Raw genomic sequence first — 138969 nt, forward strand, 5'->3', positions numbered from 1 at the left:
AACAGTTTTTTGTCCTTAACCTTTCAGCTAGAGTCTATGGGTTCAGAAAGCGTGGGTCTTGCTACGTTTGCATTCTGCCACTAAAATGCCTGGAGGGTGGCTAGTAACACAGCTTTCCGCCAGCGGCTTCGCCCGCATAGTCAAAGAAACACACGCATAGTTCCCGTTTTCATGGAATTTCCGGGATAAAACGAACCCTATAACCTTCCTCATGTCTCAAGCTATCTCTGTTCCAAATTTGAAGTAATCCATACAGTACTTTTTGAGTTTAGCCCGGACAGACATAAAGACAAACAGACAAAAATTCTAAAAACTATAATTTTGGTTTCGGTATATATTGTAGATCACACCCCAAGTATTTTAAACAAATATTCAATGTACAGTTTTAACTTTCCTACGATTTTATTATATTTAAAGATAATTTCAAGATGATTCATACCAAAAAAGGGCTAATTTGGCGCTACCGACGCTCAATTAACAGGCTGTAGTTTCGTTGTTTACTGCTCGATTGTCATTATTGAAGGTTCATTAGAAACGTGATTAAAGTAGCTATATGTTTTATAATAAGCAAAATTCTCATAATTCTAACGGTTACCGAGATTTTTACATTAAAAAAAATATATATTTCATAAAATGTTGATTTTTGAAAATATTTCAGTTGGTACTAGTTTTACATTATTGAATCTTAGGAATCAAATAACGTTTATTTAATTATCTTTCAATTGACACCCTTTTTAAGTAAATCGGTCCAGTAGTTATCTAGATATACCGCACAATAGAACGGCCCGACGGCCACCTTTGCTACGTCATAGCTCCCCCCTCCATACCCCTAGGAAGTGACTACCGCACTTTTTGTGTTCAGAAAAACATGCCGATTAAGTGGATATCAGTAGTCCGTATGACGGAGGTGAGTCCCACGGAAATGAATTTTATTTCAATTGGGGACTGTACTAAAAATAAACCGAAGTGGGAAAGAAATATCTTAAATCACGGAAAGGCGACGTAAGTTGACACGTTTTTAAATGGGATGGAATGACATACAATTTCCGATGTTACTTTCTTACATCGATTTTTTATGATGTAGTTGCCATATTTATAACACATTTTATTCATAGAAATTGTTTATTTCTTACATGGTTTTATAGGTATTTATAAATTTCCTCGAAAATAAATACTATAATTCTATGTAGAGTTATTAAGCTCTCAACGTATAATTTCATAGTAATGGGACAAATGTAAGGTAACGTAATGATGTGTAATGCACATCTGTTTTTCAGCTGTAATATGAAAATGTAACTTACCTACATTCCACCAAACAATTATTATTTCATAAGCATAAATATAGCTAGGTATATAATTTGTATTTATTTTTTCCATGTGCCTTCCATTATTCATCGATTTAATTTAAATAGAGTAAGATAAAAAGACGTGTGGCACTCGGGGACTGCGGCCGTAAAGCTATTGCATAGCATGCCTTCAAGTCACACCTCCGTGCCCGTCGGAGTGGGGAGCGTGAGTTTTTTTCGTTATGGAATTTATAGAACCGGGCCCCGCGCTCAAGGCCCGCGATAGAAGCTATGCAATAGCTTAAAATCTGTCTATCTATCTGACTGTATCTTCTTCACTCCTAAGCCATTGAACCGTTTGGATGAAATTTGATACAAGATAGTTTGAGACATAGGAAAGGGCATTATATTATGATAGGTCTTATCGCAAAAATCCTGAGCACGGGACCTATGCTCATTTTTCTTTGACTACGCAAGCACAGCCTCGGTTGGAAAGCTAGTATTATATAATATTAATTGCTTGTACATTTGTTTCAATTAAACAATTTGTAAACATGCTTCAGGGGTGAGAAACTGATAATCTCTATACAAGTTTATTTATAATTCAGACCTTCTAACAATTTAATAATTAACTAATGTTTAAGCTCTCATCCTAAGTTTCTTAGTAACACTATAAATTGTGAGGAGAAATAAACAGTGTTATTAATCGGTTTTATTTTCACCTACTTAAAGTATAATAATATCTTTGTCATGAAAGTAAAATCACATGTCCCTTAGTGGGGTATGGGGCAGATTCATATGAATACCTATGTTTTGCTGATCAATTTTTTTAGGTCAAATATATGAAGCAGCCTTCTTTATCCTGCCAGACCATAAGACATTTTTTTTTCGTTTCCAACGGGAATTGAACCAAGGACCCTTCGGTTCTACGCTCACGCGTCAACCACAATTTTGGATCAAATTAGTTGTTATTAATATCGACTTCGGAGAACTACCCATTAAGATCTCAAAACACAAAAAATATTTTCTAATGTACTTAACACAAAGATATATTAAAAAAAATAACAATTTGAATATTAAGTATGCGCCATTCAGGCTGTCTTGAACAATACCCAATTTAAAACACTGTACATTGTGTAGTATTAATAAGTTTTTGTAACCTTTCTAATGTTGTGAGAAACAAATAAAGACCATTTTATTATTATTATTATTAAAAAGTTTAAACTTTTACATATTGTTAACAAATTTTGTATAAACTTTAGGCTTTGTATCGCTGAAAACAAAAAAGAAATGAAATAAATTTTTAAGTCGATTATAAGGCTGTTATTCAATTTGAACAAGAAAAGTAAATTAGAATAATAATTTACCATTGAGTTATTTTGAGATAGAATATCTTGACATTATTAATTAATATTAAAATACAATATTCGCTTCACTTCAAAACGTAATTAATTTACTTGATAGATTGATATTACTTGATGAAAATTCATTGGTTTTTAAAGAAGTTTCTAAGTCGAAATATGACTTTCGCCAAGCATAATAATAAATTGAGTTTTGTTCTTATTTAACTATATAATATTATATTATATTATGTACGACGTAAAAAGTCTAAAATCGGCTACCCACATACCTTTTTTTTTTAGTGGGGACCTACCCACATACCTGCATACCTGCAGGACATTTTTATTGTTTCATACAATTCATTTGTCATCAATAATTGAAATAATAAAAAAGTGGTATTATAAGAAAACACATTTAAATGCTTCATGCTTTATTTATTGTCTATAAGTCTAAATATACATTTTTAAATGGTCATTTTGAATAGTTAAAAGACAAATACATAAATAAGCTTCAGATTCGAAGTATATTTTAAACTTTATTAGATATAAATATTAAGGGCCGGCGCCCACTGCCGGCACGGCGTGGCATGGCAGGGCAGAGGATTTTATTACTAATGAAGTTATTTTGAATCTTATTTCAATCAGTTTAGAATTCAAGTTACTTTATTTCGATGCCACGATGCCGCGACGTATCGCAGGATGCTGCAGCATGACGCGGCACGCCGCAGGATGCGGCGGCATGACGTGTCTTGCTTTGGGGTCGAGGAATTATGATTGCTAGCTAGTTGAAATAAGGTTGAAACTTATGCAGCATTAGTGGGGCTTTTAGCAGGATGCCACGGCATGCCGCGGGATGCCATTGCACGCCGCGGGATGCTCTGCCGTGCCATGCCGTGCCGTGCCGGCACTGGGCGCCGGCCCTTAGCTATTATCTACACATTCAATGCGATATAACATAGATAATTATTAAAAGACGACTTTAAATATTAGCTAAGATTAATAACTATGTGAATATAATAATCTCAATAAAATATATTTTCTTTGGAATGAAAGTTATCTCCTTACAATTAGCATATAGACAGAAATATGATAAAATATAAAATATTATAACTTTTCAATACTTTCATGCAAAATATTTTTGGTATTTTCAAATGTTTATAATTATTATAATATTATCAAGACCAATATTGTCATTACATTTCAGAAAATATTAATGCCGTTTTAGGAAAAATAGTTTGTTTTTAATTTATATCAAATACATTTATATTATGAATTTATTTATAATTATCTGATCTAGGTGATTGACCCCTCTCAGAGTTAGGAGAGCTTCCTCCAGACGCGCTTTGAGGACTTCTATCACTGACCTATAAATAAATGCATAAAACTTCATTTACATTTATTTTAATTACTTGAGTAATACTTGCTAAATAGATATAATGTTTACAGTTGTTGAGACAATTACTAGAGTGTTTATCAGCAATAAAACATTGCGGTAAAGACAAAAAATAGTCGCTAAAAACTGGATCTAAGTACAAGCCAGTATGAAGCATATTCGCTATCGTCTCAACATCGAGTGTCGAATCTTGAGCCGATAATTCTTTATAGCAGATGACACGAGTCTCTAAGAATGAAGATATGTATCCGATATTAGAAAACCATACCTGTAAACAAGTATGAAGCATATTCGTTATAGTCTCAACATCGAGTGTCGAATCTTGAGCCGATACTTCTTTATAGCAGACGACACGACTCTCTAGGAATGTAGATATGTATCCAATACTTGAAAGCTATACCTGCAATCCAGTATGAAGCATGTTCGCTATAGTCTCGACATAGAGTCCTGGGCCGTAATCTTCTTTACAGCAGACGACACGACTCTTGGAACGTAGAAAATTAGTATCCAATATAGTAGAGTTAAAACTTTACCTGCAATCCGGTATGAAGCATATTCGCTATAGTCTCAACATCGAGCGTAGAGTCTTGAGCTGAGATCTTCTTTATAGCAGACGACACGATACAAATATCGCCTCTCAATTCGCTAACTAGAGCGGTTATCTTCTGTGCATTGCTGAGTACTTCGACACTTTGGGTGTAAGGGTTGTAGCGGACGCCGAATGGACGCTGAATGCTCTCCGCGAAGGCCCTGTATTTATAAAAGATGTAATATGTAAATTAGAAAATAGTCTATTATTAAACATGTTAGTTGGAAATACAACGTCAAGATGTTATATTGCATTTATCTGTAACTAAAATTATAACGCTGAACATCATGAACTGGTGGTTTGAATTGAATAATTGTTGTTGTGTTGGTAGTTTATTTATCGAGGAAGACAATGAAGAAAATAAAAATGTTGAAATAATGTTTCTTTTCAGAGCAAATAAATTTGCGTGGATCACTTATTATTAGCACTCATTGGAAATATTCTATTACATTTATAATAATATTATCATCGTCGACTAGATGCAAGGTGCTGAAATTTTGTTTACAGCTTTTGTCATCGATAATTAATCTTAGTGCAATCGCTTTTTTAATATTTATAATCTTATATTTTATATCTAAACGTTTACTTCTCTATTTATGTACCGAACCACTAAAAATAGGAAATCCATACTAATTGTACGTCTTACCTCATCTTCTCTTTAGCCTCTTCAAAAGAGTCAGTGTAATAATAGGCGTTTTGATACGCCGTGATTATACATTCTTCATTCACAGTGACATCAGGGTCAAATCTCTTGATTTTATCGGGAGTAGATATCGCGTGTTTAAGTTCTGCGACAGAAGAAAGTAGACCAGCTCCATACACCCTGTATGTACCATCTGCTTGACGGCAAAGACCAAACTCCACAGTGAAGAAATATAGCTATAAATAATAAAATTCATTTAATAAAGTGTATTAACTTTACGTAAGTTAAATGTAAGTTCGTACTTATATTTAGTTTAAGGAAAATTCTGGAATAATTGCGTATAATTTGCATAAAGATCATACTTTAATTGTTATCTTTTTCTATGAAACGGGTCGAGTGCTATAAATATTATTTTATTTCTTTCTAATTTATGTGGGCGGTATATAATTAATAATTATAATAGTAGATAAAGATGAAAAAGTCTGTCATAATATTAATATATTATCATTTATGTTTTAACAATATTACCGTAGCTAATTTGTCGATATCTTCGTCAGAAGCGCCAAGTGATGCCAATCCCAGTTCTTGCGAAAACTGGGCGAAGCTAGGATTGGCCAGAAGAGGCATGTGGCCCAAGAGCTCGTGGCAGCAATCACTGAAAATAATAAATATAGTTTAAAAACAAAACTCTCTATATTGAAATAAATTCGTAAAACAATTGTATTGTCACCTATCCTTGATACTGCAAAGTTTGAATTAAATCTGTCCATTTAATGTCGGTCTGAATCGAGTCTTAGGGTTTTGGTTACTTAAAAAATTACAAATATACAGATGAAACATGAAAAGGCGTCTCCCAATAGATAATTGTAGAATTTAATTGGCTACCGATGATTTCTGTATCTTCAAATTGAAACGAATAAACTGTAGATAAAAGTTTTAAAGATGTAAGGCTTCGTAGGTATGTATGACTTATACAATAAGGACGCTAAGAATATGGATTGTTGCAAAAAAATCAATGCATTATAAGGTTGAAGATGAATATAATACTTACGGTTCTGGCGTATAAAACGGATCCGAAGAGTGTCGTATATACTGCGTGCAATGGAACACGCGGAACGCCAGCCCAGATAGAAAATCTCTTGGAGACAAGTACCCGGCAACGGGACGCAGTTGAAATCCCGTTTTGCGCTTCAAAAACGCACTCACGTCTTCCAGCTAAAAGAATACAATAGCCTTTATTTAACACACACATATAGTAAAAGGAAAAAATAGAGAAACACACTAAAACAAATTAATATAGAAAATAACTGTTTGTCTTTACGCATAATATCTATAATATAAAAATGAATCCCAAAATGTGTTGGTAAGCGCATAACTTGAGAACGGCTGAACCGATTTCGATAATTCTTTTTTTATTATATTCCTTGAAGTACGAGGATGGTTCTTATGTAGAGAAAACGTAAATATGTACCACGGGCGAAGCCGGGGCGGACCGCTAGTATGGAATATAATTTAAGAAATTATAATTTAAGTCAGTACCTAGTTTTCTGAAAGGCATCGGTTAAGAGGTAGAGCTCTTGAATCTGAATGAAAGAAATAGTCCAAGTAAAATGAGATTGGCATTGACCTTAAGTTGAAATAAAAAACATTAGAAAAAAAACTTTGAGAGATGTGTTTTACTGAGTCTAATCTCCATTATAAGAATTATTATTTATTTAACGATAAAAAAACCAAAGGAAATTTCAACGATGCTACAAAGTTCACAGGGTTAGTAAGCAGATTTCTTAACAAAGATTATAAAGGTACAAAGAAACCGTCTTTAATAAAATGCGTAGAAAATAATTGAAGAAAATAAACAAAAACAAACCGCCTCAAGCTTCAACATGAACTTGGAACTCCTTACCGAGGCCTTGAATCTCTGTAATTATATCTGAGAGCAAGTGAAAGTGCTGTAGAAATATGCCTTTGAAAATTATACTGTATTCCTAGCTAATAGAATGCTTATTTTGTATCATAGTGTTTGCGCAGGCAATATTAAAAAGATTTTTTAGTTTTCTAGGCCATGTTGAGTACTATTTTCCTAACCAATATTATATTATGTTGAAGAGATGTGAGGTACAGAATCTTATGTAGATTTTATACGAGTATTTTTATGTTAAGAAATGTGATACATTCATTTTTCAATATCACATTGCATTTGTAGAACTTCAAGAAGGTTACGTACATTCCTTGCGAATAGCATGTCTCAAATTTCTTTTATATTTTACTTCAGAATAAAATGCAACTTTTTATAAAAATAAGGAAAGAACGGAAAGTTTTGACTTGATTTTTATCTTGGAATACACGTGCCAAGATGAAATTTATTTCCTCTTGACTTAGAGCATTACGATAAATCATTGAGTTATCAATTACAAATAGACACACCAGCCAATAAAATTGTATTTTAACCCATTGACCACCGAGCGGCCCGATCGGGCCGAGACACAATAGATTTTCTATTGTGTCTGTGATCCGAGGACTGACGGAATAATCTACGATTATAAATTTCTTGTAATTCTATATTTCGTTTAAGACAAACAACAAATCATTACCTACCAACAGCATATACTTTACAAAATTAATTATTATCAAATATAAGAACAAAAAACGAAATTGGTAAAAACAAAAAATATATAACTTTACTAATGAAGTACGAAAACATTTTAGAATTTCGTAGATCTTAATATAAATATTTTTGATAAAAATTTACTTAATTTAAATTACTCTCTATTTTTTCCCATATTAAAAAGACGGAGGAGATACAAATAATTAAACGGGGACCTTGATTGCAAATTCCAGACAAAGATATGAACCTTTTTTAATAATTAAAATCAAAAATAAAATGTAATTTAAATATCTAAGCTATCTAAAAATGGACCCTAATTCATACAAGTAAATCTAAACCAGCTTTTATTATAATCAATTAATTTAATTTTATCCACCCTTTCAAAATATAGTGTACCATTTAATAGATATAAATAGGTACAAATAAACATACCTGAGGGAGATTGTCCTCTCTGTATCCACAATATTTGACCAGTTGAGGCCAATTCTGCAAATATTCTTCACACGCATGCATTTGATACAGCTTGTGCAGCTCACGGAACACAATACCCCTGATGATTTAGAAACATTTTTAAATGTACGAAAAAAATAGAAGAAATAGTAGGACCGGATCGTTGGCTTTAATTGATTCTGTCTCTAGAGCAAATACTTTCAGATTGCGTCCTTAGAGTGAAATCATAGATCAGGGATAAATTTATTCTAGAATTATCATTAAGAAGACAATGGCTGAATATCACGGTCCATTTGTATATATTAGTTCGTGTAGGTGGCTCTGTAGTGAGGACCTCGGACTTCCAATCGATAAGTCGGGGATTCGAAACTACCGTGCAGGAAATAAATTGATTTTTCTCACACCACAATATCACCACTGCTCTAAATGGTGAAGGAAAACATCGTCTGGAAACCGACATACTGGTCGATAATAAGTTAGTACGTGCTATATACTAAGTACAAGTAATAAAAATGCAAAGATTTTTATTTTTTTTTCGTGGGCTATAAAAATTTGTGAATATGTTTGTATTTTACATGTAAACTTAAAAACTAAACAAGTTAAATTACGGGAACTATATGCATAATATTATGTTCCACAGTTCTTTAGACTACTAAAAACAATTATCTCTCAAAGAGAGATAATCCAATTCAAACTTATAATAATGAAGATCTTGTATTGCACGAAAACACTATAAGTTAGTCTTCAAAGCTGTTGTACATCAATTCGAAACTGAGCCAAAACACTAGTTCAAAATTAGTATGTAACACAGTTTGAAGTTACAAACTTGAGTAAGTCCTTGTTAACACCACATCGTCGAAGCTTAAATTCAACTCGGAATAATTTACAACACCAGATAATAATTTAAAGTTTTACTGTCAATTGTGTTGAGTTCTATTCAGAGTAAACTAAAATATTGGCTTATTATAATATAGCTGTTGTAGTAGCAATGCTTTACATATTATTTTATTTTCCATGTCTCATTAAGATCCTAAATTTATTTTCTCGGAAACAATTTTCCAAACAAACAAGCTCACGTTAAGAATATTATGATAAGAATTTTCACTTTATATGAAGTTTCTTTATTAGTAAGTTATGAAAAATATTCAAAAAATTCTTTATAGATAACACTGGTACGACAGAAGTTAAGTTAATTAAAAAATGTTAAATTCCCAAGATGTAATATTAAAAACTTCGAAGAAACTTTATGGAGATAGAAAGGGTTTCTTTGAATTTTAATTTTGTAAATAGCATTTGGAGTTTTTTTGCATTTTTTTGACATCAAATAGATTCAATATTCACAATTTAACCTACCAGGTTTTGATTTCCACTTCTGTGTATTGCACACGAGGTATCGGTTGTCCACTGGAAAAGGAAATAGCATCGTTTTGTATGGTTGAACGAAAAACGAACGAAGCAAAAATATAGGAAATAAGATATCTGTGAGAGAGATGGTACGTTTCATAAAGATTTTGTTTCCTGAATAAACAGATGGTTACCTTAATTTTGTTAAGTATCTTAAAATAATAATACATTTAATCTTGAAAACTTTGATCTGAACTTTGATGATTTTTTTTAACATTAAAACACTTATAAAAAAATGTGTAGCTACTTAAAATTTAAATGCTCATTTACTTAATGAATAATTTTCACAACTGATCTAAATCTATCCTATCTTATTAAAAGACATTCAACGCAATGCTCCATCCAGCCATAAATTGAAGTCATCAAAGCTTCTTGAAACACTACTTACTACTTATAATTATTTGCAATCGCTGCAAATTGTTCACGCCGTTTTCTATACACAGGATCCTTGAAGCCAGGGTGATCAGCGTCCAGCTCAGAACCGTACATTAGAACATTCTGCGCACGGTCCAAGTCAGAAATCTTGCGAGGAAACCACGGCATTTCACCGAAATCTAGGCGAAAATATTATTATTGATGAAACCAATTACAAATAGTGTATTTTGTAATATGTAAACATTACGTATTCTGTAGCTGATTAATATCATTTCTGACATACAAAGTTTCATCCCCACTTTACTTTCTTCAAGACGAATAATTTACGAGACACACATAACTTAGCTACTTTTTTAAAGTCCATAAATTTATTAATCAATACATAATCTAATATTCTGCTAGCGATTCATATTTGAACAATGATAGACTCATCTACTTTACTATAATATGTGCACATTAATATTAATATCGATATTGATCTTGTATAATATAATAATTATTCTCCATCATATTTGAATCTGCCAGTCAATTATAGCAATCAGTTGTAGCTGATTGATTCATTTAAATTTTAATCATACGATTAATTGTAAACAAGGTGTCCACATTAGTTCGGATTAATTAACTATTACTAAGTATCTGTAAGTAATTAGATTAAGGGCTGATTTTTCAATCCTTGGTTAAAACTTATTCGTCGAATAATGTATAAAACTATCATTTTAAAAACATATTCTAATTGCCCGTATTTGACAGTTTACGTGACATTTTAATATTATCGTGTAATACTTTATTGGATGGATAAGTTTTATCCAAGCATTGAAAAATCGGCCCTTAATAGCGATTAACTTAATTTAAAAAAAAAAGCTTTTTCCCGACTGCACCAGAGAAAGGCTTTATTTTGCGAATATTATTATGTATATTTCTGTAATATCGGCTTGGTAGATTTAAGCTCAAAACTTAATCTCTCGAATAACGTTATTACCTAAATCATAAAATAAAATGTCTCCTATTAATTATATGTATAATTGGAAAAAAGTTTACAAGGGTTGATTTTTAAAAAGGGAAACAAAGGACAAAAAACGATATTTTTGTTTTTGATTTTTATAACAATTACTTTTTGATGAAGCTTTTCTTAAAAGATAACTCACCAAAACTAGCAGCAGCGGACAACGGTGTTGGTGGGGGGAATTCGTCCCCAGTATTGGAGGCAACCAGCTCGAAATCTTGAACCTCCCGTTTAAGCATTCTTTTCAACTGTTCCATGAGTCTTGGATCACATTCTACGTCGACCAGAATATCCGACTAGGAGCAAATATATTTTAATTTTATAGGAATTGAGTGTATACTTAGGGCTGATTTTTCAATCCTTGGTTAAAACTTATTCGTCGAATAATGTACAAAACTACCATTTTAAAAACGTATTCTAATTGCCCATATTTGACAGTTTACGTGACATTTTAATATTATCGTGTAATACTTTATTGGACGGAAAAGTTTTATCCAAGCATTGAAAAATCGGCCCTTAATAGAATATTATTATAGATAGTTTTGGACTTTTCAAAAGCTGCTTCATTTTATTGAGAAATTTAATTAAAATTATTTAACAAATTTTTTTTTGTATGCTATAAAACTAAATAGGTTTCAAATTCTACTTAAATCACAAGTTAGAGCCAGCGCGCACGAGCAACTTTGTCTCCGCAACTATTTTGTCTCTCCCATCAATTTGTATGGGGAGTTGCGTCGCTACGTGCGCGCACTTTCATACTAGCCCATGGGTGGAGAGACAAAATAGTTGCGGAGACAAAATAGTTGCGGAGACAAAGTTGCTCGTGCGCGCACTGTCTTAAGCCGGCGCCAGACATGGGGATAAAAGTTTGAGCACACATTTTCAAAACTTCGATCAAACTTTATATTATGCACAAATGTATCCGGCTAGACTTGTATTTCAAATGATTTACGGGCACAGTTACCGCAAAGATGGCTCACAGATTAGACGACGATTTTGATGACTCCGTCAGACTGTTTTATTTGAGTCCCTTTAATTTTTTTTGTTTGAAGTAGCTCAATAAATAATTCTATTACTGCGTCATTACCCCACTCCATTATTGACGCTCAAAATACCACTCACAGATTAACTATTGTATACAACTGCTCCGTTCAGCGGCGCACACGCAACAAGTGTGGCAGGGCGCACAAACTTTGAAGCAACTTTGAAGTTTGATTACTTTGATGTTCGCAGAAAAACCGACTCGACTCGGCAAACTTCAAATATGTGTTCAAACTTTGAACAAATAGGCAAATGTCAGTGCCACACTTCGCGACTTTGTAGGTATTTGCGTATTTGATCACATGTCTGGCGCCTGCCTTTCATGAAGGTATCATTTCTGCTAGCAGTTGCATTTGTTTGAACTACGGAAAATACTGTTGAGACTATTTATTGTTCAAGTTAAGCAACAATTTAATTAATAACATCAATAGTATGCTTGAACTTTTTTCCGCATCTTATGGTGGGTGAGGTTTTTCATACATTTTATTTATCATTTGAAAAGGGATAATTTAGTAGTTATTTGTTTAAATCTCGATTACGCATTTAGCGAAGGGCGTGATGCATTACTGTTACGACGAAATCAATATAAGCACAACAATCCTGAATTAAATAATATAATAAATATGTTAAGTGTTAGCAAAATACTCGACATTTAGACAATTCGAAAAAATAATATTTTTCTTACATACGCGTTGCGCTTGTGACTTAAACAGGATGTATACTTGTTTCACTATTCTTTTGAAGTATGTATATGAAAAGGTTTACATAAATATTTCAGTTTTTAAAAGTACTTTCTTTCAGACTTTAAATAGGTATTTATATTACGAAAAAGTTAAGAGAAAAAATTCAATTTCCTTTTCCAGTTACATTAGATTTAATTCTAGTAATGCGAGAGCTTTTTTCGTATTTTATAATACGATTTTCGGAATAAAATATTTGCTTTCTAACTTTCTTAATGATGGGATTAAAAGGAGAATTCGTTAAATAATAAAATATTAGGTATATTATTCGCTTTGTAAATGGTACACATTTTTTTTGTAGTTATATTTAGAGTAAGTGGTGAAGGTTGCTTTCATTAAAATAATTGGCTTAGACAGTAGACATGTATCTAAGAATGAAAAAGCTCAATACATAAAAAATAAAAAAAAGTGTATTGATGGACAAAATCGCAGGCAGCGTAGCATAAATCATAAACTTACAGCGGAAATTTCAGTTGCTGATTTCCTCGATTCAATATGAAGTACGTTGATCCCAAGGTCTTGGAATACCGTCAGAACCCGCACCAATCCCCCCACTTGGTTCTTAATACTGAAGATGACGGAAATTCTTTCCCCCTCCGGCTGGGTTTGGGACCTCATCTCCCCAAGTTTCGGATGGTGAGGCGCTTCCTTTTTGACCTCCCAATCCGAGCCATTTCTATACAGCCACAAACCGAGGAGACCTTTTCCTGATCCGCTCATTTCAAGTGGTTGAAATTAATGGACACTATGGGTTAGGGGTCTAAGGAGGTATGATAGGTAAGAGTGACGGTGATGTACTGCGTCGTGTCCTGTCCCGAACGCTCCTTATAAAGAGAAGAGGCGCGGGAGCCGAACAGGAGGGTGGGTATATTTGATTGGCTGAATCAAGTGTTCACTGTAACTTGGAAAATCTTTTCACACCGTTAAGTCACGGACACACTTCGCTTGTTATTTTTGATAGGAGATATTACAATTTTCTGGTACGTGTACACTTATTTACAACAAGGTGATTTTTTGGAATTAAACCTGATAAACCTGTATCGTCGTTTATTTAAATGCTTTGTTCAAATGGTATTCGTTCATTAGAAAATGGTCATTTTCACCACTTTTATATATGTTCTGTCTGGCTTAACTGCCTGTTTAAACAAAAATTACTCCTAAAAGTGTGAAAAAGGATATAGGCATGTTATGAGAAAGTTGTGAAAGCATACTGAACCAATTTTAAAATTCAAATGCCATATCCCAATTAAAAGCGCCTGAATCATAATTGCAATGAAATTTATGCTCATATTAAATGCTAAGACTTTAGTTTCAGGCGTCGTAAATTTGCCAATATAAGTTATCTAGTATGTTCTAGGGCTGTTAACACACACAGATGCACCCACCCCCTTTCGGACTAGAGTCCGATAACGGTGGGCTTGCTGTATTTATTACCATTGTTTAGCGGAAAGAGGATTCGCTGTCATTCATTATCAAATAGCCTTGCGTAAACGTGCTGATGGGAAACTTGAACTACACTTATATAAAACCTTAAACGTTTTCTTTTATTGTTTGTTAGTGGTATCTTTATGGAATGAAACTGAAGAATTTGTCTTAAAACCATTTAAATGGTTTTAGATTATCCTTATAAATTCGTATCGTATCTGAGATATTTGGTATTTTCAAATTATTTGATTCGATAGATACTTCTTTACCGAATATAATAAATTAGAATAGAAGGCATATTATCTTAATACTAGCGACCCGCCCCGGCTTCGCACGGGTGCAATGCTGATACTAAATACGCTACAGAAAAATTGTGAACGTTGTATAGGTATAAAAATATAGCGGCCCGCTCCGGCCTCCGGCATCGCACGGGTATAAAATACATAGCCGGGCGGCCGCAAACGCTACGTCCTGCAATTTTTAAATCTGTAATATCTTCGAAAATATTCACTTAAATCATACGGTGTAAAGGGCCATATAGACTAGAGTAGATAATTTTTGAAACAAAAAAAAATCGCAGTCGGATGAAACCCATTAGAAAAGGAGGGGAATATGATAAAAATGTAAGGAAAAATAAATTACGGTCAATTCGAGTTCGGGAAGCGGGAGGGGGGAGCTTTAAAGAGAAAAAAATGGTTTCTCTCGATTTCCGACAAAACTACAAGTCCTATAGAAAAAAGTTCAATGGCAAAGTTGTAGGTAATTAAAAGTTCTACAACTTTTGTATTCACAATTTTTTCACATAACCTAAAAATTTAGGTGAAAAATTCAAAAAACCAAGTTTTTGGTCTTTTATTTCTATCTACTTCAAAATTTATTTTTTTTCTACGAAATTTGGTGGAAACTTACTTTATTATGTCCCAAATACACTGTAATTTATTTGATTGAAAATATTTATTTTTTCGCCTTATTTTGAATTAATACCAAAAAAACAACCTAATTTTCAATCGAAAAGTCACCCGTCAAAATATCAGCTTTTTTCAAAAACTTGGGGTGCCTTTTATTCATTGAAATCTCTACTTTCATATGGTGTAAAAAAAATAAACACCACCATAGTAAATGTTCTCAGGAAATGCATACAAACAGTCTGAAAATTAGCTTTTACTAAATCAGGCACACTTCTCGAACTACCTGAAATGTTTTTATCGACATCATTTTGCTTTTGAATATGCTGTAAAATATTAAACTTAGAACAGATAATTATTTTTCTTTTGAAATATTACCGAAAAGCCGATACAAAAGAAAATATAGAGTTCAAGAAGTGTGCCTGATTTAGTAAAAGCTAATTTTCAGACTGTTTGTATGCATTTCCTGAGAACATTTACTATGGTGGTGTTTATTTTTTTTACACCATATGAAAGTAGAGATTTCAATGAATAAAAGGCACCCCAAGTTTTTGAAAAAAGCTGATATTTTGACGGGTGACTTTTCGATTGAAAATTAGGTAGTTTTTTTGGTATTAATTCAAAATAAGGCGAAAAAATAAATATTTTCAATCAAATAAATTACAGTGTATTTGGGACATAATAAAGTAAGTTTCCACCAAATTTCGTAGAAAAAAAATAAATTTTGAAGTAGATAGAAATAAAAGACCAAAAACTTGGTTTTTTGAATTTTTCACCTAAATTTTTAGGTTATGTGAAAAAATTGTGAATACAAAAGTTGTAGAACTTTTAATTACCTACAACTTTGCCATTGAACTTTTTTCTATAGGACTTGTAGTTTTGTCGGAAATCGAGAGAAACCATTTTTTTCTCTTTAAAGCTCCCCCCTCCCGCTTCCCGAACTCGGATTGACCGTAATTTATTTTTCCTTACATTTTTATCATATTCCCCTCCTTTTCTAATGGGTTTCATCCGACTGCGATTTTTTTTATCTTTTCATTATTTTCAAAGGCTTCTACCCCAGTCTAATATAGATCTATATTAAATGAACAATGTATCCATGGTATTTAATTGGTTAAGGATTAATGCTGTATTGGTTAAAATCGCTTCGAAAATTAGCCATTATTTGTCGTAAAAAGTAAATGACAAAAAAAAGTTATTGTGGGTTATCCATAAGAGATAGACATATACCATCGCGGACTTTTCTGTAGACCTTTTCAATGTGTATAATACTTAGTACATTATTTTGATAAAACTCGTAGGGTTCAGCCTGCGTTTGCAATGTAAGCGGAATAAATGTAATTTTTTACGACATCACATTAGAAACCTCAAAAATAACAGTACTTCTCCACTACTTAATGGATCTTATTATACATATAAACCTTCCTCTTGAATCACTCTATCTATTAAAAAAAACCGCATCAAAATCCGTTGCGTAGTTTCAAAGATTTAAGCGTACAAAGGGACATAGGGACATAGGGACATAGGGACAGGGAAAGCGACTTTGTTTTATACTATGTAGTGATATATAAATCTCGTGTCACAATGTTTGTCCTCAATGGACTCCTAAAAACCACTTAACCGATTATAATAAAATTCGCACACCATGTGCAGTTCGATCCAACTTGAGAGATAGGATAGTTTAAACATGTAGGTACCACGGGCGAAGCCGGGGCGGACCACTAGTTAATGTATAATTCTTGTACTATGTTTGTGGTTCCAAATTCTGTAGTAATCATTGAAAATCCGCAAATAGTTTTCACCGACGTTCATACGACCTACATGTAGACTGGTATGACTATGATAATCCATTCATGTCATACACAGATTGTACTGGATTCAGTTACAGTTCGTTAACGTTGGATACTGAATTATCTTTCAACCCACATTTTACCCACATCCATATAATTCTAAATTCTATTTTAGAAATATATGGATGTGAATTATGGGCATTGTTTGGATTAATGCCCTATCGGTTTTTCTATGTATTTAGGCTATAGGGAATGTTATTTAGAGGGGCATTTTTCAAAATGCTTCAAAATTTAATCCATACTAATATTATAAATGCGAAAGTAACTCTGTCTGTCTGTCTGTTACTCAATCACGCCAGAACTACTGAACCAATTTGCATGAAATTTGGTATAGATATATTTTGATACCCGAGAAAGGACATAGGATAGGTTTTATCCCGGAAATCCTACGGGAACGGGTTTTTCTCTGAAAACGCGGGCGAAGCCGCGGGCGGAAAGCTAGTAGAAAATAAATGTTTGTTATGTGATTTGTGATTAGACAATTACGTATTTTTTTCATTCATATTATGTTTATAATTTTATTTACACTCAGGACAGTTGGCTAATTACTACTTACTATAATTAATTCATTATTTTATTAAACCCGTCCGATTAGGGCCCTTCTGGCCTCCTCCACTCAAGCGACAGCTCAAGCCGAGGTTCGTGGTCCCCGTCAAGGGGGGACGCCCTTGTGCATGTCGCTACCAGGGTGAACCTTCAGTTCACCCCCGCGTCCGCGTTAAAATGTAGAAGCCCTTCTGGCTAACATTGAGAGACACCACACAAAAAAAAAAAAAAATATTTTATTAAAAAAATATCAGGTAATTAAAAAAATATATTTCGCATTTATAAATATCGCATAAAATACTGCCAACTGCAACTGAAGCATGAATAATGTTGTTTATATAAACACATCATACCTTTTCAACACACAAGCGCCTTTGTTCGATTTAATTCTCAATTTTCATTTTCAATTACCACTGAATTTCTTGTTTAAACATAATTTTATTGGTGTCAGAATTATTAACACAGGTACCTTCTAGAAAATAATATTATCTTTCCTGCTACTACATTAGTAAATAAATAAAATAAATAAATAATAATTAATAATTTGTGGCATAAATAGTCACGCAATAAACAAAATTAACCGTAAATATTTTATTGTAAAATTTAATACAAATGTGATCATTTATTTGAAAAAAAAAAACACGCCTTCCTGAATACAATAGGTAATAGTATTTTAAGATGTTGCAAACAAACGAAAGATTAAAGACAATAATATTATGCCCTTGAAGCAATGATTATTCCTTATGTTGAAACATCGTTAATCACTCATTTTAGTGTCTGGTATAACCCGCCCTTTACCCAAATCCAGTCATAAGAAGCATTACAGATGATCGGATTTCCTCGCTTTGAAAAGAAGAACATAGTGGCTTTTGATACATCGTCAGTTTATTATAAGAAATTTCATACATAAACAGTAGCGCATTCATATAATTGAACCACATGAATACTATCTTCTGCTGGGAGAAAAAGCATACCTAACTTTTCTCAAAAATATAATCTTGCATCTTTTTTTTTTCGTAGAAGCTGGATCAAAACCCAAAGAAGAAACTTAAGAAAGTATTATAATACTTAAGCTACAAGGCTAAAGCTTACTTTTATTAGTATAATTTAAACACCATGAAACTTTTAGTAGTCTGTAAATAGGTAAAACTTATAAATAATTACAAGGTTATAAGATTGTGCCCTTGAAACTTCAGACATTTTGTATAAAATATATGCTTATCGTAATCTAAAGATTTTTAAACACTAACAAATCAACCTCCAGTGACCATAATTGCAACAAAGTCAACTATAGCAGGTTGTCATTTCGAAGTAAGTATAAAAATCAAATTCATACCCATCTCCAATATTTTTATTTAAAACTGATAACTTCAAGATCCATTCCAATACCACTATCTCGAGGCCACGTCTCTTTTTTCCACAAAGCAGAGATTATTTCCAAGTATTATTATAATATCCTTCGGGGAAAAAATGATAACTAAATGTATATAGAAATGGAAACACAATAAAACATTTCATTCGCAGAGCGAGCTTTTAATTCGATTTCCTAAGAGACGAAGCGTTTATTCGATTTGTACTGATTCAGAGCTTGTTACTGCTTCCTTTAATGATCGCTTATTGTGATTTCAATATTTAGAAACATGTTTATAACCTTTTGGTAATCAATATAATGTTTTATGTAAATTGCTTTTAACATTTCAAGGCTGTATTCTATTATTTCTTTCTTGGTCTTTGTATAAGCACAAACAATATGAAACCATATATTTTATATTCTTTACACATTTCTCAATATGAAACACATTTATTCTTGTAATTAATATGCTCTATCATGATGATTTTCTTTATGCCTTGTATGACCAATGGTCATTCATTCAACATAATATATAGAATCCTTTTGAAATAGGTATTTAAAATATATGGTTTTCTTGGTGATTTTTTCATAATATTATTATCATTATAGTCATTTTTCAAAATACACAAATTTAATTTGCCTTTAAAAAGTAGGTACCTATCTATGAAAATCTAATCGAAATTCTAAAGCGCAAAAATTTTTTCTATCTAATCTTATAATATTACAATGATTTTGTGAAATAATTGTACACAATTTTACGTCAAGTAGTAGTTTTCATTTAAATTAGCCCACAGAATCACATAAACGAAATCTATAGGTATTGCTACTTTTATACTGAACTAAATGTTCTATTAAGAGAAAAAGTAATTCCAATCACAGAAAAGAAACAGCAAAAGTATAATAAAGGATGGAAACTGAAATAATTGAATATTCTTCGTTTGCATACCTACTGGTTAATTAAGAAATCGTAATCGCGCATTCAGTGTGTTAATTTTAATTGAAATTGTATTTTTTCTTTCTAACTGCCTTCTATATGTGGCTCTATTATTTCTTCTTCTGTTAATTAAATTTTTTAGTATCAATTGATAGTTACTATCTGCTGGTCGCAACATTTAAATTTTGTGATATTCGTACGATAAATAGGTTGTTTATGAAATAACAGAAATTAATATACGACAATACACAAATAAATTCTGTTTTAAACATATTTAAAACATCTTTTATTTTTTGTAAAAATGTTTCCTAATTGTTGTTGTTTGTTAAAAGATGGTTTATTAACAGCCATACAAATCTGGGTTCTTTAAAAATATTTCTTACTTAATAATTATATATTTTGAAAAAAAGTACAACCGAATTTTCTCAACATCTTAATCAGTTAAAAATTATTACGTCCTGCACAACCAAAAAATTTAAGAGTCTTACATAGCCCAGTTAAACAGTACAAAGATATACATTCCTCCTCTTGCATTCAAGTTTCCCACAGAATTGTATAAAAATTTCATTACTCTTGAAGTGCTCTTTCATCCCACAGACGGAGTGAGGCGCACGTCTAAGAGTACTGTCAATACTTCGGTCAGTATCTCAAACACTAGACTGGCTTTGAATTAAAAAGGATTCATGCAATTACATCATTCTTTTGATGAGTGTGCTCATTTGGTTTAATTGTCTCATTTGATATAACCTAAAATACTAAAAATACCTGGAAAAGGTAAGTATTTTTTGTAAGGGTTTGTGTTCTGCTAGGCTTTGTACTGAGTTATTGAATATGTTTCTCTGCTCCGGAAATCGGGTCTATTTAACATCTCTGAATTATAAAAAATGATAGTAAGTAATCGGGAGTCTTTTTTTTATGGTAGAGCAAGCAAACGGACAGGTGGGCAATCTGATTTTAGGTGGTCACCAACCCCCATGATTATATTTTATAGGTGACTAGAGGTCCGCCCCGGCTTCGCCCGTGGTACATATTTCGCAATAAAAGGTAGCCTATGTCCTTTCTCGGGTATCAAAATATCTCCATACCAAATTTCATGCAAATTGGTTCAGTAGTTTAGGCGTGATTGAGTAACAGACAGACAGACAGAGTTACTTTCGCATTTATAATATTAGTATGGATGTTACATTTACTTATGTTATTTTTTCAAGGAATGGTGGTATTCTTTTTTTATTTATTTGATGTCAGTTTAACTATATAATATACATATTTTAGGGTAATAGAATTTAAATTTAACAGACTTTTCTAATGTGTGGTGATGGTGTTTTGTTCTCCTAAAATAACTATCACAACACAATAACATAAAATTTATGAATCATTGTACGTTTTTTATCAGAAACTTTATCTTTACAGAAATAAAAGAGAAATAAATACAATAAAAATAATTGCATTTGACTTTGAGTACAGCGACATCTCTATTGGGGTGAACGAATACAATTCCAAACGCACGGCTACGGTAGTAGGTAATGAAAGAAGTTAATTTATAGTAGCTTAGAAAAAAAAGTATTGAAAGTGACATCTGTGAAGATGAGTGAATTCTACTTTTAACGTCCACGAACATTGCGGAAAACTTCGCAATCAGAAGGCGCCCTCTCTTCTATTATAAAGGAATGCAAGTATTTATTATATTTTTAGTTTTAGGGACATCTATCGAATAGTGAATCTTACAATACAGTACTGAGATGTACATTCTTCGTGAGGTATAAAATATGCAGTCTTCTAAATTTCATAGAGTTTTGTTGGATTCCAACTAGATTGAGCCCTTATCAGTTGCCTTTGACACAATGCTTTGACATCCCATTTTTGATGACCGAAAACCATTGACATTATTAAGTCGATCTAGACGGCAATATTGCATGACATGTGTTACGTGCTGTCATGCTTGAATGATCGTGTCATAATAGCTGGTCGATGTGCCTTTATTATTTCTATCCTGCAAATGATGACTGACATGGACTTATATCAGGCCCGACGGGAACTCTAAAAAATTCAGGATTTTTTTTGGTCATTCATGCAGACAATTATTCAAGTGAATGCATATCATGCATGCATGACCGTCTAGGGTCTAGTTTAAATAACAGTACGTCATAGCTTAAGTGCGAATTTGCGTGATTTGTGAAACAAAAGACTGATATCAGTCAAGATCTGACCGCGATTAGCCGTGACTATGTAAAGTAAAATTATTTTAATCGAAAATACCCTATTGCAAATAAATATGCTGTTTTTTAATATGGTATGTAGCAAGCAATTTTAATATTCCAGGAGAAATATTTTGATATTTTTAGTGCTTTTTTGCAAATAACAAAATAACATTTACCTAGTTTCTTTTTTCAAATATGTAATAATTATCTAATAAATATTTTAAATATTATGTAGGTATATTGTTACTTATATTTAGTAGCCCTTTAACATAACCCCAAACTTCACTTGTCATTCTTTAAGGCCTAGTTCACACTACGGCTAAACCGCCGCGGTTTTTAGCCGCGTGATATTGTGAATTTAGAAAACAAATTCAAGCTGCCTTATTTACGATTTTTCCTGCGACTTATTTTGCACCGAACACGCGAGCCATAAAATCATACATGCATACATTCTGAAAAACTTTTACGTTTGTAATTTTTGTTAGTAGGTCTATCTTATGTGCTTCTTTAAAAACAATAAGAAAATGTGTTGGTTTCAATTTGTATGAAGGCTATAAAAATATCCTTTTTGTTTTCTTTTACAAAGTTATTTTTTATTTGTATAATATCTATATAAATATTTGTTTATTTACATCAAAAGATATTTGTATATAACCCTCGTATATTATACTAATAATTTATATTATTATACCTCAATATTAAATTACCTAATCATGTATTTTTTTCTTTATAGATAAATATCATGTTCAAAGATATGTATTATCTATTGTTCTAAAAGTTTCGTAAGACATAATCTTAAAAAATATATTTCAATTAAAAACTTATGAAACAAGAATAACTCTTTCCTTTATAAGCGACAAACAATAGTCATTTGCGTAATAAAAAGAACTTTTTTCCTCTACAGATAAACATGCCCAAAATACACCGCAGTCCATTCATCAAGTTTGTCATCTAATTTGGGTTAGCCCTCTGATTCATAACACAGGTTCAAATAGACCCTTATATTATAAAGAGCAAAGTGTGGAGGGTTAACATGCGCGCGCAGCGCTCGGATACATGCGCAGTGCTGATTCTTTCTACCAACCCCAGTCATTAGGGTCGATACAGGGACTAGGACTCCCTCTATGTTGAACAATCCGGTGTAGCGATATGGCCGACAGCGAGTTTGAAGAATTTCGCCGTGTATTTGATAAATTACCACAACACATTAAGGCCCCGACGCCTTTTTACTCGTAAGTTTACGTTTTCATATAAATTTCCGGCCGCCTCGCTACCTTCCCTCGAACACGCCGCGACATTGTCTCGAGTGACTCCATGTTTTCCATAAGTGTTCAAGTACTGAAGTGATGTTTGTTTTAGATTAGTGCCAAATGTTGGATTTGAGGATGAATCACCTTCATCCAAGAGTGAGGAATCACCTGAAGAAGAGAAAGTGTGTGTTGGCGATACGGACGGGGTAAAGACAACCTCCGATGCATCGCCTGTCGCTCAACCTGATGTAACAGATGCACAACGCAGCCCCCGACACCAAACATTCACAAACGGCGAAAGAAGACGAAGAAAACTACCTGAAATACCGAAAAATAGGAAACGTAAGTATTATTTTTAATGTTGTCACCAGTCATTTTTGGCATAATATCGAAGCTAGCGATTTCATTTTAGCACCTGCGCTCTAGCAATGGTATGTTATTATTTATGAAATTTATGTTTTCTTGGTATAAATGCAATGCAATGTCTTTTAAAAATGTGTTTTTATCATACAGTAACATTTGGGAATAGATAAAATAATTTTTGGTAGATTTTTGAAATATATAATTTATGCAACCCTTGACGTACATAGACAAGATAAAATTTATTGCCAACTCTAATATTTCCTATAGGGATAGCCAAAATCAATACGTGCTCTGGCTAGTAATGGTCGACCCGTCGCGATAGACTTATAGGTGCAAACGTTTATGGATCCGTATCCATAATTACCAAGAATATTACTGTGAATATATTCTCATTATGATTTAAAAGAACAGTATAAGGTGTTTGTGTAATAACATTATCACTATTACACAAAAGTACTTCAGAAAATCCTTGCAAAATGGCCTCCCTTATATTTTAACTTCCTATTAATCAGGTATGCTTTAGTTTATATCGAAGAGTACTATAAAATTGCTTAACGAGGCGAGTAATGCAAAACAGTAACATATTATGTAAAGATAATCGCTTTCTTATTCTATTATGCAATTTACTCTTGAAGTTGAAGGCTTAGGCTTCATCTCCTATATGAGTTACTCATTCCGATAGGCTATCAAAGGGCACCTTATCTAAAATAAACAATCTAGCCTATATTATGTTATGTTCTAGACATTTTTTATTGTTTCAATCATAGAACTTATATCATAATTTGCTACAAATTTATCAAATGATTAGTTGATCAGTTTCGGTAACATCGTTTAATCTAATGATAGGAATGTATTTTTTCTGTTTTTTGATTCCATTTAAATTCGTACATGGAAAGTTCTGAAATTTTCCGTCGACATCTTTGTTACCAAGGGCGCGGCAGTCAAATTTGGAATTTTCCACTCATAAGAAAATTTTACACGAAATCAATACAGAGAGACAACCTTAAGTTTGATATTCGCCATTTCGCTTCCGATGGAATATTGATTCACGCCCACTTGTTGAAGTAAACTGTATCGGAGAAGATTTATATCTCGTATACGCATTTTCTCGCGCTTATAGGTGCTCGTTAGTTGTCCCAACAACTAATTTAGAGCAATTTTCTTAGTAATTAGTTTGGACATTCATATTTTAAATATGTTTGTGCCATCGTCTTTTGTGAAGCGATGCCACTATGGAAAATAGGTACGGATTAGTAAATTATTTGGATTTAACTCAACTAAATATAATTAGTTTATAAACTAAACTGAATTCTTAAGCAGTTATAAACCTAATTAATAATATGAAGCTTTTGCGGCTAAATACAATTGAGGTAATCTTTTTACAATCAAAGCAAGACTTCTTTATCGCAATGGGTTATTGAAAGCTACCTGATTTAAATAAAACATAATCTAGTGTACTTAGATCTCATTTCGTTTTAGCCTTTGTTTAATATTTCAGTCATGTCAATTATGTCGGCATTTTCAATAGAATTTTTATTGTTTCATCGGTTTCGTCAAACCTAATCATACGAATACCTATACTTTTCTATTTTTGGACAGAAATTTTAAGAATTATATATTCCAATATATTTATGAAAACATCGCACAAATAGAATCTCCCTAGTTACCAAAATCATTCAACATTCAACATTCCCAAAAAAATTATAAATTTTACTGAAAATCAATACATATACAACCTGAAGTATGATTTGCATAAAACTTCACACGTGAAATTGTAGCGATGATGTGCGCCGTTTTGCTTTGATGTAATATTGATTTGCGCCCACTTGTTGATTTTGCGCGGAGCTGAGATGAAATCTCACATTTTCAATCTCCTCGTTGTAATTATAAGTTCCTTGGTCCTACCAAAACCCATTTTACTGATAATGAGTTTAGATTTCATAACATGTATTGAACACGGGTTGCCATTTTGTTTTGCGACGCGCCGTAACTAAGGAAATTGTACAAATAGGTATGGCTTAGTTAATAGTTTGGATAAAACATTTATGCTCAATAAATACATTGATATAAGTAATGAAGCAAAATACTTCAACAATTTGCGACCAAGCATCATTGATTGCATACCCAAAAAAAACTTTTTCAGCATCTTCTTCTTCCCGTGCAATTTCTTAGACTATTTTGGTTTTTCAGCGAACTTAGTGCCAGGTAGTCAACCGGCCTCGCTCGCTGACGAACTAGGAGCATTAACTGGCCTTCTTGTACGACCAGGGGGCCAAGGGCGACCTTTACTGGTGCTCAAGTGTGGCTATCTCTTGGATGAAGACTCCAGTCCTGACTCCGAAAGACTGCAGAGCCTTGGCGATGTGGACAGCGGGCACAGTACAGCTCATTCACCCATTGACACGGGGCCAAAGAGCCTCTCGCCGACGCCGCTACAGCAAAATGGTAAGGGCTAGAAGCTTATTTCAGTTGAAGAACACACATTCATAAGGACTTCTTTAATTACGAGCTCTTGATAAACACTTCAACATACAGTTGTCATTTTGGTGCACTGATCGTAGAGATTCAAATATAGAGGATTTATTTAGTGATAAGTTGTGACTGCTGTTGATATGTTGTATTTTTTAAGAAAGAAACCTGCATACAAGGAGTATACAATCTAGAAGCATAAAATATAGTTATATTATGAAAACATGACAACATGATAGCATAAAATCAAGGAAACATAAACTAAGCTTTAATCATGGGAGATAAAATACATAAATTACATCATACCAATACTTAATATTATGAAGACCATAAAAATACATCCATTTCGTGTACAATCATATTGGCATAGAAACAAAAATATCATACAAACAAATACAAAATTAACATTGTGGACCTACAAACATAAAAACTTCAATTCACGTTATGAGAGCTTAGTCTCCATAATATTTATAATCTGAAGACACTAATTGTAAAGAAACGTCCAAGACTACCGAACTGATTTGGATCCAACTTGAATTTAGCGAAGTTTATAGAAAAAATACTAACGGACCATACCGTTGTGGTTTAATGGAGCCGATGAGCTCGTATAAATTTCTTCAATAGACCTAACTCTAATCCTGTTAAAAACCTCGACCCGCTAACGCTGTTTCACCATCTAACGATGCGAGAAACGGCTCCGAATAACCGTCGCGTGCAACCGCCGTGCGAATAAGACGCGCGCGAACGTCGCGTGCGTGTGAACGTCGCGCGTGAATGACGCGTGCGCGTGAACGTCGCGCGTGAATGTCGCGTGCGCGTGAACGTCGCGCGTGAACGATGCGAGTAGACCCTGCGAGCGACCGCCGCTTGCGAACGACGCGAGTGAACGACGCGTGTGAGTACCGCGCGGAATTGCAGCGCGAGGACGCCGCGCGCTACCGCTGCGCGCAGGCGCCGCGCGCTTCCGCAGCGCATGAATTCGCGATTCGTGTGAACGACGCGTGTGAACGATACGTTTAACCAAAGTGCAACCGCGGCATGTGAACGCCACGTGTAAACGCCGAGTTTAAACGCCACATGTGAACATCCCGGCGGGCAACTGCAGCATGTGAACCACGTGAGTAGATAAACAGAAGAGAGACTATTAATGTTCATAATATAACTGTCCGAATCGGTTGTACTACTACAAGCACGCGATTTATGTGTGCGTGACCACTGGTCGCTTGCCGTGCACACGGCTCTCCCCAGGAACGCCGTTTATGCAGAAATTTTTCCTTTTTGTATGTTAGTCGCAAGTTTTGATAATTTAACGTAAAAACATGGTATTTAAGTATTTTGATAATAGAGTACAAAAAGTACCTGCGTGAAGATTAAATTTGGTGCAAATTTACGAGTTTAGAATCCAATATCAAAATAATAGGAAGTAATGCTTAGACTAATAACTGACTGTTCAATACTAGTTTCAAAATATCAGATTGGACATGTCACCGATTGGTAGATAGATAGATAGATGGGGAAAGTATGGGGATATGTAGATATAGTGCCACAAACTTATCTGACCCGGTGACTGTGTCACTGATGTCGATTTCTTCTTATTTATACAAAATATTCCGTATGAAAATTCTGTGAAAATGTGACATTTCAAAATGGCGTTCGAATAGTTCCAGTTTTTGCCACCGGGTCAGATAAGTTTGTGGCACTGTACATTATTTTTAACATGTCTCGCAACATGACAGGTTGAACTTCAAGTTTATATACCGTGGAGGTAGATGGCGATATAAGCATTAAACTAGTACAACTGCCTCCTAAAGGGTGGCGCTAACATGCGCTTTATCTGAAAATTTAGTCCTTGTGATGGCTTAATCGATAAACAATAAATTTTATATCGCGCCCTCTATGATCTTATTTCAGAACTATATAGTTCTGAAACGCGAATATAGAGGGCCCACTATTGTCATATTCCGAAACTGCAGGGATAGGTTGAACTTCAAGTTTATAAACAGTTGAGATAGATGGCGATGTAAACATTAAACAAGTACAACTGTTTCCTAAAGGGTGGCGCTAATATTTAATTTAGCTGAAGGTCCTTGTGATGGCTTAATCGATAAACAATAAATTGTGTTCCACGCCCTCTATGATCGCGTTGCAGAACCATATATTTCTATTACGCAATCATAGAGAGCCCTCTAGGATCGCAATTACGTATAATAGAGGAGGGCAAGTTAAGCTTTAGGTGAATTCATATCACTATTGCCCAATAGATGGCGATGTAAACATTAAACTAGTACACCAGCTTCCCATTGAGTGGCGCTACACTTTAGTTAGAAATACCCTAACCCAATAGAAACCTAGGAGACAATTCAAGAACGCTAGCTCAACAGGACATAAGTATGGTAAAGGAGAGGATATATGAGATAATATAGCTTTCAAAATTTACACCACTTGAAAAGGACAATGTAATAATATTTCAAGCCGAGCAGTTCTGGCTTAGTGGTGAAATCCTCGTAACTCAATCGACAATTTTAATGGTTCAAGACGGTGCAAAAGCTTAATAAAATTGATTTTAAAAATTTCTGCTTATTTTTTGTATCAACACTGCTCGTAACGGTGAAAGACATCGTGAGCAAATGTAGGGGGAAAATATTTGCTGGTGATTATACTGACAATGACGGTGATGGTGATTGTGGTGTTAGGACTTATTTTATAAAACAAATCTATATCCAATTCTAAAGGAGATTTTAATTCATCTGGAGTATGAGCACATTGTGGGCTTTCAAATGTCTCATTCACATTGTTTATCTGACCCGAATCTTAAAGGTCAATGTCGTATGAACAGTAAAATGCTTACTGTGTTATTAGTCGTACATCTGGTCCTTCGAGTCGTCGGATAGGAACCAATAACCTAAATAGATTTCTGCAATCCATATCCTTAAATAAGTCTTATTTTTTTGTGTATGTATATCTTTTTTTTTTTTTCAAAAATATTGGTTTATAGGTTTTTAGCCCATATGGCCATATTATCCTAAGACAATTACTTTTTAACACTGGAACTAATGCTGCGTTAAATATCATGGTTATAAACATTCAAAATCACCCGCTTAACACTGTCGACCATTTTAAATACCTAGGCTCTGTTATATCTAACAACGGTACCATTGACGCAGACGTGACCAATCGCATCAACACGGGCTGGATGAAGTGGAGGGAACTGTCCGGCGTACTCTGTGACAACAGGATGCCAGTGCGTGTGAAAGGGAAGGCATATAAAACAGCGATCCGCCCAGCTCTCATTTATGGCAGTGAATGCTGGCCCATAAAACAGGCCCATGCGACAAAAATACACGCAGTGGAAATGAGAATGCTCAGATGGGCTGGAGTGGAGTTACCCTTGCCGACAAAGTGAGAAATACTCATATCCGTGGAAGCTTCAAGATTAGACCAATTGAAGAGAAGCTGTCGGAAAGACGTCTCCAATGGTATGGCCACGTGATGAGAAGACCTGAAGAGCACATGACCAAGCGAGTCTTGGCCATAAATTCTGGACCGAAAAAGCGCGGTAGACCTCTACAAACTTGGATGTCTGTTATCAACAAAGACCTGAAGAAAGCTCAAGTAAATGACTCGACGACCCGGAATCGATGTCTCTGGCGAAGAATGACGAGGAGAGCCGACCCCAAATGAACTGGGATAAGGCTAGGCACAGTAGTAGTAGCAGTAGTATAAACCAGTTGTCTTGTAAGGTTGACGATTCTTTAACACAATTTGCCGTGTTGAAATAAAATATTGCCATCACTTTCGCATGAAAAACTGACTTTTATATTGTCAATGTAACCTATAAATTGGCAATGTAAACAACTAAACAATCTTTATATTAGTCCTAAAATCTTGTACCTAATTAGTAAAATAACTTCTGGTAGACAAAATAAACATACGATTATACGATTATAATATTACTAGCGGTCCGCCCCGGCTTCGCCCGTGGTACCTGCATGTTAAAACTATCCTATCTCTCAAGTTGGATCAAACTGCACATGGCGTGCGAATTTTATTATAATCGGTTTAGTGGTTTAGGAGTCCATTAAGGACACACATTGTGACACGAGATTTATACAGGGTGGCCCGTTTATAGTGGTCCAAAAATTTTTTTCAGCTTGAGAGCATCATGAGTAACAGAGTAATCATTTAAAACAAACTTTAGTTAAGCGAAAACTTATGGTTTAGAAATTATGATTTTTTTTATAAATAATCCGGAGTTTCAATATTTTTGACACAAAACCACTCTGTTATGAAAACTACTGGACCGAATTGAATGAAATTTGGTATAGGTATAGCGCAATAACCTACCTATCGCACTATAGGCTCATCTTGTGTAAATAATTAGACTGCATTTTTTTTTATTTTAACTTTTTCTGTAGTTTTTTTAATTTCTCGGCAAAATATGGATTTTTCGAAAAAATTTTCGCTTAACTAAAGTTTGTTTTAAATGATTAGGTACTCATGATGCTTTCAAGCTGAAAAAAATTTTTGGACCACTATAAACGGGCCACCCTGTATTTATATTAAGAAGATTATACCTGTCATAGCCGCTGTTCGAGCGTTCATCATCCAAATTGGAAAAAAAAATTAAAAAAGCACACGGTGATATGAAACAAAACAACTAAGCTAATATGAAGGAAACGCTTTATTTCATTGACGTACACAATCAATAGAAATCTTAACTAAAAGTAAGAACGAGGTACATATACTTATTATAAAAAAAACAGTTAGACTTAACCAGAGGATAATAACTAGTAGGTAGTAACTAACGTAACTAATTTTAACAAGACTTATATCTAAGTAATCTTAGCAAATTAGTGAGGGCGCCAGGAGGATTTTATTTATTGAACGGGATCCTTCCAATCCCTGCCTTTTAGTTAGCTCCAGGTAGATAATAAAAATCAGTCGCATGGATATCGAACGCGTATAATTTTGATCGCGAGATTAAAGGCGTTTCATACAGGCTACAAACAAGACATAATTTTAGTTTTTATTTACTTTTGAGTTTTAATTATCTTAACATTATAGTTCTAAAATTATAACTTACCCCTTCTCGCACGAAAATAATAGCACAAACTTAGAATATGTAATCACACTTATACATATAATGATATTATTTCAAACAAATTAAACCGACAAACGGTGTGCCGCGATCCACTGCTTAACGACCACTGTCCTTTCAATGACATCGTAAGTATAAGGATTTCCAGACGTTTCTTAAAAATATTGATAATAATTATAAAAAATGCATTGAGATTCGTGTGGATTTGAACTTACGACCCGCGGATCTACGCTCCACGTTAGTTCCACTGAGCCACTCATACGATAGCTCAAGTCGTGAAACTACGTTACAATTATTATTAGTTTACCAAACATAACATTCCCCCAACCAACACAAGAAATGAGATGTCATAGTTTATGCATCTCATTTCTTGCATGCGTTATGTTCACGCCAGAGAGGCTTTAAATCCTTAGCATGCCAAATACCTATTGACTTACCATGACAATTATTAAGACGATAGATGTTATCTGATAACTTAGCTACTATTATGGCTTTTTCAAATTTAGGTGCTAACTTTGCCATAAATTTATTACTAGCATTAGAAAGCAACTTAGTTCTTTTCCAAACTACATCACCTATGTTAAAATTTGCCCGCCCACGTTTAATATTGTATAAGTTTGAACTTTTATAATGTGAGGTCTTAATTTTATGCTCAACGTCGCGAAAAAGTTGGCTTCTTCTCTTTAAATCCATCAAATAATTATCGGTCTTAATGACGATAGAGTCAACATCTATTATTTGCGAATCCCTCGAATTTAAGGTTTTTGGAGGCACAGCAGTCTCCCTACCAAGAAATAAGTATGATGGTGTAAAACCTGTTGTTTCATGAATCGATGTTCTAATGGCATGACCAAAATTGTGTAAATGTACATCCCATTCATTATGTTTTTTTTATTAATATAATATGTTGAGATCATAGTGCCAACAACTCTATTGACGCGTTCTGTTGGGTTACTTTGGGGATGGTAACTGGGCGTATACCAAATACTGATATTGTATTTTGACATCAAATCCTTAAATAAATGGGATTCAAATTGTTTCCCATTATCTGAAATAATCGCTTGAGGCACTCCAAACAGTAAAAACTGTTTTTCAATAATGTCACAAATCTTATCGGCTTTTCCTGTTCGTAGCGGAAATAGAAGAACAAATTTACTGAATAAGCATGTAATGACAAGTAACATAGTGTTACAGTTTTTACTTTTAGGAAACGGTCCCATGAGATCTAATGAAATCACTTGCCACGGTCTAGTGACTGTACGATGACTACCCATATGCCCTAAGGGTAATTGTTGCGACACTTTTGCTCTTGCACACACTTCACACTTCCCGACATACATCTTAACATCCTTCAATATGTCAGGCCAGTAATAATGTTGTTTTACTCTAAATAAAGTTTTCCGTACTCCCAAATGACCTGCAGTGACATCATCATGGCAACGTTTCAAAACATCACCTCTGAGAGCATGCGGAATGTACAATTTCCAGTCGTTAACTTTATCTGGATATTGCTTCAGATGAATTTTCTTATATAATAACCCATTTCTCACTTGCCAATTAGGAACCTCGCTACCACTAGTAATTTTTAAGACTTTATTTCTATACCATTCGTCCTTATGTTTATCTAAATTGCTGAGAAAGTTACTTTCTATACAGTCTCCAAGGGCATCAATAGATCGTGATAAAACATCAGGAACAACGTTAGATTTACCGGGCCTATGGATTATATCGAAACTGAACTGTTGCAATTTAATGGCCCATCTCGCAAGTCTACCATGTGGGTCTTTCATTTTATGAAGTATTTATATTTGAAAGAAAGAAAGAAAGAAAGAAAAAACGTTTATTTAATGACACATAGCCTCACACGTACATAATGAAAAACAATTTATACAATACTTATTATATGCTACAATACTACTACAATACTTAAAAATACACATTGAAGTGTGTAGTCTGTGAAGCATGATGCCATCAAAAGGGGAAATCACTCGGTGAACATCTGTGACGTAAAAAAAAAAACGTCACAGCACCGATTTTCTGTGAGCCCCGAGAGCAATTATTCGTCATAATATATTTTTAATTGAAGAAAAGAAAATAAATACAATATTAATAGTATAATGTAAAATATAGACATAATAATATTATACTATAATATATATACACACATACACGTATTATAATATATTACATATAAAAGAATTTAATGCATAATACATTAAGTATTTAGTGCACTGTGATCAGTGACGACTGCGAAATGCGATCCATCTATGTACGGTCTGAATTTTTCTATAGCATACACAATGCTCAAAAGTTCTCTTTCCGATGTCGTATATAATTGTTCTCGCTCATTAAGTTTTCTACTAAGAAAAGCTATGGGTTTCTCGACGTTGTCAACCTTTTGACATAAGACTGCTCCTATACCTTTATTTGAAGCGTCGCATTGAATAATAAAAGGTTTATTAAAATCAGGACAACAAATCACTGGCGTCGTGGTTAAGAGTTTCTTTACTTTAACAAATGCGTTATCTGCCTCATCAGTCCACTTAAATGATTTGGATTTTCTCCCTTTTGTCAACTGATGGAGGGGTGCTGCAATGAGTGCAAAATTTTTAACAAACCTTCGATACCAACCTGCAATTCCAATAAATCTCTTTAAATCTCTTAAATTTTTAGGTCTTGGGAAATTAATAATAGCTGACAATTTTTCAGGATCAGTACGCAATCCATCTTTATCTACAATGTATCCCAGAAAACGCATACTTGAACGCGCAAATTTGCATTTTTCTATATTTATTGTTAAACCGGCATCTTTTAATATGCTGCACACTTGTTTTAGAATGTTCAGATGTTCCTCTAACGTTTCTGAACAAATAACAATGTCATCCAGATAAGTCCAAACTTTGCCCTCTAAGGCATGAAACAAAATATCCATGAGTCTTTGTTGTGTTTGTGATGCATTTACAAGACCAAAAGGTATTACTTTAAAATGATACAACCCTCGACCAGGCACTGCAAATGCTGTCTTCTCTTTACTACACTTATCCAGTTCAATTTGCCAAAAAGCAGTTTTGAGATCCAGAGTACTAAGAAATTTTGAGTGTCACAAGTTGTCTAATATAGAAGCCACTCTAGGCAAGGGGTATGTATCTCTTTTAGTGACCTTATTCAACTGCCTACTATCTAAACAAAGTCTATTTGAGCCATTTGGTTTTTTAACTAGTACTATTGGAGAACACCAAGGACTGTAAGATGGCTCTACTACATCCTTGGCTAACATTTCATCTAGTTCACGTTCAATAATTTTCTTAATAACTGGAGAAAAATTGTATTGCTTTTGGTATATCGGTTTACTATCACCGGTATCTATTGTATGCTTCAGAATTGTTGTTCTACCTAATCCTGACCCAATTTCTTCCTTAATATAATTAATAACCTCATATAAAGACTTTTTCTCATTTTCATTTAAATTTTCTTAACTTATAATTGCTGGTTCTTCATATGATACCGTATTAATATGTAAACCCTCTTTTATATCATAACCTTTAAATGTAAACCCTATATCAAATAATTCAAAGAAGTCCTTGCCTAAAATCAGGTCTTGAGACAGATTAGGCATTACCAATATCGACATGACGTGAAATTTATTATTAAATTTAATGGGTACATCAACAATTTCAGAAAGAGTGTGATTAGTTCCATCTGCAGTAGAAATGTAAACGGGTTCTCGTTTCTGCGTCTTTAAGTTTACAACCTTTAAATATTCTATAAACCTTAAATTACCCACGGATCTAGTAGCTCCCGAGTCCAATAAGACACTGAATCTTTTACCAAGGATGTTAATACAAACGTATGACCTATTATCACACTCCTTCCGAAAGGTCAGAGGCGAAATTACTTCTTGTGACATGAATAGCCGAACGTAATTTAACCAGTTCTGCCACTCAATACTGTTTCGACTAAGGGGAAAGGTTAGTTGGCAGTGTCTTGCCCTTCCCCTTTCTCGTTTCCCATACAATTACATTCTTTAGATGTAATGCCAAATCGACCACATCTATAACAAAAAAGTCGTTGCTTGGGCGCTGCACAAGATCGAAATAAATGTCCAGATTCACGACAATTCCAACATCTGGGTTTATTACTATATGTCTTTGGAACTAAAGCTTTTACTTCATGTATCTCGTGATTATTTTCAATACTAGACTTATAGGCTAAATCCGGTTCCATAGATCTATAAGAAGATTTAGGTTCTTTGAAGTTATCACAATTAATTTTGGTTCTTTCCAAAATTCTCAAAACATTAATCAAATCGGAAATAGAAGAAAATACGTCCCTACATACGGCTCTTTGATAGTACGGTTGAAGATTTTTTATAATTATCATTATTTTCTCCATTTCCTAAATTTTGTTTGGAAGTCTATTAAATAAATTTTGCATGACGGATACGTAAATAACTACAGATTCATTAGAACCTTGTGTTCTAGATTTCGCTTCAGCCAGCAATTCTTCTTGATAGTACGGCGACTGAAAATTACGTTTTAATAAGATGACTAGTTCATTCCAGTTTTCTATATATTCTCTATTAGCGCGAAACCAAATTAAAGCATCTCCCTTAAAAAAATCAATAGCGTGTCTCCAAAGATCTTCATCCGTTGCATTTCTAGTATATTTCAATTCATTCACTCGCTCAATAAAAGCGTTAATACTAACACTAGTGTCGCCCGAGAACTGAACACCCCATTGGCTAATAGGCACCAACTTGTGTCTTAATATTTGGGTCACTTGAGCATCATTTACTGACGTCGAATTAAAAACGTTCGCCGGTAATTTATCATGAAAATATTGAATGCCTAAATCATCATGAGCAAAGCTAACTCTCTTTTGTTCTAAGTCTACTTTCGAAGTGCATTCTTTGTTTAAATACGTTTCGCAGGGGACTTTAGATGTCGACGGCCCAATGACGTCAACATCCAATTCATTAAGTATCTTATGACTATCTTTATTCTTTACCCAATGATTTTTGTAGAATTTCTTTCATTTCCTTAGTAATTTTATCATCATCCTCCATATCATCCTTAGCCTATCATTTAGTAATATAACAGCCTTATCAGACAAAGCTTTGTGCTTCTCCTTATCTAATGTTTCAGCTGCTTCAATGAATTTTAATCTATTCATCACATGAATCAAACGAGAGACTAAACGTTTATAAAGCTGCTTATCGGGTTTTTCTTTTAATTCGGACACATAACGTAAAATGCAATCTAATTTATCTGAGCATATATCTAATTCATTACTAGGATTTTCACTACATTGGCTGGGTGCTTTTAATTCATAAGAAACCAGTTTTAAATTTTCAACATGTAACATTTTTTTTAAAACAAGTTTTAATGCTGAGGCTAAGCCCCCTTGATGCACGTATCCACGGCACGCGAGTTCAAACTCCACCTCATCCTTTAACAAATACTTTGGATCCATAATTAAAAGGTAGGTATACTATAAAATCTAATGCGCTTATAAAAACCGTGCAAGAAAGAATAAGTTGTATCCTCAAATAATTTACATATAAGTGTGTATAAAAAGATCACTATCCATGTAACACTAAATCTTATATTCGATCAACAAATTTCTATATAATAATAATTTCCATATAATATACATATTACACCAAATCCACAATAGTAATAAATAGAAATCTTATTTTGACAAGTATTAAGCACTTACATGTATTCAAAAAATAATGTATTTAAACTATTTTAAAATACTAAATTAAAACTAAACGAATTAATCAAGTATCTATTATTGAGATTAACCCGCTAGCTAATTAAAAATAACAAGCACAGTTTTGTTAAATTAGAATACTAAGAGTATAAAATATAAATAATCCCATTGTTTTAACGTTGGGCGCCATTTTGCTATGGGTTATTTTTCTTAAGCACACGGTGATATGAAACAAAACAACTAAGCTATTATGAAGGAAACGCTTTATTTCATTGACGTACACAATCAATAGAAATCTTAACTAAAAGTAAGAACTAGGTACATATACTTATTATAAAAAAACAGTTAGACTTAACCAGAGGATAATAACTAGTAGGTAGTAACTAACGTAACTAATTTTAACAAGACTTATATCTAAGTAATCTTAGCAAATTAGTGAGGGCGCCAGGAGGATTTTATTTATTGAACGGGATCCTTCCAATCCCTGCCTTTTAGTTAGCTCCAGGTAGATAATAAAAATCAGTCGCATGGATATCGAACGCGTATAATTTTGATCGCGAGATTGAAGGCGTTTCATACAGGCTACAAACAAGACATAATTTTAGTTTTTATTTACTTTTGAGTTTTAATTATCTTAACATTATAGTTCTAAAATTATAACTTACCCCTTCTCGCACGAAAATAATAGCACAAACTTAGAATATGTAATCACACTTATACATATAATGATATTATTATTTCAAACAAATTAAACCGACAAACGGTGTGCCGCGATCCACTGCTCAACGACCACTGTCCTTTCAATGACATCGTATAAGGATTTCCAGACGTTTCTTAAAAATATTGATAATAATTATAAAAAATGCATTGAGATTCGTGTGGATTTGAACTTACGACCCGCGGATCTACGCTCCACGTTAGTTCCACTGAGCCACTCGTACGATAGCTCAAGTCGTGAAACTACGTTACAATAATAATTATTATTAGTTTACCAAACATAACAAAAGGTTAAAACACTATAATATAAATCATCATTCTCATAATATTATTAAGAAAAACAAAACATTGTTATGAATTTTTTTCGCCTTAAATAATTAATAAAAAATATAACAATTTTATTGTTTACAACTTGTATGTGTGCCGACGACATAATATTTGCTCTAATTTAGAGTTCCCACGCTTTTGAATATTCTTGAATAGTCTATCACTATAAAGTTCTTCAAAAATTATTTTCATGACTTTTTAGACATACCAGACGAGTATTATTCACTGGGCAATAAGTATTAAACACACTGGGCAATAAGTAACGATTATCACTACATAGTATAAAACAAAGTCGCTTTCTCTGTCCCTATGTCCCTATCTTTGAAACTACGCAACGGATTTTGATGGGGTTTTTTTTTAATAGATAGAGTGATTCAAGAGGAAGGTTTATGTGTATAATGACATGCAATAAATAGTGGAGAAGTACTGTTATTTTTGAGGTTTCTAATGTGATGTCGTAAAAATTACATTTTTTCCGCTTACATTGCAAACGCAGGCTGAACCCTACGAGTTTTATCAAAATAATGTATATGTCTATCTCTTATGGATAACCCACAATAACTTTTTTGTTTTTTACTTTTTACGACAAATAATGGCTAATTTTCGAAGCGATTTTAACCAATACAGCATTTATCCTTAACCAATTAAATACCTTGAATACATTGTTCATTTAATATAGATCTATATGGCCCTTTACACCGTATGATTTAAGTGAATATTTTCGAAGATATCACAGATTTAAAAATTGCGGGACGTAGCGTTTGCGGCGGTACCGGCCGGCCGCCCGGCTATATATTTTATACCCGTTCGAAGCCGGAGCGGGCCGCTATGTTTTTATATACAACGTTCACAGTTTTTCTGTAGTGTATTTAGTATCAGCATTGCACCCGTGCCAAGCCGGGGCGGGTCGCTAGTTAATAGTAAAATACCGTGTTTTTCAATATGAAATATTTCAATTTTTTGTTAAATTGCGATTGGATGAAAATTTTGTTCGTGGTCGTCGTCGTCGTTGGTAGGGTGAACACATCCTAAGCAAAACATCATATTACGTTTATGTCAATTAGTATAATATCAATAGCGGATTCTATTCCTTTATGTTTTGACGTTTGTCTCGGCGCTCTGGGTCCCCGCCTCACCGCACATACAGCGGTATAGCGGTTGCGGTCAAGCTAAAGTTTGACCGATTTGCGAGGTTGTATGAAGCTCTGTCTCTAAAATATTTATTTACTCGTGTGGACATACTGTAATTGTCGCCGTAATTCCTTAAATATTCAAAACAATGTTGTTTACCGATATCGGTGAGGGTAAAATCGAAAAAAACCTTTCCGCGCCCTCTATGGTCGAGTTACGGAACTATGAGAGCAGATTTAACTTTAAGTGTGTATACCGTGAATGCATTAGTACAGCTATTGCCCAATAGATGGCAGTGTAAATATTAAACTAGAACAACTGTTGTCTAATAGGTGGCGTTGATATGTACTTTAACTAACTTTTAATAACGTTTTCTGATTTCATCTGACCGACCGACTGACTGATTTGAACCGGCATTAGATAATTTTCTTTCTTAATTTTATTTTTACAACAAATATCCTTAAATAATTAATATACGCATTGCTTTTATTTTAAATAATTTTTGAATCTGAGAAAACACCAACTGCAAGTGTATTAAAATTTCTAAAATCAGTAATAAGTATCCCATTATCTGGTTGCATTTCCTTTATTTCATGGTAAAGCGGAAGGCGAAAATTGTAATGGCATTTTTTGTGGAAGTCTTTGAAGGACTGCTAAGACCATTAAGCTTTTATTTGTGATTGTATGCAGGTTTTTTTTACTGGACTTAGTTTTAATGTTTCTTTTTGTTTTGAATGCATAAGTTATGATTATTTTCCTTTCCCAGTGTCACCATCCTCCAGTTGTAGTATTAGCGGCATCAACTTCGCTGGAAACATGACTACTGTCCCACATAGCCAACTAGAAATGCTTGAAGCTACGCACAGAGGCTTACATAAGTTCAACCCCAGACACCATGACGAAATAGAGGTCGAAATCGGCGATCCTATTTACGTCCAGAAAGAAGCTGAAGACCTATGGTGTGAAGGTAATAATCTATTTAAGGTAATAAAATAGTTACGAGTTGTTCTGTCTTACTTCACGTTTAAACTTTTAACTTAAGGTGATGAATTAATTTTTCTAACATTTACGGCTCTTTTCAAACCTTCGTAATTTTTATATTATTAAAGTTGTCGTGATGAAAATTCTTGACAAGAAAGTTCAATAGTAACACAATACGTCTACCGTTTTAGAAACATGATTCCATGATATTTTCTCGATAGAAAAAAAATACAAAGTTATCATTGTTATTTTTTTTTAATCTCTGGCATCTTCAAAATAACAAACGTAAAGTTACGACTTTTTGGATAGTAACTATAAAATATACAAACTATACGTCTACCGTGTTAGAATTTTGAAATATGCGATGGTTTTGAAATAAACAAGAAATACTTGAAATTAGCGCGCGACCAGCCAATATAGCGAGAGCCGCCCTTTACCTTCCTACCCCGATCGCTGCACGAGTCATTCCCGCTACGGCTGTCACACGGGGAACTTGTGTCGCTCGCGCAATCGTAAAAAAGGGTGACAACACGATAAGACAAAATGAGACAAATGGGGACAATAAAGAAAATAAGAAGAAGAAACATAAAGGTTGGAGGAAAAAGAATGCTTACAATTGGAACAAATTAATTAAGTAAGTTGGTTTTATTTTAAATTTGATGATAATTGTATTATAGACGATGTTTGATATGTACCCCTGTTTTAAGTACATAACGAATGTGTAAGATTTTTTCATTTATAACATAAATAATCTTTTCAGAAATCCGGAATCCAGAAGGAAAATAAACCCACTGATTGTTCACAATGTGAATCCACTCCTTCGTAAGTACCTTTATTCAGTCAAAAATGTATGTTATCAAAGCTCTACTGGTTTTATCGCATGATTCCATTTTTAGCAAAAAGCAACAAAGTACAAAGAAATAAAAAATCATGGTGAACTTAGTGGAAGTATGGCGGACACAATATGGAACAGGAGCTCATTGGAGTAGTATTATATTTAAAAAAATACGAAATAATTTCAAGAATTACATTTCTTAGAAGGTGGTAGATAAGTATGTTGTATAAAGAATTTGATGTTGATATTTATTTCATTTATACTTACTACACCTGTGCGGGAAATTGCTTAGTAATAAAACAGGTTTATATTCATATTTACATAGTAATGTGAGTTTTCATTTCGAAAAATTTTGTTTAAGTATATTAAATTGAGTTCCTGGGTGATCTGGAAACACAATTGGGCCCGGAAGATGGCGCTGCAGTCACTCCTCCTAATGACATGAACCGATTTGGATGAATATTTATTGTGCACATTTCATTTTTGTGGGATGATTGGTTGATTCGCTTTCACATTAGCTAATATTATGTATTTTTGTTGTTAGAAAGTAAACTTAATTTAATGTTTATAATACATTATTATTGGTATAAATAAGCCAGTGTTCGTCTCACATTGCTGTACCTGCCTACCTACCCTACCAGGGCCTAACTTTGTTCTGGCTATTTTATTTTGATTATTTGTAATGAATAATTACAATTATAATAGAGTGCAAAAAATAAATACATGCGTCAATATATTTTGTGTTTTTTTTAAACAATTTTTTTATTTAAAAAAATATCATTCCGATCGCGGCTTTGCCCGCGTGGAATTAGATTATATCGTGAATCCTGTCTTATCCCACAGAAGTGTTCAGTTCGGATAAAAAGTATCCTATGTGTAAATCCAGGCAATTAGCTATATTTTATCAAAATTGGTAATGTAGTCTTGACGTGATTAAGTAACAACTAACAAAACAATATACAAATTAACATCCAAAGTTTCGCATCAGTTTTACTGTATTAGTGATATCTTCCACTATTGACTTTGACTGAGAAGAATTAGGGTTTATAACTTCTTTCAGAAATATTACCTTTCATTTCTGGGCATGACGTAATATCTACGTCAGCATCAAATTCTATCTAAATCCATTCAGTAGTCCGCGTTATTGAGTACCATTTCATTTTTTCAGAGTAACAATATTTTTTGTTATTTTAAAGATTATTTATAACCTGTATTATTTTGTAATAAAGTAAACATTACGAAATAATAATAATTATTAATAATGTCTAAGTAGTTGTTAAAAAGAAGATTATTTGTTTATAAGCAAGAAAATAAAACCAATAAATCAACAATTAAATATATGTATAAGAATATTATAACTGTAATATGACGACTCCATACATGTTTGTCCCGAGTCGGCCAGCGGCAGCGCGGCGAGTTTGCAAGAATGACTTCGCGCACACCCGCGTTCGCGATAGCGAGCTATTAGACTCCGCCCGCCAAGCAGTAGATTTTTTTTTGTGTATCGTCTTAAATAGTAGCAGTAAAATAAGACTAACTATTTCTCTTCGTAATGCATATCTATTGAACAAGCACTAAATTAGGTATGCGCAAGATCTGCAAGATTGAGAAAAGTTCCAAAATTTTGAGCAATTCCTTATTTTTAGGGGTAAATTTACGAACTGGCCAGCAAGGCATTTTTCCATCGGCCTATGCCGTTGACATGGACTACAACGACTTCGATCCAGCCAATGCCAAAGTTAAACGCGAGAGATATTTATTGGGGTTCGTATAATTTAAATTGCTTATTATAAATGTTTTAAAATATTTGACTTCGATTATTGATACATATCCAACTGTTGCAATTCTTTCGTGTTTTTTTTTCAAAGTTATTGTCACTCGATCTGTAGGGATAATCCTAAGGATTTGTTTGGCATACTTCGATGTCATTTTAAAGCATAAGCACTAAAAATCTATCTCAAAAACCAACATGAGATAGAGCATCAGGACCTTCACAGTTTGCGAAAAACTCAAGATCGTTACTGATTTTTACCACGCAACTCCGCTCAGAAATTTTGGACTAAAATAGGCGCCCAAACGTGAAAGGCGAGAGTTAGGAAAGTTAGGAAGCTAATTTTAATCAAAGATCATCTTATAGATTACCAAATTTCGCCATGTAACTTAAAAAAGGACCAAATCAAAACTTTACATTATTTTGCCTTATAATTCATAGATAGTTAAATTCTATATAACGTGAAGGTTTACTTTTCTCGATTTAAAGGTGTGTCCTCTTTAGGTACATGGGGTCTGTCGAAACTCTCGCTCATAAGGGGACTGGTGTAGTGTGTCAGGCAGTGAAAAAGATAGTTGGTGACTCAAATGGTGATATTGGCGCTCAAGCTTGCATTCTAGAAGTTTCGGACCAAGGCCTCCGCATGGTCGACAGATCTAAACCAGATGTGAGTGATAGATTATAATTTTTTACCATTTCTAATAGTGACTTTATTCGAAATGAAACGTAAAATATAAAAATGTCTATTTCAACCGATTAAAAAAAAGTTTCGGTTTATTGGTGATTTATTTAGTTTCTTATTTAAATTGTGTTTTATAATTTCATTTGTTTTTTTTATTATTTTTATAAAGTGAAACAACTATTTGTTATAGTTTTTTTTTCTTTAATTTTCCTTTTTTTATTTACATTTTTTAACAGAGGAGTCAGAACACACCTTGCATCGATTACTTCTATTCGTTGAAAAATGTTTCGTTCTGCGCCTTCCACCCTCGTGACCATCGATATCTCGGCTTTATTACAAAACATCCAACGTTGCAAAGATTCGCATGTCACGTTTTCCGCGGTCAGGAATCGACACGGCCTGTCGCCGAAGCAGTGGGGTAATTGATGATTTTTATATTATTAATTCAATTGTGTGCATTTTTTAATTGCTTTATAGATGGTTATATAGCTTTTAATACCGAGTGAGTTGGTACGGACCTGGTTGTACAATTATTTGCAAAAATCAAGTTTGAATGTATGTTTGATTCTTAAAAGCAATTCATTACTAAAAATCTCCTATTATTTTATGATATATTGGCAACATAAAATATTTATTTCTAACCTATTCACTCGATTACAACGCCTTTATTATGGGTATATATTAGTGATCGTAGCTCCGAAATCCAATTTAGATTTTGATAGATATTATTTATCATAAAATTTTGCAAATAAAGTAGAACACATTTATACCGGGAATCTTTTCCAGGTATAAATGTGTTCTACTTTATTTGCAAAATTTTATGATAAATAATATCTATCTAAATCTAAATTGGGTTTCACGGTTTTGCGTATAGCATTGCATATTATTATATTACTACACTGGAGTGATGAAGCACGCGTATTAAAAAAATAGTTTTTTTTTTATTTTTTTTACATATATAGTCCATTAAATAAGTATTTAAATAGAAAATCGGCCAAGGGTACTAAGGGTTCCGTACAAATAAGCAAATGGACAACTGGAAAACAAATTAGGCATGCATGTAATTTATGACCATGCCAACCGTTGCTTAACCTCATTATTTACTATTTTTGTTAGGGCAGCAAAAGAAATGATTATCTCTGAAAAATCAACTGTCTAACTTAACTAGCTCGGTTTACGAGCCTGGTGACATAAGAACGGAATGACAGCCTGTAAAGTATCAGTAATAATCCTGTGTTTGAAATTATGGGTACGGAACCCTAAAAAGATTTACTAATCATGCTTTTATTCGCTGAAATATTAATTGAAATATTACAAACATCTATCAGCCTTTTTAAACACAGTTAATCAATTTGAGCACTTTTGGCATATTTTGGCATATTTGGTTTGGTGGAATTTCGCACTAAGTGCACGTGCCACCATAAATGGCAGGGCCTTATAGGTGGTCTAAAGCTGTCTATATTATTTCCTACATTGGAATTAATACGCTACACTAATAAGACATCATGGTAGCCATCTGGTCTTGCTTTTTCGATCCCTTTTACTTGGACAGATACCATTGCACCTCTCTGAGTGACCTTCAGATCTAGAAAGATCCACAGGCATGGGTTTAGTAACACAACTTAAAGTTCTTTGTCAAAATACTTTTATATCCCTCCAAAAGTTGGACTTTTTAGGCGTTCCTTCAAAAATATGAGAATCAGTCTCAATTATTTTAGAAAACTACTACGGTTCTTTATTTCAGGGTTCAGGTTGACCGTAACCTAATAATAGTTTTCGATCATCTATAGAGAACCCAAAAGTTGATACCAATTCAATTTAATAATCTGCTGAAATATTAATTGAATGATTGCAATTAGACTAGCGTTTGGTTTTTATTTTTACAGAGTACATTTAAACATTGTATCGCCGTAAGATTCTGAAATTTCTTTCAGTATAAATTTATTATTCAATAATGATAGAAGATGATCATGGATCACTAAAGTTGTCGACACTAAACAAAGTCAGTCACCAAATGGTCACCAAGTATTCTCCTTAGATGTGATGTCTTTTGTCTATTATGACGACGTTGATTCAGAGATGACCCCAAAATTCGCTTACTACTCCAGGTAATCGAACTGCCTAAAAAAATTGCATCCTGTACTTATATTGCATCGATCGCTAGGGTCAGTTATCATATATGCATGAAATCTCTCTAACTTGTATCCGTCCTGTATATTGTGTCCACTTTATGCTGTAATAGCATGGGAATTTACGAGTATCATTAGCCATTTGTCCAGTCTTCAAAGTAAGGTAAATGAAAATAACAAGTAAGTAATTTTTTTCTAAAGTCCAATTGTAGAACCTTAAAGGAATCAGTAGTGTATACATTATTATACTTACTATTAGCCAGCGGCTTGCTCAGATAGCCTAGATAGCCCATTTATTACCCTTTAGGGGACATATTCCGTAATCGGTAGGTACCTAGTGCACATTTAGGATTATATTAAAAAGAAAATCATCCAATTTTGCGCTGTACAATTATAAATATACAGCGTAAAATAAAATTCAGGCAGCTTTATATCTAATTTTTAATGTATATGTTACCGGAAATGTATGAAATCAAGGAATTGCATACAAATCCTAGGAAATGTGTACAATTCCGATACCATTTAGGAAATGTATAAAATATTGTTTAATAAACTATTTAACGCATAGATATCCTAGGAAATGTCTAATCTTCCTCGAAATTGTATATAATTCCAATATCGTATTAGGAAATGTATAAAGTAAATGATTTCTATAATAAAACACGTTATTTTTTTATAATAGCACTTATTGAGACAATTGGGTAACAGTCTTACCGTCAAATAATAATAATATTATGTTCATATTATCTTACTAATTAACATTTCTTAAATCAACTTATATTCAATCAAATCAAATTTTCATTTGGTACGTAATCAGTCTCCTCGTCCCGCTGTCCCCGTGTACATGTCGCAGTCGGATTGTATAATCCGCCGTATTACAAACGGCCGGCATTTTGTAATATGCCGAAATTCGTCTTTTTCCAAAATTCTACAAAAAGACGGTCGCGAGCCGACGGAGCCCCACGAACGTGGAGCTCCTATTTCTGTGTAGTTTTAAAAAACACGAACCTAACCTAACCCATCCCCTTATCCAAACCAAAAAATTCTGATTACGAATTCTCGGCATATTACAAAATGCCAGCCGTTTGTAATACGGCGGATTATACAATCCGACTGCGATATACATACCCCTCGTCCAGCGTACCTTCTAATATCTTAGATGTTTTACATTTCCGATTGCTATTTAGGAAATGTATAGATTTCCTAGGAAATGTGTATAACATAATTTATTTCACACATTTCCGTGCGATTTAGGAATGCGATTTAGGAATTACATACATTTCCTAGGAATTTTATACAATGACGGATTACATACATTTCCGTTAACATATTATATACAGGATGTTTCGTAATGAATAGAAGACGGTGTGGCAGTTTAGAAAATTATATTTTGTATTTTGTACGAGGTTTTAATTTACACTTGCCAATCTTTCTTGTGATGAGATTCCAAATGAAGGATTTATTTTTTCAATCTGCTTTATTTAAAGAGAATGCATAGAGTTCTTTTTGACAATTTGAAACTCAATTTTTTTTTAATGAACTTATACTGCACAAATAATATACTTTTCTGAACCGACAGAACGTCCTCTATGTGCAATTACTATATTTTCCACTCAAGCTCTATCAAACAGAGACTACATAATATTTTTGATCCAACACCCCACTACAAATACAAAGTAACAGACTATATTTTTTTCTTTTTTATCCTGTGTAAAAAATCCAATTTTTATCCCAATCTCCATTTCAATTTTTAACATCCATTCATTAATTATTAATATATTCCTATATGAATGAATTTTTCGTAATATTAGTAATTTTTTACTAAGAAGCATGGAAACATTACGTTTTAATGGATGTAAAGTATTTTTTTTATAAATTAAATAGATTAATAAATAATATAGGGATTGATATAATATTATTATACAATTATACCTCTACATACGGACTATTAAAAATAAATAAAGTTTTTTTTTACATTATTTTAGACTAGCAATGCCTTGCGGTTTCACCCGCATAGATAGCGATATCGTTACAGTGAAAAGTCTACTATAGGTCGGACTATAGGTTTAATTTTTAATCACATGAAAATCACCTTTACCCCGTCCCGCACTACAGCCTTTTTTTTGTTTTAGTGGGGAAATCTTTCATAGATACCCACGGCCTCCGGGGGAGGGGCCGTGGGTTATGTCGGATTCCTACCGACCAAAACCCCACTGTGTTCCGTCAAGATGCATATTGGTAGAATTCCTCCGTGACCCCCGCACTACGGCCTGCTCGAACAGTATACCTACTATTTTCTGTAGATTGACAATTTTAAAAATTCGTCATATCTTTTGAATGGAATATCCAATTCTTTTCATTTAAAAAGTATTTTGCTGGTATTGAAACAGTCTATAATAAAACATCATTTAATGGGATAAGGATTAATATATGTGTATGGATAACATGGTTTGATTACTGTCGGCACTTCTATTTACTTTGAAAACGTAAAAAAGTTGTTGTAAAGTCCGGTCGCGGAGCAGAAAGAATTTCGTACAATGACCTCTTTACCTACTGACAGTGGTCACAAACATTTTTGAATGAAGTGCAGTTTACATGACATATTTGGAGGAGAAATTTTTTTTTACTAATTTATTAAATAAATGTCCTTTATTCATTTACAATACTTATTAGCTAGTTACATTTTAACTTTTTCAATAACAACGATATATTATATAAAAAAAGTGTGCGTGTACACACATAAGAAGTGAAACTTCTTTATGACCTTATTTTTCAAAAAATAATTTACTATACAGTACAATATTGCAGAAATACGTTAGTCTAACACGCGATTTCGACTTAGGCGGATTTTGATTGGACATAAAGAGTTTGAGGATTATTCTTATAAATTTTGAATTCACAAAATCATAATTGAACACCTGACACCAATCAAGCAAACACAAACCTTACGCTCTCAGGTTAAAGGTTTACAATCCCTAAGGACGGCGGTCATTGCACCTGTGCGAGCAAGACACATTATTTTTACAAGGGAGTGACAGTGACAGGTAATAACAGGTTAATGTACGAAATTCTTCCTGCTCCGCGACCGGACTTTAGTAACATAACTACTGAGGATGGACATATGGTATCGCGGACTTTCTTGTAGATATTGATCCATTCTATAATACCGTAGAACATTTTTTTGTTCTATCTTCAATAGATTCCGCAGCGCACGCGATGACAGAAGTTTTATTGAGGATTTTTTTACACCTTGGGTTACATTATTGCATTTTTGGTAAGGATCTCTAATTTTTTTGAAAATGCAATATAGCCTATGTTGCTCAGTAAAGATGCAGCTTTCTAATGGTGAAAGAATTTTTGAAATCGGTCCAGTAGTTTATGCGTGAAAATCATACATACATACATACATACATACTTACAAACTTTTCCTCTTTATAATATTAGTATAGACTACGGATAAATTATGAATGAATTGCATTAAAAGAAAAAAAAAATATTTTTTCATGTAAAATATTTTTCAATACTATTTTGAAGTGATTAAATAGACTTTAAACATAAGTTATAATAAATATCGAAGCGTATTTTTCAGAAATCTATATTATGGTAGACTTGATATAAAAATCATTAAATTAAACTCAATAAAAGATAATGAACTAGAGGATCAAATAGTATTTTTGTATTCCAAACATAGTTAACCAGTATGTTTATTGTTTAAGCATATTCGATAGGTACCTTATTTCTCAAAATTTCGTAATCACCCCATCGGCACTTTCAAGGAGTGTCCAATTTATTTATTTTTTTTACTAAAAATCCTATTTTGAAAAGCTGAAATCGTAACCAAATATTTCCTACAGTTATACAAACATTACTGATAAAACCCATATTGGCAAAAAATATTTATGACCTCAAATAATTTATAACATCTTGCTGTTTGCGACCCAAAATAACGTTCACCTGAATTATTTATTTATACATTTTAAGTTGCTATTTTACTATCAAAAAATAAAACAATAATTTTGAACATGAACATCTTAATTATTGGCAGAATAAATTTTGAGTTCAATAATTATTATCAATCTTAATATAATATCTACAAAATGATCATAATAGTTTCATTAGATAGTCAAAAGTTACTTATATTATGATCGTAATTTACTTGCAATGCGAAATAAATGGTTATTTTTTTCTATAGAAGCGTGTAAACTTGTGCTTAAACGTTATATCTAGGTATTATTTTGCAGCTCTTCACCTTCAATATTAATATTTAATTCGGAGTTATACATACAGGAGATTGATAAAATTATTATGAACTAGCTGTTCGCCGCGGCTCCTCCCGTGGATAAAAACAAATTAACCGAATTGGTTGAGTCATTCTTGAGTTATGCGCATAAAAACACACATTTATTTATTTACTAGCTTTATTAAATGGTAGGACGTAAAAATCAATTCATTTTGTACTAAATATTATTTTGGCGTAATTATCTCTTCACGCTGCAAATATTATATGATACAGTTTAAAGTTACCACGGGTAATCTTGGCATTACAAATAAATACCAGGTGGATAGTATTTTTAATTATCTACTTTCTTTTAAATTATATGGAAATAATTTGAGTTGCCACACTTAAAAATTGTGATCCATACCTACGCAATATTCAGTATTTTAAGATCATTATATTTATTATTCTAGTTGGTCTTACGAATCTGGATAATTTTTATTTTGTGTTTACACCTAATAAAAAAGAAAATACATATATTTATTAACGCTACATTATGTAAACTCCACTTTTTGCGTTTTTTTAAACTCGATTTGACAGTTCGATAGATTTTTGTTTTCATAATACTGCATTCAAAAGCCATGCAGTTAATGCATAATTTATCCATAATTAATCTTATATAATTTAAAAAATGCTTCTGAATTTACTTTTAAAAGTGCTTTATAATTTAAAATGATCAAATCATATTTTCCCCTTAATACTACGTTTTTATTTTCTTTATTCCTTATTCTACCTCCCCAGTTACTTCAAATATGCGCAAAGCGAAATATGACTATGATGTATTAATAATAATGTGTATTTTTTTTAATTTAGCTATTCTTTTTACAAATGTCTTATACATAAAATACTTTTGAGTATAAGACATTTGTAAAATTAGTAGTAGTTTAATTATAAAATAATATATATAGTATTTTATCATAAATTGTCTGATATTAGTCCATTGAAAAGATACAATGTCGGTTGCTTTTCTCAACTTCTGAGCGATAAACTAAAAAAAAAACGTCTCAAATATCATCGTAAAAAGACACGAAGAATGTGTAAAACTAGTCTATGTATAATGTATACTTTACTCCCAAATGAAACTTGTTCAAAAATATTATTTTTAGTTAAAAATTATTTGGATGCTGCGTGAAAAAGCGCGTAACTCCGAGTTCGGGGTAGCGCAAGTCGGGGTACTATCTACTGTAAAATAAAAGTTGCAGACCTTACAACTTCAAATTTTTCAAATCAAATTTTCTGTAGTTATTTTATGAGAAAAAGTGTAACATTATTTTTTCAAGATGGCAGTCAAACTTGAAACTTGAAGTTAAGCAGAATTATCTTATAATAATAAAAAAATAAGTAGAAACTAATCCCTACTACACATAAAATTTCGTCTTCTGAGAAACGCAAGCTAAAGCTTAAAAAGTAACATTTCAATGGACTATTTAGACGTCGACGACTTTTATAACATCCCTCAGCCTAGCGACTGTGTCTTCTCTAACATTCTAACCGACCCAAATGAGCACACTTAGTTATAATATTTGTGCCATACTATGTGATTCTAAGGTCTAAATATAACAATTATTATGTTATGATTTGTCGTCAATTAAGTCGGGTTTAATTCACCCAGCGTTCTAAAAATGACTATTTTTTTTGTATCAAACTTGTTTTTTTTGCAAATATCTATGTGTTCATATCAAGGTCCATTTATTAATAAACGATAATAAGACGAGCTTATTAAATGAAAACAAGTTAACATACCATAAAATGTTTAATAGCTGTGTTTTACCTGAAAATAAAACACATATTAAATACTTACCTATATTTGAAGCTTACTTATTGAGAAGGTACCTAGCTTTTTCCGCCTATTTTCCCTCTCTTTCTCGTTGTATATATGCTATCTCTCTCGCACACGGCACACCTCCCACCAGGTGGCGCGGCCGGCGCACGATAATGTGCAGGCGCTTGATCTTCTTCATTGAGTCGAAATCCTCAACAGGTGGACGTTAAGTGTAAGCTTCAAATATAGGTAAGTATTTAATATGTGTTTTATTTTCAGGTAAAACACAGCTATTAAACACTTGACCGTAATTTGAAGCTTACTTATTGAGACCTGTTTGTTACCCACCTGGTGTACAATATATGGACGCCAATGTGAATTTGAATAGGTACATAAGTAATTACTTATTTCTTTATTTGAAAGAGTAAGGTGTGCAGATAGTATACCAATAAATCACACAAATTTTTATATTATTTATATTAACAATCCCAGATGAAAAGTTAATCAAATAAGAACCAAAAAGTTAATCATAATGATTAAAAGTATTAGAACTTATGAGATTGGTTCAAGCGTACCTTAGTTAACCTTTTGGGCTTGAAAAGTTAAAGTTACTACAATTTTCACTATCTTTAGCGTAAATCTGCGAAAGCGCCAGTAACGACTTTCAATTACGCATTTAGATGTTACTTACAAAATGAAGCAACAGCTGATCCCGACGAGGCAAAAATACCTCAAACTCAAACCTTTATTTATTCAATTAGAACTCTGTAGAAGCACAATTGAATCATCTTAACATAGAATTACCACCTGTCTCAACTCACACAGTTTTAACCCAACCTGCTACAAGCGGACAAGAAGAGAACTTGGTCCTTACTTTTGGGGTCAGAAATAAATTTAAAAGGTCACCCCTTGAATAAGGCAATAAAATATCAAAACAGGTAAACGGTTTTAATTATAATACAGATTTTTAACATCCAACCAAACCGTGCGGTATCTATTAATGTTTAGAGCCAACGCCACCAATCATAATCTAAACATGGCTAGTACTTTCAGTACAATGCATGAATTATTTATTTAAAACTGATAGGTCATAAACTCTGTACTGGAAACAAATATACTGAACTTAAGAGACTAAAATGATAAGGAGCTTATCTGTGTCCCAAAACTGCAATTACTACAGCCAAGTACGTTACTTTTAATCAATTCGGTTTTAAGATATAATTATGATTTACATCAGAACTTATATACCGAAAGCCTCGGGACTACATAACGTGACTTATCTTCTTATTCTTATACTTATATAAAAATGAATCGCAAAATGTGTTGGTAAGCGCATAACTCGAGAACGGCTGAACCGATTTCGATAATTCTTTTTATATTCCTTGAAGTACGAGGATGGTTTTTATGTAGAGAAAACGTAAGTACCACGAGCGAAGCCGGGGCGGACCGCTAGTTTATAATAATAGTGTTTGTGCACAACACTAGGCAGTCAACAGCTATATGAACGTCAGATAGGAAAAGAGCCAAATTTATCCAGTCAGTAACAAAGGATTTTAACTATAGTTACTTTATTCTAATTCAACCAACTGCTACTAGCTACTCCGTATGTCTTTTGGATAGACGGAGGCAAATAGGATTTTTATTCCAACTATATCATTTGATATTTTGAAAATGTACTCCACATTTTCATACCGTCAGAGTCATTTTGCAGATTATAGTGGTGCAGCACTGAACACTGTCTATTAGGTGGCTGATGCTGCTGACCGGGCCTTCAGTTCCGCTTTCCAAAATACCTTCACCCTTCTAGGTGTTACTACTACTGAAATAGCGGTACTCTATCGCGTCGTTCAGGTCTCTAACTGACATAATGGCAAGAGAGATTATAAGCTTAACTATGCATTATTATGTTAAGGAATATGGTGGGTTTTGAATACTATCGTCGTCTGAAAGTATCTCCTTTCGATTAACTGCATTAAGGATGCAGATCTGATCCCATCTTTGTTCCGTAGGAATGCTACGACAGTCTAAACGTTACACTGAACAAAGAAAATTGCCCTGAATATAGTCGGTTGTTCCAACATCCGTAATATGGCTAGCCTAAGGTTAGTTATCCCTTGATTGTGACTGCTACCAATGGAGGCATTGCTCTTGTGTTGTCCACAGTTGTGCGAGTGCAAAAATGAAGAACTGAGCTCGTGGGGAGCTATGTCGAATGAATCTGTGTTAAGATTATGACAGTATAGGACAGTTAGCTGTGGATGCGAAGACAGGACATTACTTTATTCATCCGTAAACACGCGAGGCAGCCACGGACAGCGATATAGCAAGAACTAAACTAGCAAAGTTTAGTTCGCTTACCAGACTTTGTCATGTTTTAAATGCAGTATATCCTCTGAATAGCATTGCATTTATGACTATTGATAAACTTAATTCACCCGTAAACACGAGAAGCAGGCACGGATAGCGATATAGCAAGAACTAAACCAGCAAAGTTTAGTTCGATTACCAGACTTATATTTTAAAAGCCGTATAGCCTGTACATTTCATTTATTGCCCCCCCCCCCCCCTCAAAGCAAAGAAATGAGAAGTCATTTGGCAGAGCTTTCTCGTTAAGGGTAGGGGTTCCAAGTAATATCTAATAATAAGAGGCTTTTGTTTGGAAAGATTGACTTTCCGTTATTTATCCTCTATCCTATGTAACTCAACAGTCAGTATTCTCAGCATTCGTTGAGTACTTAAACGTTTTACGTTAATAGTTGTATATAACTTTATTATACAATATAATAATCCTGGTGGGATGACAAAAAACTTGTCTAACAAACGATTATCCTAATCCCTCAGCGATTTATTGTTTGAGCCCCGAAGAAAAATCTCATGGGTGCAATAATGAGGTCAAATGGGTTGAAAAACGAGTCAAATAAATTGCCTACAAGACCGGGCAACTAAAATAGGCCTATGAGAGGTCAACTATACGTAATCAATCGTCATTTGTTACATTCAATCGCTTTGCGATTAAAAAATCTCTTCCGATGTTTGTATATGAAAATTGGTCGGCTAGTGCCATTTAATTACGATACCAAACATACCGTTGACACAAGGCTTGGTGACAATCCTCGAAACCACCGCCACAAATCATCTGCGAGATGATATTTGATCCGACTCGCCTTCCTTTGTTGTGATTAGGCTTTGCATTGGTAAATACAATTTGTTCAATTCCAATTTCCATAATTGGTAAACCAATGGTGGTTTCCTGATTCCTGAAGCGTAAACTTTTAGGATACGAAGTATCAATTTCATGCGCCCATTATTTGACGTATCTAACCTTTATTGTATTTTATTAGGTCATTTACTATACTGCCCACTGTGAAGTAGATTTCAAAACCTTTTTCTACCTACCTTAGAAGAGTGAAGATCCGATACGGTCATATCCAAAACTTCTTTCGTGGGTCCTCGTTGACAAAAGCAAATATCTATGATCATTTTAATGATCAATCCTTTGTATATTTGCACCAATCGCCATTAAAGCCCCGCGAGGGCTGATATATATTTGCACCATTTCCCCGTGGGGACGGTTGTTATCAAAGCCCCGCGAAGGCTGATATATATTTGCACCATGTCTCCGTGAGGTACTGTTGTAATCAAAGCCCCGCGAGGGCTGATATATATTTGCACCATTTCTCCATGAGGGACGGTTGTAATCAAAGCCCCGCGAGGGCTGATATATATTCGCACCATCTTTTCCGTGAGGGACGATTGTAATCAAAGCCCCGCGAGGGCCGATATATATTTGCACCATTTCCCTGCGAGCGACAGCTGCGCGAGGGATGTTTGTAACTAGAAATAAGTAGGGCCTGCCAAAAAATGCTTAAGAGACACCCTGCGAGGGTGAATTTGACCTGGCTAACCCCTGCGAGGAGTAGTGGCCACATTTATGTATTCTGCTTCGAGCAAGAATACACCTTAGTGCTAATATAAAAATAGCAGTAAATAATCATTTAAATAATATAGCAATTAACAAGGTCCTTTAACTTATTTTCCAATGTTAGCGACATTTAATAAATTCATAATTCAAATCAATTCACTAAATTTTAAAATGAACTTCGATTCATATTTATTTTTGTTCATGCAATCGATGTAACATTTAGTTGCTTTATATCCGTTAACATTCCTTACGAACGCAACCATACCGTCGTAGGACGTTATAATATTTAATTGCACAAAATAATCTCCACTCACCCGCAATTTTTTACTTTTTGTCAAGGTGTACAAGTTTATAATATTATTCTAAAACGTTAGAAGTGAATTGTAAATCCTTTGAAATAAGTGTATCTAAATCTAATTAATTATATTAAGATATCTCGATAATTATTATACGATAACCCTTTCAGCACAAGTTCAGTAAACCAAAGAATTTAATTGTAAAATTTTTGGTACTTACTCGTTTTAACAAAAAAGTTGCATCATTTGAACATAGGAAACGTAATTTTCAATCAAATTAGCCGTGTGTAATATGTCTATTTTCACATAAAAACGGATCAGAATAATACTCATAAAAGGACACGTATAGACTACGGATAGTTTTGAATGTGTGGAACATTCATGGTACGTATCTACTATACATGAGCGAATTCCATCATTATTCAGTTGAGCGGTAACTCCCGTACGATTTATAAATTAATAATATCACAACGTGTTCTGACATGTCGTGACTTCTTGGAGCTGACTCATCTCGTTCGATAATTTTTAGTAATAAACTATGATAGGAATTCCGAACCGTTCCTAGCGATAACGACAATGTAATAAAGTCGTAGCAATGGATTGTATGCCTGTAAAGCTTTGAGTTGGCTCATATCCATACTAAGTATTAATTGTAATTTTTCCACGAAAAATTCACTTGTACCCTTGTAATAAAAACACATTATTAAAAATGAAATAAAATATTAAAAATATCTATATACAAGAGAGGGTATTTGATATATCATATCAAATAATCACAAAAGTAATATTAACGATTCGAGTAAAGCCGAACGGTAACACCGTTAAAATAGCTTTACTCACAGTATTAAAAATTCAAATATTAATTAGTACATATTGCATAATGAAATATTTCAAAAGAAAAGTTACTATTTCAAGTAAAATGTAACGGTTGTATCGTTAATTTTAAATATCTTTATTCATGCTATTAAGTATTTAAGCATATTGAAAAATAAACTATTGCTGAAGGATTCATTAAAAACCTCAGCATTTTAAATAAAGTCCAACGATTATACCGTTGACTTTAAAGATTTTTACTCATTTTTAAGTAAAATATTATTAGAATAGATGTAAAAATAACTCACTGTACCGATCCGACGGGATACACTTTTTAACACTTTTAGCACTTGCTTTAAGCAATACTTAATACTTAATAGCACCAAGGTTGTAGTCTTGTAGACAACCTTCTCGCGGCGGAAGCTAGACGCCAATGAAGAAGATCAAGCGCCTGCACATTATCGTGCGCCGGCCGCGCCACCTGGTGGGAGGTGTGCCGTGTGCGAGAGAGATAGCATATATACAACGAGAAAGAGAGGGAAAATAGGCGGAAAAAGCTAGGTACCTTCTCAATAAGTAAGCTTCAAATTACGGTCAAGTGTTTAATGTTTACTTCTCGTAAATATTGTTAAAAACTTACTCGGTATTATAATATGTATGTCGATGTTATTATTTATAGATAGATGTGGAAATAAAATTTAATAATCAGTTCTTTTTTTTTTTTCAGGAGGGCGTTCCAGAGGTTTTATCAGAAATTCATAGAAACAGCTTACCCGATCGAAGACATATATATAGAGTAAATAAGGACAACGGCAAACAAGTTTCACAGATAGTTAGCGTGTTCCTGTGTTACAATGAAGGGCAAGAGATAATACGAAATATCGTGTGCTTTTTCCTGTATTTTAATTGTTCATTTGCTTGCGAAATCTTTCGATTACAACGCCAAAGGCGTATTGCGCTATAAGCATCTGTGGAATTTATAAAATCTTAAAACTCGCTGTCGAAACCTACGTCGCCTTCAAACTAAAATGTATTCATATTGTATTGTATTATATAAAAATATACTTATCTAAATTTTAATTCATCGATAACAATAATATCACGCCTTTTGCGCCTTGCTTTACCTGAATATTCGTATATTTAAAAAACAGTAAAATATAACACGAATTTCAATATTAGTAGGTATACTTAGAGCTTATGGTACATTCGATTCCTTTGATGATTGCCCAAATATTAACAAGCAAGCAAGTTGCAAGCAATAAAGCAAGTTGTATTTTCTCACGTTTTATTTTAGTTTATTTTCCCTTTTTCCCCAAAAACTGACGAAAAGCGTAACAGAATCTCAAATACTGTGATATATATGAAGTTTTTCTTTTCGGTGTAGGTGAAACCACTTATTCTTTGATTATCGTGACTTTAATCCTAATCTATTACGTTCTATTCATTATTAGAAATTAAAAATCAACTCGTAATTTAATAATTTATACAGTATTAATAATTATTAACTTGATCGTAGACGTTCTAGATTAGAAATGTTGGAACACGTCAAATCAATTACTACCTACACCATTATTATATTGTAAATTAATTTCAATTGTAATTCTAAGGTTATATTACATAAGACACTTTTTGTATACCTTAAGTTATTTCAATTAATTTAGTTTTATATTATTTTAATAAAGTGGATAATATTTATTATATTGTGTTTGATATTTTACCTTTTCCGGCTCTTTTATTCTTCGTTCGAAATATGAAGTATTTATTACATATTTTCGCGGATTACAAAACAAAATACTAACATTTACGAAAAAATACAAAAATTGTCTTTGAAATAGATCCTTTGGCAATAAATTTTTCTTGTAAATATGCAATTGAATTTGGTTGCATTTACGTAGCAATCAAATAAATGCGTAAAGCTAATATTATATTAACATGTTATAATAAAGAATATAATTATGTTTGTTACGTAGTATGTAATGATTTCAACGAGTAGAAAATAAAAGTATATTTTCACATGACATTTTTGTATATCACTCGCCTATTAAGGAGTCAAAAATGGATACGCTACGTAAATGTAATCTATGTAAATATCACGAAATACACCTAAATAAAATATTTGATGCATTATCGACATGAAGCAAATCGGTCAACAAAGCTGTCTTTGAGTGCTGTGACTCAACGGATGATAGAATATATTTATTTTTCCAGTACTTCATAGGGAATTTGAGATAGTGTTTAATAAGGCATTGAAATATATTAAGTGGGTCTGAACCTATGTGTTTTATTGTAGATGTAACGCCCTTGAATTCGGTGTAGTTTGTATCTTCCACGAAAAAAAAATCCAATCCGTCTTTACTTAACCCATTGACCCCAAGCGGCCCGATCGGTCCCAGACACAATAGATTTTTTATTGTGTCTGTGGTTCCGGGGCTTGAGTTATTACGGTAAAAAGTTTAATTTTTTCAAACTTTCATAATTTCAGCTTTACTATGATATTATGTTTAATATGATACCTACTGTTTATTTACAGCTGCTGCCAATGCTTAATATTTTTTAGCGCAGCAGAAGGAATGCCTAATAGGTATGATATGTATTTTATATTACAATTTTATTGTTGTATGTTTATTAAATTGATTATAAATTATTAACTATATATATAATATTATTTATAATGATATAAAAAAACTCCTCTGTCTTATTTTTGCATATTTAATTAACTTGATTTGTTATTTCTTAATTTAATATCTAATTTAACAGTATAAGATATTTTTTAAAGAGTATTTTTTCCAATAATGTGGATGTCTTATTCTTATCCCTTTACAACCGGGAGCAAAAATTTTGTCAAAACCAGTTAAAATCTTATTCTGTTCATTCCTTATGGTCCTTATAATGTAAGAAAAATGTTTAAAAAAATCCTGTTCATGCTGGTCTCCAGCAATCAGACCCTCACGATCGTGAGTCTCAGGAATAATTTGTAAGTCGCATGATCGTGAGTGTTTGTTCTCATCGATATATTTACATTTATTTATAGATTAATAAAACAAAATTTCATATTTTAATATATTTATTTTAATAAAAAAACACAAATTCAACATTCTTTTATAATTTTTAATCAGTCTCCAAGACTCAATAACGATAAAATCGAACTTAATGGTAGGTAAATATCAACTTCCAAGAGATCAAAGTAAATGTCAAGTACCTACGATAGGATTTATAACAATATTCAGCCTAAGTAGATACTAATAAAGATAAAGACTACATATTTTTAACATGATAGGACATTAAACAATTTTTGTCACGAGACAAACATAAATACCCATCACATTTGGCACATTCAATTTTAGAGCGATTTCCACAACCTTCCATTCGACAGCATCTGGGTGCTTTAATGTCATCAAAGACAGGATAGTGTTCATTTCCGTCATACCTCTGCTTCTGATGGAGCATTAGCTGGTCTGAATATTTTACACTGAACTGATGGTAAATCATCCTCATTCTCTTCTCTACGAAGACGATCTGGTATACAGGATAAGCTATCAGCAACATTCAAACGAAAATCAAGCAGAGCCAGTGATTCTTTTCTAGGTAACTTATTGGCTAAACAATCGTTTCGGTAAAGCCTCCGAGAGTTGACCAGCGCAAGATCCAAGAAGTGTATGAGAACTTTCAACGTTGTACCTTCCATAGCGGATTACCTGTATCTTTTGCAGCCGGAGTATCAGAATCAATAACATGGAGTGCATTACGAAGGGCAAGGAACCTGTCTCGTGACATAAGACGAGATACCAGCTCTAACTTAGTACCAGCTCTCCAATACATCGGCAGTCGAGGAAAGGAAATGCAGCCCATGATGATATGTGCTGCAAATAATTAAGCGATCTCTGCACTTGTACATTTGAGTTCACGGCCTGTAGTGCGTAGGAAATATACGTTTGTGTAACGCGATACCTCTTCTAGAAACTTAGTGTCAAAATAGTCGTTAAAATAATCAATTGGACGCCTTGCCGGCTTTATTTGCAGAGCAGGATAGTCGTGCGCTTTCTCTGCGAATGTAGTTTGCTTCCATACTCTCTTTCTCGTTGCCCTGGGTGCTGATGCTAAAACTCTTCCTCGAACAGCTTCCAGAACAACTTCTGATAAGCTGGATCTATCATGTGTAGCAGAAGTTGAATTGCCTTGGCGTGATCTTCTAGATGCCCGAACAGTGTTTCTTGGTGTCGGCGGGATTTGTATCTCAATCAACGGAGAAAGTTGTGGCACTAATGGAGTAGATGACGTCGAAGGAGCCATAAAGGAACTCTCAGGGACAACTTCATCGACCTGCTCCCCTTCAAAGTGATTTTCATCATTAGTTTGCCTAAATAAGACATCTTGATCGAATAATTCCGGGTCGTCTTCGTCAAAATCTTCTAGCTCTGAATTATTTCCATAATTTAATAGGTCTGCTATCATGTCATCAGTAAGCTTAAGCCCTAAAATAAAAAATAAAACCATATTTAGGAAGCATAATACTCAAAACCAACTTAAAAATGCACCACAACAAAACAAATTAATTGTACGTACTACGACCGGTATCACACGACCGTGAGTGTTTAAATTTCGAAGAAGATTCTAATAAAACTATCGATGTAAAGTACAAAAAACACTTGATATACTTTAAAGCAACTCATAAACATACGATACACATAGAAAGTTGTTTAAATATCTGTTTAAATTACGTAAATATTAGGTACTTACGCGAGCGGGAATCGTTGTCGAAGAACGCAGCCATACTTCCTGCGGCCTCTGGGCTACTGACAAGTTATGACTTGTGTCTACACTAATAAACCAGTTTTTCGCGTGATCTCAGATAGACTCACTAACGATCGGCACAGGTTGCGTTTGCAAAAGTTGGTTTGATTTTGGTCCAGATTTTTTTAAAGTCAAGACTCACGATCTTATCAGACCGGTTGTAAAGGGTTATATATAAAATTCTCGTGTCACAATGTTAGTCTGCATACTCCTCCGAAACGGGTGGACCGATTCTCATGAAATTTTCTGTGCATATCGGGTAAGTCTGAGAATCGGCCAACATCTATTTTTCATATGTACCACGGGCGAAGCCGGGGCGGACCGCTAGTCTTTATATATAAAATTCTCGTGTCACAATGTTAGTCTGCATACTCCTCCGAAACGGGTGGACCGATTCTCATGAAATTTTCTGTGCATATCGGGTAAGTCTGAGAATCGGCCAACATCTATTTTTCATATTATGTACCACGGGCGAAGCCGGGGCGGACCGCTAGTAATATATATTAGGTACTTAATGTATTATTATTGTCCATTTTTATGGGCATGAATCATCACTTAAAAACAACTGGATAGATTTTGACAACATTTTATTCGGTAGTAGAGTGTAGAATGAGACTTTGAGTTAAGTGATAGTGAGGCTAGATTATATAAAAAAAAAACATTTTCTTAGAAGGGATTTTCGATATGTGATTAAATAATAAAATAATGCGTTCTATTATTTTTAAAAAGATAAGTTTTATAAGTTTGTATGACTCTACTAATTGACCTATTTTACTAATTCTAAGTTCACGGCTCACGCTCATACTACCTCAATGTAAAATTATATTATATCTTAGTATTCTTGACGAATTTATAAGCATGCTTATCCATAAGAATGAAGACAATATAATTATTATTTATTAAATTTAAAATAAAACTTTCCTAGGGAGAGTTCTACTACTGCGTATTTTGTAAAATTGGAAACGAAATAAGCTATTTTTTTTTTTAATTTAAAACACAAAATTTAATGTTAAAATAAAAGCAACTAGAGAAATAAATTTAAAAAAATAAGTTCGCGAACTACTGAATTTTGAAAAAAAAAATTTTTAGAGTGGAAATCAATTACTACGGATTCTTCCTAAATTAGTTTAACTGTGACTTTTTAAAACGTGTGTCAATAAAGAAATTACTATAAATTTTATTTCAATTTCATTCGTGCATACTTAAATAATGCTTTTTAAGTTTTATGATTTATTGAAGATTATTCTAAATGAATCAGGAAATAAACACAGAAAATTTTTTATATAACTTTATTGGATCACAGAACTAAATTTCGTACATTGTTACTACACACATATTTTAAAGTTATTCAGTTTGAGCAACATCATTATTCACACCAACACCATTAGGTAGATAATATAAAAAATTAAATATGTACTGTTACAAATATATCACTTGAACACAAATCACTCATACAAAAGAGAAATGTATAAAACGCTCTATAAACGACTTCGTGTAAGAACCGTTTCGAAAAATTAGTTTTTCTAATTAATATTTGGGAAATCGTGCGCAAAGTGCACACGATGCATTGAAGATAGTTAAGTTTTAGAGATTAAATATGTTTAGTAAATTAAAGACGAATTATCGTTTTTGACATAAATTACTTAATTATTTTTTATCGTTTAATACACGCGCTGGCCTCGGCTGAGGCACACATAGACCAGCCTCGCGCTGAAAATGCTTCGAGAGGCCGCTGTATGGACCCGCCATGAGCGCGTAAACACACGAACATTTAATTCCTCATTTTTGAAGTGAAACTTCTTTACGCGCGTTGAGAGTAAAATTTCAAGGTCATGGCAATACCGTCACGTCATGTAGGCGACGAATTTGATACCTTTAAATCTTGCCAAAGAAGTTTCAGTTCTGACACGTGTGCACGGCACACACAATGTTTTTTATAAATAAGTAATTTTATCTGTACCACATTTAATATATAAATAATTATTTTCAGAAAATTTCCCGAAACAGTTCTCAGACACTAAAAATACGAAATGCTTAAAATTATACAGAACACGGTAACGATAAAATCGTAGATTACAGTTAAATTATTGATTCGAGTCGAAATTTTATTTATAATTAACAATTCGTTTAAGTTTAAGAAGTTGTAAGGGTCTTCGTATATTCAGATGTTACAAAATGACTAGCGAAGAGGTGTGTACCACAAATCACAATGTATTGATGGATGAAAAAATAAAGTATTATTATTTAATATTTTAGGATGTTTACCTATTGTTTTGTTTTATAGGAATTTGGAAAAAAATACAATTTGCTATTCTTTAATTGCCATCTAAAAAATTCATTTTATTTTAACACACTATTAAAATATTATTGACGGATTACAAGATATGCTACGAAACAGTTTCAGAATGATATAACAATAACTATTTAGATAGCTGTTATCCATTTTTATATACCTATTTAAAAATTATATCTATAAAATAATTTTTAAATCCATCAATATAACATAACATTGCGATACACACCGTATAAGGACTCTAAGGGCTGATTTTTCAATCCTTGGTTAAAACTTATTCGTTAAATAATGTATAAAACTACCATTTTAAAAACGTATTCTAATTGCCCGTATTTGACAGTTTACGTGACATTTTAATATTATCGTGTAATACTTTATTGGACGGATAAGTTTTATTCAAGCATTGAAATCGGCCCTTAATAAACTAAAACACGTAATAAACTCTTTACACATTACATAACAAACATTTTAAAATTCTTGAAAATTTAAATGCAGATATAACCATTCAATCACAGACTAATAAATAATACTCATAAACTCTTAATTAATAAATAAATTATGATAAAACACTTAATTCAGTCTCAAATTATATAACTAAGAATTTAACAATTAGATAATACCAATAGTTTTTATGTAATAGCTATGAAAGAATTTAGATCGGTAATACAGCTCTGCAAACAGCACAGTGTAAACAAATTTGAAACATGAATCAAATAATATTAAAATACAAACAGTTAATTGAAGACGATGTTGTCAGAATTAAAGAAGAGTGATCATAAAGAAATGACATGGTTACTGGTTAGTTTTTTTGTAAAAGCTTGAGGCCGTTTGTATACCATAATATAATATGAGCGGGGGAGACAGAGCATGATCGATCGCCAATTAAAAACTTAACAATCTATTACAAAACAATCAATACAAATCATTCATGCTGCTTATCCGAAAATACTTTAGCTCAGTAAAATAACAAACGCATACATAACAAATACATCCTCAAAGTTACCTCTTCAATACTGACAATCGATAATTCCGTTGAGTACATCTAGTTAAAGCTAGTGGGAGTAAATGACGTGTAAAATAACACAAAGGAATAATTAACAGTAGACGGACGGTGTTAGCCTCACCTTTAGACCTTCCCCGAAACATAACTTTGAAACCCGCGAATTAAACTTTGTTCGTTAGCCGAAACATTTTCCAGAGATTTAATAAAGTTTTACTCCCGTACAAAATCTTTGAACAATTTTAATAAGAACTACGGTTTGAGCATTGTAATAAGCGCGATAACAATGTTGCAAGAACAAGAACTAAAGTTAAAATTACAAAAGGTTAAACATAAAATTTCGTTACTTAAATATTCGTAGTCTACGGATAAGGTCTAAGTGTAAGTGAAGTTGATTCGATTAGTTATTTAATAACACTAACAAGTTAACATGATATTTCGAAAGAAAAGGTCGAGGGCCTTAGTAAGATAAAACTAAAAATACTTTTATCAATAGTCAAATATAATAGACTTTATCTGGAAGTTATTATGAATACACGAAGCCTTTTAATTACTTTTTTAATTACGGTTCGAAGTGATTTTTATTATTTGAGCTGTACAAAAATATTAATGATCAACTATGAACATTAATTGAAATGTCAAGAATAAGTACAGAGAATAACATGTTAGGGAAAATAATTACGATCTAAATAAATAATATATCATAATATTATGAGCGTTTTATATGAGGAGAAAAACAAACCGAGTTTAAAAGGCTGAAACCGTGAATTCACAATAAATTAAAGATAACATCGAGATAGTATAATATAATTTAATTGTTACCTAATCCAATCTCCTGTATCACATCAATATTACTGTCCTGCTCGAAAAACGAGAATTGAAGAAATGGTAGTCAGTTAATAGCACCGAAAGGAATCCCATATCCTAAGATGTTGATATAATTCAAGTGGACCACGGGGAATTTAATTTTATAGATATGGAGCTCGCCTAAGCTGTTCTTGGATAGATTTATCGCGTTAGTGTAGGATTCGAAGGTCATTGTTTAGGTACAGGTGAAGTTAGATATCATGAGACGTCATTGGCTAGTCCTAATACACCATGATTTTTTATTTATAAAGCAACATCTATGTAACATTCAAAAGTAAGCATATCGTCGCGCGTAATTACCATGTAAATAGTGAAATACGATACGATTATACGTTGAGTACAATTAGCAATCTCAATATAATCTGCGTCCTACAAAGAAATTTAAAATATTTTTCACATTAAAACATCGAGACGGACATTATAAAACAGCCTGAATTTGGCACATAATCTCATTTCTGTACGAAATTCAAATTCTATTACAACATTCATTTGTTTTTAAATCAACACCATCTACAAATACGAATCGTGTATTAAAATTACGAAATTTCTCTACCATATAAACGTGACTTGTACAATAATAAAAATATATATGCATATCTACAATATTTATGCATCATGCTTGCGTGTGCTTTTTGCAGGCCCAGACCATCAAATTTGACAAAAAATAGATCCAATCTGTAATTATTCATAATACAATAAAGGCATCCGATCGTCTGTGATGTTTTCGGCAAGTTTCGGCATGGCGTCGATGTTGCTATTTATCACTTCAACTATTGTAATTTGAATCCCTATTTATATGTATATAATTTTACACGTTACCTAATCAATACCTAATATTCGGCTCTCGTCAAAGTCATCTCAACACCTCTCTCTCGTCCACACTGAATTCTATTTCCCAAATGTTATTATAAAATGTTGTATTATGTGCATATCCTCCGTTTTCAAACGCTAGTATGAAATTTGATATATTATAGGCATTGAACAATTGATACCTATACATTATATTAATTCACTAACTCGATTTTATATCTCAATATATATTTTTATTATTCTAACGTTTATTTAAATGTGATTTAGAATTTGGTTTCGCAGTGGAGGTTTGCGGTCGATTTGCGTCTTTTATACCTTTTTAGCGTTGCAATTCATTCATGTTTTGACTTACGACTACCTACCTAATTACCATTCATACTCTCATCCCCTACAGACCTTGCATAGTCCGACAGACGCAATCCGACCGCTCCCTCTCATGCTAAGCTACTCTACTTCCTTACTAGCTAGGTGCAGTAATTTACATTTATATTTATTTGAAATTTTAATAATTGCTTTCGTAAAATTATTACGCAACTAACAGTAACTTAAGTCTTTATATTTCTTTGACACAAACTTAACAGACGTAACGATTGTATTAATAAAATTTTCATTTTAAGCCAACATATTATTTGTAACGTAAAAATAAATTTATTGTTTTATAAACATAACTATTCAATTCTCATTTATATTAAACGATTTAAATTTTTTTAGTTAGGATCTAATAATACTTTACAGGAAAGTTATCTACACACACGCCAAATATTTTTTTTCAAAGATGAAAGAAAAAGATATCAGATCTATTCGTATAAAAGATTTCCTACAAACTGATCAATCTTTTGGCCTATATAAATCCTATAAAATTTGTCTATTCCTCGAACAACATAAGTTTTAATTGAAATGTAGCGCAGTATCTTGATACTATAATTCTATTCCTATACAAATCTCCTACATTAATAGTTTTTACTAAAACATTGAGCATGTTTAGACGTTATCATGTTCCCTATCGGCTTGAACCAATATGGTTCGTATAGTTTCTCATCATATTGAAATTTTAATGAACTAAACATCATCTGCAGAATTTCACGCGATAGTGGTAACACTTAACTCAAAATATATTATATATTCATTTGATAAACCAACATTTTCTATCAAACACGAAAAAGATTCACGGAGTCATCGCATCGGTGTGCGACTCTTTCAAACATACGCTACGAATTATTCAGTGTTAGCATTTTTTGGAACGTCGGTTAAAAGACCTAATAAAAAAGTAATACTGATTTGAATAATTTTCCTTCAAAGATTGTACTTATTATTTCATATAGACGTAAAAAGCTGTAATGCTGTAAGCTGTAAATAAAATTTGCTCATACTTTATTCTATGTTTTTACGCAGTTAGTTCTACAAAGGCAAGTCAAGCCTGCGCAGACCTTGCTTACTGCGAAACTATTTTCATCAAATATTTAACAGAGCCATTACCTTTGATACGAACCAAGGTTAAGGTAAAATGCTGCAGAATTTAATATTAAAGGAATTTTAAAACGTACATTTCTTTTCAGTTCTTTCTTTGTACGTAATGATTTAAATGCTCGGAAATTACAAAGAAGGCCAGATTAAGAAATTTGTAACATTTATGTTTATGCTTAAAATATTTTTTTTTTTTGTAAAAATTGAAATTGTAAGACACGAACATTATATAAAATATATATAAAAGCTCAACCGACGTTCCAAATACAACGAAGATTTTCCGGTCGAATCTTATTTTTCAAGTATAGTGTAACCACTATATTATCTTAATTTCAGCGAACTGAAATTTAAAATTACTTAAACGATATATCTACTGTTTTACAAATTCTTTTAACGCGTTCACACTTTACTTGTAATATGAGCTATTTATAATATGTACATGTCTCTAGAATTATTTTACGCGTTTGCTTAATTTTATATAGAAACAATATCAACAATATTATTCCGTTGTTCCAAGCCTCGGAGAACTAAACATTATCCCCATTAAAAATCGTAAAAAATATCTTATTTTAACAAATTAAAATTCACAGCACTATTTACTTGTACACATATTTCCTCAATCACTAATTACTCACAGATACATTGTATATTAATTATTATCGAATGTGTGAAATTACTGGGTTCATCAAAGTAAGAGGGAATTTTAGTATCAGTTAGTAGATTTTACGAAGAATTACGAATGTTTTATATACCTATGTTTTAAATTTTTTATAGACCATTATTTCGATTTCTGTTTGACAAAACATCGTTTAATGGTCATGTATATTAAAACATCGATTCTTTTTTGGTGGAATGTTTAAGGTAATAAGGTATATCAGAAAAGATTAACGTTAAACAAAATTAAGATTTTGAAAATATCAGGGATATACATATTATCAAAGTTATTTTAGATGAATTCACAAATACATTACACATAATATACAACGTTTCAATCTTTGAAAAAAGTAATGCGTCATTGAAGACATTCTTAAAAAGTTCCGAATCATACCGCATACATTCAGAATAAGGGTACCTTTTACCACAAATGAGAAAGATGAATGACAAAATAGAAAAGTTCGAGAAAGATCGATTCTATTTTTTTTCAATACCAATTCTAAAGAATATTTCATCGTAAGCGAGACCACATTATCGCTCATCTTTCTTATTATCTTGGCGGACGGGCACCTTAAAACTAAATACAAAAATTCAATAAACTTATTTACAAAAACACAGCAAAATATTTTTACATTAATTTTATAAGATTCAATAACGTCTCTTGTTAAGTTAATTTGCCTCAGGGAAATAATAAAAACCGTTTTTTTTAATTAAACCAAAGAGATTATCTGGTTACTTATTCTATTTTTATAAGGAACTAGCATCTGTCGTAATCCTAGGGTTCTCGTTATTGTAAATTTCGGGAATCAGAATATATTTTTTTTTTTGTAAAAATCTAATGATTTTATATAATAATTCATTGAGGAATTCTATCAAAATTCCGATCGTTTCTCATTGCTTTACAAACTATAGCCATGCACCTTCAGCCGTCATTTATAATAAAATTCATCAATGATTCGCGATTTATATCAATTTAACCATCATGTCTCTAATTTATTATTTTTTTGAAAACCGTTTCTCTTATATCACTGCGACAATAATAAAAAGGTAATTTTAATCTTAAAGCACGTAGAAAAAAGTGTACTGTGCACTAAATTTTAATATTGTGTTACCGGTGTATAATTATTAAATTGAAACAAAAATTATATAAATATATTTTTACATAATATAAAACTACAATAATCGTATTGAGTACCTTAGTAATACAGATGTATGTATAAGTATTTACAATTCACCTTATAATATACCCGTGGTCATTTTAACTCCGAGGTCTTGCATTTTGAACGTTACGTTCTCCTTCCCCGTTATTTTTTTTACATTTTTTATACGTAATCTTATAATATTACATCATCTCATTTAGGAAACTTTTGAATCTAAGTCAGGTATCATGTAGGAGGCACTAACTTTACATTTTTCTGTACAAAGTTAGATATTTTTCTTAGAAATACAATAATAGCGTTTTGATTCTTATTCGATATCGATTAAATCAAGAGTACAATAAAAAATGGTTATGAAAAATAACCCACTGAATTTTACTAAATTATATTAGACGATTTTATATTGTCAATAAATGACATGTCGTTAGTTTAAGAACTAAGTATTCCCAAAGACTATTGCTACTAATTCATGTCTAATCAATACTTATAGGATACTTTGTAGAAACTATGATACTATACACTAACAAGACTACATAAAATTTTGTATAGATTGACATAAATCTTTATCATTTAAGAAGTTAGTTCTGTTTAGTTGCCGTGCCGCTTACATTTTAAATGAAGTAAATACATGTGATTCTATGTATTTCATAAGGATAGTGTGCTACATAGTCGAGATTACTATAATATAATTTAAATATCAATACATCGATTGGCCGTCTTTGTTTGGGAGCCTGCCGTCGTGTACCATTGTTTGCGCCAGATTGTTGTCCTCGTATAATTCAATGTTCCTCGCCGAGTAGTACCAGGTCGTCAGCAACCACGTCGGACACATGCAGATAAATGATCCAATACATTAGATTGAAGCAAACGAAGCACACCGGGAAAACGATTCGCGAATACTTGTCGATGTCAGAAGGTGTCGTGCCCAGCAGTTTGTTGATGCTCTGTAAAATTTTCCCAACTTAACTTCTTTAAATTATTTGGATTGTTGGTTATTTGTTATTCGCTCCTTCGCATTGGCGGACAGTCGCATTGCGGATATATTATGATAACATTTGCATTGCACACGTTTATTAATCACTAAAAGATACGGTCATAAAACATCAACTAACCTTTGAGGCCTGGAGAAGATGTGGCGGGATTTCCTCTTCTGGTTGCGGGGCTGGTGGGGCGGGAGCTGGGGGTCCGCGAGCACCGTTGATCGTGTTTTCATGAGTGACGCCTTTTGAATATGCCCTTAGATCGTGGACTTTGAAGCGAACCTCCTGCGTGTGAGGATTGTACGACTAATTAAGGCGGTGTAAAACATGTTCTTGGAGATACATTGGATGAAATAAGTCTACTGCAAGAAGGATACTTACTGATGATCGGCTTGGTGGAGCCGGGCGAGAAAGTGTGCTCGTCCGGGGTGGTGGTAGAGGCTCCGAAGTGCCAGGAGGCCCGTCTAGGTGTACTTTCTTCTCAGCTGCCATTTTCTGAACAGCGGTAAATCGTTGCTTCCTCATCTGTATCCTCTTAGCCATGTAGCCAACGGTAGCATATTCTGGAATAGACAGAAATAAACTTTGTTAAGTGCCTACATTGGAACAGTTGCAAAGCACTGAAATAACTAGAATAAATCGCTTTGTAATAACGTCGCTTAAAATAATATGATCTGCAAATATTAACATATCAGATTTGATCATAAAATTTCCACATAAAAAATATATACCAATCAAAAAAATATACATCATTTAAAATTTTACAATAAATTTTCATTTTCAAATCACGCATCATCTTCTATATTTGTTACCTAAGAGACTGGCGAAGACCATCACGAAGCAGGTACCAAGATAAACATCAATGGATTTGACATACGATATCTTCGGTAGTGCTGCATTTGTAGATGACATGAGGGTAGTCATAGTCAGCACGGTAGTCACTCCAAGTGACACTCGAGCAGGAGTCGCGTTTCGGTTCAACCAAAACGAAACCCAAGATATGATCACGATCAAACCAGATGGAATATAAATTTGGATCAAGTAGTATCCCATCGAACGCACAAATTGGATTTCACAAGCCAGGCGTGAATAATTTCCTGCAAAAAATATTTTTTAATTTATTTTATCATTCAATAATACTCGAGTATTCGGAATGGACGATATTGACCTAGATATAATAGCTAAATGAAGTTGAATGACTAAAACAGTAGTGAAGTCGAATAAAGCAATTAACATGCAGTTGGTTGTTGTAATACCATCTAAATGAAAGGCTCATTCTTGACTCTTAGGTCAGGTATATTTGAGTGAATTGTTTAAGTGCAAAGTACCTGTAGTAAGTGAGATCTCCATAGCTCTTTGACGATGCCCGAGCACCTTGAACTGCGGCAAAGACACTTCACTGGATACGCCCACGGAGTTGGGGCCTTCGTTCCACTTATATCGGATGTCCCGCATGGTGTAGCCAACTGTACCATGCAGATATATGGAACGATAAAATAAGCACCCATCGCACTGGGGTTTTTAATAAATCGTAAAATGAATGAACCAACTACCAAAGCGAAAACTTTGAAGTGATAATGGAAAAAGAGAGCAATGTATGACAGAGATTAGAAAATGCCCATTATTTTTTAATCTACTGTCCAGCTTAATGGATCTGTATATCCATAACTGTGGTGTATTCTGTTATTTCATATTATATTTCTGGTGAAGCAAAAATACGTTAAGTTTCATCAAATTATATAACAGCTATATTTGCAAAGAAAATAGGAAGGCATAGTAGCAAACTCACAACTTTCAATTTCTATGTTGCATAATTGACGATCCATCGGGAAGTACTGGAGATCCATGGGACATGATGCGGTGATTGTTAATCTGAAAATTTATTTCAATGATATTAAATAACAATTCAAAATAAGAGAGTTTTACAACACCCATTTTTGAAAACCTCACCTTATACTGCGGGTAATCGATCCAGAATGATGGATACGAATAAATTCATTGCTTGTTGTAGCGATATGAAAGTAGGATTGCTTCTCGTTTACAAAAAATGTATCCGGCACCCAAATGTTTCTAATAAACTCGGACCCGACGGATAGTGTCTCTACGCCTGGCCTCTTTTTATAGGCTAACCTTGGATCCGTCCAAAACTGTCTGAAGTAGAAATCCAAAGTGAAATCCTGAAACATTATTTGGTGTTGTAGGAACTGATAGTTTGCTGCAGGGTTCTAGAAAAACATTTAATGCAGCTCGGCAATTGTGCTTATTTGCTGAGTAAACGTTTTCTCGCCAAATATTTAAAGAAGACGTTCAATGCGCTTTTCGGTCTAATTCTATTGATTCTTGCAACATTTACATCCAGGCGCTTTGTGTCTTCTGCATAATTCATATTATGTATAGTTAATTGTCTTGTTGTTTTTAGAAACGTTCCCTTTAAAATTTAGTGAGAAATTGTGCCAATTTAAAATTTGCCGCCGAGATGCGAATTTTTTTTTTACATATTCATATCAAACATCGTCCTGACAGCAAGGCAGTTCATTTAAAAAACAAGGCTGATATTATTTATATATTACTTCACGATTGAACAAATACATTTATTTAATTTTCTGCCTTGCGTCTTTATCTTATTGTGTTTAAAATAACAATAGTTTTGTATTGTTATTTTACACTATTTTTCTTTAAAGTACACGCATGTAATCGAATTAATGGAATAAACGAAACAGTTTTGATAATTTTACTGCAATCATATCACTGCTTTTATCTCAACAAGTTATAATATTACGTACCGCTACGTGTACCTTAAAATTTTTCCTATCAACTATGGTCACGTCTCAAAGTGACTTTTATATGTAGTCCCCTTGATTTGGTTTCCACTAGGGGTCATAAACCCTGGTCACAGTTAGACGGTGTAATTTGGAACCGTTATCAAGGGTGAACCATTAGCGTCACTTTATTCAACAAAAAATACAATCGCGATTTTATCGACAATTAATAACGCGCTTATCACCGCGGACCGTAATTTTGAATTCTCAAGGTCATGGTATCGGAACTAAAAATTTAACGTTGAAAAATAATAAAACAAAATCGAAACGGTCGTTAAAATTGAAATAAAGAAAACCATAAAAAAAGTTCTCTCGTCCAACTGGAACTCACGGACAACATTACAAACATTAAATATACATTCATAGCAAGACTACTAAAAAGTAAGAAAATAGCGAGTGGCGAAATTTAGGTGTTAAAACGCCAATCTGGGAGACAATAGTAAGAAACCCACAGTCACGACAAATACCTACTCAAAAACATAAAAAGCTCAAAACAAAATAACAACAATGGAGCAACGACAGTGTCTTGCTTGGAGGGATGCTTAATAGCAAAGTACATTTTAGTATGTCTTTACGACGCTCCTGGAAGGTCTCACTACTCCAACCAATTGGTTACTGATGGCATTGAAAGGAAATAAAATTTAGTAATAACAACGAGTAGTGTCGACCTATCCAGGAGGTCTGCTCCAAGACGCCGGCATGCTCGCAGCCTCGTGTCTGGGGCTGCTCGGTCGCTTAGCGCGGCTGAGCGACCGAGACAAGCGTGAGCTGACAGGGACGAGTACCATGAGCACTTCGGAGACGGAGCTGATAGAGAGCACATACATGGTGACGCCCACCTCCACTGGCGGACCTGCAATCAAGCCCAATCGTGAGTCGAGCGCGTTACGCGCGAGTGAAAACCAAACCAAAGATCCCGGGAACCCTCAATCGAAGGCGGACTTATACGTATAAATCCGTCGCTCGAAAAAGAGTAACTCTTCCGTGAATATGACCATCTAAGTAAAAGTAGTCTCTTAAATACCATTTTCACTTCAGATAGGGAGCTGATGGATAGCACGTACATGGTGACTCCCACGTCGACGGGTGGTCCTGAAATTTCATATCGGTTACTCCACAGTTGTCCCATCGCGACCGCTTTTGTTGCAATGCTGGCCAATACATTTCTTCGCAACATGAATTTCCAAAAAACAGTAGATGACTGCTTCTCGAGCGCAGTAAAATAATTATTCCAATATGGAATACTTATTGCTAATCAGTTCGTGCTGCTATTTACACAAATACATATATCGAAACATTATTTAGGTCTATGCAATTATTTATATGTATATTTTTACAAATTTTTGTAACACGAACTCATTAGGTTAATTAAATTTTCAGAATTAACTTACCTGTACTGTAGATCAGCAAATTTATAAATAAGGAAATTTTAAAAACAATCTTAAATTTTTTCGTTTATTTTACCAATAATTAACTTGAAAAATTTTAAAATCATATTCAGAGAATTTTATCCTCGCTTTTATTTCAAGGAATTGTTTCCATCATAACAACGAAATTAAATTAGCTGATACAACGTTATAAAATGCAAACATTTATATTCTGCATACAAACCGTCTCTTCCAGGAAATGTGTTTTTAAAATGATTTTAACAATATAACAGTGAATCTTTAAAGCGTGTCATTTATTTCAAAGCTTAGCTATCCTGACAGCTCGTTTTGCATCTGCAAGCTCAAGCGAATTTAGGAATTATGATAATCGTGTATAATACGAACATTTGAAAACGGTGACCCAAATCGTGTGAGCTCGTTGCAAATAAGCGACCCTTTTCGGGGTTTAGACATAGTATAAAGAGAAAAGTAAGTTATCTTCGAACAAAGGTACATCGCGCCGTTTGTACCTACGCTCGAACACAACGGCGCTCGGTGAGCGGTCGGTGTTTATTTATACAATTATTTAAAATATGAATGTGACAAGTTACAACCCTGCGCCTCGTGAGTACCATGCGCTCCTAAACGCCGGAAGTCGGCCTACTTCTCTCTTTATACCATGGTTTTGACAACACGGAATTGGATATACTCACCGCCGTAATTGGGTCTCACTCTTTTATCGTAGCTGACACTCAGCGAATCCAAAATGGCGGAAATGTTGACGTCACCGAACATGCCCCCACCGCCCGCGCCACTGCAAACAATTCGTACTGTTAATATTAATATTTTTATACTCCTCAATAATTTTTTGGGATCGTAAAATATGCACATTATGAAACATACACATACGCATGAGTTTCGTCCGTTATTTCGTACATTTTTCATAATCGCTCCGCTCATATTACTCGTTATATTATATTTATCTATAGATTATAAGTACAAATGAGGTCCGCTTATACAATTTTTCGAGCCAATAACCTCGCCTAATTAACACGTGCGACCGACCGTTCCGTTCGCCCGAGTTTAAATAGAGCGAGTGCCTATGGATATATCGTCGCACTTTTATATCTTGCCACATTATTGATCGCACTAACGCAACCCTCTTTCACCCCAATAAAGCCCCCGGCTTGTAGGGTGAAACATTTAAATGGTGCTGGCAGTAATTGGTACTGTATTTTGCCAGTGGCAATGGAATTTAGAAATGATTTTGACGTAATTTCGCGCGATCGGGCTTATAATATTTGCGTATCAAAAATGTAATACACTTTAAAATTCATATATCATGATAAATACTGAAAAATAAGGATTTTCGGGGGGTTTAAAGCACAAATTTAGATAATATTAAGACGATTTACTTACATTGTAGATGAATTAAGTATAAAATATAAAAAATAACTACGCTAATATAGTACGTAAATAAAACCATGTTCTTTATAAAATGTTAACTCAAGTTAAGGAAGATAACTTCCTCAACTTTATCGTGAAAGTATCAAAAACTTTCAATACACTTCCACTTTATATTGAACATTTCCCAGGAAATATGAAATTCTCACCGCCGCGCCGCGCCGCACTATTTCCTTTTATGCATTTTATATTATTCTGTGAAATTTATTGTACATTTTCATATGTATTCTTTCAACATTATTCAAGTTTCATTCCTGTGATTCTTATTTATGTAGTTGTTCGGATTTATTAATATTTTTATACAATAATTCGTATCTACGAAAACGGTGTCTATTCAATAAATTTCCACAGAACGCGTCTTTATAATAAATAATAATTTATTTTTCAAACAAGTCTGCTTTTGTTCGCCATGCGTATTTTATATGAACTCCTATTGCCAAATTATCGTACTTTATTTAAAAACTTCGAAGGAGAAAATCATGATAAAGAATATATACGTAAATCAATAATTGAAACGGAACATAATGTTAAACTACAGCTACCATACAACCCACATGTAAGCAAAAGTACCCCACTTAAGGATAATGGATCAATTAATTTAAATACAAAATGAGGGTGAATTGTTAGAAATTCAAGTTCACCATCGATTTGTGGAAATTGATACCCATTATTCGAGCTAAGACATTTGATCGTTCGCGTAGGTGGACCTGTTACGATGTTATTATCCCCTACCATCTGCTATCTTCAGAAAATTGTATCGTGGTTAATGGATAGATCAAATCGATGAACGCAAATAAAGTGAAACGAACGAACGTTTAGGGAAATCGTTTTTAAATTGTATGTATTGTACGTATGACCTTTGAAAAAAAAAGTTATAAAACGTTTAAACGGGGCGTTGTTTAAAATCGTTATATAAAATAAAATTTCATTGACTTTTAAAATTAATTAAGTAGAATAAATAACAACGTTTTCTTTGTCTAACCTAATCATTTCAAAATTTAACTTAATTTTTAAAGCTTCGCTTTTTTTGGAAATTGATACATATTTTATTAAGTATAAACAATTACATAGGATTTTTTATATTATTATCACGTACACGTACAATGTACATAACATATTATCACGAGCACAATTTCTTTGTGTTTAAATTATTGCTTGTCTTTACATGCAAATAATGTATTTAATTATCTACGAGTAATTATTGAAACAGATAAAGATAACGCTATAGTATGAAATATTCTAGCATTATTGGAACAATTTATTTAAATTCGATTAGAAAACCTTATAGTTTTCAATATACAGTGTCAAGACGATTGGATAAACACTAATAATCTATAATCTCCTATATAATGCGCTTTTATTTATTTTAAGCCCTGTTATATTACTGCAGTTACTAAATATAAACTCAAACTCAAACGTATGAACAACGTGACTTCGTAGAAACTTGAATCGTCATTATATTATATAGAAATTTCCACGCATTCGGAAGGCAATTTCTATTGAGAAGCCGATGAAAATCTCTACGCGCCCTTCAAACCGTATCAATTGAAATAAATTAGATTTATTATATATTTGCGTAAATGACTTCTTCAGTATTCTCATTTCTTAGAAACTCTCATTAATTGATATTTAAGAACACCCACGTGATAACATCAATAATTATAATACATACTTTAATTGGCTCATAGAAATGGTTAAATATTTAGCACGTTAAGTTTTATTTACCTAATAAATAATATAAATGTGTATGTAAATTATATTATAGTCACATATCAAAACATTTTATGTCTTTATGCAATGTTTTACAATTTTTATGTAATATTATTTCATAACAAAAATAATATATTTTAAATACCGCTGCATGTGTATAGTATAAGTATAGTCAAATTATGTAGAGAAAAAATATATACGAATAAATACTTTCGTCCCTGTGTATAAATATATAGGGAAAGTTATATAAAAGATCGATTTTCTAAGGGTGCGCTTCGTCTTACGTAATTTTATTATGGTGGTAACTTCTAGGCATGCGTGGTTAAAGTTTCTAGCATAATAATATTACGAAATAATGAAGCTTACAAAAACAACATAATTTGACTATTAATCGATAATATATTTTTTTTAATATTTTTTTCTCTAGAATTTTTTAGGTGGTGAAAGAAGAAAATAAGTGCCGATTCGAACAAAGGAATGCAGTTCTTATAATGATTCATACGTGCGGTTGGACGATGGACGATCTTTTAATGAAAATAATTCTTTGTAATGTTTTAACCTTTTTCGTTTATTTTTTATTTTCTATATAAATGGAAATAAAAATATTTATTAAGTCTGTGTTTTAAACTTGATCCTTTACCCGTAATCCAGAAAATTCCTACGCGCGTTCCGAACGTTTTTATGCCGGGTTTTCAAATGATGCAAGGTGGAGGTGATGTTTATTTTTTATTTTTAAATATTTTATATGTGAATTTATTAAATTTTTAAGATTTTATATTATATTATAAGATAGATTCGCCGTATATTTATTTTTACACTCGTCGTCGTCGTTGGCGTTGGCATCTATAATAGCTCCCTACGCTACGCCATTTTAGGTATATTACTCACAAAAGCTTCAACACAAGGTAAGTCATTATTTTTATATTATACGACTATTTTAAGGAGCACTTTCATGCACCAATCCCGTTTATATGAAAAAACGTATATTAATAAAGAATAATAACCTATTAGGTACCTACGTAATTATTATATTTAAAAATGTATGTGTTTTCGTATTCCTTTTACTGTGAATTTAGGAGTTTAACGTCTCAACATAATAATATATTTTACTCAAAAAAAAAAAATTAAATTGTAATATTACGCTTAACTCTTTGTTCAAAATACGGAATCGTTTCGCGATTTTTCTTGCACGAAAAGCATTTAAGCAAAATTTATAATATCAAATATAACATTTTTAAGCAATTATTTGCGTTTGTTTAGATTATTTAAAATATCAATTTTAACATTTTATACGCAATTATTTAAGTACTTTATTTTTAAATAAACAAACCAACCCGCCATTTCCCACACATTTATACACAATAAAATCCGTGAAAAAATAAAAAAATAAATTCTACTCACATTTTTAACCGCGGTGAATTTCGCGTCCATTGTTTTAGTGTAAAACTGTTGCTCTACGCAGTACATAGCGGGGCAACGTTCCAACGTTGTTTGACATTAGGCGTCGCTGACATCGGTTCAATCGATTTTTCGAGGAACTCATAGGAGGCGGTTACACCCGCAAAGCTAAGAAATATAACTCCCCCAAAAGTGAAGTTTAGGGCGTCGGCTGTACAAGGATCGATGTTGGATTAAGTTACGGTTTGAGTCGAATTTAGTTCAGTTTGAATATTTTGGTGCAGAAATTTGATTTTTTTTAATAATTACTGAATTTAATAAATTAAAAAAAATAGAGATTAGTGCGATGCGATGAATTTTTAAGTCATTCTGTACAACTATTTCGTTAATTTCAGGTTTTAATCAAATATTTTTTCGCTCTATCAGATACCAAAAGGATTTAGTTAGGTTTGAGTTTTATGCGAAAAATATTAGAAATTCGTTTATTTGAACACCCACTGAATTGAATAAATAAAAAAAATAGTAATTACGGCGTCTGGTCGACGAACGAGGTCTGTATGTACTAGGATCGATGTTGAACGCAGATTTAGTATCTAACGTTTGAATCGTAAGCAAAAGTGTAAGAAATTAGTTTATTTAAATACTAAATTTAATAAACAATAAAATATGAGTTTCTAATCTGGATTGCGATTTTAATAAAATAAATAAATAAATAAACTATTCTTTAGTTCTCGTTTACGAAATTCCCGTTAAGGCGTGGGTTACTATTAGATATATTCATTATTATTAATACCTACCTACATATTTTCTAACACCAGAAATAATATACCACCAGAATATGAAAGAAATATTAATAGAAAATATTATTATCTGAAAGCGTCTCTGAACTAATGGCGTTTATTTTTATGTTCCTTTGATAAACTGTAATACATTTTTTGGTTATTGTGCTATTTATCGATTGTTTGTGTTACACACGCGGTAAAGTTTTAACTTTTCTGTCAATATTTTTATGAAACCTATGCAATATAATATATATACAGAAATCTCCCTAGACAATTTATTGATCCGTGTTAACATACCTGAAAATACTCAGCAAGTAATCTATTTGATTGTAAAATAAAGTTCTGTAAAATAAGTAAGCGTAGGTATGAATACGTTAATTGATTTACAAAATATAAAATAACGATATATTCATTTAAATTATTCCTGTATTTCCCTAAAGACAGAATATCTGAAAGAAACAAGCTTGTTTTATAACATATTGATTTTGAAAAACTTGCTTAAATCATTTAAAAAAATACATAACCATTATTGGTATAAAAGAGAATAATTTCCAAACGTTAATAAACGCATTACCAACTACCTAAGGCATCTTAAGTTTTTATCGCATCTCGGATATTAATTGAACAAACGGTTCAAGCGTGTAAAAAGCAAAAAAAACGGCCAAGTGCGAGTCGGACTCGCGCACGAAGGGTTCCGTACTATGGGACCGCCCCTTAATATAAATATATTATATATTTTAATTTTTAGTATTTGTTGTTATAGCAGCAGCGGAAATACATCATTTATGAAAAATTCAGCTTTCTATCACGGTTTATGAGATACAGCCTGGAGATAGACAGACTGACAGACAGACAGACAACGAAGTCTCAGTAATACTGTCCCGTTTTACCGTTTCGGGACGGAACCCTAAAAAGCACGAACACAGAACCACGTAAATCAATTACAGCTAACCAGCTTAAGGCATCACCTTGTAACTGAATGGAATTCGGTTTTAATAAACTTTGCAGTCATGCAATTATTCGGTTAACGATTTTAATTTTCCTCACTGCGGTGCAACGAAACCGCAATTTATAGACTGGAGAATTTTTAAAGAATGAAATATGTAATTGTATTTGTCCGTATTTTCGCTATTGTACATTTTGTGTTTCTGCGTAAGTAACACAGATCGTATATTTAATAATTTTGGAAAAGAACGCAGATTCTAAATAGGGAAAATTGTCCATTGAATCAGCTAGGAAAACGAAGAAATACCTAATAGTTTCGTTAAATCACTAAACAATTAATTAATCCTGAACATTGAAAATATCAAATCAATTTTCAAATACATGACTTGAATCTATTAACAGTCCACAAAAATATCACATAAAACCCAGATAGAGTATACCTACGTGATACAAACGTCTCACACTCGAAAATCTTAAAACCCATTATGCAAATTATAATATGTAAACATTAGATCGTTAACATCATTAACCTTTCAAGCGAAAGTGGGTCTTAAGAAGGGAGAAGCATTTTGGAAAATTCGCCAAGAGTATCAACTGATCTGCCGCACAAGGGTGCCTGTATTGAGAACCACTCCACTCGACCAATTCCTCTTATATAGTGGAAAAATAAACCTTTCCAACTTTTGATTAATTAGTCCGAGAGTTCACGTGCTGTTGTAGTGATCTTTTTAACTAAGATAGTTAAGATAGTTAACTAAGATACTTTTGTGGGTATAGTATCGTTTTAAATAAAAATGTAGAAAGAGAGTTTAGTTATAGAACATTGTAAAAAATTTATAAACTTTTTGTGTTGAATTCTGATTAGAATTTGCTCCCTGCAGTCATAATAAAACCATTTTGTATATTAATTATATTATTTTAGAACAAATTATTTTGAATGCTTCATTTCAATTTTTTTGTTCCATACATAGTAATATCGTTATTTCGTTAAAAATACACATCAATAAAATGACGTCACGGGGACATTGTTTTTAACACACATAGCATAGATTTTTTTCTGCGTTAATCTAGCAATTTTAGCTCAGCTATTATCATAAACGATGTTAAACTTTGAGCGATATAATTTACTAAAGCGTTGTAATTTATTGCAGCTGTGTTCATTTATTCATAGATAAAGTCCATCTATGGTTACTATAATCACAAAGAGAATATCTAATAGCATGATTGCACAGAAGCAAAGCTCCAAGAATAGACCTCAAGAATTACTAAGCGCATTTACTAGTAGGTAAATCATTATGTGATGAATAATATTGAATGTTTTGTTTTATTCTACTAGCTTTCCATCTGTGGCTTCGCCCGTGTAGTCGAAAGAAAATAGTCCTCTTTACTGTGAGATTTCAGGGACAAAATATTATATCCTATAGGTACCTAACCTTTTACAAGTCTCAAACTATCTTTATATATTCATCGAAATTAGGCGTGAAAATTAGAGAGTCAGAGTTACTCTCGCTTTTATAATATTAGTAGGGATTGTCTTATAATTAACCAAATCGAATTAAAACTTATAATATACCAATGAATTTCAAACAACACGAAGAATTTAAAACTTCTCCAAATCGATATAAATAGTTAAAAACTGAACCGCAGCAACTATTATGAATTCGTGACTGTTATCGCGACCTCTGTTTAACTTTAAACGTTGTATAAACTGGGTTAAGTTGGTACAATTTCAGATTACGATTCGTATCACGTAACCAAAATTTGAATTATCGATCTTTGTTGGATTGTAACTAAGAAGCAGATGTTAGGTGGTTTTTAGTTGGACTAGATTTCTGAATAGTAGTTATAGGTTTTTAAGAAAAACCGGCATAGTTCTCGTTTCCGTTAGATTTCCGGGATAAAACCTACCCTATGTCTTTCCTCAGGTCTCAAGCTATCAAATTTGAAGTAAATCCATGCAGTACTTTTTGAGATTAGCCCGGACATACATACAGAAAAGCAGGCAAAAATTCTAACAAAAACTCTATTCTTGGCATAAAATTTTGAACAAACATATATTCTATATTCTAAAATTTTGAACAAACGATTGGCAGACGTTTGACCACAATCCCACCTGATGGGATGCGGCGATGTGGTCTACGTGGTCACGTCACGTCACGTCTGCCTACAAGTAGCCTATTCACCCTAGCTTTGAAATTTATGTATGGTTAATTGTTCATTAAATTTCTTAATATTTATTGGGATTGAAGGAAATTTCCAAGAATTTTGTAAAACTGTGTTTTTCACAACGGCTTTTTTTACTTTGAACAAACGTTGTTATGGATCTGTGTCTTTTTCTCAATGTTTTTTCTAATACGTTGAACAATCGTTTTAAATGTCAGCAATAAACCTATTATCATTATACAATTAGACGTTTATGTTTCTTGCAGTAAAAAACGCATTACAAATTTTAAAGATTTTCGTTATTTAAGAAAAAAAGACCTAGCACAAGAGTTATTTGAATATAATATAAAAGTTCCTGTTGTTATAAATTCCTATACCATATAATAAATTAAGTGGAATAATCATTAACATAATCTATAACCGCGGATATAATGAAGTTGATACCACATTTATTGTAGCATGTGTAATGTCGGTAGGATTAATAACCTGTTTAATTTTGGAAATTATTGGTCATGTATGCTGAAAACGTGTCTGTATTTTATAAATTTTCATAGGTATTATAATAATGTTTTTCACTTACTCCATAATTTATGTTTAATCTATTTCTTAAGGAACAAAAATATTGATAATATTATACCGGTTCTTCTCCGTAGAAACTGCTTTCCGAATCAGTGGTATTAATAGTAAAACTAAGTTATGACGATTCAAACGTGCTTTTAGAAGAAGTCTAATTAATTTAATAAATGTATGAGTTTGAGTTTAATCATCTTCTACACGTTAAAATTTCTATCAAACTTCATAGTAGTATAACGTTAATAATATCTATTTAAGGCCTGTATATAAATAGAAGTGATTGCCGTTAATTCTCAACTTAATACCTATTACCAGGCATCCCCTATATTTATTAGGTTAGAAGGCGTAAAGCTGATTACAGCTAGGTGTTTCATGCCGTTGATCAGTAAATTAACTATCGACAGCACGGCTTCCAACAAGACTACAGTCTTAATTTAACCTTTAATTAATTCCCCTAAATATTATAACGAGGCGTATAAAAGTATTACGTTCATTTTTACGTAGGTCTTGTCTGAAAATAAATATTCCAATTATTACTCCATAAATGCTATAAATAGCCTTTATTCGTCATTTATGCGGAGTTCATTACATTATTTTATACGCCTTTGCCTATCCTTTTTCGACGTATCAGATGGTAAGCCGTCTTTTGATATATTTACCTTTGAAATAATTATATTCCAAATTGATTCCTAACTGAATGTAGGATGTACTTATTTCTCTACTTCCTCGGGATAATTGTTAATTTATTGTAAGACCAGTTGGGAAGGAAACTGGGTGTTTGTGAAAGAAAATAAGTAGGAGGTTAACAATTATTAGCAGAATATAAATATCTATTCTTAGGCGTGATTTATTCCTAATTTACCAGTTATATAAGCCAAAACATGCGTTATCTTTGCAACCTTACATTCAAATTCATTTTAAACGCACACTACGTGATCAAAACAAGATAATGAGCCAAATGCAGTAGGAATTACCCGCTGTAATCCAGAATCCCCATTTAATTATTTATATAACAAGTGTCGCACAGCCATTCGATTAACACTTTCACTGACAAACAGTATGAATAAATTGTTCGTATATATCGAGTTCCAGTTATCGGTAACAATATATTAGCATTCATTATAACTTTATTATCTGTATCGGAACTGCCGCTTTATTTATGCAATTAAGTAAATCCTATTAATTGCAAATACATGTATGTGTTGATTAGTTTAGTACGTAATGTATAGATAAATGGTCGTTAATTTACTTAAAGTGGTCAAAGAATGAAAGATGATACACTTAATTATTGGCTATTATCTTTAAAAGAAAAACAACTAATTACATAGAATACGTAGAGAACCTATTGCTTCATTAATCTAAAGAAATAGATAATAATATGATCTAAAATTGGAATAATGTTTAGTAAATACTCATGTTATTATTTTATTCCTTCAACTTGTTTCTGATAATTTAACTACTTTTCTCTATGTCATGGCAGACAATGTCAATGTAAGTTTTAACCGTAGATTTGGAAAAATCCTGTACAAGATGAAACATAAATGATATAACACGCCCTATATTGAAAGCATTACGTGTCAGATGTCAGTATTTTATTTGTTCCAAACACTAGTTTCTATAACAAAAACTAGCTTGCAAAACTGTTATAAAATGTTTCCAATTGTGCCAATATTCAAACCAAATGTTCACACTGTTTTTCCATGACTTTGTGTCAAACATACAAAAGTTTGTTTGGATTCTTTAAAAATAATAATACTACCTAATAAGAATTATGACTGGCTGACTGAAGAATAAAGAAAGGAATTAGTTTGTAATTCTTACACTAATTCGTTTATTCGTTTATAAATAACTTAACCATCAACTTGCCAAAATATACAATAATTAAATAAAATGAAGATGTTTTTAAAAACCAACACGTCAAATAAAACGTCGTAAAAATTCAATGCACATTTTGTGTTGAAGTTCGAATTTCAATGACATTTTACTTTTAAAAGCTTTTACTAGCAATTTTCATTATAACCTTTAATGAAAATGAATTTTCCGATCAATCGGCAAGAGGCGTTATTCACAAGCATATTTGGGTTTCTGTAAGCGAGTTGTCAATGAAATTTATAAAATTGTTTTTCACGTGGAGTAATTTTAATTGTGAAAGGTAAGCGAAAATTCATTTTCATGGATGTTTTGATAACATTGCCAAGGTCAGGTATTCAAGTTCACTGTAGTAAACAATTCAATACGTAAAATATTTTGCGTATTCATATTTCAATTCATCGAAAATGTTTTGATATTTCATACTAACGTATTTCTATGATAGATTTTATTTTGTACTTTTTATATAGTTCGCTGAAAGCTTATTTTTATACGTAAATATTACATTGTGTAATCATGGCTCTTTCTACCTTGGTAATTGAATACATATGAAGTACTTAATAATAAATCGGTCTTTACAGCGGCTTATGTCAGATTGTATATTATTGAACATATTTTTATTTAGTGAATAGAAATCGAAACATCTTCGGAAATCTTTCACTCTGATTTTTCATATTATACGTTACGTATAATATGTGTTTTTTTAACTTAAATGCCTAAACCGATGAATATGCTATTGAAGTAGACGTTAATAGTGAAAATATATATTGCTACTACATTAAATTGGCCATAAAACGTAAAGAAAAAACAACTAAAATATGATCTACGATGTACTACGGTTTGCTACGATGTGCTACGATATCACAGACAGCACGCATACACAAAACACAGACAAAGATTGACGTCAAATTTTAAACAGCCCGTTTGCGACTTTATTAAAAAATTAATAAGTACCTAACTATGATCTATTGAGCTTTACATCATCAAGCATCGACAAGCCTCCTACTGATGGAGCATGGCAATCACTCAACAAATTGACTAGCTCCCATCTTTTGTCCTATCTGGAATTACACCATTGATGCGTTGATCGAGTGTCCACCACAAATCGTTCCGACATACAGCTATGGTGCATTTACACCTCAACCTTCCTTCCTCCACAGTGTTTGTTGAAACTTAGCCAACTGGTCAGATGGTAAGGCCCTGATGAATAATGTCGGAAAGTCGATATAATGTGCTCCAAAACGAAAACATTTGCTAGAGCAAAATACCTAAGGTCGCTACACACTATACATATGCGTGTTCGTTATTCGCCTCGCTCGTCAGCCCGACGTTCGCACGAGTAGGTATGTAAATGCACTATTAGGTTATACCTGTGTAAAGTTCGTGGCATAACCCCATTCTGTACTAATTGCTCGTTAATCCACTCACGGGGACGCGTCACCCACAAATGCAATAATTGTCTAGCCACATTCTCTCGTTGTTTGTAACTTAATTACAGTACAAACGGTATTTATTATCGAAATTGTAGGGGGAAAATTTTAGGATCAAATAGGTGGTGATTTTTTCATGAAATGGTAATGAGTGTTGCATGTGTGCATATTCTTGCTATATATCGACTCTTCAGGTTATATAGTATTATATTATTATAGTTTAATTGGCAAACTAGAATAGTTTACTATTATAGTTATATACAGCGCGTATCTGTGTTTGACAAAAACACTAATTTAGGAGATTTACACTCGAATGTAACTTTTAATATTATGAGAAATGCTTTCGAAATTATAGTTATATTGTTACCTTTATTTCATGTACGTTAGAATGTTCATCAGTATTAATTTCAACATTAATTAATCATTAACGCATACAATAGCGCTTCATTATTTTTGGAAAATGGAAAATAATAGACTTATTTTCACATTGAAATTACCAATTCCTAGTATAAAGTAATATGAGACGTAATTAAGCTTACTACTGCCTACAGTGAAAAATAAATTAGTGAAATCTAATTCTGTACTTATGACAATAAATTGTGTATATAGTACGATTTATTTATATTTCATACATTAGGTATTATTCCATTTAATATTTAATAAAATAAAGAATAAAGAAAATAAGGATAAGCTATATAATATAATATAGCTATAACGATAACCGTCTCAAGGAGATGGCGTAACTTCCAAAATTACTTTTACTATATTTTGGATATCATAATGTTACGGAGAGAGTAATTTATTTTTTCAAGTAAAAATCAATTCAATAACATGAAATCTAACATTTATTTTAAGACGCGTACAATTTCAATTTTGTCGTTAATAATCGTTCGTTATAATCTCTTTACATGTTCCCAATTTTCGGTATATTTAAGCTACCATGGTAATGTGTTGCTAGTTGCTAATTCTAACTAATGCTAGTTATAAAATACTTGAAATATTTATTTTAGGATCCATAATGAACAAAATAGTGACATAATTTTAATCATATGAAGATAAATCTAATATCACATTGTTTACCGTGTTTTAAGCATTAAAGTTACAAAAGATTGCGACTTCAAAAGATCTATAATCACTAAAATATTACCGAGATATTACCCATTGTATGTATTCTACATGTAGGGTGTTGTAGGCATTCAATCCTTTATGAGAAATAGAACGTTATTTATACACCGCATTTCATAAAAAGGAACAGACACAATAGAAAAACCAATACAGTATAAAAGTACCGTATCTTATCGTATTTCCATTCTTCAATATAAGTTCACTCGACGTTGAAAAGCACAAATACAGTTCAAAAATACTTACACATTCTCCACAATGAATAAGGGATTTCCAAGGCACAACAGTGAAAACTCACCGCGGAGTCCTATTGAAAAGACTTACAAGCGCCTTTGAAATGCCTCTTTACCAGACTTTATTCATATACGAGATACACGCTTGCTGCGAAAGGAAATGCGGATTCTCGGATATAAATTTTCACAGCAAGCTTGTTACGAGATTTTAATTTACTTGCTTTATAATATGAAAATTTTAAATAACCCGACGCGTCTTTTGGTAAATTCTTGCTTATTAAAACTTATCTGGCTACGTACACGTGTAGAGTTTTATGTGGAGTTTTCTCTGAATTCAATTATTTCTTAACCTTGTATTAGCTATATGTGGCGAGCTAAATAAATGTATGTTTTATTTTCCTTATTATCTTACGCATCTAACACATTATTATAAAACTACCTACTTATTTATAAATATTAAAAATCTCACTGATAATAAAATAGCATACCAATTAGTAAAAGAAATTACTAACTAGAATTTTTAACTGGAAAACTAATAGTTTCAAGAGCGAAAGATAGAGCCATTTAAAAACATTACTACTTCGCTATAACAGGCAATTTCTCAGACGTCTAGAAAACCTATTGTAACCTGGAAAAACTAATCTTTCTTTTTTATTCTCATAATGTTCCCTTTTATTTTCTTTTTATTATAGAGATATTATATAATACTAGCTGTCCCGGCAAACGTTGTTCTGCCTTACTCTTATCACTTAGGGGTATGGAAAATAGATGTTAGCCGATTCTCAGACCTACCCGATATGCACAGAAAATTTCATGAGAATCGGTCCAGCCGTTTTGGAGGAGTATGGTAACTAACATTGTGACACGGGAATTTTATACATAAGAAGATATAGGTACCTATGTTTTATGTGTTTATCATAATTTACTGGATCTATTACGAAAATAAATATATACAATTTATCTAGAAACTAACAGGTAACTAACTTATTTAAGACGAGATTTGTAATGTAATTAACAGACAAGCTATAACTTCTGGCTTCGCCCGGGTTTACCCCTGATAAAAACAAAATAAAATATATCCTATAGAAGATTTCAAATCGGTCCATTAGTTTTACGAATCTTGAATACAAACAAACAAACCAACATTTTTTTTTATAATATTAATGTAGATATCATTAGTCACTCGTATTAGCATAGATATTTGAATAACCCCATACCTACTCGAACGTTATAATCTCAAAATAATTGGCGAAACTTGATACATGATACTGCAATATCGTCGAACTTTATATAATACATTATAGCTATATCATACAGCATACTAAAGTAGTAATAAATAGCAGGGATGAAGCGGCAAGATTTTAATATACGGGCCGCGTCAATAAAACGCGCTTTTGAAGCTGAATAGCGATACGATGCCTCTGTTATTAGTTACAGTTTTTTGGCATGAAGTACGCTGATATTCTCTTATAAGCATAAGTTTTTAGACTTTCACGTTAATATTACATTGACAATAATTATAAATATAACTAAACGTACTAAATTGTTTATATATAAACAATTACATTTTCACATAAACATTAAACGATTAATATAACGGTATACATAAAAAAGATCTTAGAAAAAGATGGACATGGCAGACCATTTTGGCAGGAATTTTATATAAATTTACTCTCCTACTTTTAGAGTACAAATTCATAAAACAATCGACATTTCAAGCTGAAAAAGCACTCAGCATACATTGCAAAACAATTACCGAACGTTCCACCTAAAATAGAATATGTACGCAGCGCCGGCGATTACAAAAGTAGGTGAGATATGAATTTTTTACTATGCACAACGGGATTTCCTAAGCTGGCGTTGGATCGTAAGATGAAGAATCGACATTGGCATGCCTTAGTGCGCATGCGTAACGATTTACCCGTATGCCCCCTCCCTCATTGTTATTCCACTATTTACCACGTGGTCTTACATAATGTTGGAACGTTTCTGTTTGCTTTTGAACATTTTGGTCAGGCATGTTGGCAGCCCCGTCATAATGGTGAATCGATAAATGTTATGTGATGCGTGCGCGAAATTTCGTTGCCGACATTCTAATGCTTGCTTGTATTTGCTGTCTGTACAAAAAAATGTTTGCATAATATAAAAGATCAAAGCCGAAGCTCGGGATGGATGTAAAAGGAAAACAACGCCCGCCATTATCCTATTCACTAAGCTGCTATAATCCGATTTCGTTCTAGTGAATTAACACTTAAATTTACAAAGAACGTTTAGAAATTAAAGACTTTTTAACGGATTTTAAACGCGATTTATTCATTATAATATTATTTTCCCGACGTTTCGAACACTTTACAGCGAGCGTGGAACGTGTTACAAAGAACGTGCTAATATTCAAAGATTAAAGCTTAAATTTTTAATGTATTAGTTCTATACAAAGTATAAATACTAAATACACATGTTTATATAGGTATACATAGGTATAGTGTATAGTTGCTATCCGCATTGTCTCTTTGAGAGTCTGCGCATCAGTATTTTTATAGTAATGCGCAAACTCGTAATAATATATTAGACAATAGTATGTATATATTGTGACTTTCAAAAAACCTCTTCTATTATAAATGTTGAAATCATTCCCATTCATATGCAACAACGATTCTATCTCGACGACTCGAAGTTATTGCTATTTATACAATTTAACGTGACTATAACTAATTTCAGATTTGTTTGATTTTAGTGATTAAAATATGATGAATGCATGTTGCAATAGGTATAATAAAATTATAAATCGTGTTTTAAATCCGTCAAAAATATTCAATTTCTAAATGTGAAATAAAATTCATAATGTCTATCTAATACTTAAATAGCTCCCGTTAAATTAAATAACAAAAAAATACTGAACATTTAAAATCAATCGTCAATATACTCTTTCTAAATCAGGCTAAATTTACAATAAAATTGTATTGTTTTCGATTGTCCGGGAACCGCCCTGATTAAAAAACATTGATCAACCGCCCTCGTTACTTAATCTAATCACTTCGAATCAGAGTTTTAATTGCTTTGTTTTCAATTCGTAAATTGTCCAATTGTTTATTAATTAGACTGAAGTAACTGTATTTTTATCTTCGCGAAATTTAATATCATCTACAATGCATAATATTCATCACTACATAGTTTAAAACAAAGTCGCTTTCTCTGTCCCTATATCCATGTATGCTTACATCTTTAAAACTACACAACGGATTTGATGCGGATAGACGAATAAAATAATTATTTGAATTTATTTCATAAACTTCATTATAATATAATAAAACCAAGCTGACGAAGAGAATACATTGATAACTGAAATTCATAAACAAAGTCCACAATTATAACACTCAACACTATCTTATAATTTTAAAGGTCATCGAATGTTACAATGTTAATGAATTGTTTATTCTCTTCCTTAATTACTGACCGTTTGCTTTATTAACCTTTGACCTTCAAATGAAAGAACGTACCCGACATTGTTTCCGAACGATGCATTAATTAACATATTTATACCATCGCTAGCTTTCCGCCCGCGGCTTCAACCGCGTTTTCAAAGAAAAACCCGCATAGTTCCCGTTCCCGTGGGATTTCCAGGATAAAACCTATTCTATATGTTAATCCAAGTTACTCTCTATATGTGTGCTAAATTTCATTGTAATCGGTTCAAACCAAACATACATATATATATAGGTATACACATACACATAATAATATATCCATCCTCACAAACTTTCGCATTTATAATATTAGTAGGGTTATTCAAGCAAAAGTATCAAGGCAAAAATATTTATCCCAATATGCATTCGCAAAACAAAATGGCCGACCGATACACGTGAATCATCATGCTTACATACCTACACGTGTAAAAGTAACGAGCAAAATTCGAATGCGAAAAGAGAAATTCATTTTTCCAATTTGAAATTTTTTTCAACGTTCATACGTTCCGATTGTGGCGGAATAATGCACGTCGTTATAAAAGTATTCTATGTATATTCTTAGCGCTGTACAATGAAAGAAACGGAAATAATAATTTGAAGCGAGACGACATATAAAAACCCTGCATTTAGTCAAAAGTTAATATCTACGTAGGTATCCTGAGCTTTTTTATTTTTATGTATTTTAGTTTTAGTATCTTAATTATGGAAATATTGTATATTGTGTCTTTTTAATAATTGTATTTTAATGCATTAAAATTGATTATTGGCAAAAGATATAAAATGAAAATTAAGTCTCTGGACTATATTCCAGATTAAGATGAGACAACACCCTGAGATGGCGGGTGCCTCTATAATAAAAAAATACGTGAGGCACTCGGGGACTGCCGTGGTAAAGCTATTGCATGCTATGCCTTCAAGCCACACCTCCGTGTCCGTCGGAGTGGGGAGCGTGAGGTTTTTTCGTTACGGAATTTCTGGATTCGGTCCCCGCGCTCAAGGCCCGCGATAGAAGCTATGCAATAGCTTAAAAAAAATCGTTGCTCTTTAAATTATTTAGACAGATTCCCATAAAAGTATGTAGGCATTTCAAAGATAAACCTTTCGTACCAATTAATAATAATCAATTAAACAATGAAGCAACTAACTATGAGTAAAATATTTTCTTTTCATGCAATTATATTCTCAAAGTAGCACGTTGTTACATATCGTATTAAAGAAATGGCTTCAATTAAAAACAAACTTAACCTCTTATGTATTTTATCGATTGACGACAAATCTAGCTCTCTTGTGAGTGCGATAACCAGCCTTGATTTGAATCCATTTATACTTTCAATAAAAATTCTATTTATGTGAATGACAATATTAAGTAGTCGTATAATATCGGTGGTAAATGTTAAAAAATGTTATGACGATTCAAAAGTGCTTTTATAAGAAATTTAATTGAAAAAATAAATGTTTGAAATTTGTTAATTATCATTATCAGATTCTTCATTATCTTCCATTAAAACATAGAAAACGTGGTAAAATGCAGGGTGGAAAACTAAGCTTAGGTACTAAATGAATTCCTAAGATTCTCCTTGTAGGAATAGTAGTTGTAACTGCAAAACTACACTGCGGTATTAGTATTTAATATACCTATAGATGATAATAAATAATGACTATTTGAGAGACATTTAAATACAATTATTAATATTTAGTTAAAGAATAAACTAAGTAGGTAGGTACTATAAAATATATTTTTGATAATAATGTGTCTTCCGTCCACACATACATTTAACGGCTTTTTTTTCGATTTAAAGCAACTTTAGTTAATCTAGACGGTTCTTAGAGCTTGTTATTGTAAGCTAAAAGAAAATCATCCTATAAAGAAATAATACGATTGTGAGATTTCAAAGGAACAGTCTACGTCACAGCCGAAATCCGGCCACTCCCTGCCTCCATCGATTTTCTTCTTTAGGACAGATTGTTCACTTTTGGATGTTCTAAATATAATAAGCTACTAATTTTACGAATTTATATTTATAATTTTAGGAAGTAAAATGTTGAATTGGAATAACTCTTTAAGTAAAATAACGTGATACTATTAATGCAGTTAAGTGATACATCGTTTTGTGGATTACTTTTAAATAAAAGATGTTATGAATTTTATCTATGACTACCTGTGCCCAGCGGTTTCACCCGCATTGCTCCGCTCCTGTTGGTCGGGTGATGATATATATATTATATAGCCTATAACCTGCCTCGATAAATGGACTATCTAACGCCGAAAAAAATTTTCAAATCTGACCAGTAGTTCCTGAGATAAGGGTGTTCAAACAGACAAACAAACTCTTCAGCTTTATAATATTATTAGTAACTAGCGGTCCGCCCCGGCTTCGCCCGTGGTACATATTTACGTTTTCTCTACATAAAAACCATCCTCGTACTTCAAGGAATATAATAAAAAAAGAATTATCGAAATCGGTTCAGCCGTTCTCGAGTTATGCGCTTACCAACACATTTTGCGATTCATTTTTATATATAAGATTATTAATTTGTGTTGATAGTATAGAAAGTTAAATGGTAAATGAAATAATTATGAATGAGAACTTATTATTATAGTATAAGAAGTGAAGCACGTTACGTAGTAACGTGTAAATGAAAACGTATTTTCTCAATGAGATCGGACATAATAATAGAAATATTACAATAGCCTTCAGGTTATTGTTCCCGTTCAAATATTTATTTGTATCACGGATTCATATTGTATTATTTGTACCTATATTTAATTGAATACAAATAATAATCTGTATATACATTTTATCTATAGGCATTGTCGTTAAAGTAAAGTTAACATTCATGAAAAGATCTGAATATTAAAATGAATGGATACTTTTTTTAATGAATGAAGTTTTGTGAACAAGAACACATAAAATTATATCTTACTAGCTTTCCGCCCGCGGCTTCGCCCGCGTTTTCAAAGAAAAACCCGTTCCCGTAGGATTTCCGGGATAAAACCTATCCTATGTCCTTTCTCGGGTATCAAAATATCTCTATACCAAATTTCATGCAAATTGGTTCAGTAGTTAAGGCGTGATTGAGTAACAGACAGACAGACAGAGTTACTTTCGCATTTATAATATTAGTATGGATTAGAACCACTTGCGTAAGGAAAACAATGATTTGGTTAACCAAAATTCCTAGATCATATTCGCATAAAGATCAAATGAAATAATATTGTCTTTATTCAAATCATAAAATAATAATAATAATATGTGGAATACCTACAATGAATAAAACAACGTGTGGCCCTGACCATTTCCGCAGCAGATATTTTAAAGGTCAAACGAAGCGTTTATGAAGAAATTTAAAACAGTATTTTATTACAAATTACCAATATTTGGATTACAATGAAAATATGATTAAACCGCGCGTTGTATTAAATCTCCGCTCAAATTAATAGTTTGCTTCCTATTAAAAATATGAGATCATGCGCGATGCTATCAATTTTAATAGGGTATTTATTTCTCAGTACGATATTTCGTGGAATAAATTTCGTTTAAAATTAAATTTCATTTCGGCGGGAAATCGTTTGATGTGGAGGATATAAAACCAATGCGCGAAATATGCTTAACAATTCGGGAAAATTCGTTTGAATTTCGGTGTGAAATAGCGATATAGAGTTTTTTCTCTGTAATCACTCGTTTTTATTTACCGATCACTGGAATACTTACATTCTCCGCCATTCGCGGAAAAAAACTTGAGTTGATTCTGAAAAATCCGCCTTGAAATATAAAATAAATAAGCCCCATTTTATCAATAAAGCTTATCAAAGTAAGTAGAACATTCTCGATAAACATTTCTTAAAAGCAAAATAAATTTAACCCGAAAAGAAATAACAAAGACTTACTCCGAAAGTTATTGGTGCAAAAAATTAAAAGATCTGTTCGCGGTACAAAAGTTAAGTGTTAGAAACCTAAGGTGTGCCGGAGCTGCGCGAATATTTTTGTAAACTTTCGTACCCTCGAGAATATTATTTCCTCTGCAGTGCACTTGAGGTTTTATATCCGAGTGCGAAGGTTCAAAATTGCGCGCACATGAACCGTACTTTGTCGACTGCGATAACAGTTTGCCACATATCATTTAGACTTAAACGCAATGGTACTGTTTGGCCTGGTTTAGTTACAAAATGGCAGCCAGCCAGGTAAATAGCTGTACAGATGTGAGTGCCAGCTACTGCTATTTGATACGGGCGTCGATTAATCACAGCACTTTTTGTTAAGAAAAATGATAATCTGCTTGTGATAGTGCTGGTTTATGATACAGTTTATAGACTAAGTTTATGATATAGTAATTACCGTAAACTTTATTAAAACATGAAAAGCGGTATAAGCGTATTTATTACTAGCCTCCTAGCCAGGGTTTTGAACGGGTAGAGTCATTGTAAAATAACCTTATTTACCCGGTATTATAGTAACTTTCTAAAGAGGAACCAATTATTTCTGAATTAGCTCGATATGGTAATTACCCCCTACAATGTCACAAACTCTCAAGCGTTACCTCTTTACAGTAATATGTGACCCTCGTATTTTCCATTTCAGTGGAAATATGAATAATTGACGAGTATATGCGATATTTAATTGATCAAGCTTATTATTTGACAAACAATTTACACGGATAAGGAATAATAGCCTGATATCAATTTCCCCACTATTCGACCTTAAAACTATTATTTTTTATAATTTTTGAACGAAATATTATTAAAACTGTTATTGTTACTTATTTATGTATTTATTTTGGGTACATCGACAGATCGTGCATACATCATTGCTTAGTAATTAATACAAAGTAATATTCGAAAGCTTTAATGTTCATTTGATTCTGACCGTTTTTATGTTTGGCTTGTTACTGTTATTTTACTATTGCATTTTAATTTTCTGTGTTACTTTTATGGTAATTTTATTTGAGGGTACAAATAAAGTACCTAGTAGTTTAATTAGATCATTTTTTTCCTATTGTATTTGTTTTTATTGTAACTTATTATTTTCTGTCTCTGGACAAATTATCCAGAGGAGGCACGAACACCCTGAGATGGCGGGTGCATTTAAAAAAAAATATATTACATTCACACTTTATGCACACAACATTTTTTTAAAGTTACGATAATGGAGTGCCCTTTACAATCTTGTCTTGAAATATAACCTTTAATAAGATACAGTGAAATATAGATTTGGTATGGTATATTATGTATTCGAACTCAGATAACGTTAGGTTCTGACAAAAAATCTCTCAAAAGAGATAATTTTAAATTTTAAAGCACTCAAAGTTAACTGATTTTAAATTGTACAAAAGAGTCAATTCATTTTTTTTTCCAAAAAATAAATGGCTCTTTAAAACGTGACACTTATGAACATAAAATTTTGAATCAATTTATTTTTCCGAATTTCAGTTCGTTGAAAGGATATTTATGGTTATTAATTAAGTATATTTTATAATATAATATTGCTATGAATACAAAATTGAGCTCACATTGTTTAAGCTTATTACTTCTGAAATTTAATTAAAATATATCTACGTTAAGAAAAATGCAAAACTCTTTAACGAAAATAATTTGTGTTTTATTTTAAAGAGTATAAATCATTGTCTACAGTTCTTTTTTGTTTGATCAAAGGTAGAATTATGCGGGTGTATCAAAATGGTAGTTCTGAAATATTATTAATCTCATAGCTAACATTTTTGAATGCTTATTCATCATCGAAGAGTAGGCGATACAAATTTAAAATTATGATAACCAAATAATTCTTGCATTGAGAGTTTATATTATTTAAATGAATGAACGGAACTTCTCCAAATAATTACGTCACTATTCTTTCTTATTTTTATTTTCTATTTCTGGGCAATAATCCAGTTGAGGCACGAACACCCTGAGATGGCGGGTGCCTTTAAAAGAAAATAATATAATGCCTTCATACTTTATGCACACAATATTTTTAGAGACAAGCTTTTTCAAGACAAGAAGCAAAGGTCTTAAATTAACCATAATTAAAACTTAGGAATTGCATGATCACGTATTTATTTTTTGCAATAACATCTCCATCATAACCAATAATCCACCCAAAACTACGATGCTCATTTGTCAAAACCAATTAGAATTCAACTTCAAATACCGTTCATTAGTTCACAATTCATATCAAAGAACTTTCCAAAATAGAACACTCAAACACAATTAACGTGAGAAGTTTAAACTCGAAAAGTCTAGACGTATTCGAGCCATAAGGGAATTTATCCACATCAGCTGAGAGTGTAAGGGTGCTTTTCCACCAGTAATGTGCGATAATCCAAGATCAACATAAGTCCCCGTAAAAGATAAGTAATAACTTTATTACTTACTAGCTTCCGCCCGCGACTCCGTCCGCGCGGATGTCGGTCTTCGCGTGGATGGTTTATTTCTCCATTTTGAGTAACTCTGACAATGACATCTTATAAATATCTATTGGACCCAAATACGGCTAGGCCTATAATAATACGCAACGTGTGTTCGCGGTTCTACAGAACAACGTCTATGGATAAAACTGAAAAATTAAGATTAATTTTTTTTTACGTATTTTTCCAGGATAAAAAGTATCCTATTTTACGCCCAGGATAATAAGGTATAATTATACCAAGTTTCATCGAAATCGAACCGTTAGTTTTTACGTGATGCCTGAACATACAGACAGACAGACAGACAGACAGACAGACAGACAGACAGACAGACAGACAGACAGACAAAAATTTTTTTAATCACATATTTGGGTTTGGTATCGATCCAGTAACACCCCCTGCTATTTATTTTTTCAATATTTTCAATGTACAGAATTGACCCTTCTACAGATTTATTATATGTATGTATAGATGTTATACTATTATTTTTTAATAATTAATTATAGTAAGCTAATGTAAATGTGTAGGTAGTAATGTGAATTTGATGATATGATAGTTATTTTTAAATGTGTCTGGCAAGATGTAAGAACCATGAAAACTGTCCGGCTCCTTAGGTACCATCTTTTTATAGGTCCCCAAGTAACATAATATATAAAATTTAGCTTTTAAACTATAATGAAAGTTAGGTACTATTTTATACACCTTTACTACCTGTTTCCTGCCAAAGTAACCACAACCCAAACTTGATCGCTGGTCGTTCTTATCTGTATAGGAGACATATACAGAGAAACTTTCAACTTTACGAAAAAAAGGAAAGTCTGGCCGTCGTGGGCTCTTGATCTACGAGGAAAAGGTGTCGTGCGAGAATGTCTAGCTGTGCTGTAAAAATGTGGGGGGGTACCACAAAAGCTGTGCAAGGAAAATGTGCGGCGCAATTATATTGCTCAAAATTATAGAACTAACAGACATACCTCGCACAGATCTTTCGCAGATATTCCTAGCTTTATCCCACGCTGTTTTTGTATGCGCAAAAACTTAGCACCGCTGAGTTGTTTCCACCAGAGCTATGCGGAGCGAGGCGAGGTAAATGATGCGATGTATTAGTTCTTTGAAAACACATCTCTCGCTGCGCATCCTCTCATATCTCTTGTGTAAAAGCACCCTAAGGACATAGTGCATTCGCGGGAATCCAGACATGAATGAAGATCGATTCCCCTGCCCATGTTTACATTGGAACCTTCAAGAGTGCGCTGTTCTGTTTACTATCAAGTTTTCTCGTATTTCGAATAATATATTCAATTCAATAAAGGAATGCTCAATGGGATGCTATTTATATTTTACGTTCTGGCTTGTTTATTTGCGATTTAAGTGTACTTGACGTTGTTTACGAGATTAGAGAGGCTGAGTTGAGAAGTTTTTCTTTCTGTTATTTTACTTTTTTAGGTTTACAATGTTCGATATTTTGTTTTGTATTTCTTTACAGTACGTATTGATAATTTAGTTACTATACATATACCTCGTCTTGAGAAACTTAGATAATATTTGTTTTGAGAATACGCAATAAATTGAATAGTTTCTTATAATTTACCAAATTCTCATTAGAATGGGAGAAAATAAAATTGCATAAAGCTAAAATTCATAAAGTATATATATTCATTAGATGCACTTAATATTGAATTAAATATCATAAATCATGTAACTAAAGCACCACTATCTACAGAATTCAGAATTGTATCCATTTTGTACCGCTCTCAGTAAATACGCTTCTGTTATCCAATTCCCTAAAAAACAATATTGAATCGCAAAAGTTAAGCCCATTGAGAGCTTAATAAAGAACAAAGGAAAAGTGATCAAACTCCACACGCTTATCTGCGCTGAATATTTATCTCTAAAGGTAAAATACAGTTAGCAGCCGTTCTCTACGATACGCCTTGGGCAAAATAATTTCCAATTCTCGTATATTTTCAGCCCCAATACACTGTTGTTTTTATGCCGTCGACGTTGGGAAACGACTTGTTGTTTTATGCGCAAAAGAAGAATTTTAACCGTAGTTTCAGAGGTATCGGAATTTTATTTGAAAATAAGTCTTTAATAACCTTACCTGTAATTGTGGGATATTCCCTGTCTATTCTTGATTCTTTCGTATTTTATACATTACTAGCTTACCGCCCGCGACTTCGCCCGCTTTGTCTATAACCTAATAAATTATATACTAAAACTTTCCTCTTGAATCACTCTATCTATTAAAAAACGCATCAAAATCCGTTGCGTAGTTTTAAATATTTAAGCATACAAAGGGACAGAGAAAGCGAGTTTGTTTCATACTAGGTATGTACATGACGTTAATTGTATTTTATTAAGATATTCATTAAGAAAACTAAAATAGGTAGTTTTAACCTTCTGATAACTAATTTAATTAAAAATCCCATGAATAATATTTATATTTCGCGACGACAAACCGTCGCCAAAGTTTCAAGTCTGACGTTTTACCATTTCGTTACGGAACTCTGAAAATATGCGGGCGAAACTTTGGTTGTATATCACACACGCCTGCCAGCTTCAGCCAACCAGCAAGAACCTTCTATTTGGCTTTACGAACTCCAACTAGACATTTTAAACGTCCGTCTAAATTATGTGCGCTTTCTATCCATTTTCAACAGATAGATTGAAAATTGTCCAATGCATTTTTAAATTAAGGCATAAATAACATTACATTAAATAAATTGTACTATGCTTTTTTATTTAAATTTATATGATTGTGGCATTTATATAAAACATGTATTACAAATTAGTTTCAATAAACTTTGATGAATCAATTTATATATTAGATAATGATTTTGTTACAGGTATATACGCAGTATCAAAGTAGTAAGTCATTTTATATACCTACCGTTAATTATCAAAATTAAAATTTATTTTTAAATTGTTTTGATAAAACAGTTGTATAACTTTTGTAATAACAATTTAACGGCACCATAAATTTATGAAAAAAGATACAATAAACTTAATTTTACCGTGAACAATCAAAAAATATTTAGTACCTAAAATAAAAATCAGCAAATTCATTTAGTCGTTTTAAACCTCAGATTACCACTGTATTATGTATAGCTTTTTTGCACAATTAACCGTCCCAAAATAGAGCTTTTCAACTGCATAAAGCGTTAAAGAACCCTACAATCTGCTTTAGTATTTTAATAGCCTCAATTAAACTAAAAATACTTTTGTTACGTAAATATGAAATAATTGTGTCAACTAGGCGTATAATAAACGACGTATTATTATTTTCTTTATTTACATACCATTAAGGCTAATTTACGAGCTGACCCACTTCAACATAGGCACGTTTGACTATCATTATATTAACATTTGCACAGAAAACAAAACATTCCAATTGCTTCTGTTTAAGAATAAACATTAGTACCTACATGAGATGATAAATTAATTTACAATACATTTCGTTGTTTGGGCTTGGGCTTGAATAAATGATATAATTAGTGCAAAATAGGTTTATAATTTTAGTACAGTATACACATTGCTGTGTTTCTAATTAGGTATTACATTTATCAAAACAGTAATCCATATTAGTTACGTTTTAAAACAAGAAAGCTGTAAGCTAAAACTAACCTAAAAGCTAAATCCAATAACCGAAGCGTGAATAAAAACAAAAAATGCAGAGGTGAAAAGCAAAACCACAACAATCCTTTACCAAGTTAAATGGATAATAGACGGTATTCGATAGTGGGAATTATCGTGAAAACCATACGAGTTTAGGTAATGGAGCGAATTTGATAGTTTCGGAATACCGTAGAATCCGCACGTAACTGTGGCACTGCGAAATAAATTCTGCTAAATTGATGGCTCTCTGTCGGCTTATGAAATAGGAGTCTATTTTCTAGCTGTATCGTATCGTATATTTGAAGGTGTATATTTGAATTAAAATGACAGTAAGCTGGAGCATTTTTTATAAACGTGATACTTATTAATTATAATATAGATATGGTTTTTATCCATCTATATTTGGAAGAAAAAGATTTTGATTTTAATTTGTTTTATCACATTATTAATTTGATCTGAATGAAGCTTCATAATAAATTCCATTCAAGTGATGCTTGGAATAAATCAAGAGACGCAATTCGTTTTGAATTTACAATGTTCATATTTTACAATGTACCTACGAGATTATAGATTCTTTATGTTTTGTTAATTCTTGAATATTTTTCTTGAGTTTAAAGTCAATTAAAATATGATATATTTTGTTGAATATTGAACTGAGTGTTGAAAATAGTTTATTTTAAAATATAATATTAATCTAGATCTAAAAAAGATGGATTTTGAATACCATATAAATATTAGGTAACAACAACCGCTGCAAGGATTTTAATCATATCAATTGGATTAATCTTCGCTGGCATAAGCATAAACTCTAATACTTAAAAACTATTAAAATTCTTTAATATCATAATATATGCAACACCGGCGTGGAACCGTAAACGAATATTTTAAATGTTAAAGTTCGTCACCTTATAACCTTACATTTAAATTATTAACTACTTCTCGGTATAAAACGAACAACTTAGTGTAAAATATAATATTTAGAGCAATTTTAAACATAGCGAGAACTAATTTCCTCTCTAGAACGTTCTAGAAATTCTCTCATATCACCCGTTCATAAATTGAGCTTTGAAACTGAGCGAGCCATTCGTCAAATCCCCAGAGATGAATAACGTTCGCCTTTTAACTTATATTACGTGTATGAGAATTGTATCAAATATTCTGTTTGTATGACTACTGGTTGTTATACTACTAGTTGAATCCGAGTTCGTTCATATGGTAGGTACCTACTAGTATAAAAAGCTGTAATATGTTAAAAAAAGTGTCAATTATTTAGACTCTGACTTTCATACAGACTCTATCAGCCGTTTATGTATAAAGTTTGGAATTTATCTTATCTTGCATTGCACGTATATTATGTAATACTCCTTTAATTAAAGAGAATAAATTATGTTATTTTAAGTCTTGTTCTAAATAATTTTAAGTAGGTATTATTGTTTTAATATCTAAAATATTCATAAATGAATGAATGATGTAATGATCGATAATTAATGATTTTAAATACCAGATTTATTAAAAACACAGTACAGAATTTTATAATTTTAGGTCAGGAATTTAAAGATATAATATAACAATCGGTTAAGTTTTACCTTAAATGTTCTCAAGTGATAAAAAAATTGTTACGATTTAAATACGGGTAATATGAAGTAAAAATTACTGTTAATGGCTCAAATTGTTTATTAAAAAAAAAAACGGGTTGCACTCCGGGAGTGCCGGCAGAAGTGAAAACTTGATTATTAACGTTGAGCATGTTTGATATTTTGGAATGGTATCCGTCTTAACGCTTTTTCGATCAGGTCATGTGTCCTGACGCGAGTTAAGGAATACTCATTACAGAAAAAGTGCTCAACGCCGCTAAATAAGTTTTCACTTCAAAAATATTTTGTCTGTTACAAATTGCCTAAAACAGTTAAGTTTTCTATTGAAATCACACAATTTTTTAAATCAAATAAAACATGTTGTGTGTTAACATTATCCACAATTTTACTTAAAACAATGTGCCATTTTATAAATTAATTAACAATGACAATAAGAACAACAAATAATCAAACATAATTACCCTCCATTTTCATCTAATCCATTAATGGAGCACTCACTGTAAAACAATCATGCCGTTAATGAGAAATAAATAAACAACAACTTTAAACAACCACAGCAAGTCTCTAGAGAACTACCCTCACATCAAACAAGCTTAACAATCAACTAATGCAGCTTAACTGCATAGGGTTGTCAAAGCCGCAAACATTAAAAACTATATTTTTTCAATTGATAATTTTGTTGATAATTTTCTTCGCGCCGCAACGCATCACCATTGATTTTCAATTTAAATATATTTTGAAACAAAGTTAAAATTCTATTTATTCATTTTCTATCTATTACTTATGCCTAACATTCTCTGTTAATTTACAACAATTATTTCATACATTTGTTTTAGATCTTCTAATTCTTGCATTTCATGCACTTTTCTACATCAATTCCATAATAATGTAGGTATACAAATCACTACAATTATCAGTTCAGAATAACTAATATTCATGAACTTTGACATTTAAGCTCGATATAGAAACTGAGACAACCCTAATGGTTCTATGTGATGAATGTGGATTTATAATAATAGACTTATGTCTCTTAAAATTGTATGTAGATGAATAGAGGAATTTTAACATGTTTCAGATGAAAGAAATTTCACATTCATAAAATTATAATCTTATGTAAGGGAAAATATTCTGGTTTTCTTTTCAGATTAATATGCCTTATCACTTTAAACATAATTTTAAAATTGTTAAAATTACCTACAACGTTGAACATGCGGTTTGCTCATTTCTTTCGTGTTATCATTTAAAATTTAGGGTGACTGTTTTGATTTATATCCACTTGTCTAATCGCTTAAAATAACGTCAAAACTCTATAAAGTCAAAATTTTTCCATGAAAGAATCATGATTCAATTTAACATTATCTCTCATTTTTTTTGATTCTGTGGTTTTACCGAAGTTGGACATGATTTGCCAATAAGAGTTATACCTACATAGTGTAATTTTTAGTTACTGTCTAAGCTCGCAATAATATCACGCTTGTTACATAATTTATCACCCGCAAAATTTGTAATTTTTATTTATTATGTGTAGGTTAGATAATTTAAGATAAATTTTTATTACGATGATATGTTTATCAGTTCTATCCACTTTATGTTATTAATTTTGTTGATATCAGTATTTTACGGAATAAAATAAGTAGTTGTAGCAAATATATTATATCGCCTGAAAACCGTAATTACCTCGGGTCAATTCAAATCAGCTAACTGTGCATGCGGATTTATATACTACCTATATGTAAAAGTTGAACTAAATGAAGTTTTAATGACTTTGCGTGTTCCAAACAAAGTTAGACGATTATATGGACATTTAAGGCTCAGACGTGCCAATATTATAATCTACTAGCTTTCCGCCCACGTTTTCAAAGAAAAAGCCGCATAGTTCCCGTTCCCGTGTGATTTCCGGGATAAAACCTATCCTATGTATTAATCCAAGTTACGTTCTATATGTGTGCTAAATTTAATTGTATTCGGTTCAGTAGTATTTCCGTAAAAGAGTAACAAACAAACATACACATACACATACATCCATCCTCACAGACTTTCGCATTTTTTATATTAGTAGGATAGGATAGGATTCACAATGCATCTACATGAACAAATTCACGCCACTTGATTGGATAGCGTTGCCCGTGTTTGCCTTTGATCAGTATTAACGTTATTCAGACAGCAATATTTCAAAGAACCGACGTTCAATATATATTCAACGAATATTGTAAATAAAATTCGAGTTCGCTGTATTATGTTGCGAAAAAAGGGGAATAGTTACAAAAATATTCGCTAAAAAGAACCAATTTTGACGGCAAGTTGTTGACAAAACAAGCCAATCAAAACAGCGATAAACGTCGAATACTATTTTCCAGTGTTTTTTGAAGAAATTTAAAATATAATTTTTGCTCCACATTTTAAATATATTGTTTCTGCAATTCTCATATTCGAAGAATTCCTTTATTGTCCGTGAACATTAAGGTCTTCATTGCACTTCAAAATTCTGGACGACTGGATGCCAGGCATTCTATCTAAATTAATCGTTTGAAGCCGTGGATTTCAGCTCTTTAGTTTGTTAGAGTAAATTGGAATTGCTTTGTGTTGAAAGTTATTTTAATAGTGGTGTATTAATTTAGATGCACAGGTACATTTTGTTCCGAATGTACAATTTTAGACTTTATGGGCAGACTTGAAATATTGTTTATTTTGTAATTTTTTCAACCTTCCATGAATATTGATAACGCTATAATAATGTTAGAATTAAGGATGCATTCTTCAAACATTTCCACAATTATTATAGATTTACTTCGTGAACGTCTTCTTGCTTCATAGGCTCTTCTAAGAAACTAATATTTTTCCTTGCTAAAATAACGCGTTTCTCGTTATCGACGTCAGTCAAACAGAATATTCTATACATGCTTTGCCTTCAAAAAATCTATCGCTTATATCAATCGCGTGTAAAGTAATTATCCTCAAAAATCTTTCTGTAAGAAGGCCTATGGCTATTTTAGAATGGAGTCTTTTTACCTTAAAATGGCTTTTTCATTGAACCTTGGGGGTTTTTGCAGTCACATTTCTAGATGTTTCGGTTGTGTGACTTTAGAAGATCTAGCTACAAACGACATGTTGATAACATTTTAAATTATTTAAAATTGTTGAACTGTAACTATAAATTAAAATTAATAAGCTAACGGTGTTCATAATAAAACAATTTTGACATGGATTATTACAATAGGATTACGATCAAAACAAATTTCAGATAAATTATAAATGGAAGAGTAATTAAACCAAATGATCTTAATTGAGAGTTAATTATTTATTCATAAATGCAATTCATGACACTGAACACAAAATACATATAAGTTGGATCAGAATATTTCATATAAAATAGTACATATAATCAAATAGATGAATTCAACCACTTTTTTATTGAAGTAATTAAATATCAGTGGGGCTTTATATTCGATATTCGATTAATTACTGTAGAGTTTTATGCTTTATTCCGGTTAAATTAACTGTAATAAATTAAATAAATAGTCGTAAAATTTCTATGTGTCATAATTACGATCGTTTAGGAAGACATAGCGTGTTAAATTATAATCCATGATATTTTACTCATTTCATTCTGCAAAGTTTAAAATAAGATCGTACGCACGACTATTTTTTGTATATAATAGTTAATGACTGATTTTAATACTAAGTAAATTATTGTATGTATAATATACATTCCTACGTTCTAGTCCACTATGCGTTCCATTTTGTGTCGTATTATATTAATAGTTAGGTACTGTTTAGAGTGCCACTAAATATTCTCATAGGCCGTTTCCATGTCAAGGTTCCCAGAATAAGCTTAAATCAAGCAAATTTGCGTCAAGACGTTATCGCCTAGTGGTATCTATTTTTAACAGGCTTTCAACTTCAATTGTGAAGACATTTCTATTTGATTTCACACTGAAAATGTAGTTTGAGTTTTGGTTTCTTGGTGTTGATTGACAGGTGTTGTTATTAATTGCAGTTGGTTTAAATATTCGATAATAAGAGTAAATGGCGCAGTAGATAGTTTTAAATGTGGAGTCTTAAAAACTATCGCTATCACTCTCCAAGTGACATGCTTAGATGACATGATAAGCCCTTGACAATAACAAGAACAGATTCTGTTCGAATAGCTCAAGCAAAAAGTCACTTTAGAGACACTCTTATTTTCTTCTCCTTTATATAACCAATTTATAATATACTAGCTTTCCGCCCGCGGCTTCACCCGCGTTTTCAGAGAAAAACCCGTTCCCGTAGGATTTCTGGGATAAAACCTATCCTATGTCCTTTCTCGGGTATCAAAATATATCTATACCAAATTTCATGCAAATTGGTTCAGTAGTTCAGGCGTGATTGAGTAACAGACAGACAGACAGAGTTACTTTCGCATTTATAATATTAATATGGATTCTATAAATTAAACATATAACTTTTTCCATAAACATTTGGCAAAGCACACAAATCCACTGATGCTAGGGGATTTTACTTTTATTGAGTACTAGCTAGCTAATATTATATAGCCACTCAGGGATTCAATATATGTCCAACTATGAAAGAATTATGAAAACAGTCCGTCCATCAGTGTAAAAACAAACGAAAACTCTAAAGCTTTGTATTATCTTTTATGTTAACCTAAGTTAGTTACCAACCTTCGCGTAGCATGATGGAATACCTTATAAAAAGTAAGATATTTCGTGTAACACATTAAGGCCCATTATATTTTTCGATAATTCGCGAATTGTAAATAAAATATGATAGCTTAAGTATTAATTTATGTTATAAATATAATTCCGTGTTAAGAATCGACGGTTACGAACTCTTCAAAATATATTATACTCGTATATACAGTAATATTCTTTCATATTATGGCACAAAAGAGACGACTAAGATGTGAAAATACTATATCGTTGAACAAAATATTTCTCTCACATATACGTATAAATTTGATTAAATCGTAACATACTTTTATTTCGGTTGCTCTGTTTTTTTAATATATTACTTCATGTAGTTAATAATTATACTAAAAGTATTCAATTTATAAAAATGAGCTCCCGCGTCCTCCTGTAGAGTATGGGGCAGATCAACGGGCAGATTCATTATGCAACTGTTTTTCTGATCAATTTTCTTAACGGGAAAGTACCTATGTGATTAGCTAAGAGCCTTAGTTGATTAGCCTTATGTGTCCTGCCAAGTATCAAACCCCCCCCGCTTTTCTGTACTCACGCGATAAACACCTGTCCATTGCAATTTAATTTCATTAATAGTACCAACTACTTAATTAATACAATGTCTAGTGCTAGTTCAAAATCGTAGTTCCGAGTTCCGATTAAGAATTCACAGTGACAACTACAATTCGACGAACATAGAAGCCGTTAGTACTATTAAGTATTCGGTGCCGCTGAGAAATCTGCTGAGTTTCCAATAAAGGTGTCAATGCAATAGCTTCAACTATTGCGGGAAATATTTGAACTCCAATACACTTATAAATAAATCGAATGTATAATCGAATTTATTTCTAGACTGTTTATTTATAATGCGCGTAAAATTTGTAGATAGTACGCTGAAATACAATATAGTTGTAGATTGTGATTAATTTGACAAAAACACTTTTTACCAATTAAGCTGTCTTGTTGACGTGTTTATTTGCGATGTTTTCGAGTAAAGAGACTTACTTAGAACTAGATTGTTCTTTCAATTTAAACTGTTAGGTACTTTACAAACCATAGCTGAATAGACTAAACGTTTAATTATGCACTTACTCATCATTTTTTATACGCGCTAACCAACGAATAAAAATTAAATTAATAAAAACAACCTTCATTCAATGTATGTTAAGATAATGAGCTCAACTAGAAAACGCTTCATAAAATATTATATTATGAAGCGTTTAAAACTGCGTTTAAAGCGTAGATTAAAACTGACATAAAAATTACGAAATCTTCCCGGAAAACCTTCTTAAATGCTTTATTGCGAAAGTCTCATTAGTTTACATGATACCAGTCTTCTTTAACTAGGTCAATTAACATTCAGTAGAGTTTTTTAAATAATTTTATTAAAACTCCGCTTAATATGAAATTATTTACTCGCCGTGGAATGAAAAGATACGATGCATTTTTTAATTACTCATCCTACTCGGTATTATGTGCTTGCTACGGGCAAATAAATTATAGTTCATTTTTAATATTTACCTTTCATAATATTCAGTATATCTGTTATGTTTTTGTTAGTTACTCAAAAACACTTTGTATCTTTTTAGTCTAACGTTGGTTCGGTGGTGTAGTTGGTATTAAATTAAGTTGTATAAAATTTTCAGATTAACAATCATCACTTGTATAATTGGACAAATGGGATGCATATTCATTTTGATTTTCAAAAATACATTTTTTGATTAAATACAATAATAATATTTTCAGTTTAAGAACATTGCTCGTACTGGTATTGATCCGAATTTTTCAGCCATAAAGAATATCGATTATGGTATTTAATAATAATTATAATATGAGCTTTACTTTTTATCGAATTTTTCAAATCGGACCAGTAGTTCTTGAGATTAGCGCGTTCAAACAAACAAACAAACTCTTCAACTTTATAATATTAGTATAGATTATAATCAGTTTGAAAGAATAATTTTTAATCAGAGTCAGTAAAAAACACATTGCCAAATATAACAGACTCCGAATAAACGTTCAAAACATATAAATAAACTTTTTCCAATAAAATAACGCATAATAATATTACTTTTTAAATCGAACAAAGTCGGTGAACTTTTTACTTCAGAAACCGTCGGGAAATCTGTAGAGTTTCAAATAAAGGTGTCAATGAAATAACTTCGACTATTGTGTAAAACATTTGACTCCAATACACTTATAAATAGCAATCGAATGTATTTCTAGACTGTTTATTTATAGTGCCCGTAAGATTTGTAGATTGTACGCTGAAATACAAATACTACGGTTGTAGATTGTGATTGATTTTACTACCCACATTTTAACTTAACTGTCCGGTTTGATCTGTTTATTTGTGAAGTTTAATTTTAGTAAAGAGACGTAGTTTATAGGCAGATTGTACATTACAAAAGCCACAGTTCATAGATAAACAGTATACTTATAGTTTTTAAAATACGCTTACTAACGAATAAAAATTGTTATTAATTCCGACAGCAACCTTTATGTTTCCATATACGTAAATGAGTTCTGCTACAAAAAAATTTTTTGATGTAAAAAACTGCCAGATAATATCACATTCGAATAAAAGTTAAAGATGTCTCTGCTATTTATATTAAGACTAGGTATTATAGGCACTTAATTATTGAATTAAAACAAAGTCATTGACCATTTTTTATATTACCTTGTATTATATTTCATTACGTTCACCATGACGAGTATGTATTTAATCTTAAATATATGTATACATAACATTTATATACTTATAAAACATTATCTGTTTTAATATAAAATATCTCTACAAACATTTGCACGTACCGCATCATCGACTTTAAAAAAGCCAGTAAATTAAAGTTCCAATAACAGTGAGCTTAAATATAGATAGCCAATTTGCATTCTGAGTTGTATGGAGCTTTATTTGACGTGTTCACTGTTCACTCATACAACATACATAACAATACCATTTACTAACCACCCAACGACTACCCACTCTAACAAGGTTGAAGGTCAGCACACAAAACATGAATATTGAATACAAAGCAACCGCATATTGTCGATCAAACTGAAAGCATAAACACAATATGTATATCTATACCAGTATTGTACAGCTGAATAGTTTGAACGCACTTATCTCAGGATAAAGGTATATACGGGTCCGATTTGAAAAATTGTTTCAGTGTAAGATAGCCTCTTTATCGAGATAGGCTTATGGTAGGATATGTAGAAGCGGAGGAATGCGGATAAACCCGGGGGCCCAACTAGTGAAACAATGTATAAATGACTAGATTTCAGTCCGCGACTTTGCTCAGTCAGAGGAAAACCCGCATAGATCTCGTTTTAGTGTAATCACACTAATCCGGGATAAAAACAAGTCTGTCCTATCTTAAATTATATTCATCTAAATGTTTAGTGGTTTAGGCGTGAAGAATAGACAGGCCTTTTTTCAACGTGTTTTCGTAGCAATGTTGTATGGACGTGTTATTAATCAATTTTGCGCTTTAACTTCCTGGCTATAGTGTAAATTTTTGCATTTTTCGTTAACTTGCGTGATGAACGGTAAATTGATTAAGTGCTTTGATGCAACGTAAGGTTGAAACGGGGTGTAAAATTGGATAAATTGATGTTTTATTAAGTTTCATTTTGTTGATGTTTTCTAGTTTGGCGGAGTTGTTGTTTAGATTAGATTTTTTAAGTAAGGTAAGCTAGGTTTTCTTCTTAGCATGTATAGGAAGAAATAATATTTATTCGTGCTTATTTATCATCGCATTCTTATTCCCCTGCTATTTTATATTTTCTGTTTAATATACTTATATTGATTATAGTTTTAATTCTTTCTAGATCAAGTAACATAATATTTTATAATAATTACTTCTATAGTAAAATGTATTTTTGTAAAAATTTTATCTATAATTTCACCTAATAATGTTTTTACTTGTAATAGATTTATATATTAATAGAAAAAGAAACATTAAAAATATCACCGACTCCTTAGAAGTCAGAAGAGAATAATATTATGAATTATTAAAAGCTTTACTTTACAAATTTATTCGAAGTTATGCCCAAAATTGAATAACTGCCAGGTATAAGAAACTTTGAATATTTCTATTTTGCATGAAAACAGAGCATATTGGCGGCTATTTTTAAAGTTCAATTTTGGAATTATAGTACCTACAAGACTTTCCCCAAACTTTTTGACTTTTTGTCATTAATAAATATGATTTTGGTTATTTGGTACCTATTTAAGGTACCTAATTTTGTTTCGTCAACCCAATTGGTTTTCGTTAGATACAATAATATATTGAACAAAAGTTGAAAATCTTATTTCATGTTATAAAATCACTTCTAGCATGTATATCACTTTAAACTAAAGCGGGTCTACTCAAGACTTCAAAATACTTATCTGTTCAGGTACAATCATTGAAAGTTATGAACCATTTTAGCATTGTTTCGGATTAGATAACGCGTTGCTCGTGATAAAGAGGTAAAGCTTATCATTGTGTATTTGGTGAGACGTTTTACCAATTTTCATATTGAAAATATTGAAAAAATAAATAGCAGGGGTGTTACTGGATCGATACCAAACCCAAATATGCGATTGAAAAAATTTTTGTCTGTCTGTCTGTATGTTCATTATTCAGGCATCACGTAAAAACTAACGGTTCGATTTCGATGAAACTTGGTATAATTATACCTTATTATCCTGGGCATATTATAATGAGATACTTTTTATCCTGAAAAAATACGTAGAAAAAAAATAAATATTAATTTTACTGCGCGGACGGAGTCGCGGGCGGAAGCTAGTACATAATATTAGGCCTTTAGGACAGTTCATTCTAAGTAGGTACTTAGATAATATAATATGATATGAATATGATATGATATGAATAGATCGTAGGTAATACAGTAGGTACTCTATTTTTTTTAGGCGTAGATCTAGCTTAATGTGTGTGTAGTAAGTTGATAAATGCAAATACGCAAATAAAATGTGTAATTATGAAATTGATTATGACTTGTTATATCAAAGGAGTAAATTTAAGTATCTATATATTTCTTAATACTGAAAACTGAAACTTCTCGTTCAAAAGCTATTTTACCTTGTTTAATCTTTTTGTCTTTTTCTAGGAACAGAGCTCTGAGACAAACGTCAAAACGCAAAGGAATAGAATTCGCTATCGATACTAATTGACATAAGCGTTATGATCTTTGCTAAGGATTTGTTCACCCTGCCAAAGACCACGACGACCACGATCAAAATTTTCATCCAGTCGCAATTTGACAAAATTGTGCAAAACACAATTTAAAAATAAAATATTAAAATTTCCTGTCGTTCTGGTGATTGGAATTTTTTTTTTGAGGTCAATGAATGAATAAAATAGATTTTTCGTAGAAACGGTGGATCCTAGAAAAAAATGTATTTGAAGTTTTAATAGATAATTTTATGATCTACAATTTTGGTCCCATCTGATTATATGATTACCTTACCATCTCGGCGAAAATTGTTTAAAATAAAAACCTGTTTTTTCATTAATTGACCTCGAAATTTTGTTTTTCCGGGTACCAGTATGACGGGAAATTTTAATGTTTTATTTTGAACAAATTTTGTCTGGATGGGAATTTTGGTCGTGGTCGTCGTCGTCGTGGTAGTGTAACCAAACCATTACTAAAATGTCATGAGCTTATGTCAATAATTAGCGATAGCAGTTTCTATTCCTTAGCGTTATTCTATTCTCTGACATTCGTCTCTCAACTCTGAAAATGAAGTTAATTGTTATATTGTACTTTGAATTTATAATGACACGGATTAAAATAAAATATATAAAACCAATTCCCGAACCACATAGCTCATTTATCTCCGACATTATCATATTGTGGTCATTATGTTTCACAAATTAATTTTCATTATTAATGTCAATGTATAATTTTAAGTAGCTTATTGAAATTACTGGAAAGTTATCAGTAAAACGACTGTATTATTTTTTATTGCCTAGTAGCGGTTAAAGGTACGCCACAATTTACTTTATTTACAAATTAATTATTTTTCCTGTAACGTAATTATGAAATTAAGGATTTTAACGGATTTTAAGCGCGATTTATTTATTACATTAATATCCCAACGTTTTGCACTCTTTGCAGCAAGCGTGGTCACGGGGATTTTGGTTTAAAATCCGTTAAAATCTTTTATTTCTAAATTTATAATACTCGCGTAAAATTAAACACATATACCAGTGCATAATATAGTATACTAATGTCGTTCTGTCAAGACAACCTTATCAGTTAATAATTATAACTAGAGGGAAAAAGATAACAGATAAAGGACAAAAAAAACAGTTATTAAATAAACAACTGTTTTTTTATGTATTGGATAAAATTATAATCAAAACATACAAACAAAAAACAAAACAATATAATTATAAGCTATACGAAATTGGATAAATAATATTTGGTTCATAAAAATATATACTATCGAAAAATATATCTTTAAATCGCGAAATGTTTTGCGTCAAATACCTACTAACAGTCTGTTCAAGGTGTTGAAGTTTTCTTTGCATTTATTTTCCAATTGCCCGATGTTTACAAACAATCTTCAACGGGGAAATGTTTTCAAGTGTTAAGGCTGCAGTCTAGCAAAATTGCGTTTTCAACAAGTTATTTGACAATTTTTTCCCGGTTAATGAAATGATAAACTGAATTTTTTTTTCTTGTTTATCAATTAGTGTTATATACGCAATGCGCGTGAATTTTTTCACATTTATAAAGTTACTTTATGTTACCTTAATCAGGCCTTCAAGATAACTCTCTTTCCCCCAAAGACATTTCGAGCTAAGTTTGTGCACTCACTACGTTGCAACCGATTACAATTTATACAATCTGATCAGCGCATTATTATCCTTATATAGTCGTTATTAAAAAGTGCTGAATACAATTGCCGAAAAACTTATGATTTTCCTAATTAGAACGTTATAAATTCATTAAATTTCCCATTTTTTGCCTTACAAAATCTATTGATAAATACTGCTAAAAGTTATTTTTTCCATTAATTTATTCGAGTTGGTTGAAGACCAATGAGTATTAATCCTTTAAAATTTTTTTTTTTTTTAATTTTGATAATTCTTTAAATATTAAAAAAATATTTAAAATAATTAAGAAAAATCCTAGCGAATTTCTTCAGTCGCGCTCCTTGGGCCGGAGCGTTCTGACGTGTGCTCTACGCTCGATTTTCCTTCATACCGAAGTGAAAGTTGCTCTACTTCATTAAATTTAATATTTTTGTTAATTGATTATTTTTATCTTAGTTTTGTGCAAATATTCGTATTTTTAAACATTTGATTTCGATATGGAAAATAAACGAAAAAAATACGCGTATAACTACTAGAAAAAAAATTATCTTCGAACATAAAGTTAATGAAACCAAATAGATTGCAAAGGTGATTGGTAACAATTTCTTTATTTTACGGGGTGTCAGTAAAGGGATGTATATTTCTTTAAAACTAAAGTAAGCTCATAAATTTTCTTATAATATTTTTTTTTTTTGAAGTTACAAAAATATTTATTTTTCGTTTGAGAAATACGAAATATAATATAAACTTGTATTGAGAACTTGAACTTCCCAAGTTCCATACGGGGAAAATGATTTGTTTGCTTCAAAATGATATGCCGAGGTGTTTTAATTTTTTCTTCAAGTCATTTTCAACGTAGTGGCATGTTGTTTGATTATTAATTTTGTAACTTAAATACAGGATGTTGGTTTTATATTCTGATCTTACAGACGCGCTGACAAATTTAGTCCGCCATTTCTAGTTTAGTCCAACTCTAAGTACCAATATTAAAATGAATGGATTATCATCACATCATCAAGACTCAGATGTAATGGAAGATCACATAGAAAATTCAGTGGGTGTTGAGAACTAAGCAAACACAAGTAACAGAGACGCGAAGAATAAAAAAAGAGGACGAAAACGATAATTCGTTGATGCTTTCCCTTTTCGACGTATTGTTAGGGTACATCACCAATCTGCAAAAAACAAAACTGATGATTCCCAATTGCTGATTAAAAATGAAAAACAAATAATCGACAACAGTGGTGAAAATTTGCTGATCACAATGAAACATCCTTCAGTGGTAGCAGATTTACTCATTTAAAATGTATCGGTGAACAGCGTAAAGGAGAGGAGGACAGGAAAACATTATGAATGTGGATGGTGGATTGTATACAGGGTGTAATCGTTAAGTATGTGCAGGCGATTATGACGTTATTATTGCAGGTATCAAAAAACTTAAAACTGATATCGAAATTACTTTACCTAATGAGCAAAATGACAATAATAACTTTTTAAAAGTATAACGAGAAATATCTAAATAATTACTTCATACACTCCCATATCAAAAAGGGAAAATGGGACTAGTAGAAGTTAAATGTCTAATTCCGGCAAAAGACATGAATGCGGAAGATGCGGTTAAAAATAAAAAAAAAATATTTGAAAGACAAAGCAAAAAATAACACTTTTGAAATACAAATAAGCAGACTTCTGCTTCTGCAACGTTTAGTTGCAGAAGCAGAAGTCTGCTTATATGCTGTTTGGACTGGAGTGAATCATTCGTTAAAAATAGAATATATAACAAATTATGTAACGTTTAGTCAAAATAAAATGATGGACCATTATCAAGATTTTACATAAATTGCCTACTGTCAGAATTGATTGTTTCGACACTTCAGCATTCGATGCCCATCAAGGACCCATCCTATATCATTCAAGCGATTGAAAAAAAAAGAGATAAATCCAGTGCAACCGATAAAGCATCAGAATGCTAGCAAAAGATTTATTAGGTTTATCAATATAAATCTATATATTATACATAATTTAATAAATCTGTAGAAGACGCGAAGACCGACATCCGCGCGGACGGAGTCGCGGGCGGAAGCTAGTCAGAAATAAATATCTTTTGTTTTCATTTGCGTATTTTTCTATTTTATAATTTTTTAACACAAGCATTACATTTTTTTTATTATATACAAAATTTGTTTATCCGTTTTATTAGTTAAACTGAACAACTTTCACTAAGAAACTTAGGTCGAAAAAAATGTGTAGAGTTATGCATTTTGTATGGAAAGCTTATTTTTTTTTATATTTCGTCCAAATTTCTTTGTAAAAGTTGATCAGTTATATAAACATGAAGTTGAAGATATCAATAGAAAGTATTCGCAAATTTTGTGTACTGATAAAAAAAAATCACCCGGTGTAATTTTCACGAAAATTGTTTCAAATTGTCATTTTTGGTACTTATTACGAATATTAAATTATGCATACGAATGATTTAATTTTTAAAAATTAAGTGGAGCAACTTTCCCTTAGTACATTTGTATTATTTACATAATATAGGATGACAGGATGCATTTGTTTGCACTACTAGACCAAGCCCTTAAGGAAAATTAGTTTATATTGCAGAAACACGATACACTCCGATAGAAATGGATTGACCGCTGATTTTCAATCTAAATACGGGAATTTTGAAAACAGTTTTAGGATGACAAAACGTGGTAATATAAAGGGTATGTCGATTTGGTCAACCCCTAAAATGACTGTACTATATCTCTTTAACCAAAACAATATTTTATTAAAAAGTAGAGCTCCAAAATGCTCGTTTGTCCCATTTAAATAATGAATACAGCCTAATTAAGTTTAATCAATTTTGCGCTTCATTATTTCGACGCCTTGGTAAATTAAAATTCGGTAGCTTCTACCTTTTATTAACAATTCAATACGATTTTATTTCATTGAAATAAAACTTGCCTTTCAATAAACTGTCGTTGATTCAGAATACGTTTTGCAATGAAATTAAATTACTTTTCATTTTAAATACCAGCCGTTCGTTGTATGTGATTTTATGTCAACGCAGAAAAGGATTAAAATATATCATTTTTATTTTATTAGCTGTAGGTATACAAATAATATTATATACTTCATTGTTAAATAGAATTAATTAACAATCGTGTATTAAATACCGAAATTTTGGAACACTGAATTCCGGAGCGAGATGAAAAATGTAAACAGAATAAAAGTAATATTCCAAGAAAGTGAAAGTATTAAATTCCTCGTATTATTGTACTCGTAATAGTAGATAGGGCAAGCAGGTAACTAGGTTAATAGTCCAACATCCTCTTAGATGCGGGGCTTCCACGTAATTCAAGATCTTTTCGAAATGCAAGGATTTCCCTAGGCTAGACTGAACGGCTAGACGTAGAATCGTACGCTGAAGGCTGCAATTATTTCAAGGTTGATAATAGCGGAGCTACGATGTATGGATGCGATATTGTAGTTACATTTATTGTATTGTCATTATGTTCGTGGTGTGTTTGAGATATTTTGGCCGCGTTTATATGTTGATTAATATTATGGTGTTATTAGGTTTCTTAGAAGCCTTTTTTACTTTCAGTTGATAGTATTAGTAGTGACATTGTATTTTTGTATTATTACATCATAGACCTCAGGGGCTAGTTTTTTTCATGGTAGATAAATCTTGTAAGAGTTGTGTTTTCGTGTCTCTGTTGATTTAAACAATTTTCTTGCATCATGGTTGTATTGACTCGGCCATTTATCGCGCTTTTATTTAGTTTTCCAATTAGCGCTAAAAAATACAATGGCCAAAGTAAATGAAATTTAATATGAATCGTGAAAGCCTTTGTTCATTTCTATTGAAATTACAACAGTTATTGTTCAAGGAACCTTTATCTTGTTTCCTTGGATAGACAGAACGTCTAACTTTTGCAAAACTTCGCAATCTTGATTTTCTAAGCGAATATGATTGTAGTATTTGTTACCAGTCTACGAAAACTAGGCGAAACTTTGAGTTTTTTGAAACAGCAACTAAGTTTGGCGGATTATCAACTAATTGACGGAATAATAAACTTTGCAGACTTTTTAGTACCCTTAATAAGGGTCCCTTATAATTAATTAACTATATAATAATTATACTAGCTGTTGCCCGCGGCTTCGCTTGCGTGGAAAAGATAAATTTTCATGGTATAAGTTTTCATCCCCTATTTTACCCCTTTAGGGGATGAATTTTCTAAAATCCTTTCTTAGGGGACGCCTACGTTATGACATCTATCTGCATGCCAAATTTCAGCCCGATACGTCCAGTGGTTTGGACTGTGCGTTGATAGATCACTATATCAGTTTGAGTTTTATATATGTATATAGATAGATATATAGCTTACAATTTAGTGAACTTATAGAGTTGGTATTAAGTCGCACACGTAACTTATAATAATTATGTATCCCGTGTAATAGAATTATTAATATATTCGTCGAAGTTCTTTATTCTAAAATAACTTTAACTATCAATGTTCGTGTTTGTAATAATAACTAGGTATTACTGAAGAAAATTCGCTGCAAATTATCGTACGGATGAAATAATTATACTTAATTACTCTGACTCGTTTCCAACCTTGATTTTATATTCATAAAATTACGAAGCTTTAAACTATTACTTGGTTTTAAAGTTTTATTTATTATGTAGATAATTGATTTGTCGGACATAATAATATAGTATGCGTGTTTATAGTTTGCGATTTTTTGGGTCCCTTCTTATAATATAAATATAATAAAATCATTATTCAATTATTTTTAACTTATTTAATATGAAAATAGTCATTTACTGTAATTTGATTTGTAAGATGATAATAAAATAATTATGTAATTTTTGCTAAACTACATTAGAATATCTTATAATAATAATATTGTATTTTAGAAATAATCGATAATTAACATGATTACCTATCGAAAATCATAACAACCTCTTTTTTTTATTTTACATTAATTAATAAATAAATTTATTAAATAATAATTAACTAATAAATTTAAATATTTTGCATTGCAAAATAAAATAATCGTTTGATTAAAATAATATTAAGGATCATTTAAAAAAAATACTTTTTTACACTTTTTAATATTTTTAAGCTTTCGCTATTTAATATTCAAAAATATTTTTAATAATAACCATGTTTTACTTATAAATAAATACTTAGCGCACGCTTCAAAAACATTTATTTACAATGCCACATTCATGAATTATAGCTGTTGTAAATCCATGTTCAGTCCAGCAAGCGAGAGCGAAAGTGAAATGTGCATGAATGGCGCGGTCCCGCAGACTCCGCCGTTTCCAACTTTACTATTCAATATATTCGTTTTTTATTTCCCATTTTATTTTTTTCATAGCTTAAACATACTTTTATATTTTCTAGAAACTTTTTCATAACTTTTAAAAACTTTTCGAAACTTTTAAAAACTTTTTTTTGTAAACAAAATGCGTAGAGCGATCTGAAATGGAACGTCGGAACGCACGCGAAGTCTCGCTATGCGGTGATCTATGCAGGCCTTTGCGGGTTTCGGGCGCCAAAATGATTACTGAAATGATGATGATGAGCGGGATGATTGCCTCTCGTCGATACTTACGCTTGGTCGGCATGCGGCAGCCAGGCGATAGCGAGGGAAAATACGACCGCGAGAGTTCGCACGCTGCGCGGCCGAGTCGACGCCATGCTTAGGTCCGCCGCGCCCGTGCGGACGCTTCAACCACCACCGCTTTTCGGTTTACCGGCAAGCTAATGCGATAGCTCGGCTTCACCACCAGCATTTACTCGCGCTTGTGCTTGAAAGTTTATCGACCGTGGGCCCGCGATAATTTCTTTTGCAAAGACGGCTCTCAGAAGCGCACCACTTATGGAGCGTCAAGCAACGTCTTGAGACAGCGCGGCGTCTTGCCGCCACCGCTCATGTTTTATTAACGTGTGACTTTCGATTGCTCGGGCCGCCGACTGCGGCGCTGCACCCATGTACAGTGGGCCGGCGCTATGCGGCTGCGAGGTTCAACGCGCGCAGGCCCCCCGGCGCCCGACGGCTGCGCGGCCGATCCCCGCAAACATGACAGGATCGCTCCGATCGATCCCAAACTAACCTCAAAGCGACGGACAAATTCAACATTTCGCAAATCTCAGTTTACAAGATGGTGCATATAAAATTCACGCTATTAAAAATTTAAGGTTGGCTAAGAAAAGTACCCGCGGGTCGAAACTGCGGTATAAAAACGCTATAACGATGCTTTATTTATTTTCCGCATTAGCTATGTGGAGCACAATCTGTCCATATTAAATGACTTCTACAAAACACCCCTACACACGTATAACACACACGATTTCATGTAGGTACACATATTGTTATTTTTGGCAGTAAAAAAGTAGTATTCCGTTTTGCCCCATGATCTTTATGACGTAATCTGTGGTGTGGTTTCATAGCAAATTAAGTGAAATCACCCGGCAAAAATATAAAATTAACGAAAATTAAGTATAAGTAATTAATAAAGAACTAAGAAGCAAAATCCTTGCCTATAGAAACGTCGAATACATAAATATAGGTATATATAGCGCATAGACGAAATATAGACGAGCAGACATCAACGAGACTGCATCCACAATTCAAATAAAATTTTCTTCAATTTGAATACTTTTACCGCTCCTTAAATTACAAAATACAAAACATAACAGACATGACAGAAAAGGCATAATTAAGCTGAATTTTGAAATATTTTGTTTATTACTTCGCGAATCACGTTGCGCTTTGGCGCCAAAAGTTCCGAAGCCGCCGACGAACGCGCAAACTTTCTTATTTTCAATCGATCGAACTTACTTATAATATTTGAATGAAGATACACTTTGAATAAGTCTAACTAAAGTTTCAATATAAAAAAAAAACAAAGTATTTAAATATAAAAAAACAACATAATACAGTTTATAATTTAAATCCGACATAACAATTTTTAATTAAAAAGTGACGCAAATCTTCCTTGATTAAAAGTTTTCTACTCTTTCTTTCATAAACCGCTGTTTTGTTTTTTAACAAAGACTTATAACAGCTTTATGGCATCACCGTAAAATATTTCCTTGTTTATATAAGCGAACGCGTATTTTTAATTACAAATAGTCCAGAGAATAGAATCCGGAGGCAGAAAATTTAGGAATACTTTAGCGAACGAAGATTTAGGCACCAAAATTAACATCAATCTTGATGTCCTTCCCATTAGGGGAAAATTATATTTAAGATACTATATTATTGCCAATTTTAAGTTAAAAATAAAGTTACTTAACCTATTCTATAATATAACTAACTTATATAACTTTAATAATATCAAAAAAGCCTAACAAATGGTTTACATTGCTAACTGAATCCACTTTTTTATGATATTTACTATCAACTATTTATTACCTTTAATTAGATAAAAAAATCTTTACAATTCTACAAGTCCAGACAAAATAAAGGTTGAATACATTTCGGCTGAAAGTTACTAACAGTGAACCAACGTATAAAGCATTAAGCAAAAAGGATTAAAAACTTCCACAGCTCTAACAAACTGGATAAAAAAGGTTTTGTTCAAAAAGCGGATATATTTCAAATAACGTGAATCGTATCTATCCAATTTAAATTGACCTAAACAGAATAAAATTCCAACCGTTCACAATGAATGGATAGCCATTTAACTATTAAATAAATAAGAAGCTTTCAACGAAGTTATTTTGTAATAAAACATTTTGTTGAGCTTTGAAAAGGATTTATAAACCGTTTTATAACCGTTTAAATACCGTGAAGCTTAATTAATAAATATGTACTTATATTGTTTTACCTTAACAAGCTTAAGAAGCCAAAATATTACGCGCCGAAATAATCTGTAGACGTTTAATTACGAGTTATTTTTTGGATTCTCTAATACCTTTTTGAACAATAATGTTTTAATAGTTCAGAGCAATATCGTCATACTGTATATTAACAGTGTAAATAGAGATAGAGTCACTTCCTAGTAAATAACTAGCGGCTGGTGTCACCCATTACATAAGCAAATATACCTACTGGGTGTTGACTTTGAAAATAATAATTATGTTTGCATTTGCTGTATGTGCTGGAATCAATTTGACACTGTTAGGACTTTTCTTATTAAGCGCACGTTTAAAGATAGATCAAAAACATGGAATGCCACTATTGTTGCCTATAATGAAGATTAGTCTATGTAAATTAAATTGAAGAACTGATTCTGTACGCGCTTTACTTTAGAATGAACACAACTACTTAACTGTTTTTAAGTCCCTAAATGTTAGCAAGATAAGTATAGAAAAATATCCATAAAACTATAAGCTACGAAGTGAAAACCGCCGTCATTATTAGGAAAGTCGGCTAAAATACATGATTAAGCATAGCTATAACTATATAACTAACATAAAACTTGAAAGATCTAGACAGCTTAAGATAGACGGCGGGAAGCGACTTTGTTTTATACTATGTAACTAGTTTACCGCCCGCGGCTTCGCCCGCGTTGTCTAAAACCTAATAAATTATATACTAAAACCTTCCTCTTGAATCACTTTATCTATTAAAAAAACCGCATCAAAATCTGTTGCGTAGTTTTAAAGATTTAAGCGTACAAAGGGACATAGGGACAGAGAAAGCGAAGCGAGCTTTGTTTTATACTATGTAGTGTGATGATATTATAGACTCGGTGATTAATTGATTGGAGACCAAAATATCATAATATCATATCTCATATCAAAGATTTTAATTAAAATATCGCTTGAAGCGCTTTTACTGTAATGGAACCGTTACAAACGTATTTGTTTACAAAAAAGTTCAAGTTCGTGTTCATTGCATAGCTAAAAGCGTCCACGGTCAGTGTATCAAGCTTTTCAAGGATTCCAATTTTTCGTTCGAAGTTCGAAACATCGCTGGAAGCGCTTTTGTACATAAACAAACGTGTTGTAAAACAAAGTTCAAGTTCAGCATGTTCATTGCACTAAAAGGTTTTCACGGCCAGGTTCCGAATATTGGATCACTAACAGAACTGAAATCAAACTAACGTATAGCCGCTGGCTACACATGTATAATATCTTTACCTGCTTGCCCAGTTCTTTTCAAGGGGCTGGGTAATTTAGGCGCATTGTGTCTAAGAATTGTGCAGACGTATTCATGCTGCTTTACCATGACAAGTAATTTTGCTAAATATGTTGGAAGCTATTTGATTAAACGGGGCTTTGAATATTTTAATGAAACATCGATAATGTAGGTGCGTATATTGGTAAATATTGTGTTCAACAGGACGTATTATGACTGAAAATTGGACTAATTTATTTAGTTATTACTTTATATTTTAAGTTCTACACAAATTCATGTTTTAGGAAACATTTGAAAAAGAATAGCCCGCGTGCGTATCTCAATTAATTTTTTGAACTTTCTCAAAAATAAATTTATGAAACATATATATATACAGTTTATATCTAAGAAACTGTAAATAACCATTGAGAACTAAGACGTTCTGTATACAATTTATATAAAAAATAAAAATAGTTTTTAAGACCTAACGCTTACAAAAGGTTAAACGTGTAATTTGTAAACTATAATACCAGCATACGAGTAACTGCGCATAAAATATAACGTAACAGCTGAGGCTCAGATGACACAGTTCACTACAAAACAAATGCCTCCCACTTCAAACTTACACGTGTTTCTTGTATAAGAAAAACTAATAACTGTGTGAAAACTAAAGTATTATATATGGTTAAATTGCTTGTAGCACTTGTATTAAATAGGGATGATAGCGCAGTTTTATGTTTTTTGATTGGATAGATTTACTTTTCTTGCATTTTGGAAAATTGCAATGAAAATACATGAATTGCTACCAAGTATGCTGGCCCAGCTTAGTTTTATGAACTGTAGGACGTAGGTTCAAGAAATATACTAACTGGTCTTTATTTAAAAAAAAGAAAAAAAGATCACATTAATTTATCAAAACTTATATAAAACATGCAATAAAATATTAATCGTATTAATCCGGGAGCGTTAATTTGCCTTTACATAAAAACCACGCGCGACAAAATTCCGCGGTAAGCTAGTGCAATTGCATGAAACCGCGGGAAAAATGTTAACCAGAATGTGGGCGCAATTAAGGTATTATTTACACGTCCAATTAAAATTGAGGTACTATTTGTTTTATTTATAACCACTTGGGAAACCTAATTAAAGAGAAATGTAATTTTACTGTTGTTATAGGAGAATGAGTGGTTACGAATGTTTTGCTTCTTTAGAATTGTTGATCTGTTTATTAACTTAAATTTAATTATTTGTGTATAAAATTGTCTTTTTTATGGCAAATATTAATTTATACATGTTACTTGTTATGAAAAAGAATATCAATTTACATAAACTTCTTAATAAAATCCGCTGAATTAATAAACGTGTACACTTTGTAGCGAAAAGTTAAAATGCACTTCCTTTGAAGTCCAAATTTAAGGCAGCAAAAGGCAAGGAATTTAATACTCGGAACTCGCGTAATGGCAAAAATTTTAACATGAAATGCTCTATGCATGCAAAACCAGAAAAAGACACGAGTGCATTAAGATCAGAGAAAATGAGTACATTTACGAAATGAAAAAGAAATAAGATTCCGAAGTACGTTAAATCTTTAGTGAATTTATGTTTTAACGAATAATGTTATTGATGCGGAAGGACAGAGAAGTAATTTATAAACTAAATGATAAATAAAGAGTATTTTTTTTTGTTTTCCTGAAACATCTTTTAAAGTATATTGGCAATAGGTTGAATTTAATTAATGTATTGTATTTTATTTAATTCACGCGTCATTTTCTTCGGCTGAACCACGTCTATTCTGACCGAGCTGCTTCGCGCAGCAATTGCTTCACAACTCGCTCTGTGGCGAAGCCTATTGAATATTGAAACTATCAAATATAATTAAAAGCTCATAGACTTGCATACATAATGCTTGAATTACTCCTTAGGCTTTGAATTGCTATTATACTTCCTAGTACCTACACATGAAACATGGACAAACGTCACGTTTCTCAAGTATTACAACTAACTAACTGCTTCATGCATGACTTATAGCCACAGATCACAGAGATCTCTATGCTTATAGCAATAGCAATTTAATGGGGACTGCGTTTTGACCGCTACGTTAATTACTCCGTTCGTCCAATTAGTTCTACTTTGGACCACACCCCGGACACTCCATACAAAATTATCGTTTTGACAGTCACACTGTAGAGACTGCAAATGTGTGTGTTAACGCTTTATGGTTGGCACATTTTTGACTAGCGTAAAAAAAAATTCGCGTTTTTCTAATGAAATATAAGGTAAACAGCACAATATCTAACCATTTTCTACGAAAAACGATAATCACAAATCCAAAATAATAAAATTACTTTAAGTCAATTTGATTAATGTTGTCAATCTTCGTTGCGTATCGTCCCTGTAGAAAAATGTGGACCATTTTTAGGCTGATCGTGCGGGGTGAGGTAAGTGTTTAATTTTGGCGGGAGGCGGAGAGTGTCCGTTCTGTAGCGTTTAGCTACTATTATGTATTCTGTGCTTTGGACAATGCGGGTATTTGTGAAGGACCTCTAGAACTTTCCAATGAATCGCTTCGGGAATGACTTGGAACTGTTATCGAGGTAGAAGTTAGCCGTTACAATTCTTGGGTTATTGATATATCGTGGGTGATTTGTGACTTTAACTGTGACTAAATAGGTTTTGCTACCCGCATAAAGAGTAGATTTTAAAAAAATAAATATGTTACCCGCATTCTATACGTATATACAGATAAAATTTCAAATTATTTACGCGTTTATTTATTCCTGTTTTTTCATAGTTTCTCAATATTAATCCTTCGTCTGTCAAATTTCAGTTCATACCGATAGAGCTTTTACCTGTAAAGCTTAATTTCAAGTCTATAAATAGTAATTATTACATTAATTTATCACATTGCTATCTGTTTATCGTACACCTTAACACTTCATAGAAATCATTTGCGTAGGCATAGCGTGCGTGTCTAGAACATACACAAATACATGTAGATTACATATCTCCAATAAACACACACACACACACACATATGTACAACATATCTCGTTGATTACTTCGCATGGTGAGGCGACAACAATACATCAATTAGCTACGCCTACAATGTCACAATTATCAATACAACAATAATTAAAAATTTGATAAACGCCCTCGAAGCATTCACGTGTGGTTCGTTGAACACTTTTCTAGTTGTGTTCACACGTTATTATTATTGGTATCGGTTCTTTGGTATCGTGGTTAGTGTGTATAAGAGATGGTCCTGTGTTCGATCTACGCCGTAGACGCCGTACACGGTCTACGGACCGTCTTTACACCGTAGATTCTAATGTAGAAGATGTAAAATACGCCAATCCTCAAAAGGAGAATTTATACACTACGAAAATGGTTTTAAATGTTATAAATTTACGTATAAAAAAAAACAAAAGAGATTGTCAAATTTTAGATAAAACAAAACCCAATTAATACACAAAAACAGCCTTCATCAAAACGACAATTTGACATAGATACGTGAATTGAAATGCAAATTTACAAGCCACAAAACCCGTAACTTATAAAGGGCGGAATACGTAAAAGCGCGGTTTTATTTGATTGCAAAGAACAAAGCAATCGTGTACTCAGAGTCGGAGAGCAAATAAAAACGTCAACGTCATATCGAATAGGTGCTGTTTTAGGATGCTTTTCCACTAATGTCCAAATGTGTTGTGCGAGGATGTCTAGCTTTGCTGTGCGTTGAAATGTCTTCTATTACTCTAAATTATGTAACTAATAAACATACCTCGCACGCATTCCTCGCGCACATTCCTCGCACACATTCCTCGCCCTAACCTAGCACCGCTGAGGCGTTTCCACCAGAGCTGTGCTGAGTGAGGTGAGGAAAATGAAGTGATATGATTAGTTATTTATAAACACATTCCTCGCTACACATCCTCCCACATGTGGAAAAGCACCTTTATCGAAAAAAACTCGGCTTTTCCATTGTGCGCTCTTGTAATTACTTTTTTAACTACTCTGGCGTGCGTTAGAAGTGTGAAAGTAATAAAACTAAACTGTAGTATCGCCGCGGAAATACCGCGGTAATCCGATCAGCTTCTGAACAATTACTACTTTTTGTTCGCTTTGCAATATTTTCTATGGGCTTTTTCACACCCGAGCTTTCGCGGTTCCTGCTAACCGAATAAAAGGGATTAAAAATTCCGTGCGATATTTAAAGAACCGTTGTCTTTTTTAAAAGGAATTTGATAGAATGGACAGGACAGGAACGGACAGGTGGAATTTAGCTGTTCGGGGATTCGTTTCCCTTTTTGTTAACAGAGGTTAGATTAACGTGAGGATATTTTTAGGGTTATAAATACGTTTACACTTGAAAATTTTGTAGTCTTTTACTATTGAAAATTTGCGAAAAAAATTGTTGTAAGATCATGCTATATTTGAAAAATTATGAATCAGTTATAATCAGTAGATATCAGCAAAGTTAAATTAATTAGTAAATAGGTCTACCATTGCTGTGCGAGGCAGCTCGATCGAGGAAAATGCACACGCGCTTTTCTCGGCCGATCATTCCAGTATATTTATTTAAAGCTACAGCTTCAAAATCCGTTACGTACATTAAAAGATAAAAGATAACATAGGGATAAACAGAAGAAAAATAAAAAAAGCGTAGAAATTACGTGAAAATTTAAATAACCCAGCTTTATCGAGATTCCACAAAGTATACCGAGAAATTATCTAGCGCATAAAATGCCAAAACACCTATAAAATAATTGCGTAAACTCTAGTAGAACACGCTGACGTCAAACATTCCGGAAAGACTTCCCAACAAAGGCTAGCATAATATTGTTTTATAATTTGCAGTTAGAAAACTTGGTTCGCACTAGTACAAGAATTCTCGGTAATAGACGACTAATGAGAGTGAACTTGTAACAAGCGACCCTGGTAACTCCGGCACGTGTGAAATTTATCAAGAAATATAGAAATTGTTAGATGCAATGGAACTTTCTAGGTTAGACCGTGTTATGATAACGCGCGTATTGAATTCTGCTGAATTGCATGTTGATAACAATGTAAAATGTACTAAAAATACAGTTGGACATGAATAATATAAAAATAGTAATGTTTGTCATAACGAATTGATTGATCTGACATTTTGTACAGTTACAGCACATTGTACGTTACGTAATTATTATTTTTATTTGAAAGTAAGAAACATCATTTATTTGTCGCCACAATATTAACACGCACTATAAACACAATTAAAATTAAAACAAAACAAAACAATAAAAGTACAATAAATGTAAGAATAAAATATAAAATAAGTACCTACATAAAATATTTACGTATAAGACCGATGATCATGTTACCTTAAACTTACGAAATTAGCACAAATTCATTTCTATTCACCAATACTGAAAACAGCAAAATAATTAATTTACAATGATTGCCTCCGTCGATTTGCTTCTATTAAATATTAAACAACCAAACCTTCACTAAATTTCGTTAATAAAATATAAACCACGATTTTATTGGACCTTTTATAGGACCTTTTTCTAGATTTCATTTCATCTTCTGATACACGCTTATGTGTGTTTGGGAAGAATAAAAATAACATTTTAATTAAGGAAGTCGTACCAAGATGAGGTAACTAACTGCTCCTCTATTCATACGAAAAATGTTTATAAAATATGTCTATTAATTTCTAAAAATATTGATTTGCTCGCGCTTCGTTTGCGTTGCAAACTTTTTTCAAATCAATAACATTATTTGAGTTTACACCGAATTTAAATACAAACATTAGGTATTGATCAATATTATGATTTTTTTGAATTAATAAATATTCTATTATATGGCGCTTAGCTAAGCTAAATTCCTATTTTTATAATACTTGATACAAGATGAAATTGAAATAAAAATTCTCATTTGTACCACAATAGGGATTATTCTCTCGACATTATATTCTCATGTGTGTGAAAATGTGTCCCTCGAGCATTTGATCCTATTTAATATAGTAATTGAAAAGAATTACTGTAACCATAGCCGCGCTATTTATTCGACATATTTATATACATTTTTTCCAAGTTTGAAGCTTTTATGTAGGAAAATTTCAGAACTATTTTGAATATAATATGTTACTTTTAATTTTGGCACCTTCAAATGGTTTTGTGTAAACTGTAAGTTGTAAATATATTTTTTTTCTATACGTAAGTAATATAAACAAGAATTATGTTTAACATTTTTGTACTTTTATCTATTTAAATTGTAAAAATAAAACGATACCAAATTATTTAAATAATACATCGTAAAAATTATTTCAAATTTAACTGAACAAATCCACAGGCCACACAGAGCTTAAAGTAGCAATCAAATAAATAAAACAAAGTCTAACACGAAATATTAATTACAAGCTTAGTTGAACTATCCCGTACCATTGCTAAATGAAAAGCCTGTTTGAAACTAACGCGACGCAAAGCAAATTATCCACCAAATGTCACCTGCATTTGCAAACTCAATTACGCTAGTTAGACCAACAGTATCTATTTACCTAACTGTTTCCAACGGTTCACGAATCACACTAAGCATGATACAAACTACACCGTGGTAGGGCCCGAGCCGTGCCGGGCCAGAGAAACAACTGAAAAAATATCCATCAACATTTCAACGCCGTGCCCCGGCCGTGTGCCTCCGAGCCACGATCAGGCATGAATCACTTCATACAAAAAGTATACAATTATAAATAAATAAATAATAAATAAATAAATAAATATTATAGGACATTATTACACAAATCGACCTAGTCCCACAGTAAGCTCAATTAAGGCTTGTGTTGTGGGTACTAGGCGACGATAAATATAATATTTAATAAATACATATATAGATAATAACACCCAGACCCAAGGACAAATAATTGAGTTCATCACACAAATATTTGCCCTGACCGGGGATCGAACCCGGGACCGTCGGCTCAGTAGGCAGTTACTTTACCACTGCGCCAACCGTGTCGTCATATAACTAGCTGTGCTCCGCGGTTTCACCCACATTGCTCCGCTCCTGTTGGTCTTAGCGTGATGATATATACCCTATAGCCTTCCTCGGTAAATGGGCTATCTAATCTACCTTAAGACTTTTTCAAGTCGGGCCAGTAGTTCCTTAGATTAGCGCGTTCAAACAAACAAACTCTTCAGCTTTATAATATTAGTATAGATTTGATCGGTACACGGACGGGGCACGGCCCAGTCGGCATCATCTTTCAATTTCCTGGAAATTGCAACCCTGTACATTAATAATGCCTACGCTTCCATGAATTTGCGTTATATACCTAATTACAACAATATTGCCAATGCGTTAATTCAGTGGGGATTAATATTATTGATTACTGTTTAACCTGAAGAGGATTAACAGGAGTCAAGGCCAATCGTCTGGGGAGTAAATTGAATGTTCTCATTAGTCTCCTTGATTATATGTTTTGATCATTAATTCAGGTTCAAATGTCTTTCTGAAGTTGTTCTTAATTTGGTCTATAGATTTTCTTTAGTAGATTTAAAATTAAGTAGATTCATGTCGGGTATTCGTGTATGTGCTGTGTATAATGAGTATATTGAATGCTTTTTTATTTAATAATTATTAAGATAAAAAATATTAGGATCAACAAAGTCAAGTCATATTAAAGGCATTTTCTGTTATAAATTTGTTGTTACGTTTAAAAATCTATGTTCCGTATAAACCAAAGCTAAATCACCTACCTATACTAATATATTATATTAAAATATAGCTTTCATAATAAATTCGGTACATTCTAATTAAAGCGCAATTAATTATTAAATAACTAGAGAGCATAATTTAACGGCATTGTTAGATGTTCAAGGTCGCTGAATAATAACATTATAACAAATGTACAAACTAATAATTAAATAAATAATTAAAAATAGTACGAAAACACGTGTAAATAATTCCATGAATTAATAATTTATTTCTGTTGTCAACAGTTCTTGATAACTTGACAGATTCTAGTTTCTACGTATTTCCATGGACCCAATAAGAATATTTTTCCATGGTATTTCTTAATATTTGTTACTTTTAAATTGTTTGCCTAATGAACGGATTTTGACAAATAAGCAGAAACAAATTGGAAAAGGGTTAATTACAATACAATAAAAGCTTAAAAAGATTTAATGGGGTATCAGTTATTTTCGGGATTTGGGAAATATGCGTTCCTTAGAAAAAAATCTGTAACATTTTGACAACACTCTTTTATAATAGGTACTTTTAGAAACTGCAGACAGGCAGGATAGATAGCATTATATTTATTTCAAAGTATATGGTACTTCTAATTATAATCTATCCTCGTATAGTACCAATACCTATTTTTATTGCATACCTATTTATATACAAACTATGCAAATATATTAAAAAATATACGAAAAATGGTCTCATTGAAAAGGCAAAAAGTTATATCGAAAATTATAAAGAAACCGCTATAGGCATTATTATTTAATCAATTAATTATTTTGCTGTATTTTGACGATACGAAAGCGCTTTTAAATAAATTAAATAATAAAATTCTGAATAAATAAATAAATAAAATAAATATTTCAGGACAATTTTCACACACCGCACGATCTGATCCCATACTACGCTTTCGCTTGTTTTATGGAAACCAGATGGCTGATAAACATACATATATACAGGGTGTACCAAAAAGTAGTGATGAACGGAAGCTGAGAGGTAGAGGACCTAGAGGGCTATCCGAATCACCCCCATGTATGTTATGCGATTTTTCGTATTTTCGGAGTTATGACGATTTTTTCAATTTTTCACCGATCGCCGAGTACGATGATATTTTCACTCATGCTGACGTCAATGATTGCGGAAGATGCTTGATTTTTTTTGTGTGCTAAGCTGAAAGATAGGCCAATTCAGTATGGTAACATTTACTATCGTTAGATCTTTGAATGGAATAAAAAAAATAATTAAATGGCAAGAAAGATAAAATTACCCAGTATGTTCACCACTTCAAGGGCCCGTAAAAAAATAAAATCACATAAAAAAATTTTTCCGTTTGACTTTTAAAAACTTGCTCTATCTATCAGATAGCTACCCTGAAAATTTCATTTTATTATTCAGAAGGCTTCAATCGAATAATTTAAATCTAAATGTGGTAAGTGCAAAAATTGAATTAACATGATGATCATTAAAACCAATAAATAGGTGTTTAATTACCAGAAATTTTTAAAATAACCCCGCTGTTGCTCAATGCAAGTGCGACATCACCGTAAAAAGTTGTCTTTTAAATGTCTGAATGCCCTTTTATCATTTTTAATGGTTTCTTCTGTTACTATGAATTTCCGGGTTATTTCGTCTAAATTGTGGCATTCTCTCAAGTAGCCGAAGTCTTTTTAATATTCCCATTGAAACAAATCAATGGGGTTTAGGTCGAGGGACCGTGGAGGCCAGGCTTTAAGGCAGGCTTCACCGGCGCATGCGCAGGCTGCAACGACCAATCCATCTTTCAGGGTATCTTGGCCCTTTAGCCTGGCCTGCACGGTCCCCGGACATAAACCCTATTGATTATTTTCCGTGGGGATACTACAAAGACGAGAGACTGCCACAATTTGGACGAAATAACCCGGAAATTCATAGTAGCAGAAGAAACCATTAAAAATGATAAAAGGGCATTCAGACATTTAAAAGACTACTTTTTACGGTGATGTCGCACTTGCATTGAGCAACAGCGGGGTTATTTTAAAAATTTCTGGTAATTAAACACATATTTATTGGTTTTAATGATCATCATGTTAATTCAATTTTTGCACTTACCACATTTAGATTCAAATTTTTCGATTGAAGCCTTCTGAATAATAAAATGAAATTTTCAGGGTAGCTATCTGATAGATAGAGCAAGTTTTTAAAAGTCAAACGGAAAACTTTTTTTATGTGATTTTATTTTTTTACGGGCCCTTGAAGTGGTGAACATACTGGGTAATTTTATCTTTCTTGCCATTTCATTCTTTTTTTTATTCCATTCAAAGATCTAACGATAGTAAATGTTACCATACTGAATTGGCCTATCTTTCAGCTTAGCACACAAAAAAAATCAAGCATCTTCCGCAATCATTGACGTCAGCATGAGTGAAAATATCATCGTACTCGGCGATAGGTGAAAAATTGAAAAAATCGTCATAACTCCGAAAATACGAAAAATCGCATTACATACATGGGGGTGATTCGGATAGCCCTCTAGGTCCTCTACCTCTCAGCTTCCGTTCATCACTACTTTTTGGTACACCCTGTATATAATTTTAAATAAATACTTATATAGACAATTAACACCCAATCACAGAGCAAACATTATTTAAATGTTTGAGTTTGAATGATAACTCATCGAGGTTTTGTACGTTATTCAAAATCATAAATAAAAGAATAGCGAACCTCCATTTTGAATCCATTCCGTTTCACGAGGACATAATTTTTAAACAGTAACACGTATATTATTATAATAGTTCATTTATTTTTATGGACGAATGTTTTACTATTGTTTGGTATTATACTGTGTAATATTAATTTTATTACTTGATTATAATTGTAACCTGTAAGTTAAAAGTCGACTGTTATCTATTATTTAATGTCGATTCATGGACAATTCACAAATAATAACCGTTTTAAATTACATAACATAAAGAACTTATATCCTATTTCAATGTTTATGTGTACATAAAATAAATCCAATATAACCAATGAAGGGTCCGTGTATGACACCCTATATAAGAGAGATTACGATCAAAGTTATATATAGGTATTACAACAAGAGAATAACACAAATCATGACTGAAATTTAACATTAAACAACAAACAATATTCCATTAATTGCCACTGCAATACAGAACCACAAGTCAACTATCTATGAATAAATTATACAGTTCATCTATTTATAATAATACCTACTACGTGTTTCCTTGAATGAATTCTATTTCAAACCAACCTGACTGAAGTGTTTTGACTCCAACCGTTTGTTGCGAAATAGTCGTATCTATTTAGAAATGTATTTCGTATTTAGTAGGGTTGTCACTAGTGTTCTTCTTGAAAGCTTACATTTATTTTTTTCTTATAACTGCAACTATTGCGTTAAAATACAGTTTCATAAATCTGTAATTAAAAAAATGTAGACATCGTTTGTCATTTGTTTATTTGTGGCACACTTTTACTGTCGTTTTGAATCGGGAAGTCAGCTTACAACGGGCAAGGTTTCACATCTCCACAACATCGAACTCATTCATATCATCCAAAATCCTTTTTTATGAAAAACCTGCGACATATACACACGTAAAATAATGTTATCATAATAATAGGTACTACCTATTATTATTATAACATTGATTGTACAAGCCTAACAACGGAGACTTAACAATACGATCCCGTATTACCCTTCGCTAGGGAACCCAAAAAATACGTCTCAGTTCTCCGAGGGTTGATCCCTTCACGTCCGAAAAGAAAATCGATCAATAACACAAAATGTGTAATGCATGTAGATGCATTCCTTCCCATTGTGGGTGTAGCCCCACAATGGGATATTTTTTCATACGAACACCAAACAAAATAAAATAAGCAATTTATTCGATACGAAAATTCTGTATTGGAGAAATTTTTAATTACTTATATAATATCACATAAGCAACGTTCCGTAAAAGTTAGTTATATGAAGCATCGTTATTTCAGGTGAAGGCTGTGCTTGCTTGAAAATTGAATTTTAAATAAATTAAGATGCTTATCAGGCTAATTTTATTTCAGCGAAGGTTGCGTTATATGTTAGTTACTTTAATTATGAGTTTACCTTGGTTTATTATTTATGAATAGGGCGTTTAATACCTTTTATTTGCGAATCATTTGTTTAAAATAATTACTTAGTAAGAATTGTTATTTTATTATTTAGAAAACAATTACAGTCCAGTCTCAATTCTAGATAATGTCGTAGCTACTATTTTTTTTTGTTTAATTCAAAACTGCCACTTCACTTTGCAATGACCAAAACATAGAGCTAATTAAAAATTTTACTAGAACAGTTTATCAAAATTGTAATAAAATTTATTTTAACGTATAATTTAAATCACGATAAAGGTGCGATAATCCCTTAATTCCCAATTAACTTGAATATCGATAGCACTTTATTATTACCATAATATTTTTAAAACAAAAGTACTTCAGTATAAAAGCGACGCTTTTAAATAAACAATGGTGTTAATCAGCTTACGCCTTTTATTCGTATAAATCTCGACTATTGGTAAACACTGCCATTCTTTATAACGCTCTTTTAAAAACAATGGCTGATTTGGTTTACTATTTTTGCATCGAGTTGTTTTCTGTTACAATTCCTATTTAAAAGTATAGCTATGTCTAAGTTTATCTATATATATATTTTTTCAATTTATGTTACAGATTTTCTTTCGCCATTTTTTCTGATAAAATTTTTTTTTCATAAATTTCTGTCTTTGTTTATGTATAAGTTTATGATGACTACGATTGATTGAAATACATTTGAAGCTATACCATTACTGAACAAATATTATTCAAATAAACATTATATTTACATGCCTTAATACCAAAAAATAGGAAACCAAAAACATTAATTTTACACCCACTTTTTACCATCTACCATCATTAATAAACTAATATCTACTTAATATACTTCATTAAATCTCTTGTCTAGCTTGAAATTGCTACACTAACGACATCATGTAATAACTACAGAGAGGATCGCCATTTCACAGAAAATAATATGTCTGCTATTTTACGAGATAAACGCTATATTAGGTTCGAGCACTTATATCTACGGGAAAAATTTGCTGTCAAATCGCTCGTTGTTAATTGTAAAACTAACCACCTATTTTTTGGAAATTAAAAAGTTTACGAACAAATAAATGTAAATAACTAAAACATTGTAAAGTATAGCATCACTCTGATTGATCTAGAACGAATATGTCAGGAATTGTTTCAGGACAAAGCTTGTTTTATTGCTAACTGGGATAATCATAATGTTAACCGTCGTAATGTCCATAAATTATTATGATTGTATTTATACGCCATGTAAACAGTGCGGACCAATGTACATCTAATTATAGAAGCATTGCAACTGCAATAGTCATATTACAGCAATTTTGGATTCTGAAATGCAGGTCTAGACAAATGGCAAAAACGCTAGAATATAATCTGCAATGGATAGGATACAAACTTGTGACGTTTCTTAATATTTCGATCAAATTACATAAATATTCCCATCTCGCTGAAAAATTGTTAAATTGTACAAACCGTAATAAAATATAGAATATAAAAATATCCGTCATTCCGGAATTATTACTTCAAATTTATAAAAAAGATACAAAACATGCATGTATTGAAGTAAAGATGATATAAGATGCGATAGATATATTGAATATATTTTAATGTATTAGAGATGCGACTGTTACATTTTTTTTTTTGGGGCGGTTTCTTCGTAACATTTGTATCAAGGCATTATACATTGCCTGATACATCTGGTTGCGAAAGATACTGTCTGCAATAAACTACGAAGAATTCAATGTGAGCAGCTAAAGGAACTTATGAAATCGACACGAATATACATTATACAAGGATATTAAGACAGATATTATGCGATAATGTAATACCTAATATTTATTTATAATGTTACAACGAAAAGCAATGTCTTTGAAATAAAATGCAAAAATAAACAACGAATCTTCATTATAAGTTTATGATGGATACGAATATTACCTACTTATTTTATGCATCATTAGTTTGTCAATTGAAAACTACCTTTTAAGTTGTATATTAATATTATAACTGTGCATATTATTAGTATTAAGGTAAACATTGTAAAAAAAAATCATATAAATGTATAATTTTACCGATCTTCAACTTAGTTAAAACCTTATTTTTAATTTTCTTTACAAACTATTTGTAAATTATTGAATAGTATATGTTATCTAATATTTAAAAACGTTTTAAAAATTCACAGGTGTAATATAAAATAATATAAACTATACCAGAATTGTTAAACCTAAGCCTGTACTTGTCAGGTTTACCCTTAATGTTAACACTCTTCTGTAGGTATATTATGCTTCGAATGATACGTCGATGTTCAAATGTAATTGTATTGGACGATTTAGGAGATAGAATTGGTAAGAGGCTATTATTACATTGCCTCTTGGTCATTCCATCTCACTATTGTTCTTTACACTGATCTACGAATAAATATACAGAGTATATAACTGCAAGGAAAGAAAGCTTCAAGAAGACCGAGCATATTACGGATTACGGCCCATGTACTGTGGAGGGATATTGCTTATTCTAAAGCGCGCTCCACATTTTCCTCAAAACTGTTTGCCAAATATTTTGTCGAGACATGACGAGACTTAGAGCGGCTCTCCACATTCTCAATCGCACATAATCCGTTCAATACTGGTACAGGATGGACGTGTTAGAAATGTCTGCCGCTGTGGCTTTATGTGCTGTAGTCTATTAAAACTATAATTATGTTAACCCGAGAAAAAAAGTTATTAAGAAACGTTTGTATATAAGCATATACATTGCTGGATACATTTTGGTTGTGAAAGATACTGTTTGCAATAAACTACGAAGAATTAAATGTGACCAACTAAAGGAACTTATGAAATCGAAACAAACATTCAAGGATATTAAGACACTTAATGTAATCATATAATATATTTACAATATTACAACGAAAAGCGATAAAATTTTATTATTTAAAAAAAAAAAGATAATATCACATAAATAAAGTGCAAATAAACAACGAATT

General features: G+C 32.3%; 4 protein-coding genes and 1 pseudogene across 6 annotated transcripts; 1 reads left to right on the plus strand and 4 right to left on the minus strand.

The window, feature by feature from the left end:
- Positions 1–3824: 3824 nt before the first annotated feature.
- Positions 3825–13647, minus strand: Trhn (tryptophan hydroxylase). Its single transcript, XM_089700910.1, has 10 exons — positions 13329–13647; positions 11231–11384; positions 10099–10264; positions 9660–9710; positions 8289–8406; positions 6303–6466; positions 5780–5906; positions 5255–5487; positions 4553–4769; positions 3825–3990 (listed from the first exon to the last, which is right to left on the minus strand). The coding sequence occupies exons 1-10, from the start codon at positions 13587–13589 to the stop codon at positions 3901–3903; spliced, it is 1581 nt and encodes a 526-aa protein (XP_089557036.1). The 5' UTR covers positions 13590–13647; the 3' UTR covers positions 3825–3900.
- A 9502-nt stretch (positions 13648–23149) lies between these two features.
- Positions 23150–58874, plus strand: Aplip1 (JNK-interacting protein Aplip1). Its single transcript, XM_089701027.1, has 8 exons — positions 23150–23310; positions 23438–23670; positions 25882–26136; positions 39915–40115; positions 42611–42728; positions 43240–43402; positions 43654–43835; positions 57343–58874. Exons 1-8 carry the CDS (start codon positions 23228–23230, stop codon positions 57413–57415), a joined length of 1308 nt encoding a protein of 435 aa, XP_089557153.1. The 5' UTR covers positions 23150–23227; the 3' UTR covers positions 57416–58874.
- Positions 35182–36730, minus strand: LOC149491111 (uncharacterized; annotated as a pseudogene).
- A 1611-nt stretch (positions 58875–60485) lies between the features above and the next one.
- Positions 60486–61468, minus strand: LOC149491112 (uncharacterized). Its single transcript, XM_089700131.1, has 2 exons — positions 61353–61468; positions 60486–61087 (listed from the first exon to the last, which is right to left on the minus strand). The coding sequence occupies exons 1-2, from the start codon at positions 61384–61386 to the stop codon at positions 60486–60488; spliced, it is 636 nt and encodes a 211-aa protein (XP_089556257.1). The 5' UTR covers positions 61387–61468.
- An 8636-nt stretch (positions 61469–70104) lies between these two features.
- LOC149491113 (gamma-aminobutyric acid receptor subunit beta-like) lies at positions 70105–120799 on the minus strand. Of its 3 annotated transcripts, none has more exons than XM_089704406.1 (11): positions 120714–120799; positions 116029–116031; positions 75531–75631; positions 74475–74542; positions 72582–72808; positions 72421–72503; positions 71960–72097; positions 71444–71728; positions 71013–71194; positions 70764–70916; positions 70105–70595 (listed from the first exon to the last, which is right to left on the minus strand). In XM_089704406.1, exons 1-11 carry the CDS (start codon positions 120797–120799, stop codon positions 70431–70433), a joined length of 1491 nt encoding a protein of 496 aa, XP_089560532.1. In that variant the 3' UTR covers positions 70105–70430. The 3 variants fall into 3 exon arrangements, with proteins under 3 accessions (XP_089560532.1, XP_089560458.1, XP_089560380.1); XM_089704332.1 differs by having other exon boundaries at positions 70764–70937; XM_089704254.1 differs by lacking the exon at positions 116029–116031 and having other exon boundaries at positions 70764–70937.
- Positions 120800–138969: the final 18170 nt, after the last annotated feature.

This window comes from Colias philodice, chromosome 1 (assembly GCF_061535455.1).
Source record: "Colias philodice isolate Cphi_HAF_F1 chromosome 1, ilColPhil1 Martin Lab GWU primary, whole genome shotgun sequence".
In the NCBI taxonomy this organism is placed as follows: Eukaryota; Metazoa; Arthropoda; class Insecta; order Lepidoptera; family Pieridae; genus Colias; species Colias philodice.

Excerpts from the sequence above, each read along its gene's own strand:
- Trhn (XM_089700910.1), bottom strand. The coding sequence starts at position 13,589 with ATGAGCGGATCAGGAAAAGGTCTCCTCGGTTTGTGGCTGTATAGAAAT. Across the intron at positions 10,265-11,230 it reads GTCCGCTGCTGCTAGTTTTG|ATTTCGGTGAAATGCCGTGG; the intron begins GTGAGTTATCTT and ends ATTTTCGCCTAG. Across the intron at positions 5,488-5,779 it reads ATATCGACAAATTAGCTACG|CTATATTTCTTCACTGTGGA; the intron begins GTAATATTGTTA and ends TATTATTTATAG.
- Aplip1 (XM_089701027.1), top strand. The coding sequence starts at position 23,228 with ATGGCCGACAGCGAGTTTGAAGAATTTCGCCGTGTATTTGATAAATTA. Across the intron at positions 43,403-43,653 it reads TCGACAGATCTAAACCAGAT|AGGAGTCAGAACACACCTTG; the intron begins GTGAGTGATAGA and ends ATTTTTTAACAG. Across the intron at positions 43,836-57,342 it reads CCTGTCGCCGAAGCAGTGGG|GAGGGCGTTCCAGAGGTTTT; the intron begins GTAATTGATGAT and ends TTTTTTTTTCAG.
- LOC149491112 (XM_089700131.1), bottom strand. The coding sequence starts at position 61,386 with ATGGCTGCGTTCTTCGACAACGATTCCCGCTCGC. Across the intron at positions 61,088-61,352 it reads CGACAACGATTCCCGCTCGC|GGCTTAAGCTTACTGATGAC; the intron begins GTAAGTACCTAA and ends TTTTTATTTTAG.
- LOC149491113 (XM_089704332.1), bottom strand. The coding sequence starts at position 120,799 with ATGGCGTCGACTCGGCCGCGCAGCGTGCGAACTCTCGCGGTCGTATTT. Across the intron at positions 72,809-74,474 it reads CCCTATCTGAAGTGAAAATG|GATTTCACTTTGGATTTCTA; the intron begins GTATTTAAGAGA and ends ATAATGTTTCAG. Across the intron at positions 70,938-71,012 it reads CTCCACCAAGCCGATCATCA|TCGTACAATCCTCACACGCA; the intron begins GTAAGTATCCTT and ends CGCCTTAATTAG.